The 144179-nt window shown below is 42.7% G+C and overlaps 1 protein-coding gene across 1 annotated transcript; it reads left to right on the top strand.

Annotated features, from left to right (window-relative positions):
• The first annotated feature begins 49630 nt into the window (after nucleotides 1-49630).
• On the top strand, nucleotides 49631-97347 carry LOC141113701 (cytochrome P450 3A24-like). Its single transcript, XM_073606970.1, has 13 exons — nucleotides 49631-49871; nucleotides 55390-55483; nucleotides 60529-60581; nucleotides 65428-65527; nucleotides 67631-67744; nucleotides 68525-68613; nucleotides 69102-69250; nucleotides 69379-69506; nucleotides 70909-70993; nucleotides 74694-74854; nucleotides 84819-85045; nucleotides 95814-95976; nucleotides 96966-97347. Exons 1-13 carry the CDS (start codon nucleotides 49801-49803, stop codon nucleotides 97059-97061), a joined length of 1530 nt encoding a protein of 509 aa, XP_073463071.1. The 5' UTR covers nucleotides 49631-49800; the 3' UTR covers nucleotides 97062-97347.
• Nucleotides 97348-144179: the final 46832 nt, after the last annotated feature.

The following is a 144179-nucleotide window of genomic DNA, read 5'->3' as shown; positions in this document are numbered from 1 at the left end:
CCTTCCTATTTTTTGAGAATAGTACAAAAAAGAGCAACTTCGTTTATATGGGGCTCTTCTAAACCACGTATACCTATACACACACTACATCTTCCCAAAAATAAAGGAGGCCTGGGATACCCTAATTTTACTAACTACTACAGAGCAGCACATTTGGCCAGTCTGTCCAAATACCATGCAAAACAGGAAATCCCATTATGGGTATTTATAGAGGCTTCAGAAAATGACCCTCTATTAATATCAAATTTATTATGGCTTGATCCTAAAGACCGCTTTAAAATTCATAATCCCATAACTAAACACTTCTTATCTCTCTGGGATAAACTAAAAACCAAATATCAGTTACAATCTCCACACAATCCTCTCCTTTCTTTTATCAGAAATCCGGCCTTTTATCCGGCATGGATCTACCCAAATTCTTTTAAAGCTTGGACAACATCAGGCATTCAGACACTAAATGACTTCATAGCATCTAAATCATTCCTTTCATTCCCATCGCTTAGAGAAAAATATGATCTACCAAACTCTGAGATATTTAGATATCTCCAAATCAAAAATTTCTATACACCATTCCTAAAGGGGGATACACCATTATCCCAATTATCCATTTTTGAATCAATCTGTACAAAAGATCCATTTGCTAAAGGTACAATTTCATCACTTTATAATCAATTATATGGAGTAGCAAATCTTAATAGACCCTCTTACGTTCAGAGGTGGGAGGAGGACCTGGGACGAACTTTAGAAGACACGGACTGGTCAAATATATGGCTCACATCTAAGTCATCTTCACCCAACATCTTGGCACTAGAGACAAATTATAAAGTCCTAACTCGCTGGTACCTTGTACCCGCTAGAGTGGCAAAATATTCACCTAATACCTCAACTCTTTGTTTTCGAGGATGCCCAGAAATAGGCACATATTTACACATATGGTGGACATGCCCAGTAATCCGAACCTTCTGGAAGGAAGTCTTCGTGATTGCATCTAAAATATTTAAAAAAATAATACAACCAGATCCATATTTAACTTTACTTAATCTAAAACCGGAATGGTTAACACTCTCTCAATTCAAACTTATGATCCAACTAATAACGGCTGCAAAACAAACAGTGGCCAAGGCATGGAAATCTCCTACATTGGTACTAGCAGAAACAATTCACAGAATGAATAATACAATGTCCCATGCTAAGATGGTAGCCATCGATCAAAATCAAATTCCAAAATTTGAAAAACTTTGGCATCCTTGGATAAAACAACAGTTCCTGTCAAATTTCAATGACTCTGTCCTGTTGCCATGGTAACAGATTAAATGACTTACAGAGACACCCATTCTAAGGCTTCAAAGAGAACTAAAAAGAATAATAAACTGACGAGCGGGACAACCTTGTGGACCATACCTCTACCTTTCAACCCTTTTTCTTCTTTCTCTTTCCTTTTCTCCACCTTACGATTAAAGCTCATTATCAGAACTTATTTGACCTATATACACTCTACTTGTAAACAATATGTATAGTAGGTATAAATCATTTAAATACCTACAAAAGTAACTAAGGAAATTATATATATCTTTAATTTAGGTTTACGTGAACCCAATGTTAAATATTTGAAATTTCATGATATTTACCTATATAAACCCTACTGTAAAACAATGAGCTTACTTTATAGATCCTTGTAAACTTACTTTATGTATATTTATGTATCTTTATAACATTGTATACTCAATAAACTTCTTTTGACAAGGAATGTATTGGGGGGGGGCAGGCTATTTTTGTTTTGTGTTAAAATCTTGCAGCTGCAATGTAGACTTGTAAGTTTTCTCTAAAGCCATACATCTTTGAAGCAGCATTTTGGATACATGCTACAGATGCACCACTTTACAGGCAGAGTAAGCCCCCCCCCCCAAGTTACTAGCTTTTAAGCAATTTTGCATTTTTAAAGGCATTTCTCCTTGTTTCGTTTTTAGGGTTGTCCAAATTGGTGACATTGATATATGTCCCTTAGGATGGGACCTGGACCCCCATACCCATTTTAAGGCCAGCCAAGTGGCGACTAGCAAAATTCACAAGCTAGTTCCCATAGACTGCAATGCTATTTGTTGTATAACTTTTATCCATGTTAGGCATAGCTCCCAACTGTCCCTGATTTTGAGGGACTGTCCCTGATTTGGAACAAAGTCCCTCTGTCCCTCTTTCCTCCTCATTTGTCCCTCATTTTGGTCTAATCTATATAGTTGAATTTAAAATGCACTATTTATCTTTCAAAAGTGTTTCCCAGTGCTAAACCTTTCATCCAATTTCAAATTTGCTGCATTTGTAAATGTAAAAAGCACTTATGGGTTTAACTAATCATTTTTTGTTTAATTCTCCTTTAAGGGGGCGTGGCAAGGGGTGTTTCCTCTGCCTACATACTTTTGCCAATAGGTGTCCCTTATTCCCATCTCAAAAAGTTGGGAGGAATAATGTTAGGCTCTTTGTGTGCCCCCCTGGACTGGGGGGTGTTTTGTCCCATCTGTAATTTTGTAGCATGTTGGATGATGTGCTTAATTTTGGACAGGGTGGGTGGCTTATTTTGTGCTAGCTGCATTTGGGTTGGTCTGGGCATGCTCAGGGACTTTGCTTTTTTTTTCTTCTTTTTGTGTGTGAACAGCACTTGGATGTTTCTGGGCATGCTCAGAGAGTGTGTTTTTTGGGTTAGTAATTTAAGGACATCCTTAACAGGTGTACCCACTTTGAAGTTCTGTCTCTACACTGGGTAAACTTGCATTTTGTGTGTTTCATTGTGCATGTGTTTTCAATTGCCTCATTAGCACGCAAACCTATGTTATATAAAGCTTGCAGATAGCAGTCTTTACCTTGCCCTGAAAAGAGGCATGATTGTGTGTGTGGGGCTGGCAAGAGAGTACATTTAGACCCCTCTCACACTGTGCCATCAGCGGTAAAGCAGCGATATTTTTAGCGCCGCTTTACCGTCGTTTTAGCGGCGCTATTCGGCCGCTAGCGGGGCGTTTTTAACCCGCCACTAGCGGCCGAAAAGGGGTTAAATCCGACTGCAAAATGCAGCCGGATCGGCGTTTTGCCAGCGGTATCGCATCGCTGCCCCATTGATTTCAATGGGGAGCAGTGGTGGAGGAGCGGTGAGTTCACCGATCCTTCACCACTCCAAAGAAGCCGCTGGCAGGACTTTTTCTGACACCCTGCCAGCGCACCACTCCAGTGTGCAAGCCCTTGGGCTTGCACACTGGAGTGAATGGAGCAGCTGTTTTAGGGCGGTTTGCAGGTGCTATTTTTAACGCTATAGCGCTGCAAAACGTTTCAGCGTGAAAGGGGTCTTAGGTATCCTTATAGAGTTTGTAACACATGTATTTTCTGTTTGAATTTTGTTATGTCTTTGCAAAACAGATGTGTTTTAGATCAAGTTTTTTTTTACACTGGTTTATTGTATTTTTTTTTTTTGGGGGGGGGGGGGGATATTTTCCCCTGAAATATTTTTGATGATGTCAATGTGTGTCGTTTGTAGGTTGTTTCACTTTGATTTAATTGTCTGTGCTGTATTATTTTGCAAAATCTTCCTCAAGATGTTGTGACTAATTAATGTTTAAATCCTTAATAGATGTCTGTTTGTGGACGCACTCCTGTTAATTTCCTTTGCAAAATGGTCAGACCTCAAAACCATATTCTGTTATGCTGTTGTACACACGATCGCACATTCGACAACAAAATCCATGTTTTTTTTCTGACAGATGTTGGCTCAAATTTGTCTTGCATACACACGGTCACACAAATCTTGTTGGAAATTCCGATCGTTGAGAATGCAGTGACGAGCCGAGAAAAAAGTTCAATAGCCGACAACGGATTTTGTTGTTGGAAAATTTGAGATCCAGATCTCAAATTTTGTTTGTCGGAAATTCCGACAAAAAATGTCCGATGAAGCCTACTCATGGTCGGAATTTCATCAAGCTCTCATCGAACATTTCCCGTTGGAAAATCCGACAGGGTGTACGCGGCATAACAGTTTTTTTGGTAGCATTTGAATCAGTCGCTAACAGTCAGGAGCTTTTTTTACCTGTGAGTCTCACTACTGTACCAGTGAATTTAGAGACCAAAATGTCAAATCGAAGGTACAGTAGTGAAGAGGCCTACACATTTCTGAGCATGACAGATAGTGAAGAGGAAGTCACTCATCTGTCAGATTCAGGCTCAGAAAACGAACCTGTAGACAGCAGCGGCACCCTGACAGATAGCTCTGACGATGGAGTTGTGGTCCCTGCCAAGGTCAGGCGTACCAGACCCCGTTCTTCTGCTGTTGTTGAGGTGCAAGAACCGCAGGTCCCTCATATGGAGTAGAGAGCCAGTACTAGCGCCGCTCATCCTTCTGGTGAACTGGCAAGCACCAGCGACCTAGTACATCCTGGTCCTACATCCAGCACTGCAGTAACACTTGGTGACGTGGCGAAGGGGGGGATTTTGGGACTTTAAATGAGGCCCGGTGAGGCGCCTCCATCCCTGTATCAGATACATAGAAGGGGAATTGGGACTTTAAATGAAGCAGTTGAAAGGCGGAGGTGAGAGTAGAAAATGTTTTTAATTCATAACAAAATGAGTAAAAGCATAATTTCATATATATACATATAGGCACAAGGTATAGACATGATAATACAAAGGTATATATAAATACATAAATCAGGATGAATACATAATTATCAATTGATGGTACATAAAACAGCAATATGGTGACGTGGTGAGTCCCATAAGTTCAGTTCAAGCTGGCGAGGTGACAAGCACGAGTAGTGTCCCCGCTGCCACCAAGAAGAAGACAAAGACAGGCCCGTCGAGCCCATAGTGCCCTTCCTGCTGTATTCGCCAATCGTAATTGGGAACCCACCACTTCTGTAGCACCCGTACTTCCCCCATTCACTGGCCAACCCGGAATTCAGGTGGAAACAGTTGATTTTACGTCACTTGATTTTTATTCACTGTTTTTCACCGAAGATCTCTATAGATCTATTGTGGACCAAAGTAATTTATATGCTGGTCAATTCATCGCCGCTAATCCCCAGCTGACCCTTGCCAGAGAATGGAAACCAATTATGGTTTCCGAATTTAAGACCTTCCTGGGCCTATCCCTCCTCATGGGCATAACTAAAAAGAGTGAGTTGCGGTCATATTGGTCCACTGACCCAATTCACCAAATGCCCGTGTTCTCTGCCACCATGACCAGGACACGATACAAGCAGATCTTGCGGTTACTGCATTTCAACGATAATGAACTCTGTCGTCCTCGAGGTGACCCTGAATTTGATCGGCTCTACAAAATTCGGCCCCTCGTGAACCACTTCAAGCAGCCTTGTTTACTCCCCATCAAGTTTTCTGCGTTGATGAGTCCCTGATTAAGTTTTCTGGCCGCTTCTCATTCAAACAGTATGTTCCCAGCAAGCGTGCCAGACACGGGGTCAAGATGTATAAGCTCTGTGACAGGGCCACAGGCTATACATATAGTTTATGATTACGAGGGAATAGATAGTTACGTAGAGCCAGAGAACTGCCCTGACTACATAGGGAGCGCTGGTAAGATTGTGTGGGATTTGGTGTCACCCTTATTCAGAAAGGGGTACCACTTGTATGTGGACAATTATTACACAAGCATGCCACTTTTTAGTCACTTGTTTGGTCACCAAATTTGTGCATGTGGCACCGTGCAATCTAATCGCCGGGGCTTTCCCCAGCGGCTTGTAGATTCCCGTCTTATGTCGCGTACACATGACTGGACTTTCAGGCAAAAAAGGTCCGATGGAATAATTCCATCAGATATTCCGATCATGTGTGAGCTTCATCTGACTTTTTCTTTCAAAAATTCTGACAGACCTGGAAATAGAACATGTTTTAAATCTTTCCGACGGAATCAATTCCTATCGGGAAAACCGTTCTTCTGTATGCTATTCCGACAGACCAAAAACAACGCAAGGGCAGCTATTGGCTACTGGCTATTGAACTTCTTTTTTCTAGTTCTGTCGTATGTCATCGCATTCTAAACGATCGGACTTTGGTGTGATCGTGTGTAGGCAAGTCCGTTTCAGTGGAACTCCATCGGAAAAAACATCAGAGTTTATTCTGACGGAAAAACTGGTCGTGTGTACATGGCATTAGGCTGGGGGAGAGAGCCTGCTTGAGATATATAACCTTATTACGGGAGGGGTGGACCTCAATGACCAGTTGTTGGCGCCGTACCTAATTGCCCATAAGGCCAGACGCTGGTACAAAGTGTCTGTTTATTCATTTCAATTGGCTCTGCCGAATGCTTTTGTGCTATACAAAGCTTCGGGATGAACTGCATCCTTCCTTAAATTCCAGGAAGAGATCATCAGAGCCCTTCGGTTTCCAGACGGTGCTTTGGCCCAACTTACTAGCGCAAATGCAATAAGCCGGCTGCATGAGAGGTATTTTCCACATGTCCGCTCTGGTACCCCTACCCAAAGAAACCCACAAAGAAGATGTCATGTCTGTAGAAAGCACGGATATAAGCGTGACACCCGCTATTATTGTCCCTCCTGTCCTGACCAACCTGGTCTTTGCATTGGTGATTGTTTCAAACACTACCACACACTAGTTCAATATTAGCGTAGGGTACAGCACCACACAGTCCTAGGTACACGTACACAGGGTCTCGAAAGATGTGATGGCCATCACATTTTGAGAGACCCTAATCTGCAACATTCAGTTTACAGTTTTTATAAAAGTGAGAAAAGTGAAAAAAAAAAAAACACACACACACACACAAAATCACACAAAAAAAAGCCAAAAATAGTTGTCGTATTTTTCTTCTCTCTCTCTCCTCTCTCTCTCCTCTCTCTCTCCTTTCTCTCTCTCTCTCTCTCTCTCTCTCTCTCTCTCTCTCTCTGCTGATCAGAGACCAGATTGGCTCTATTAATCTCTATGGCCTAAGAAACCGGAAGCTACGAGCATTTCATGACTTTATGCCCTGTACACACAGTCGGACATTGATCAGACATTTCGACAACAAAATCCATGGATTTTTTCCGATGGATGTTGGCTCAAACTTGTCTTGCATACACACGGTCACACAAAGTTGTCGGAAAATCCGATCGTTCTGAATGCGGTGACGTAAAACACGTACGTCGGGACTATAAACGGGGCAGTATCCAATAGCTTTCCTCTCTTAATTTATTCTCTCTCTCTCTCTCTCTCTCTCTCTCTCTCTCTCTCTCTCTCTCTCTCTCTCATGTTCGCTCTCTACTGTCCTCTCTACTGTTCGCTCACTATTGTTCTATATCTATTGTTCTCTCTCTGTTTTACCTTACTATGTTTTATTGTATTTGCTTTGCAGGTATGGTATGTTATACTGTAATGTTTGTTTTATTGTTAACCATCATTTGCTTAGCAGGTACGCCATTCAGCTGCAGCGTGGATTTATTTATCTTGACAGCAACAGCGTTTGCTCCCACGATACATAAAGCCGTGACTCCAGCGCTGTCGGGGGTAATTTCACCACCACAGTTGAAAAAAAAATGGTGCATGTATGCCCATCATTAGAAGTGGGTGGATGAAGGGCGGTATTCTAATGGTGGGCATACCCACCGATCAATCTCTTTTTTCCTTCAGCCCACAGGCTGCATGAAAAAAAGAACATTACAATGTATGCCCAACAAGGACCAGCAACGTACTGGTATGTTGCTGGACTTTGAGTGGTTATACCAGAATGGTGCCTGCAGGTTTAGGTATTATCTTGGTATCATTGTTTTCAGCCAGTGGTGGGCTTTCATCTAAAAGCAACCCTAGCTGCTAAATAGCCTCTAGACTGCTTTTATAAGCAGTGGGAGGGAACGTCCCACCCCTCCAACCATCTTCCATGGTTTTCTCGGGCTCTCCTGTCCCAACAGGGAACCCGAGAATGCAGCCGGTGGTTCCACCAGCTGACCATAGAGCTGATCAGAGACCAGAATGGCTCTATTCATCTCTATGGCCTAAGAAACCGGAAGCTACGAGCATTTCATGACTTTATGCCCTGTACACACAGTCGGACATTGATCAGACATTTCGACAACAAAATCCATGGATTTTTTCCGACGGATGTTGGCTCAAACTTGTCTTGCATACACACGGTCACACAAAGTTGTCGGAAAATCGTGTGTTTTAGTGCATTAAAATTAAAAAAGTGTGTTTTTGTCAAAAAAATTGCGTTTGAAAAATCGCTGCGCAAATATTCTGTGAAAAAAAAATTGCAACACCCACCATTTTAATCTGCAGGGCATTTGCTTTAAAAAATATATAATGTTTGGGGGTTCAAAGTAATTTCCTTGCAAAAAAAAAAAATGTTTTCATGTAAACAAAAAGTGTTAGAAAGGGCTTTGTCTTCAAGTGATTAGAAGAGTGGGTGATGTGTGACATAAGCTTCTAAATGTTGTGCATAAAATGCTACGACAGTTCAAAACCCCCCTAAATGCCCCAATTTTGGAAAGTATACTCCCCAAGCTATTTGCTGATAGGCATGTTGAGTCCATGGAACATTTTATATTTTGTCACAAGTTTCGGGAAAATTACACTTTTTTTTTTTTTTGCACAAAGTTGTTACTAAATGATATATTGTTCAAACATGGCATAGTTATATGTGGAATTACACCCCAAAATGCATTCTGCTGCTTCTCATGAGTACAGGGATAACAGGGATACCTCATGTGTGAAACATAAAGGGGGGGGGGGGGGGTTCCGGCGCTCCGCAGCATGTGATGTCTAAGGTAAATAGTACAATGGTAGCTATAATAGCACATTAGCATAAGGCAGGTAAATTCTAGAATGAGGAGGCAGCCATCCTCAGAGGGTGTCCATTACATCTGTTGATAATCAATGTTAAAAAAAGGAGGGGTGTGGAGGCGCCAACTGTGGTAGCTTGTTTATGCAAAAATGAAAGTTAGTGTAACAATTACACTTACTGGTTCGCAGGGTGGAGGTGTTTCTTTGAGATGGGAAGTGTCCTGGGATGTGCTGTTATCTTGTTTGCTCGGATTTCATCCCTTCAGGCGTCTGGGTGTGGAGTCTGTAAACAGGCTGAACAGCTGCATCCAGTGCATGGAAAGCTCCTCGCTGACCACTCTGGAGCGCGGAAGCGGAAATGACGTCACTGATGCACGGCAAACGTCCAGGCTGGTGTTGGGGATGATACAGGGATAGTACAGGCTACGTGCTTGGGGCTCACACCTCATGTGTGAGACTTTTTGGGAGCCTAGCCATGTACAGGACAACGAAAACCAATCACCACCTTCAGGCTTTCTAAGGGCGTAAAATGGTGATATCACTTCCTCACTACCTATCACAGTTTCGGAGGCCATGAAATGTCAAGATAGCACAAAACTTCCCAAAATGAACCCATTTTGGAAAGAAGACACTTCAAGCTTTTTGCTGAGAGGCATGTTGTGTCTGTGGAATATTTGATATTTTGCCACAAGTTTTGGGAAAATTACAATTTTTTGTTCTTTTTTCTTTTTTTTTTTTTTACACAAAGTTGTCACTAAATGATATATTTTTCAAACGTGGAATGATTATATGTGGAATTATACCCCAAAATACATTCTGCTGCTTCTCCTGTGTACGGGAATACCATGTGTGGGACTTTTTGGGAGCCTAGCCGCGTACAGGACCCCAAAAAGCAATCACCGCCTTCAGGATTTCTAAAGGCGTAAAATTGTGATTTTACTCCTCACTACCTATCACAGTTACGGAGGCCCTGAAATGTCCAGATAGCACAAACCCCCCCCAAATTACCCCATTTTGGAGAGTAGTCACCCCAAGGTATTTGCTAAGAGGCATGGTGAGTATTTTGCAGATCTCATTTATTTTTGAAAATGAAGAAAGAAAAGAAAAATGTTTTTTTTTTCTTTTTTCAATTTTCAAAACTTTGAGACGAAAAGTGAGATCTGCAAAATACTCAACATGCCTCTCAGCAAAAAGCTTGAAGTGTCTACTTTCCAAAATGGAGTCATTTGGGGGGGGAGGGGGGGTTGTGCTATCTAGGCATTTCATGGCCTCCGAAACTGTGATAGGCAGTGAGGAGTGAAATAAAAAATGTACGCCCTTAGAAAGCCTGAAGGTGGTGGTTGGTTTTCAGGGTCCTGTACGCAGTTAGACCGCCAAAGAGATCCACACATGTGGTATCCCCGTACTCAGAAGAAGAAGCAGAATGTATTTTGGGGTGTAATTCCACATATAACCATGCCATGTTTGAACAGTATATCATTTAGTGACAACTTTGTGCAAAAATTTTTTTTTTTCATATTCCCGCAACTTGTGGCAAAATATAAAATATTCCATGGACTCAACATGCCTATCAGCAAATAGCTTGGGGTGTCTACTTTCCAAAATGGGGTCATTTGGGGGGGGTTGTGCTATCTTGGCATTTTATGGCCTTATGGCCTGTGATAGGTAGTGAGGAGTGAAATAAAAAATGTACACCCTTAGAAAGCCTGAAGGCGGTGATTGGTTTTCGGGGTCCTGTACATGGCTAGGCTCCTAAAAAGTCTCACACATGTGGTATCCCCGTACTCAGGAGAAGCAGCAGAATGTATTTTGGGGTGTATTACACTTATAACCATGGCATGTGTGAGCAATATATCATTTAGTAAAAACTTTGTGTAATTTTTTTTTTTTTTTTAATCACTTGTGACAAAAAATAAAATATTCAATGGACTCAACATGCCTCTCGGCAAGTTCCTTGGGGTGTCTACTTTCCAAAATGGGGTCATTCGGCGGGGGGGGGTTGTACTGCCCTGTCATTTTAACACCTCAAGAAATTAGATAGGTAGCCATAAACTAAAAGCTGCGTAAATTCCAGAAAATGTACCCTAGTTTGTAGACGCTATAACTTTTGCGCAAACCAATAACTATATGCCTATTGACATTTTTTTACCAAAGACATGTGGCTGAATACATTTTGGCCTAAATGTATGACTAAAATTAATTTTTTTTATAACAAAAATAGAAAATATCATTTTTTTTTTCCAAAGTTTTCGGCCTTTTTCCGTTTGTATCGCAAAAATAAAAAAGGCAGAGGTAATCATGTACCATCAAAAGAAAGCTCTATTTGTGGGGAAAAAAAGGACACAAATTTAGTTTGGGTACAGCATTACATGACCACGCAATTACCAGTTAAATCAGCACAGTGCCAAATTGTAAAAAGTGCTCTGGTCATTGAGCAACCTAATCCTCCGGGGCTGAAGTGGTTAATTGCTCAAAAAATTATGATTTCCTTCTGTGTAATGCTAAACAAAATTACATACATACATTACTTAGTAATAAGGCGTTATACAAAAATTGCCAAGTCATAGTGACTCCTACAATATCAGAATGTGTTCAGGTTATATATTACCTTAGAACTCAGATAAGGTTAATGTTTGCATTGAACTATTTACATATAATGTAACTCACATCCATATCTGGAAAATATTAAAGGTTAATCATACAACATTAAATAAAAATATATGTAAAAACTGCGCTAAGAAACATCTAACAAATACATTTAAAAAGCAGCAATTAATATGTGCAACACAAACAGTGATAAAAATAAGTAAAAAATTGCGCTAAATTAGTAAAAAAATATACAAATGATTTGATAAATGTGTGCAAATAACATAAAGTCCATAAATATATATATATAATAAAAGAGACCAAGAGGCTCCGTATAACGTGAAATCCTTTTGGAGGTTTATTATATAAAATCCATAATCTCACAGCATAAAAATGTAAAGTAAGTAAAACGGCGTACTCCATACTTATCTGACGGGTGACATCGGAGCAGTGCCGAGACAGGGAGTAAGGTCCCGGCTGGGTTTTGAGCCACAGGCCTATATTGAACTCATTTTAATCATACAACATGCATGTACTGAAGAACATATAAAACCCTTGAAATATGCAGCAAAGAGTCCTGATAGCGGAGGCTATGTCATCTTTTTATGTCCTCACATTGCTGTCTATGGGATTAGAAGAGCAAACTCTAAATGTTTTTTGCACATTATGAACACCACTATCCTTTACATTATCTTAATGGGGTTAAAAATGTATTTTTATTGTTTACCTTTTATATTTATTTTTACGACATAATAATATCCTGTAGAATAAATAGTCACTGTCTCATTTGGTTGCGCCACATAGAAGCTGATTCTTCCCCCCCAGCTGTCACCACCATCATCCTCACAGCAAAGCCAACACAGTTCTGGACAGACAGTGAGAGCTGCCCGTTTTTCAAATTAAGAAGCAGGTGATTGGTTGCCAGGATGCAGAGCTGTCCTTACAACCAATTACCAGCTTGTTAACACAAAAAGTTGTGCAGCTCCAACCCTCAGTCTATAACGGCTGTGCCTCCCACCCTGTGTATCTGTGTAAGGTAGGACAGGGAAGAGGGCTACCATTCCTGTGAATTTTAATAACAATACTTTAGGGTATGCCATGCCATGCCATGCAAAACAAGCTCAGGGTATTGTCTATTGGTTATAATAAGCTGTATATTCAAAGTAGAAGGCAGGCCAAAACCTAACTAAGCCTAAAGTGGTTGTAATTCCTTACATATACCCAGTTAAGTCACTCAGGTGATACACAAAGATGAAACATATCCTCCTAGATAAGTTGTACCTGTTTATCTGCAGTCTTCTCTTCTCTACAGCTGTTCAAAGTGCAGAATATATACAGCTTGTCTGAGCTGTCATGGGGCAGAGAGCTGAAGTTACACTCTGCAGAGCTCAGTGAGGACAGCTGAGAGCTGATTGGAGGGAAAGGACATACCAACTTCACACAGCACACAGGAACAGAGCTGAGGCTGTCAATCACAGGCTGTGTGCTGGAGCTCCCTCCTCTGTCACTTTTTTTCTATATGTGTCAGGAAAACTTGTCAGAAATGACACCTAATGCTCTACAATGAGACAAGTACACACTATAAAGGAATATTTTCTGTTCATATTTCATGCCTGAGTTTTACAACCACTTTAAATCTACTCCCACTCCCATTCTAAGCCTATTCTATCTTTCCCTTCACTAGAAATAAGGGGCCAAGCCCAACCCCTAAAAAAACAACCCCACACCATAATCTTCCCTCCACTCAATGATTTGGAGCAATACACAAAGAAAGGTCCATAAAGACAGAAGTTTGGGGTGGAGAAACTTGACTGGCCTACACAGTGTCCTGACCTAAACCCTATAGAACACCTTTGGGATAAATTAGAGCGGAGACTGCGAGCCAGCCCTTCTCATCCACATCAGTGCCTGACCTCACAAAGAAAGTTTATACTGGATTGCCATAAAGAACTATTGTTTCTATTGCTATTACAAAGCTGATGGTATAAAATGAAAATGTATGCTGTGACCACAGAACTCCTTTTGGTTTTCATCTTCTCTCTGTTCTGGTAAGTTAGAAAATACACTTGATTAAAGGGGTTGTAAAGGTTTGCTTTGTTTAAATAATAAACATGTTATACTTACCTCCTCTGTGCAAGGGTTTTGCACACAGCGGCCCCGATCCTCCTTTTCTGGGGTCCCCCAGTGGCGCTCCTGGCACCTCCTCTTCTGGAGTGCCCCTGCGGAGAGCCGCATTCCATGGGGGCACTCGTGCGAGCACACTCCCGAGTCCTGCTGCTGTGTCCATTGACACAGCAGCAGGACTCGGCCCTGCCTCCGCCCCCCTGCTCCTGTGTCACTGGATGTGATTGACTGTAGTGGGAGCCAATGGTTCCCGCTGCTATTAATCTATCCAATGAGGACCCGAGACAGCGGCTGGAGCTGCTGTGCTCCTCCCCATCTCCCTAAGCAGCGGGAGCAGATTTGCACTGTCAAGGCCCTCATCTTGTGCACAGGTACAGAAGAGAAAAAGTTAAGTGAAGTGCGTACATAGATTCAGTGCTAGGTGCACTGTCAGGCTCCATACCGGTACTGGGAGTGAGGTAGCTGTGCTACACTGGACAGGTGGAGAGGGCATTGGCTCTGTGTGACCCTCCTAAAAGCACAAGTGACTGTGGTGAAGTATGTTACATTGAGAGAGTTTATTAAACTTCATCTGTTCAAGTAAAGGTACCCTATGTGCAAGGCAGTGACCCTATCCAAAGTGCCTAGCGTAGCCCAGAAGAGCCCACACCTGGGTAGGCCTTTTACGTGACCCTTGCTTGGCACCCAACGAGGAGGGGAGCACGGAGGCTGTGTCACCCGCCTATCCCCCCCTACAAGCTTATGACACCACTCCCCTCATCTGTGTCTAGCTCCCGCTCAGGCATGCACCTTGTAGCATGTCTGACAAGGGCAGATTTCTCTGTCACCATGTCTAAATTCTTTGGAAAATGTTTGGCATATCTAAAACACATCCTTAATTCCCCCTGATTCAGTGGCAGCTGGTGCTCAAAATTTTTTGGGGGGTGCAAACAAACTGAAAAATACTGAAACCCCCCCATCAATTGCAGCCTCACTGTGCCCATCATATGCAGCCACTTGTGCCCATCATATGCAACCATTGTGCCCATCATATGCAGCCATTACACCCATCAAACGCAGTCACTGTGCCCATCAAACGCAGCCACTTGTGCCCATCATATGCAACCACTTGTGCCCATCAAATGCAGCCACTGTGCCCATCAAATGCAGCCACTTGTGCCCATAATATGCAGCCACATGTGCCCATCATATGCAGCCACCTGTGCCCATCAAATGCAGCCACGTGTGCTCATCAAATGCCACCACTTGTGCCTATCAAATGCAGCCACTTGTGCCCATCATATGCAGCCACTTGTGCCCATCATATGCAGCCACTTGTGTCCATCATATGCAGCCACTTGCCCATCAAATGCAGCCACTTGTGCCCAGTATATGCAGCCACTGAGCCCATCAAATGCAGCCACTGTGCCCACCGAACCCCCCCTCCCACTCGCGGGGTTTGGGGTTCTGGCAGCATCACCCCCGGTGCGCGTGGATTGAGGCTCTCGGATCTGGCACCCCTTCTCCCATGCGCACGGCTCTGACAGAGCCGAGGGGACTTACCGCAGCACTGCAGCAGCTCCTCTCAGAGCGTCGACGACCTTCGCTCCAGCGCTTGTCTCCTCACTCCTCTTCCTAAGTGCCAGGCATCCAATAGGGTGGCCAGGCGCTTTGGCCAATCAGGAAGCAGGTCTGACGTCCTACCTCCTGATTGACGGGGAGGAAGGTTAGTGGAAAAATAGCGAAAATTAATTTGCTATCGTCACACAATTGGGTGGGATCAGGGTGCACTCTCTGAGCCCTGAGCCCACCCTATTTTGAAGCCTATTAGAGCCTCTGGCTCTAATCAGGTGCTTCAAAAAATACCACCCCCTCTCACCCCCGCTATAGGAATTCATGCGTCTGGCGCCCTGAAAGGGGCCGGGTGCATGGATGGGGGGGGTGAGGAAAGTACTGAGGAAGCGGATTTTGTAGTGAAGACCACCAAGGATTTTCCTTCCCCTGCATTTTAAAAGGTAAAAGCTACGGCATCACACCAGATGCTCCCTACTGTGGACATATTGGGGTTGATTTACTAAAACCGCAGACTGCAAAACCTGGTGCAACTGCAAAGAAACCAATCAGCTTCCAGGCTTTATTGTGAAAGCTTAATTGAACAAGCTGAAGTTAGAAGATGATTGACTACCATGCACAGCTGCAACAGATTGTGAGTGTTTTCACAACCATACTTAAAGCGAAACTTTAGTCTCCTTGCTTACGTGGCTCCATCCCCTGGGCACTACCATTATGGTATGTGTGCAGACGCACCCATGGACTCTAACCAGCCCAAGTGTGTACGCAGATACCGGGTAACCCCAGTGCATACGCAGATGTGTCGCAGGCCTCTTTAGGGAGCCGAGCAGTGCTTAGGGTGAAGGTCTCCTTTACAGTGTTTTTGGCCACACTTTTTTTTAAACTTCGCATAGAGTTGGGAAGTATTAGAATTCCTTTCAGGTTTTACAGCTGCCCCACTCATCCTTCCCACACATCCTGTCCAGGGACAAACTTTTCACCAGACAGAAGTGAGTGGGACTCTCAAACTGCAACACAGAGAGAAGTAAAAATGTTTTTTATGGAAAATGGTCCCATTTAATAGGCAGACCTATTTCAGTCCAGGTGTGGGATAGGATTTGGTCCTCCGTTTCCAAGTCTTCCAAATGTGTGACCCAGAGAGAGACGTCCATGAAAATTCTTATGTTTTGGTATAAAACACCTGACATAATTCATAAATATGACCCCTCAGTCTCATAGTTACATAGTTACATAGTTAGTCAGTTTGAAAAAAGACACAAGTCCATTTAGTTCAATCATACAAAAAAAAAAAAAAAAAAAAATCGTACAATCCAATAGACCCAATCCTATACCCACAGTTGATCCAGAGGAAGGCAAAAAACCCCAGCAGAGCATGCTCCAATTTGCTACAGCAGGGGAAAAAATTCCTTCCTGATCCCCCAAGAGGCAATCAGATTTTCCCTGGATCAACTTTACCTATAAATGCTAGTACCCAGGGGGCGTGGCTTGACGCTGGAGAAGATGGCTGCCTAATCCCTGAGCTCTCGCTGACAGGGATTGAATTTCACTTACCACAGAAGGTGGAAGTATCAGAAAAGCTTAAAAATATCATGGGAACGGCTTCTAGAACATCCTCAGCATCGAGGTCACGTTCGCCCCGTGATTTAAACGGAGGAATACCTCAAAACCACCCAGAATTGTTCCGTTCACAGGCCGGCACTATGGCAACGGCTTTTACCTCACAGAACACACAGCGCCGGCTGACAGGATCTAATGATGGAGCTGTCTCCTCTCCTCACTCAGAAAACAACGAAGGAGGTATTGTTCTGTCTCCACACTCTGATAATGTACAACAGCCCAGTTTGAATGATCTTAGGTCGGTGGCTGCAGATATTAAAAATACCCTGACGGCTGCTATTACAGATCTGAGGATAGACATTCAGGCTATTACAGGCAGAGTAATGGCGGTTGAGAAGATAACAGCATCACACTCCACAGAGTTCCGTAAAAATAATTTGTTAATTGATACCCACACAAGACAACTTAGAGATATGAATCGGCATTTAAAAGATTTGGATAACCGCGGTAGACGCCACAATCTTCGCTTACGAGGTCTGACTGAATCTGTGGATACTGAACATCTGCAATCAGAAGTTATAGGCATTTTTATTAATGTACTAAATAGACCAAAGGATACCCCAATCACCATGGAACGTATACATAGAGCCCTTAGACCTAAGGGAAAAGATTTAGATCCACCGAGAGATGTAATTTGCTGCATAGTAGATTACCAGCTTAAAGAGGAAATATTGAGAAGAGCACGTACGATGACACCACTATTATACCATGGTAAAGAATTCCGCATATTTCAAGATCTATCCAGCATTACTTTACAACGCAGGAGAGAATTAAAACCTTTATTGGAAATATTGCGTACTAAAGGCATAATATATCATTGGAAATTTCCTTTTGGTTTGGCAGCCTCAGTACATGGACGCTCTGCTCTTCTCTGAGTTCCTGAAGATCTTAATTATTTCTGCGACACATTGGATATCCCGCTCCCAGAGATACCAGATTGGTATGCAGAATTCCGTCCTTCACTAGCATCCTCACATCACCTCAGGAATGAATTGATGGAAACCCAGGAAGTCAGATACTGCAGACAACGCTCATCGTCTGAAGAAAGATCATCTCAGCAAGGACCACTATCTCCTTCAATCAACAACACGATGAAACCCAGGCGCACACGTAAAGCTAGACGCGATAGATGAAAGACTGGTCCTCTAACTGTATTCTTAGAGGGATACTCTCATTCAGTCTAATTCTGTTTTCTTTGTGGCTTCAATATTGATCCTATCTCTGTTCCTCCCTTTTCTTTAGTTTAATAGGTATAACTTCTTTGCTACACAAATTCTCCACGAATTCATCTTCACTATTAATCTAAAATACGGAGATTCTCTTTTTTCAAAGATGCTAAACTTGGTTTTGGTTTGGACTATCCTGTCTATTTGACTTATTCATTTTCTTATTTAAATGCAAGGATTCTCCTGATTTATTTTTTTTTTTTTCTTTTTATTAGCCTTAAGTCTTCTAACTACCGATTGGAGGGCTGAATGCTCTGAGATTTACTTAAAGTGGGGTTCCACCCAAAAAACAAAAATACCTGGAAAAAATCTAAAAAAACAAACAAAAAAACATTTGGATATTTTTTTTTTTCACTTACCTCTAAATGCCTGTTGCTAGGTGGTCCCTCGTAGTCTGCCTGTTCCTTTGCCTGGGCTGGTGACATCACTTCCCCCCAGGCACAGGAAGGGCTCCGCTCTGCTCCCTCCCTCCTGTCAATCATCTGGGACCCATTACAGGTCCCAGGTGATTGAGCGGCCAATCACGGCGTGCGGCGCCGCTCGCGCATGCGCAGTGGGTGCCAGGCTGTGAAGCCACAGCCCGGCGCCCACAGTTGAAATGCCGGCGCCGACGAGCGGAGGGGGGGGACGAGCGGGGCCTCGATCCCCCGCATCGCTGGACCCTGGGACAGGTGAGTGTCCAATTAAAAGTCAGCAGCTGCAGTATTTGTAGCTGCTGACTTTTAATTTTTTTTTTTTTTTTTTTGACGGCCCCCTGGGTGGAACTCCTCTTTAAGAAATATTTTGGGATTAAATTGGTCAACTTTCAGTTATTTATTATTTTCTCAGTTAAAAATGTTACATAATAATACATTGTTTATAAGTAGGTAATCTTTCTGCTAAAAGAAAAGAAACAAAAGAGCAAAGAAACACAATACAGAGAAAGGAAAAGTGGAGGGAGCAGAAGGTAGTGACAAAAGTTAAAGGGAGAGATTCTTTTGATAATATCTCTTTTTCTACATTTAAGAACCATTGTTTTATTTATTTATTTATTTATTTTTTCTCTTTACTAGCTTGTTGTTGTTTAAATTTAATACAATATAGTCATATAACTTATTCTATAGTAATATATACCAATTCTTCAGATATAAATTACATACTATATATCTAGGATTCTAAATGATTCTAACAGTTATCTTTTCCATTTAGTTTAAGATATATTATCATATTGATTCTATTTCCATATTCCATGCCGTCCTCATAAAACTCATTTGATCAGATTCAAACAAACTTATAAACACCTTCTTCAGAATTATTATTATAAGAATATTCTCCCGAAGTCAGCGAGACTGACTTCTTATTGCTAAAGTTACACCACACTCCAGTGTTGACTCATCCTCCCACACAGTGGTTTCCTCAGATTTTTTGGTTCTCCTGAACTAATTTTTTTTTTTTTTCTTTCCCCACATCTCTTTATACAAAAACCACTGACTCAATCCGGCTGCATATACATTTACGTATTTACTGCATTTGGACTAGCGAGCAGGTCTTGCAAGTCTCCGGAATATTTATTCATTCATTCATTTATTTATTCACTTATTTATTAATCTATTTATTTATTTGTTTTTTTTATATTTATTTTTATTTCTCATCTAAAAACATGCCTACAAAAACTTTTGGGTCAAAACACACAATACCACCTAATAAGGTTACATCTCCTCCTAAGGTTAACCATAATGCTACAGCCAAAATCATTTCTTTAAATGCTAAAGGTCTTAATGTTCCTGAAAAACGTTCGCAAATACTTCACTCCTTACATAAATTAAAAGCGGATATTGTGTTCATACAAGAAACACATTTCAAGACCGATAATGTACCAAAATTTTCAAATCACCACTTTCCAACGGTAATACATGCCACCACTAAGGAATCTAAAACTAAAGGGGTTTCAATTCTTTTTTCAAAAAATTGCCCATTTCAAATGACAGACTCACAGATAGACGAAGATGGTCGTTTCCTATTTCTTAAAGGATCCTTGTTTAACAAACGCATAACCCTGGCTAATATTTATGCCCCCAATGTTAAACAAGTTTCCTTTTTCACAAGTACAATGCAGGATCTCGCTTCTTTTCAAGAAGGAATGTTAATAGTAGGGGGAGATTTTAATGTCCCTTTAAATCCTATTCAAGATACCTCTTCAGGCTCATCTAAATTACCATTTAAGGCATTACGTAATATTAAGAAATCCCTCCAAGAACTTACCTTGCATGACTCCTGGCGTACTTTACATCCTACCTCTAAAGATTATACTTTTTATTCTAATCCTCATGGAAGTTATTCCAGGATTGACTATCTATTTATCACACAGAGAGATCTTCCCATGCTCCTTAAAGCAACTATAGAACCAATGTTTTTATCGGATCATCACCCTATCACCATGTTGATTGAATTTCAGATCACTCAATCTCGTTCACAAATATGGCGTCTTGATCCATCTCTACTCACGGATAATAAAATTGCGTCACACATTCAACTTAGGCTCTCTCAATTCTTTAATGAGAACGACTCTGCCGAAATTTCCCCAATGATAATATGGGAACTATTTCTGGTGAATTAATGGCGATAGCTTCCAAAAGACGACGTGAAAGACAAAAATTATTATCCAATCTAGCTGTACGTATTCATGATTTAGAAAAATCTCATAAGAAAACACAAGCTATATCGACACTTCAAGAACTCACTTTAGCTAGAACCGAAATGATGGAGGAACTTACTAAAATAACGAAACGTAAATATATACTTTATCAAAAACAATTTTATGAATTTGGTAACAAATCAGGTAAATTACTAGCTAGAGCACTTCGGGCAAAACAATCGACTACGATTATACATTCTATTAATTCCCCTGACGGAACCAAATTTTCTTCTAATGATCAAATAGCAGAACAATTTGTCAAATATTATACACAACTATACAATATTAAAAACACACCCACCCAACATAACACAGAAAACAGAATACATCTAATCAAAAACTTTCTTGCACAATATGGTCCTAAACCAATCTCAGACACTGAAGCAATGAACTTGGAAAGACCATTGTCTAAACATGAATTAGATATTGTAATCAAAGAAATGAAACCTGGTAAGAGCCCAGGACCAGACGGCTTAACAGTAGGATACTATAAAGCGTTTACTAATGTATTATATACACCCTTCTTGAATGCTTTTAATTACCTCTCTACAGATAAATCTCCTCCTAGAGATCTCCTTACGGTACATATAGCTGTACTTCCAAAACCTGATAAAGACCAGACTCTAATTTCCAACTACAGGCCGATTTCTTTATTAAATGTTAATCTAAAAATGTATGCGAAAATCCTAGCTAACAGACTCTTGCCTCTTTTACCACACCTTGTTTCTTTGGATCAAGTGGGTTTTGTTCCCGGTAGAGAGGCAAGAGATAATACTCTGAAAGCTCTCAATATTCATAAATGGTTGACCTCAAAGAAGCAGGATGGTTTCTTTCTCTCCTTGGATGCAGAGAAGGCATTCGACAGGGTTGCATGGGATTATCTAACTGAAGTACTTAAACAGATAGGCATGCGGGATCGCATGTTACAATTCATACTTGCACTTTACTCAAAGCCTACAGCTAGGGTTAGAATTAACGGACACCTGTCGGATGCCTTCTCTGTGTCCAATGGGACACGTCAAGGTTGCCCTCTTTCCCCACTAATTCTTATCCTAACATTAGAACCTTGTCTTCAACGTTTGAGAGAAAACCAAGATATCAAAAGGTATATCCATAGATCATTCCACATACAAGCTAGCAGCATTTGCTGATGATATACTACTATTTTTACGAGATCCTCACCTTTCAATCCCCAATCTCCTTAAAGATCTATCTCTTTTTGAAAATCTATCTAATCTCAAAATTAATTTCGATAAATCAGAAGCTCTTAATGTATCTTTACCACTTGAGACTAAAACCCTATGCCAGACAAATTTTCCTTTCAAATGGAGCGCAAATTCCATTAAATATCTTGGAATACATATACCGACCAATCTTTCTGATCTTTATAGCAAAAACTATGTACCAATTTTACAAAATATCGAGAAGGATCTTGAGGCTTGGTCCTCTGGTTTATTTTCTTGGTTTGGTAGATCCTCTATTATTAAAATGAACATCTTACCAAAAATTCTTTATTTGCTTCAAACGATTCCAATAAAATTACCACAATCATTTTTCACATCTTTCCATAAAGCTTGTTCTAAATTTATCTGGAGTGGAAAAAGAGCTAGATTAAGCTTTGACAGATTATCCTTACCTAAACTGAAAGGTGGATTGGGATTACCGGACATTCGAAAATACTATCTGGCATGTCAATTGGCCAGAGTAGTAGATTGGAATGTACATACTACCACCAAAGCTTGGATCTCTATTGAACAGGCCTTCTCAAATTTTCCACTCCAAAATATAGCCTGGATACCTACTAGAAATATTCCAAAACAATGTAAACAACATCCACTAATTAACAATACGTTACATGTTTTTACCAATACTTGTCGTCAATACCTTATCTCTTCAATCCCAAGTCCACTCACATCGATTAGACATAATCCTGAATTTTCTCCAGACTTTATTAGATCCTTTTTATCAGAATTAGGACCTAATGACAATCCAAAAGCAGAAGACTTCTTTGACCAAAACACTCTCCTTCCTTTATCTACATTGAATACTCAAAGGACGGAGAGTCAGATTTCTTTATGGTCATATATGCAACTCAAAAGTTATCTAACCGCCCCACAATCTCAATCAGCCTTCTCAAGGGAACGAACACATTTCGAATCCATTTGTTCTCAATTAGAACCACAACGTCATCTTATATCAACTATCTACTCCATTCTTTTTGATGACCAAAAGCCTAAATCGAATCTTGCAAGTTCAAAATGGGAAAGAGATCTTTCTATCAACCTTTCTGACAGAGAATGGGGAAAGATATACACAATAATACATAAAGGTTCAATTAATGTGAATGTACAAGAGAACGGTTTTAAATTGTTTTCCAGATGGTATAACACTCCACTCAAATTAAACAAAATTAATCCAAGTACCCCATCCATCTGCTGGAGATGTAATCAGGAGGAAGGTTCACTTCTTCACACTTGGTGGGAATGTCCCTCGATTATGAAATTCTGGACTGATGTATTCCAATATATCACCCAAATTACAACTATACGCTTAGAATTCTCCCCAGCCCAAGCCTTACTTCATCATTCTAATTTACCGATGAAAACTTAAAACAGATCATTAGTTCAACATCTCATTAATGCTGCAAAACTTTGTATTCCGGCCCTCTGGAAATCTCCCAATCCTCCCACAATTACAAATTGGATAGCCAGAGTAAACAAAATAGCTTTAATGGAAGAACTCATACACCAAGCTCATGACTCATCTACAAAATTTAGAAACACATGGGCTTGCTGGCAACAATTTCAAACAACTTCCGAATATACCCAACTTCTTTATTAAATATTACCCAGATCATACTCCAATTTATAGAGAAAATTAACCTTATTTGTTTTCCGCTCTATTATTTAATCACAAACGTATTAATGTATTGGAATCATTCTAAATTTATTATAGAATAGATGTGTTTTTTTTTTGTTTTTTTTTTAATTTTTTTTATGTGGAAGGCCAAGCTTTCATTATAATTTAAATTACCATGTCTTTATGGTTATTATCTATTGTTCTCTATTTTATCTTACTACTTTTATCTAATATCTTATTTTTATTTATTTTTTATTCATTTATTTACTTATTTATTTATTTATTTAATCTGATTCTACTTACTAGTTATTGCTTTATACATTTGCTATCCATGTACTGTAACTTGATGTAATTTCACTTAATAAGCTTGTATTCTGATATACATCCTTCAATAAACTTTTTCTTGGAAAAAAAATGCTAGTACCCAGTTATATTATGTACATTTAGGAAAATATCCAGGCCTTTCTTATTTACAAACTGATATTTCCAAGCCTGTAGACTTTAACTTACACATGAGCCGTGTGTGTGGAACTGTATTGAACGCTTTTGCAAAATCCAAGTATACCACGTCCACAGCCACCCCTCTGTCCAAGGTTTTACTTACCTCTTCATAAAAAGAAATCAGGTTTGTCTGACAACTTCTGTCTTTCATGAATCCATGCTGTCTGTTGCTTAAAATGTTTTTTTCCAGCAAGAACTCGTCTATGTGGTCTTTTATTAAATGCTCCAGTATCTTCCCGACTATAGAAGTTAAACTAACAGGTCTATAGTTACTTGGTAAAGACTTTGATCCCTTTTTAAATATAGGCACTACGTTTGCCCTGCACCAATCCAGTGGTACTATTCCCGTCATTGATCCCTAAAAATTAGATACAATGGCTTTGAAATTACAGAGCTCTCGCCGCGCTGTTGGCGTTGTGGGACTGACACGGGTTCCTTATTCCATATATTTTGGCAATGTTCAATGATCCAACCCTTTTGGTGTGAGGTGAGGCTTCTGATACAGAAAGTGATGAATAAACTCTTCCCACTTGACCCCTTGATTTATTTGTTGGTCCTCCCTTTCCCTGGCATAACCAGAAGAGCTAACCGGCTTCTTTCTTATATTTTTCTGGCTGCCAAAAGACTTATTCCCCTATGTTGGCTGTCCAACGCACCTCCTCCTTGGTTCAAATTTTTACAACTAGTGGCTGAAATTAGGAGGATGGAATATCTGACGGCCTCAGTACATGACACTATCCCCCAATTTGATAAAGTGTGGGAACTTTGGGATCAGTCAGAATTTGGGTCCCCTATGCCGACTATCGCTTCTTAAATTATATTGGCATTGTATTACTTGTGATCATGGTGCCTCCCCTCACTTTCTTATTCTTTTTTTATGTATGTCATTTGGAGTCTCTTATCCTATACCATATACACTTTAAAAAATCTTTGTCCTTCCCTTTATATGATTGACCTTTGGTTTTGAACCTATAATACCTAATTTTGGGCTGCTTACTTTATATATCCTGGATATGCTGTGCAGAACACTCCTGTGCTCTGTGCTTGTGGATTCTGTTCATCTGCATCTTATACTCCATTGTTTTTCTGTTTTGATGTCATTATGTTTTCAATATCTTTGTATTCTACATTATTCAACAACTCTGTATATGCTTGCTTTAAAATATAAAAGTCTAATAAGAATACAATCTAATAAGAATACAGCAAGCAGTACTAAAAAACCTTTTCCCAAACCACAATCTCAGAACTTATCCACTGCTGCTTTGGGTTCTATGACACCGACACCACATCTTGGTGCCGACACTGTGGGACCAGCATCAGTTAAAAATCCCTTTATTCACACCATCTGTCAAGATTCCAGCACTATTTTTTCCAAAAAAACAGGGGAATCTCCCTGCATCCACAAATTTGGTACCCCTTTAAATTTACCATCTTCTTCCTCACAATTGAATATCGTTAATCTTTCAGCATATAATCTTACTCCAGATGAAACCTCAGTTCTCTCTAAGGGTCTTACTTTTTGCCCAAACAATAGATTGGATAAGTTTGTAGCTATAAAGGATTTGCACCTTTACACTCGCAAACTGCTACTTAAAAGCATGTTCGAAAAGCAAAAACCAGATAATAAAGGCTGTCACACATTCAGCGAGCGACAGGCCTTAAATAACCTACATTTTCTTTTAGAAGAAAGCGATCCAAGGGATCTTATCAATATTATCGATTTAGAATCTCTACTTAAAGAGCCTGAGGATTCGCCCATAAATATTCCATCTGGAAAATCCTCTTTAAAAAAGGCCTCCTCCATGTACCCTGCCCCAAGCTCCAATCACAGTGTTCCGACCTTTCTTAAAATGGCCTCTCAAGAGATCAAATCCCTAAATTGTACACCCTCCCATAATGGGAATTTAACCAAAGGTGAGAAATTGGCATTACAAAATGTATCCAATAATCATGCCATTACGATCAAACCGAGTGACAAAGGAGGGAACATTGTCCTTATGGACAATGAAAAATATAGGAAAATGTGCTTTGAGATCCTAAGAAACCATGACTGGTATCGCTCAGTGGGCTCAGACATTGTGGAGGCCTTCAACAAAAAGTTTTATTCGTTTGTAGATGATGCCTTTTCCATCAATACCATCTCTAAACAAACATGGGATTTTATCCGTACCCCCTATCCAAGATTAGCGATGTTCTATGCACTACCAAAACTACATAAAAATGCTGTTGATCCACCAGGAAAACCCATTCTCTCCGGCAATGGATCTGTCACGGAAAACTTATCAAAGCTGATAGATGAGCACATTAGACCCTTTGTCCTCACAGTCCCATCTTATATTTGTGATACAATCCATCTCTTACAAATCATAGAAGATGTTCAAGTTCCTGACAATTGTATTCTTGCGACTATCGACGTGGAGGCCCTCTACAGTTCAATACCACACTGTAGAGGGCTGGCCTGTATCCGCAAGGTTCTGTCCGAGACTAGCCATCACGAGGCCCCATTTAATGAATTTATACTCCAGTCCTTGGAGTACATACTCAACCATAATGTGTTTTCTTTCAATGGTTGGCTGTTCCTCCAGGTGCAGGGCGTAGCCAGGGGCACTTATTGTGCCCCTGGCTACGCCAATCTGTACCTGGGGGAATGGGAAAATACGATTTTCAACAACGAGGATCTCTCACGTTGTCATGTTGTACAGGTACATAGATGACATCTTCGTCATTTGGGATGGTCCTCAGTCTCTCCTGGAGGAGTGTCTCAATGCATTAAATGAGAATAAATTCAATCTCAAATTTACAATGACCTCCGAGGTCCAAAGTTACTTTTTTGGACATTGAAATTTTCAAAAATGAATTCAACCTACTGTCCTGCAAGCTCTATAGGAGGCCCACTGCAGGCAACACAGTGTTGCACTCCTCCAGTTTCCATCCCAAACCACTCATCAATTCCGTCCCCTATGGCCAATATTTACGTATTAAACGTACTTGTTCTAACTATCTGGATATCAAATATGAGGCCAACAAACTCAAAAAACGTCTACTTGAACGTGGCTACAGCCATAAATGCCTTAAAAAAACAAAAAACATTTCAACGTGCCAATTCTAGTAATAGGCATGCTTTGCTGGCCCCAAAAAAAGTCACAACTTCAAATGAAAGCCATAGAATAATTACAACATACACCAATGATCATAATAAAGTATTGCAAATATGCAAAAAGTATTGGCATTTACTAACATCCGATCCTACAATAGGACCTTTCGTACCCCCAACCCCGCTGATCACCTACAGACGGGCCACCTCTGTGGGTAATTTGCTGGTTCAAAGCGAATTTCGAGGCTCAGGGAGAGGTGATCCATGCACAACAATGGGTAAGTTTCCGTGCGGATCGTGCTCTTATTGTAAATACATGGACACTAGGAAAAACATTTATTTACCTAAAGGCATATGTTTTGTACCCAAACACCATTCCAATTGCCACACCATGGGAGTAGTTTATTTGCTATTATGCAGTTGCAACTGTTATGTAGGCAAAATGGTAAAAAAACTATGGCAGACGCTATACCGCCATATCAGGGCTATGCAAATGGCCAATCCCGATCTCCCACTGGGTAGACACGTTGCCCAGGTCCATGATGGCATTTGTCCAACAATATCTGTTTTAGTATTAGATCCCTTACACCCAAGCTTTAATAAAAGTCTCTGGCAATGAGAGTTTCAGTGGATATCAAATCTAAATGCGACTTCTCCACCTGGCCTCAACGAAGCCTTCAATCTAAAACCCTTTTTACCAGGCTTCGTGACGGGAGATTATGACAAGGAACTAAAGGCTCATCTTTAAGTCCCCTTTTTCTTTCCAGACAACCCCCTAAGGCTGTCTGGCCCACCACAGTCCCCTTTTCCCCGAGTTTCTTTCTTTTCTTCTCTATTTCTCTAGTCATCTTAATAATATTGACCTATTTGTTCTTTAAATGTTTAACATGCTTTAAATGGATACCATTATTATGTATTGTATGTATGGTTCTCTTCACTCTTGTAATCATGTTTGTTCCTCTTTTTGTTTCCAGATCCTGTTCTGAATTTTCCAGAACAATATCAATATGTACAGATGATGATCCCACGTCTCGTCAGTCCAAATTTGTTGGAAACCCTAATTATATGTATTATTTTTTTTTCTTTTTTATACTTTTTTGTTTTTACAAATCATTTTTTATTTACTATGCCCGCTTTGAAAAAATTGTGGATTGTCTTCAGTTCCGGTTTGGGTGGGTGCTTTCCCTTTCCAGTGGTGTGGGTCGCTGGCGCTCCCCAACACGGGGGGCCTCCGCTCCTTTTCCCTTGGAGACGGAGTCGGATCCACTTTGCTATTTACATAGATTCTTTGCATTACCCCTTAAGGAGACTCTCTGTCTTCTGATCCTTTTATCTATATTCCAGCAGTGCTTGGTATATATATACATACATAATCATGGTATATATGTATACGTTTTTGTTTCTCTTTTTGCCTGTTAGATTCGCACCCTCTATATTTTTGGGCGTTCCTGTGACCTTTGACTTGCCGCTCCACCCTTGGGGGTTCAGTTCACCTTTCACCTCAAGCTGAGACCTGTCCTATATCTAAATTCATCTCACACTGAAAAGGGCAGTGAGACTCAACTTATTGGGGTTACCCCAAATTTGTAGTCCAACCTAGTGGACCTCTGGATGTGGCAATCCATCTATCCACATTATTGCTGTGTACCATCGTTACTGTAGAGTAGAGATGAGATTCGAGTTCGAGATCCCGCCCCCCCCGTGTGAAACCTACCATTTCACTAAAAAACTGTCAAAAATGTTAAAAAATACAAGAGACAGTTTTTGACAATTCCTTTATTTAAATGCTTCTTCTTTCTTCTTTCTTCTATCTTCCTTCATCTTCTTCTTCTTCTTCTTCTTCTTCTGGTTCTTCTGGCTCTTCTGGTTCTTCCTCCGGCGTTCTCGTCCAGCATCTCCTCCGCGGCGTCTTCTATCTTCTTCTCCTCGGGCCGCTCCGCACCCATGGCATGGGGGGAGGCTCCCGCTCTTCTCTTCATCTTCTTCTCTTCTTCATCTTCTTCGTCCTCTTCTTCCTCTTCTTCTCTTCTTCTTTTCTTCTTTTCTTCTCTTCTTATTTTCTTCTCTTCTTCTCTTCTTCTCTTCTTCATCTTCTTCTCCGGGCCGCTCCGCATCCATGCTGGCATGGAGGGAGGCTCCCGCTGTGTGATGGCGTCTCCTCATCTGACGGTTCTTAAATAACGGGGGGGCGGGGCTTTGATGCACGGGACATGATGGGACTTCCTTGTGGCATTCCCCGTGACGTCACAGGGAAGTCCCGTCAAGTCACCGTGCGTCAGAGAGGGACGGGGTCGCTGGGTGGCCCCGCCCCCTGTTATTTAAGAACCGTCAGACGAGGAGACGCCGTCACACAGCGGGAGCCTCCGTCCATGCCAGCATGGATGCGGAGCGGCCCGGAGAAGAAGATGAAGAAGAGAAGAAGAGAAGAAAATAAGAAGATGAAGAAGAAGAGAAGAAGATGAAGAGAAGAGCGGGAGCCTCCCCCCATGCCATGGGTGCGGAGCGGCCCGAGGAGAAGAAGATAGAAGACGCCGCGGAGGAGATGCTGGACAAGAACGCCGGAGGAAAAACCAGAAGAACCAGAAGAAGAAGATGAAGGAAGATAGAAGAAAGAAGAAAGAAGAAGCATTTAAATAAAGGAATTGTCAAAAACTGTCTCTTGTCATTTTTAACATCTTTGACAGTTTTTTTAGTGAAATGGTAGGGGTACAAGTAACCCCTTACCATTTCACACGGGGGGGGCGGGAACTGGGGGTCCCCTTGTTAAAGGGGGCTTCCAGATTCTGATAAGCCCCCCGCCCACAGACCCCCACAACCACCGGCTAGGGTTGTGGGGATGAGGCCCTTGTCCTCATCAACATGGGGACAAGGTGTTTTGGGGGGCTACCCCAAAGCACCCTCCCAATGTTGAGGGCATATGGCCTGGTACGGTTCAGGAGGGGGGGGCCGCTCTCTCGTTGTAGCAGTGGACAGTGTTGGTAGAGATGGTGTCAGTAGTTTTTTATTTTATATTATTTTTTCACAATTTAATTTTTTTTATCAGACCCCTAGCATCTCCCCTTTGAGACTGGGGTAGGGACTGAGGACAGAGATTCCCCAGTCCCTTTCGCCGTAGCTTCAGCTGCACTGAAGATGAATGAACAGGAGACAGAGACCTCTGTTCATTCATAAACTGAAGCAGAGTAAACACAGTTTACTCTGCTCAGTTATCAAATGACACAGGAGCGATCGATAGCGGGAGGTCAGATGAGGAGGACACAGAGGCCAGAGAAGGAGCACACAGGGCGGTCGGAGGAGGAGGACACGGGGGACAGTCGAGGATGATAGTGGGGACAGTTGCAAGGACTGATCTCCCTGTATGGCTTTTCAGCTGACAGCTTCGGGAGGGAGAGGAGGAGAAGCGGCTGTCAGCTGCTTTATTAAAAGCTATACAGTGAAATCAATGCTTGCAACTGCCCCCTCTACCTGCACCGATCACCTCCAACTATCAACCAGGGACAATCATCCTGGGGTGCAGTGTGGGTCACAGTGCCCTGCCCCCCCTCGGGGCCCGTGTTCAGTGAACACCCTGCACCTATGGATGATATGCTACTGAGTGGGAAGATGAAGATTAAATATACAAGAGAGGAGGGGGGTTGAAAGGGTTAAAAAACGATCCCATGATCATTAAATCCCCTCAACATAAGATATTTAATGCTTAAGATAATCTTACAATCTAAGAGAGAGGGTCAAGTGATACAAAAGGTAATAACTCTGGGGGATGAGCTGATGAAGAATGTAAAAAGAATTCGTCTCACGAGAATCATCATTATTGAAGGCTTTTTATACAATATTAAGCCATTTATTTCAATTAGTTATGTTTATTACAGGCGTACTCCGCTTTATACACTCGCGAGTACGGATATACCCGCGAGTGTACGTAAAGTGCCTCGCAAGTACAGACAAATTGGCATCTATGGGAAATCTTGGTTAGCTTGACATGGCACTGCTTCCAAACCATAAGTGATAGGGACACCAAACTTGGGGAGCACCGAGAGGGTACCCAGGGCTACAATATATCCAGGGTTGGCCAGCTTGCCTGGGTAATCTACTATGTCAAAGTCCTAGGTCCCCAAGTTTGGTGTCCCTGTCACTTATGGTTCAGGAGCAATGCCATGTCAAGCTGACCAAGATTTCCCATAGATGCCAATGTTAAATGTTAAAAACCGGAAGTAGTGCCATGTCAAGCTGACTAATATTTTCCATAGAGCTAGTGTATTTACATGCATTGAGAAGTGAAAAAAGATATTGCTTCACTTTAAGTACATTTTTGTTTTTTCTTTTTTTTTTCAAAACAATTTTTACAATGAATAGTTATACATCATGTAATAGCGTATACAAAAACTGTGTTAGAATATTTTATGGATAAAGAGTAAGGCTGTTAGGTGAATGCATATATATCGATGCAAGGGTATAATTGACATAACATGGTATAAGCAGATATGGATTTTCCTACCTATAAGCATAGTTGGGGGGCGGGGGGGGGGTTAGGAGTGCAGTCCAGAACCTTCCGGACTCCCTATGTGGAATCAAACTGTGTCAAGGATGTAGACATTTTCGTTTTACATACATGCTCTGGTCCCATTGTGTACTTAAAAGTGGTGTATGCCTGTAGTTAGAAGCAGGATAGTCTTCTCTAAAGAGAAGGGTTTTCAGGGATCGCCTAAAGGTGGATAGAGTAAGAGATAATCGGACCGATTGGGATAAGGAGTTCCACAGGAAGGGAGAGGCTCTGGAGAAATCCTAGAGGTGAGCATGGGAGGAAGTGACATGGAAGCTAGATAGCAGGAGGTTTTGGGAAGAGCAGAGAGAATGGTTTGGTTGGTGTTTTGAGACAGGGTTGGTGATGTAATTAGGGGCAGAGTTGTTGATGGCTTTGTTGTTAGTATTTTGAATTGTATTAGTTGGGTGAGCGGAAGCCAATGGAGGGATTGGCAGAGAGGGGTAGCAGATACAACATTTGGTAAGGTGGATAAGTCTGGAAGCAGCATTCATGTTGGACTGAAAGGGGGGATAGTCTGTGTAATGGCCCATACACACGATCCGAATATCGTATGTCAAATCGTATGACTTTTTTTGCTTATTAGTCGAAAAGTAGAAATTGAATAGGTTACTAAAGTCACAAAAATTCTCGTACGACAGAAAAAAAAAATCGGAAGTGATGTCATGTGTTGTAATTGTATTGTATTTTTGGACAACAACTGTACTGACTAAACGAAAATCGTCCGATCTGGTATCGTACGAGGAAAATTTTCGTGCTTGTCTGATTGAATAATATCAGATGAATTGTCGTGATCGGCCCTCGAAAGCTCTGTACTAACGATCCGATTATCGTATGATCGCATCGAAAGCGGTATTTTTCGTCCAATTTTCGGATCTTAGGAATCTTTGGATTTTAGGAAGTGAATTAGAAGCTTTGCGGTGTCTTTGGTTAGGGTCGGACATATTTTGGAAATGTTACGGAGGCTGAGATGACAAGATTTGGACAGTGATTGGATGTGGGGCCAAAAAGAGAGTTCAGAGTCCAAGATTACGCCTAACACTCTGGCATGCAGGAATGGACTGATAGTTCCTGTAAAAAGAACACACAGGAGGGTGAAAATGCTTAGTGCATTAACAAAAGCTTTTATTTAACTGAAACACAAATGCAGTCAATCACACCAAACACAGACCATGCAACATTCAGTTGGCAGGCTGATGCATTTCAGAAGACACGCCCACTTCTTCCGAGCTATGATTTAGTGACGCTCCATTACCATTGGTTTGTGTTTGGTGTGATTTACTGCATGTATCTTATCACTTTTGTGAGTATTCAAATGGCATTTGCATTTCAGTTTAATAAAAGCTTTTGGTAATGTACTAGGTGGTTGCGCCCTCCTGTTTGTTCTCTTTACAGTAGATTGTTGAGATTCCCCAGTCCAAATAGGGCTGCACCGGCATAGCATTCCAGCTGAAGAAACACAAGTGTTCCAAATTTTGCACAATATTGGGACTATGTGGATGCATTTATCATTTGAGAGCGGACATTTTTTTACTCATTTAGTTTAGGGAAAAAAGATGAATATCCCTATTGAAAAAAATATTTGAAAAAATGATGAGATATATATATATATATATATATATATATATATATATATATATATATATATATATCTCATCATTTTTTTTCCAAATTCTTCCATATAAATATATATATATATATATATATATATATATATATACACACACACACACACAGACTTTTTGTAATGTTTAGAATAACATACCTGAGCGTGACAAGGAGATGTTCTTCAGCTGACATACTCATCCTCAGTTGGGTGTCTGTGTGAGTGAGCCTGGGTCACAGGTGTTCAAGAAGCTCATCAAAGGTACCAATAGACATCCTCATAAAATTGAAAAATTTGTCACGATATTTTCGTAGCTCCCCATACATACTTGCAAAGTATCCTGAAGAAAGACACCGTGACAGTAAAGACTGTCCACTAGCAACGACTGGTTTGCTTCTCTTCCAGATGTCTCCATCTTTTCACTCTCTGCAACAAAATCAGCAGAATTATTTTATGAACCATGTAAGTGATGGGATCCATGCTGAATGCAATCTCAAAAGACATGCAGCTCTCTGCTCGTGTAGGTAAGTGCAGTCTACTTTCTCCCCTATAGGTGGCACTATTTCATAACCGCACTGCAGCTGGAGAGGAAGTCAGGAGCATGGTTCATCTATGGTTTCCTGAGTCACTGGGGAAGCTATCCAATTGAATGCTGCTGCCCCATGCAGAGCTTATGTAAGGCCCTGTCTCCCAGGCTCGGTGTGCATTTTGCTTTAATTATATAACCCCTAGAAAAAAATGCATATAACCCCTATTTTTTTAAAAAAACACACATTATTGGGTATTCCAGGCTCCTTTCACATTGATCAGTTTTTCTTCCATTTTTCCTTACCAAAAGCTAGACTAAACTGCATGACCATTAAAGCTCCTGATTCACTCCCTGGTTATCTCTCACCTTGACTACTGCAACTCCCTCCTCATTGGCTTACCTTTAAATAGACTATCCCCCCTACAGTCCATCATGAATTCCTGCTGCTAGACTCATCCACCTTACAAACCGCTCAGTGTCTGCTACCCCTCTCTGCCAATCCCTCCATTGGCTGCCACTCGTCAAACAAATTAAATTCAAAATACTAACAATAAGTTACAAAGCCATCCACAACTCTGCCTCCAGCTACATCACTACCCTAGTCTCAAAATACCAACCTAATCGCCCTCTTCATTCCCCCCAAGACCTCCTGCTCTCTAGCTCCCTCATAACCTTCTCCCATATCCGCCTTCAGGACTTCTCCCGAGCCTCTCCCATCCTCTGGAATTCCCTACCCCAATCTGTCAGACTGTCTCCAAATCTATCCACTTTTAGGCGAACCCTGAAAACTTTCCTCTTCAGAGAAGCCTATCCTGCCTCCATCTAACAACTGCACTTCTTTTTTCTTCATCAGCTCATTCCCCACAGCTATTACCCTTTTGTATAACTTGACCCTCCCTCCTAGATTGTAAGCTCTAACGAGCAGGGCCCTCTGAATCCTCCTGTATTGAATTGTATTATATTTGTACTGTCTGCCCTAATGTTGTAATGCGCTGTGCAAACTGTTGGCGCTATATAAATCCTGTATAATAATAATAAGAAGAATACATTCTATGGACCTCTTTACACTAGTCAATCGTGTTTTGCATTTTTGGTATGTTTGGTGCAGTACCAAAAATGCACCTCCCCATTGAAAGGCAAGGAAAACGCATCAAAAATGCTGCAAAAACGCATCCAAGGTCATTTTTTTACAGGTGCAAAATGCACTGGAAACACAGAAAAAAGGCATATGCATTTTTACCATGTTTTTGCAATGGAGCAGTATGAAAGCAGCCTAAAGTGAACATAGGTTTAAATGATTTACTAATACTCAATCTGCAAAGTAAACATACACTTGCAAAGTGAACGGACTTTACTCCTTCAATAAATAAGACTCATGGTATATTTATCGCTGGGTAGATTACAGTATAATACAATCTATTCCTAATTGTTTTACAGCAGTCCTGATGTGAGACTTTGACCTAGGATCATCAAAGGGAAGGTTGTAGAGATACATAGGCTTCAATAGGTCTCTGAATTGAGCAGCAACATGAAACTGTACCAAAAACAGCCATGATGCTGAACCCTTTTTTAGGGCCAGTTCACACCAGATGCAGTCCAGTGCGTTTTTTTTTCTGCATCAAAAACGCATAGAAAGTAGGTTATATGGTTTTCAATGGCATAGTTCACACCAGTGCTTGCAGTTCCAGTGCGTTCCAGTTCCAAAAAAAAAAAAGTAGAATATTCTGCAATTTTCCTGCACTGGACTGTACTGAAACACTGTAAAAAGCATCAAATCACAGGAACGCATCTAAACGCACCAAAAACACACTGAAACACCCATGTTCTTATTTAAGCTTAAGGAAAATAAAGAGGGGGGATGCACTGGACTGCATCAAAAACGCACCCAAAAGACATTAAAAATGCACTGGAACGCATCAAAAACATGCATGCAAAAAAGCATCTGGAGCGCATCCGGACTGCGTTTCTATGGTGTGAACTGGCGCTTAGATATTTTTTCATGAATGTTTGAAGTTGCTTTATCATTTGTACTGATGGACAATTCATTATTTTTACACAGTCTCACTACTATTATGCAATCTGTTGTATACTGCACAGTAAGAACCCTTTCACACTGGTGCACCTAAAAACATGCATATCGTGTTTTAATGCATTTTCAATATTCCATTGTTTACATTCTGCTGTCAGACCAGAATCCAGCTCCTTAAAGTGGATGCAAACCTGATTTTTTTTTTTTTTTTTATATCATACTGTAGAGTATAAGATTTTCTATCATTTGAGCCCAGTCTTGCCACAAAGAGTTAATCCATCTCTGAGCAATCCTCTTTTATTGTTCAGTGAGAAAAATCTTGACAAACAGAAAAACTTTGTCAAATCCTCCCCCTTGCTGTGAGTGACAGGTGATTTACATATCTCGTGCACTAGCCTAAGACATGCATTATTTTTTAATTCCCTCCCCCACTCCTTTCTTCAGCAGCTCTGCAAGGATTGGCTGTTCCACACCTCAGCATGATTTGGCATGCTGAAGTCATGTGGTTACTTTCCTGTCTTTTCACTGGATGTTAGAGATCATAGCAGAAGTTCAGTGTAAGAAATACACAGGAGAAAATGCATATTGACAAGGGGAGTGTAGAGGTGGGCGGGGAGTCTACTGACATCACGACTCCACCCACCGAGCTCCAGACAACAGACCCACCCACAGAATCTGCAGTTTTTCGGGTCTCATAACAGACAGAGGGGAGACATTTGACAGGTAAAGATACATGCAGGAGGCATGTATATCCTTATAGATAACCCCTATGGCAGTAGTTTAGAAAGGATGACGTTTACATCCATTTTAAAGTCTTGTACACACAATCAGATTTTCGGACAACCGTTCATCTGTTTTTTGTTGCATGCTAGTCTCATGTCAAAAGTGAAGAGGTTACTAACCATACAAAAATTCTCGTACAACAGAATACAACTTCAGAAGTCACGTAATGTGTGTTTTGTATGTGTTCTTTCGTTTCTGAGCATGCGTAGTCTTGCTCTTACTAATTAAACGAAAAATTTGCTTTTGTCGGACTAAAAACTGTAATCGGCTGTCGAAAGCACCATACTAATGATCCAAAAATCGGCAGATCAGTCAGACGAAATTTTGCTTCCGATTTTCGTATCATGTGTATGGGCCTTAACAACCAATGTCTCATCTCTGCTGCTGACTCGTTAGGACACTGACAAGTGCCTGCTGATTTCAATGGAAGGTGCATTTTTGGTGCGCTTATTAACCGTTCCACATGTACTGCGGCAGGGCAGCCCTTAAGTGCAAAATCACGTACCTGTACATCATTTTTTTTTCTGCGGCTCTGGGGCGTGCATGGCACAGCGGAAGCCAATCAGCAGGTCCAGCAGACATCAGCAATTGTTCCAAGAGGCGGAACGGCGGTCCGCCTATGTAAACAAGGCAGATGATCGTTCTGCTTGTAAGGAAGACAGAGATCTTGTGTTTCTGCTAAGCAGGAACATAGATCTCTCTCTTCCTCCAGTTAAAGCGGGGGTCCACCTATCTATCGTTTTTTTTTTTTTTGGAGTTCATTCACAAACTTTTCCTCTCATGATTATCTACTCACATGTTCTGTGTAATAAGTCCGCCTGTGTCCGATTTTGTTGTAAAGAATAACTTATAAAATTCACTGAAGGCGGTTTCCATCTTCATTGTGGGCATTTGAAGCCCACAAGCATGTATTTCCTGGATGCAGTGAATGCTGTGCTCCCACCATTCACCGAGATGTTGTGATGATGCTGTTGCACAATGCATGCTGGGAAGCCTGAGACTAGCTCCCAGGGGACTGTGGGAGGTCTGGGAGAGGCTAGAAACACGCCTACTCCCATGGGAGGAAAACCAGGAAGTGCTAAGAAGATTAGAAAAAAAAAGGTAATTACGGCGATTTAAATTTTTTACACAGCATGTCAGCATCTAGGCAAGGAAGAGAATGCATAGAGATAATTTTCAAAATTTGGGTGGAACCCCGCTTTAAGCCAACCCACACACAGTAAGAAATCACTCCCAGGGAACACATTTAACCCTTTGATCAGCCCTGATGTTAACCCCTTCCCTGCCAGTGTCATTAGTATAGTGACAGTGCATTTTTTTAAGCACTGTTCACTGTATTAGTGCCACTGGTCCCCAAAAATTTGACTTCGTGTCGAAGTCCCACTAAAAATCGATCATCGCTGCCATTACTAGTAAAAATAAATAAATAAATAAAAAGTCAATTTTATCCCCTATTTTGTAGACGCTATAACTTTTACTCAAACCAATCAATATACGCTCTTTGGGATTTTTTTTACCAAAAACATGTAACAGAATACATATTGGCCTAAATTGATGAAGAAATTAGTTTTTTTTTTTAATTTTTTTATTGGATATGTTTTATAGCAGAAAGTAAAAAATCTAATTTTTTTTCTCAAAATTGTCGGTCTTTTTTTGTTTTTTAGCGCAAAAAAATAAAAACTACAGAGGTGATCAAATACCACCAAAAGAAAGCTCTATTTGTGGAAAAAAAAGGACATCAATTTTATTTGGGTACAGCCTCACACGACAGTGCAATTGTCAGTTAAAGCAATGCAGTGCAGTATTGCAAAATATTAGGGCTGCAGAAATTAACGATTAATTCCTCGATTAATCGCTAATTTTTTTGAACGATCAAAATTCTTTTGATCGGTAGGCTGCCTGCCCTGGGGCCGCTTTGGGCCAAGCTGTGGCTGCAGCGCAGCGCTCCGCTCCCTCCTCCTCCACTATATGTCATACACAGTCTGCGGGCATCTCCCGCTGTGTATTAGACCAGTGTTTCTCAACTCCAGTCCTCAAGGCGCACCAACAGGTCATGTTTTTAAGATTTCCCTCAGATGAAACGGCTGTGGTAATTACTAAGGCAATGAAACTGATCAAATCACCTGTGCAAAATAGTGGAAATCCTGAAAACATGACCTGTTGGTGCGCCTTGAGGACTGGAGTTGAGAAACACTGTATTAGACGCAGTGTTCTGTCTATCACACGAGCTGATCTAGGAGGAGGGCAGGACTTTTCTCACAGCGCGGCCAAAGTTTTCACACTCAGCTCCGAGACACACAGCGGGAGATGCCCGCAGACTGTGTAATCCAGGCACAGGCACTGACTACAGTGAGGCTACGATTATGGGCACGGTGAGACTGCATTATGGGCATGGTAAGACTGCATTATGGGCTCGGTGAGACTGCATTATGGGCACGGTGAGGCTGCCATTATAGGCACGGCGAGGCTGGGATTATGGGCACGGTGAGACAGCATTATGGGCACGGTAAGGCTGCGATTATGGGCACGGTGAGACAGCATTATGGGCACGGTGAGACTGCATTATGGGAACGTTGAGGCTGCGATTATGGGCATGGTAATTCTGAGATTATGGGCGCGGTGAGACTGCATTATGGGCACGGTAAGGCTGCGATTATGGGCACGGTGAGGCTGCGATTATGGGCACGGTAATGCCCTGTACACACGGTCGGATTTTCCGACGGAAAAAGTGCGATCAGATTGTGTTGTCAGAAATTCCGATCGTGTGTGGGCTCCATCGGCGACATACAAAGTTTATGAGCAGGCTATAAAATTTTCCGACAACAAAATCCGATTGGTTAAATTCCGATCGTGTGTACACAAATCCGACGCATAAAGTGCCATGCATGCTCAGAATAAATTAAGAGACGAAAGCTATCGTCTACTGCCCCATTTATAGCTCCGATGTACGTGTTTTACGTCACCGCGTTCAGAACGATCGGATTTTCCGACAACTTTGTGCGACCATGTGTATGCAAGACAAGTTTGAGCCAACATCCGTTGGAAAAAATCCATGGATTTTGTTGTCGGAATGTCCGATCAATGTCGATCGTATGTACAGGGCAAGGCTGAGATTATGGGCACGGTGAGGCTGAGTTTATGACGTGTGACCTCCTAGCCATGCCCCGATTTTTCCGGCTTCAGCTGTTGCCATAACAACGGTGCTAAATCAGCTAAAAGTAGTTGGATCTGTATGTGCGTTATAGTTAATCGAAATTAGTCGATTCATCGATTAAAAAAAGAATCGATTAATCGAACACGAAAATTTTAATCAGTAACAGCCCTACAAAATATGGCCTGGTCATTGAGGGGGTAAAAACCCTAGGGGCTGAAGTGGTTAAACAATGCACCAAAGGACTTTTAAAAACGCACGGCAAACACAGCGCATCAATGTGAATAGTTACATAGGATTTGACTCAACGCTCTCTCCCGCTCGAATGCTGGGTGCGCAGTGTGCCACTACTTATATTGGCATCGGGCGGGGTCACCGGAGGCCCCCCTTATGATGTCACTGCCACCATAAGTAGTGGCACACCGCGCACCCAGCATTAGAGCGGGAGAGAACGTCGAGTCAACATGGGAAGAAAAACAGAGGGAGAAGACAGCGGAGAAGATCTGGCAAAAGAGCGAAAAGACAGCGGAGAAGACCCGGCAGAGGCAGAAGATAGCAGACAGAATGAGAAGAACCAGAGAGGGATAGAAGACATCAGCGGAGAAGACCCGGAGAGGGGAGAAGAAATTGGAAGCAACGCCGAAGCTGCCTCAATAAAATACTTTAAAAATCTGTGTACTGTGTTTTATTTTTTAGGTGAACAGGTAGGGGTACAATGTACCCCATACTCATTCCCATAGGGTGGGGGGTCGGGATCTGGGGGACCCCTTTAAAAGGGGGCTTCCAGATTCTAATAATCTCCCCGCCCGCAGACCCCGACAACCAACGGCCAGGGTTGTCGGTAAGAGGCCCTTGTCCTCATCAACATCCCCCCTGCCCCAAAGCACTCACCCCCCCATGTTGAGGGCATGTGGCCTGGTACGGTCCAGGAGGGGAGGAGCGCTCGCTCGTCCCCACCCCCTTTCCTGACCTTATCCGAGCTCTGTGCTCGGATAAGGGTCTGGTATGGATTTTGGGGGGGACCACCACGCAGTTTTTTTGGCGTGGGGGTTCCCCTTAAAATCCATACCAGACCGAAGGGCCTGGTATGCTCTTGGGGGGGAACCCATGTTGTTTTTTTTTTTTAATCTGGCGTAGAGTCCTTTAAGATTATCGGAATACAAGTCGCAAGAGGGCGGTCCGCCTTTGATCCGACAACAGTGAAATTCAATGGGCTGAAGTAGGATCAAAGTCGGACCAAAGTAGTGCAGGGACTACTTTGAAGTCGGCACGACTTGAAGTTGTACTAATATGAATGGTAGTCATTGGAAATCATCGGGAACGACTTGTAATGCGACTTTGCAGTCCCAAGTCCCAGGACAAGTCGTACAAGTGTAAAAGGGGCCTTACTCAACAATTTTTCCCAGCAGACCTCCAACAACACTAGCACAGGAATTTTAAATTATATGTACAACCAAAACTTTTTTTAGATTCGTATACAGTAGGAAACCACTTGACCTCCGGAAGGTTTACCCCCTTTTATGACCAGGCCATTTTTTGCTATACAGCACTGCGTTACTTTAACTGACAATTGCAGGGTAATGCAATGCTGTACATAAATTAAATGTATGTCCTTTTTTCTCACAAATAGAGCTTGCTTTTGGTGGTATTTGATCACCTCTGGGTTTTTTTTATTTTTGTGCTATAAACAAAAAAGTCAGACAATAAAAAAAAAAAAAAAAAAAAAAAAAATTTTTATATATATATATATATATATATATATACACACACATACACAGTGGCTTGCGAAAGTATTCGGCCCCCTTGAACTTTTTAACCTTTTGCCACATTTCAGGCTTCAAACATAAAGATATAAAATTTTAATTTTTTGTGAAGAATCACCAACAAGTGGGACACAATTGTGAAGTGGAACGAAATCTTTTGGATTTTTGAAACTTTAATAAAAAAATGAAAAGTGGGGCGTGCAAAATTATTCGGCCCCCTTGCGTTAATACTTTGTAGAGCCACCTTTTGCTGCGATTACAGCTGCAAGTCGCTTGGGGTATGTCTCTATCAGTTTTGCACATCGAGAGACTGAAATTCTTGCCCATTCTTCCTTGCAAAACAGCTTGAGCTCAGTGAGGTTGGATGGAGAGCGTTTGTGAACAGCAGTTTTCAGCTCTTTCCACAGATTCTCGATTGGATTCAGGTCTGGACTTTGACTTGGCCATTCTAACACCTGGATACGTTTATTTGTGAACCATTCCTTTGTAGATTTTGCTTTATGTTTGGAATCATTGTCTTGTTGGAAGATAAATCTCTGTCCCAGTTTCAGGTCTTTTGCAGACTCCAACAGGTTTTCATCCAGAATGGTCCTGTATTTGGCTGCATCCATCTTCCCCTCAATTTTAACCATCTTCCCTGTCCCTGCTGAAGAAAAGCAGGCCCAAACCATGATGCTGCCACCACCATGTTTGAGAGTGGGGATGGTGTGTTGAGTGTGATGAGTGGTGTTGCCTTTACGCCAAACATATCGTTTTGCATTGTGGCCAAAAAGTTCGATTTTGGTTTCATCGGACCAGAGCACCTTCTTCCACATGTTTGGTGTGTCTCCTAGGTGGCTTGTGGCAAACTTTAGACGAGACTTTTTATGGATATCTTTGAGAAATGGCTTTCTTCTTGCCACTCTTCCATAAAGGCCAGATTTGTGCAGTGTTCAACTGATTGTTGTCCTATGGACAGACTCTCCCACCTCAGCTGTAGTTCTCTGCAGTTCATCCAGAGTGATCATGGGCCTCTTGGCTGCATCTCTGATCAGTCTTCTCCTTGTCTGAGCTGAAAGTTTAGAGGGACAGCCAGGTCTTGGTAGATTTGCAGTGGTCTGATACTCCTTCCATTTCAAAATGATCGCTTGCACAGTGCTCCTTGGGATGTTTAAAGCTTGGGAAATCTTTTTGTATCCAAATCTGGCTTTAAACTTCTCCACAACAGTATTACAGACCTGCCTGGTGTGTTCCTTGGTCTTCATGATGCTCTCTGCACTTTCAACAGAACCCTGAGACTATCACAGAGCAGGTGCATTTATACAGAGACTTGATTACACACAGGTGGATTCTATTTATCACCATCAGTCATTTAGGACAACATTGGATCATTCAGAGATCCTCGCTGAACTTCTGGAGTGAGTTTTCTGCACTGAAAGTAAAGGGGCCGAATAATTTTGCACACACCACTTTTCAGTTTTTTAATTGCTAAAAAAGTTTAAAATATCCAATAGATTTCGTTCCACTTCACAATTGTGTCCCACTTGTTGGTGATTCTTCACAAAAAATTAAAATGTTATATCTTTATGTTTGAAGCCTGAAATGTGGCAAAAGGTTGAAAAGTTCAAGGGGGCCGAATACTTTCGCAAGCCACTGTGTATATATATATATATATATATATATATTTTTTTTTTTTTTTACTTTCTGCTATAAAACACATCGAAAAAAATAATTAAAACATCTAATTATTTCAAAAATGTAGGCCAATATGTATTGTGCTACATATTTTGCTGGAAAAAAATCCCAATAAGCGTATATTGTTTGGTTTGCGTAAAAGTTATAACGTCTATAAACTATGGTATATATACTGGAATTTTTATTTATTTATAAAATTTTTTCTACTAGTAATAGCAGCAATCAGCGACTTATAGAGGGGACTGCGATTTTGCAACAGACAATCTGACACTAACTGACATTTTTTGACACTTTGTGGGAACCAGTGACACTAATACAGTGATCAGTGCTAAAAATATGGACTATCACTGTACTAATGACACTGGCTGGGAAGGGTTTAAATATCTAGGGCGATCAAAGTGTTTTTGTGTTTACTATGTCATTCTTTTACTAAGGGATGTGCTGAATTTGCTTTGCAGGAAAACAAAATCCAGCACATCTCCGCTGACAGGACTTGTTTACATAGGCAGAGCTCTGTTCTGTCGTTCTCCTCGCCGATCAGCAGTTGCCGGCTGACCTCCATTGGCCGGCACCCACTGATCGGCTTCTGCTAGGTACGTGATCTGGCACAATTGAGCCACTTTGACGTCGTTATGCGGTCAGCAAATGGTTAAACCCCTGTCAGATTATTTGCTGTCCGTGAAATTTTCTTTTACTTCCGGTCCCTGAGACACAACAGGAAGTATACCAAAGAGAAGGGAAATCCCCTCTTAGACAGCTGTCCCCAGTGTCTCCATTGGAAGCTTTACTAATTCTTGTTCTAAAAGGACAACTCTAAATTTTAGATTCCCTCTCTCTTTATTTCTTGGTGACAATGGTCACCAGTAGAAATAGAGGGGGGGGGGGGGGGGTCTGCCCAGTGGGGAAAAAGCAATAAAAACTTGACAGAGGGTCTTACCCTCCCCACTTATAATTCATTGTATAGCCCACTAGGCATGTGTTAGACCTTCTTTACACCACACTGGATTTAGAAGAGCAGCAAATGCAGAGTATAGAAATATATATATGTAGATGTGCCACTCCTGCAGTGTGGACGTTTGATAAGGGGAAGTAGTAGAAGTAAATAGACTGCTGTGGAATGAATGCTGCAGAAAACTCCCTGCCCCAGTTATGAAGTGTGAACTGAGATATTCAGCTTACTAAAAACTTGAAGATCCAGAAATTTGGGAGATATAAATGCTTTGCAGGTGAATACTGCCAGGAAGGGCCAACATGATAATGACCAAAAACACAGGAAGTACCGGGGCATAACCTCACATATCCCAGGAGGCTGCAGGACAAGTCTCATGGCAGGCCGCGTCTTGCACATGTGCAGCATGGAATTGGCTGTGAGTCATCTTGAAATGAAGATGGTGGCGCGGAGGAACAGGAACCGAGAATTATTGACTGCTAAGGATGAGCTCCGGCGTGTTCGCGCACTCCACGCGCCGAACCCGCCAGGAAGTCGGCATGGAGCTGCGCTAATCACAGGCAGTGAGATATTTTCCCGATGTGCGGCTGCAGAGATCGGGAAAAGTCTCACTGCCTGTGATTAGCGCAGCGCCGTGCCGACTTCCTGGCGGGCTCGGCACGTGGAGTGTGCGAACAAGCCAGAGCTCATCCATATTGACTGCATAGAAGACTGTTTGCACTGGTAATATCTTAAAAGTCAGCAGCTACAATATTTGTATATTTCCCATGCCCCCTTGGAGTCAGTGTTGCCAACCTAACAGATTGAAATTTACTGACACGACACCCAAAATTTACTGGCACACCTAAGTTTTTACTGACATTTCCAAAAGTTAGAAAATTACAGTTTTAAGTACAAATTTCACTATTTAGGCTACAAACAAGTAAAATATGTAATTAGCAAAGTGATTTAAGGTAGATAATAAGGCAAAAAACTAGGGCTGTTACTGATTAAAATTTTCGTGTTTGAATAATCGATTTTTTTTTTAATCGATCAATCGACTAATTTCAATTAATTATAACGCACATACAGATCCAACTACTTTTAGCTGATTTAGCACCGTTGTTATGGCAACGGCCGAAGCGGGACATAGCGGGGCATGGCTAGGACGTCACATGTCATAAACTAAGCCTCACCGTGCCCATAATCTCAGCCTTACCATGCCCATAATCGAAGCCTCACCATGCCCATAATCGCAGCCTTACCGTGCCCATAATGCAGTCTCACCGTGCCCATAATCTCAGACTTACTGTGCCCATAATCACAGCCTCACCGTTCCCATAATGCAGTCTCACCGTTCCCATAATCGCAGCCTCACCATGCCCATAATCGCAGCCTCACTGTGCCCATAATGCTGTCTCACCGTGCCCATAATCGCAGTCTCGCTGTGCCTATAATCGCAGCCTCACCGTGCCCATAATGCAGTCTCACCGTGTCCATAATCGCAGGCTCACTGTAGTCAGTGCCTGTGCCTGGATTACACAGTCTGCGGGCATCTCCCGCTGTGTATCTCGGACTGAGTGTGAAAACTTTGGCCGCGCTGTGAGAAAAGTCCCGCCCTCCGCCTAGATTAGCTCGTCTGATAGACAGAACACTGCGTCTATCACACAAGCTGATCCAGGAGGAGGGCAGGACTTTTCTCACAGAGTGGCTAAAGTTTTCACACTCAGCTCCGAGACACACAGCGGGAGATGCCCGCAGACTGTGTATGACATATAGTGGAGGAGGAGGGAGCGGAGCGCTGCACTGGCCCAAAGCGGCCCCAGGGCAGGCAGCCTACCGATTAAAAAAATTTTGATCGATCAAAAAAATTAGCGATTAATCGGGGAATTAATCATTAATTTCCGTAGCCCTACAAAAAACATATTTCTTATTTTATTTTCGATATAGTAAGTAAGTAGCCCAGGGACAGGACTCAGGAGGGCAAGAAATTAGAATGAGCGGCACACACATGAAAGTGACTCTCACAGTGATACTGACAGCAGTGTGCAGCAGTACAGATTACCGACAGGACACGTCCCCTCCTAAATCACAGTGACAGTCTCTTTCCAAGCCAGGTGGTCCCTCCAGTCCAAACAGCACCGATGGTCCCGCTCCTGGCCTGCTTTGCTCCCATCCCGCAGACCCACACACAAGGCTCTGGCCGCGCTGCTTGGCTCCCTTTCACCATGACTTCACAGGACATGCTCAGGCACCGCCTCCACCAGAGCCGCCCGAACACACTGTAGCAGGCACTCACTGGCAGGAGAAAATTGCTGTTTTTTACTGGCTGCCAGTACAAATACTGATGGTTGGCAACACTGCTTGGAGTTCCTCTTTAAGGCAGTATTAACCACTTCAGCTCTGGAAGATTTTACCCCCTTCATGACCAGGTTATTTTTTTGCTATTCGGCACTGCACTAACTGCATTAACTGGCGATTGTGTGGTCATACAATGCTGTAAGCAAACAAAATTTATATCACTTTTTTCTCACAAATAGAGCTTTTATTTGGTGGTATTTTATCACCACTGGGTTTTTTTTTTTTTTTTTGCACTATAAACAAAAAACAGCATACATTTTCCGAAAAAAAAATATTTTTAACTTTCTGTTATAAACTATATCCAATGAAAAAATTTTAAAAAATCTAATTTCTTCATACATTTCAGCCAAAATGTATTCTGCTATATGTCTTTGGTAAAAAAAAATTCCCAATAAGTATATATTGATTGGCTTGCGTGAAAGTTATAACATCTACAAGCTATGATATATATATATACTGGAATTATTTTTTTTTTTTTTTTATACAAGTAATGGCAGTGATCAGCGACTTATAGTGGGATGGCGAGCAATCTGACACTAACTGACACTTTGTGGGAACTGGCTAACTGCCACTGACATCTCCATTGACACTAATACAGTGATCAGTGCTAATAATATACACTGACATTGTACTAATGACACTGGCTGGGAAGGGGTTAACATCTGGGGCAATCAAAGGGTTAAATGTGTGCCTAACAATGTTTCCTATGGGTAGTGTGTGCTGATTTTACTAAGCAATGTGCCAGCTTTTATTCCCTGTAGGGATACAAAAAACGTCACATCGCCGATGTCCAAAAAAAGCTTTGTGTTGTTTACATACACAAAGCTTTCTCCTGCCACTCGCTCCGGTCCTGGCCATAAATAATTGGCTGGGAACCCCCTGATCAGCATATGCTGGAGCCAGGGATAGCATAGCCAGGCACGTGCGTGCGACTCCTACCCGGAAATACAGAATCACGTATATATACTTGATTCTGTGCAGCCGGCCCACAAAAGCAGCAAAACTACAGTGCTCGGTCGGCAAGTGGTTAACCTGTGGTTTCCTGTGCATTCCCTTGCAGTGCGATTTTGCAGCCCTTTCATTTGAATGGGCTGCAAATCGTATTGGAATACACAAAAAGTAGTGCATCCACTTCTGTACTCGGTACTGTGATAGCATGCGATCTGGTGCCCGCAAGCGCACTGCGTTTTTCATCTGCGTTTGGGGTGCCATTTACCTTTTATTTACACCCACTGCAGACCATAAAGGCAGTGCTTTTTGAACACAGTGTTGGAAATGCGCATGGAACACACCTTTGCCGCACCGTGTTCTGGTGTGACCCAACGCTTAAGCCCCGTACACACGATCAGAAATTGGTACGAAAAATACCGCGTTTGAATCGATCGTACGATAATCTGATTGTTAGTACAGAGCTTTCGAGAGCTGATCATGACAGTTCATCCGATATTATCCGATCGGACATGCAGGAAAACATTTTTCGTACGATGCCAGATAGAACGATTTTTGTTTAATCAGTACAGCTGTCATTCGAAAATGCAATACAAATGGATTACAACACATAGCTTCCAAATTTTTTTTCTGTTGTACGAGAATTTTCATTACTTTAGTAAACACTTCAGGTTCAATCTGAGATTAGCATGCAAAAAAAAAAAAGGATGATTGTTTGTCTGATAATCTCTGGCCAGTAAGTCTGTTATTTTTCAACTCCTTTAACAGACAAAGCTATCAAGCAAAAGTGGCAGTTTGAGGGGTGAGAAAAACTATTTACCACTGAAAGGGGTGCTTGCAATAATCAGCTTTTATTAATCCATCTAACACCTCAATCCTAAAAGGAAAAAACTGTTGCTATAACTGCTTAAAAAAGTGTTCAGTGGAGTTCAGCTTTAAAGCAGAACTGAAGCGAGCAGGCAGGCTTTTATTGCTGAAGAGGCATGCAATGTCTCTTCTGCAATAAAATGCCCCTACCTGCCTTAATGCTGTTTTCTTGTGTGCTGCAAACTGAGCTGTGCATGTGCAGCTCAGCTTACAGCGCTGAGACGGTCTCTGAGTGCAGGGGTGACAGCCTCCTCTGCTGATGTCTGATGTCATCCCGCACCTGCTAATTAAGAGGCCTGAAGAGCTGCGGTCAGAAGATGTCGAAACCAGCGAAGGACCATTGGACAGGTGAGTGTTAACCCTTTAATTGCACTTTAAATTGTTAATCAAGTCCATCCAAATCTACATTGATTGGATCTACTAATCCCCCCCCCCCACAGCACAAATTCCCCCACCTAGCACAGACAATCTTCCCCCTATCCCTCTTCCCAACACAAATCACCACTCTTAGCACTCCCCCCCCCCCCCCCCACAAAATTTTCCCTCCTAGAACAGTACTTACCCCCTGTCATCCCCCAAATTCCCCCTTCCAACACAAATCCCCTCCCCCCATTCTCCTTGTGGTGCCCCCCCACTTCACATAATACCACAGTGCCCAGAGCTGGTCATACATTATACAATTTACTTGTACAATTTCTTGACCTCAAATTATATGGTTTTGAGTAAATCTAAAGGAAAATTGTATACTGTATGGCCAGCATAAGTGGGTATCTTTTATTGCTTATTTAAAAGGATAGTTCACCTTTACAAAAACCTGGCTATGCAGATAAGGGGTGTTTGGAAATTACAACAAACTGTGCAGCTCTGACTAAAGATGAATGCTATAGGTGTAGGCCATTTGCATACCTTATGAAGCCTGACTGGAATACTCCCAGGACGTTGCTAAGTACTCCCAGGATGTTGCTAAGTGAGGCCTAGTCATCACTGCTCACCTCCACCATCACAGGAGTGAGCTCTTTCTGTAATTCAAACCCCCTCACGTGCTCTCTCTGTCCCATGATGCAGTAGCTCTGAGCTCAGCATTTGAGAGCTCACTCCTGTGATACAAAATATGTGAGCAGATTGAAGTTCCTCTTTAACAAGAGAAAATGAATACAGCTACCGCATTTAAAGATTTGGTAAACTGCAATATATTATAGTTTGGTTTATTGCCACTTTAAGAACAATGAGAATGAGCACCCATTTGGGATCAGTAACATTACATTACAAAAATAAAAGTATAAAGTACGGTATGTGTACCACAGACTCCAGAGATATAAGCTGAACATTTGATACTCTAATATTCCCTCCTTATCTGTACTCCCTCCTCCAAGCTTTAGTGCTCTCAGTAAAACATTAATATGTGCTTTCTCTGCACACACCCATACGCTGGGCCTCTGGCCTTGTCACTGATCTCCACCTATATTATGACGTCACCACCCTACAGGAAACAGTATATCAACAGCTGCCATAGTGCAGACAGTCAGAAGAGCAAAAGAAGAAGAAAAAGAAGAAGAAGAAGAAGAAGGGAAAGACCTAGAATATACAAGGGAAGGTCCAACAACTAAGGAAGATATAAACATGTATTTCCTCCCAGAGTTCTCCAAGGAAACATGGATTCTGCTAATCCTTTTGCTGGCACTTCTCACTTAGTGAGTATATCATTGTTTCCTAATGAACCAATTACTTTTACACACTCTGTCTGCACACGTGTGTGTATTTTATTTATATCGTTTTTGTATCATTTTTTTTCGCTGTGTATTTATTTTAAATTGTGACTGCTTTAAAAGGCATTGTTTTTGTTATTCAAATGTGTACCCTTTCCCCAAATCAAAAGCACAACATAGAGCCCATCTATGGTAAGTAATATATTCTTGTTGCCTTTTAAACACTGACTATATAATGACACGTTGATACAGACAATGAGAATTTTTTTTTATTAGAACAAATTTTATACATGAGGTTCATAGTGGCACTTCTACTATATATATATAAACAGTATTGAAAAAAAATCAATATTGCCACAGCCCAGTAAAAAATAGTAGGATTAGGGATTAGTATATTGGATATTATTAGCACTTAAAGCGGTTGTATTGTCATTTTTACCTATAGGTATAAGGCTTACCTGTAGGTAAAATGAATATCTCCTAAACCTATATGGTTTAGGAGATATTCAGCTTGCATGCAACCGCTTATGTCAGCAGCGCATGCGCAGTGAAGGTCCGGCGTATTGTGCCGGAACTTGCCGGAATGGAGGGTTCCCGCGTGTCAACGTGGCTCTGGCCACTCACAGCGCCAAAGCCATGAACCCGGAAGAAGCGCAGAGGGAACATGTCATCTCCCTCAGCAGTGATAGGGCGGCCCTGTGGGAGCTTTGTTTTAGGGTAATATCAAGAAGAGAAGAAAAGATTGATCGCACAATCGAATCCAAAAGATGCTGTAGAAATGTCTTTATTTTTCGTTGTGAACAAGCACGGTTCTTTTCGTGTGAAGCGCGTCAACTAATCATTATTGCAATTTTGTCTGGCTCATGACAATAAAGAAATTTCTACAGCATCTTTTGGATTTGAGTGTGTGATCAATCTTTTCTTATCTTCTTGATATTGCCTACAGTGATGAGCCGGGATTAGCACCTTGGATCGAGTATGTCCATTTTTTGCCTAAAGCGGTGTGTGTACCCTTGTTCTGTTTCGTTTTAAGGTAAGTATTTCATAATGAGCTAGTATGTGGTTCATACTAGCTCATTGTGCCTTTGCCTCACAGGTTTTTTTTTGTTTGTTTTTTTTTTTGGGCATACAGCCGCTTTAACCCTATTCACGCTGAGCAAACTGAATTGAACTTCAATGCTCAACATCAGAATTCCATGTTATTCTATTGTGTGCACTCACATCTGAGCAATGTGTTGCTAAACACTCAGAAAAAGTAGAGGAACTTTTTGGCTCCATGTACAAGGGGCTTAAAAAAATAAAAACACCAGTTCCCTTGCCAGAAAAAAACGCTCATATAGAGCGTTTTTGTACACAGTTTAGGCAAGCTTAAGAGGTGTTTTTTCTGCCAGAAAGCTCCAATCAGAAAAGCAAACCAGAAGGGTTTTTTTCCTGGCTCTAAATGCTGAGCTTAAAATATGCCTCTAATTGTCCTAATGTGCACGGACATTGAGCTGCTTCTACAGACAAAACACAAAACTCCTGTAGAAGCAGCGATTTTTAAGCCCAGTGTGCATGGACCCTTAGGGGCATGATTGCCTGTTTTGGCCGCTATAGACTTTAAAGTGGTTGTAAACCCAAGAAAAAAACAAACCTGCAAAGGCATTATGAACTAGTATACATAGCATACTAGCTCATTATGAATTACTTACCTGAGATCGAAGCTCCCGCAGCCGTCCTCGTACACCGCTCCGGCGGTCGACATCGCTCCCGGAGTTACTTCCGGATATCGCGGGCTCCGGCGCTGTGATAGGCTTACCTGTAGCAAAAAGTTATAAGTGGTTGTAAGGGTTTACAACCACTTTAATTCAAGCCCCTGAAAACGTGGGTCTAACAACCATCTCCTCCTCCTAGGAAGTAAGTTTCCATTGGCTAAATAAAAAATGCTCAAGCCTGAAAATGCTTAAATAAATGCATAAAAATACCCACTTTAGGCTCCATGCACGCTGGCTTAAAACTCGGTAGTTCTACAGGAGTTTTGTGTTCTCCCTGTAGAAGTGGCTCAATATTACCCTATGTTTCTATGTACATTAGGACGATTACAGGCATAGTTTGAGCTCAACTTTTAGAGGCAGGAAAAACCTTTTGGTTTGCGTTTTTTGATTGGAGCTTTCTAAAAAAAAAAAAACAATGCAAAACTCTCCTAAACTTGTCTAAACTTTGTACAAAAAAAACGCTCGCTCTATATGAGTGTTTTTTTCTGCCAGGGGAACAGTCATTTTTTTTTTAAGCCCATTGTGCATGGAGCCTAATGTCGGCACCGCAGCTGCTGCTGTCTCCATTGCGAGTAAGGGAATCCGGCAGTGTAGCCTTACAGAACCCTACTCCTCCTCTCTCCTACTGGCCCGGCAGCCGGGGAAGGAGGAGAGAGGACGAGGGCGCCCAGGCGGTGACATCAATACCCGCGGCTGAGGCTCCCGGAAGTGGGGAAAGCATACCTGTGAAAGAAAGATATCCTGCCCCCCCCCCCGGAGGGGGAAGGAGTACAACGAGCGGAAGTTCCACTTTTGGGTGGAACTCCGCTTTAAAGGACACCATTGTCCTATATAACAAAATATTATGGCAACAAAATTATTATTTAATTACAGGGAGGGACAGAGTCAATATGTACACAGGGAGTACAGGGAGAGGTAATCTATTCTTAGGGCCAGTTCACACCACATGCAGTTCAGTGCATTTTTTTCTGCATCAAAAACGCATGGAAAGTAAGTTATATGGTTTTCAATAGCATAGTTCATACCAGTGCTTGCAGTTCCAGAAAACAAAGTAGAACATGCTACATTTTTTTCCTGCACTGAACTGTACTGGAACGCTGTAAAACGCATCAAAAATGCACTGAAACGCACCGGAAGGCACTTAAATGCACCAAAATCGCACTGGAACGAACATGTCAGGTTAAGAAAAAAGAGGGGGATAAATGCATTGGACTGCATCAAAAAGGTACCAAAAACACATAGAACACGCACTGGAACACATCAAAAATGCGTCACAAATGCGCATGCAGAAAAACATCTGGAACTCATCCGGACTGCGTTTCTATGGTGTGAACTGGCCCTTAAAGAGGTTGTAAACCTCCAAAAAAAACCTGCAAGACAAAGGCATAATGAGCTAGTATGCTCATTATGAAATACTTACTTCAGAACGATGCCCTCAATCGGCGTCGGCACTCCGAGTACACGGCGGACATCTTCCATCGGTTCGTGGCTCTGGCGCTGTGATTGGCGGCCCGTTTCTTCAGTGTGCATGCGCCGATGACGTCGACAGCAGTGCATATACTGAATATCTCCTAAACTGTGCAAGTTTAAGAGATATTCAAGGTACCTACAGCTAAGCCTTGTTATAGGTAAAAGTGGTATAACAGAGTTTACAACCACTTTAATGTTGTTACTGTGCCAATTCACAAGAGAAATCTCCACCTTAAAAATAGGAAGAAGTTCAGGTGGCGTCTTCTAATGATCCCTGTAATGTCTGTACAGAGGGAATACATGGAAATCAGCAGCACACCAGGGCGGAAGACGCGGCTATCTGTAATCTGAGAAAATAACCGCTAAAATCTTAGTAGATTTCTATGTTCTATGGAGTTCTATATTCTATGGAGATAGCCTGTAAATAGAAATTGTATGTGAGCTGTAGGCTCATTTGTAAAACTGGACCAAATGAAAATTAGTGCTATTCCTCGTGGCGGTAATCTGCTGGTAATGCTTATTTTTTAACCTGTACTAGAAAATTAAGAACTACAGTAGATCCGTATTGGCTGCTCCGTGCAACTTCTCCATGTTGCAGCAAAATCTTATTACTCTGCAGGTTCTGCAATTAGCAGTGAAGTAGTTCAGTCCATCCTATAATACTTAAAGCCCAACCTCAGCCAAACTCTTTTTTGTAGTTTTGAATAGAGTAGGGAAGGGTTGAAGTGACACTAATCTCTGGTTTAAAAATATAAAGGTCTATTTGAGTATGTATCCTTCAATGTGTTTGTAAAGGGAAAAAAAATAAAAAACAACAAAGATTTCTATACTTACATGCTCTGTGGAATTTCACACAGCGGTCCCAAACCTCCTCTTCTTGCACTCCCCCGCTGGCGCTCCTGGCTCCTATTCTATGTCCAGTGCCCCCATAGGAAGCTGCTTCCAATGGGGGCACTCGTGCGTGCTCACTCCCGAGCCCCGCTGCTGCGTCCATTGACACAGACAGCAGGACTCGACCCCGCCCCCTCGCCACTGGAGTTGATTGATAGGAGCAGGAGCCAATGGCTCCCGCTGCTATCAATCTGCTCAATGAGGAGGGAGCGCCACTGCTCTTGTGCGCGTCGCTGGATCATATCGGGCTCAGGTAAGAGTAAGGGGGGCTGGGGGGTTCCTACAGCAGAGGAGGTTTTAATGCATTCTATGCATTAAGGTAAAAACCTTGAAGTTTTAGAACCAATTTAACTCAAAAAAGTGCCATCTATTGCTCTCAGCCCCCTCTAAATCTCCAAATTCCTTTTTGTTTCCCTTTTGTTGCTTGGAGACGGCTTCCTGTTATAGGGTGGCAAAATTCATTCCCCATGATCCCACTGTATTTAGGAAGGTAGCCACCCCTTCTTGATTGCTCCTAAGATGGACTAGATCAGTGGCAGCCCGTCCATAAGGGGCGCAAGGACGCAGCCCCCCTAATCTCCATGCAGGGTGCCGGACGCATGAATTTCAATGGGTTTTTTGTTTTTTTGAAGCATGTGTTTACAGCCTGAGGCTCTAATTGGCTTCAAAACGGGTGGGCATTGGGGGAGCAGAGCACTGCGCCCCGAGCCCACCCACTTTTGTGACATTAGCAAATTAGTATTCCCTAATGTCTTCGTGTGTCTGCTCCCGGCCATTCAGAACGCGGGTCCTGAGACCCAATTGGCTGGGAGCCCTAAGACCCGATTGGCTGGGAGTCCTAAGACCAGATTGTCCGGGAGGAGAAGCAAACCACCGAGACACAGGAGGAGATGCAGGGGGGAAAGCCGCAAACCTGGATGTGGTAAGCGCGGGGCGACGGGCGAGCGAAGCGCCAATTGAGTGGGCAATTGATCGATTGAGCAACGGGGGTGGGTGGCGGTAGTGAGAGGGACAGGTTGGTTTTGCCGCTCCCCCTCCCTCACAAAAAAATTAGCACCAGTCGCCACTGGACTAGATACTATGGATTATATACTATGGGATTTGTAGTGTGCATAGAGCAATGCACATGATCACAACTAACATCTACTGCTCATTATAAACAAACCGAAAGGGAAAAGGAGAATCACATGAAATATAAATTACAGGGCCATTCAGCAGTGGATGTGTATGAATTATATCTGCAGAAAAAGGGTCACTGTTTAGTGTCACTTTAAGCTGAACTTCTGTCTGTTTTTTTTTTTTTTGCTGTTTTTCTATTTATTTATTTCCCCATTGACATCTGACTTTTCATGTTTACTCACATCTGTCATCTGCTGTTTTTTTTTCAGCTATGGGATTTGGCCTTACAGAATTTTCAAAAAGTATGGAATACCAGGTCCTAAACCCCTGCCATTTATTGGGACTTTTCTTGAAAACAAAAATGTAAGTATACAATCTTAATCTATTTATGGCAAAGTTTTATGTAAACCAGATTTAGAATTATCTTTAAAATCAAAGGGCTTGCTTACATATATGCAGTGACAGGTGTTTTTCTGCACAGGATAAACTCCAGTCATTGCAAAGGCATAAAACACATTTGTTTTCTAAAAGATATGACACTGCTCCTGGTGGGTCTGCTATCACAATTCTCCACATCTTCACATGTTCGGAGGCATTAGCTCAGCTCGTCTAGGTGTGTATAGTGGGAAATCAGAAGAATCTGGACAGCTGCATCCAGAAAAATAATCTGTCTTTATTGAAGATACTGTATAAAAGCACCATCACACAGCATACAGCAAAAGACACTATGGGAATAGAGGGAAAATCCTTTTGTTTCACACCTCCACTAGCGCTTACTAATGACTTCCAATTTGGACATTTGGAAGGGCTGATTAAAGTAAACTAAGGGTTAATAAGGGGTTCAACACAGAAACATTTTATTAAATAATTAATATATTTTTTTTACTGGTCAGGTTACTTTAACTGACATTATCTGCAAATCTAAGTTCATCTCTTTGCTCTTTGATCTGCAGATGAATGAACAGAATGATACAAATGTAAAAATATGTTACTTTGTATCTATGCATAATCAAGGTCCAGAGTAGGGGTAGGCAACCTTTAGAGCATAGTGTGCTGAATTTTTTTTTTTTAATAAATTGAAAGTGTCGGCTACATAAAACAATGTCAACTGCACACTCTAGATCATGAAAAGGACAAGTAATTTCTGGAAACAACTTCAATAATAGTAATAAACGAACATTGAGCTTTAAGTGATATAAATGGTAACTTACCTTTGTTTTAGAAGAGGTGTGCTATGAGGTAAATCTTATAAACTTCAAATTAATATGCCAGTGGAGGACTTCAGCAGAATCTACAGTTGGAAAAAAAGTGTGAGATGATATTGGTCATCCTAATAAAGATCTTTCAGGTCAGTCCCAATTCCTGCCCCTTCACATCTTAGCTCAGTCCCAATTCTTGCACCTTCACACCTCAGATCAATCCCAATTCCTGCCCCTTCAAATCTCATATCACCCCAGTTCCGCCCCCTTTACACCTCAGATCACCCCAGTTCCTGCCCCATCACACCTCAGATCACCCCAGTTCCTGTCCCTTCACATCTCAGATCAGTCCCTATTCCTGCCCTTCATATCTCAGATCAGTCCCAATCCCTTCACATCTCAGATCAGTCCCTATTCCTGCCCTTCATATCTCAGATCAGTCCCAATTCCTTCACATCTCAGATCAGTCCCAATTCTTGCACCTTCACATCTTAGATAAGACGCAATTCCTGCTCCTTCACACCTCAGATCACCCCAGTTCCTGCCCCTTCACACCTCAAATCACCCCAGTTCCTGGCCCTTCACACCTCAAATCACCCCAGTTCCTGCCCCTTCACACCTCAAATCACCCCAGTTCCTGCCCCTTCACACCTCAGATCACCCCAGTTCCTGTCCCTTCACATCTCAGATCAGTCCCAATTCCTTCACATCTCAGATCAGTCCCAATTCTTGCACCTTCACATCTCAGATAAGACGCAATTCCTGCCCCTTCAAACCTCAGATCACCCCAGTTCCTGCCCCTTCACACCTCAGATCACCCCAGTTCCTGCCCCTTCACACCTCAGATCACCCCAGTTCCTGCCCCTTCACACCTCAGATCACCCCAGTTCCTGCCCCTTCACACCTCAGATCACCCCAGTTCCTGCCCCTTCACACCTCGGGTCAGACCAAATTCCTGCCCCTTCACACCTCAGATCAGTCCCTATTCCTGCTTTTCACACTGTAGATCAGTCCCAATTCCTACAACAAATAAAGTCTGTAAACTTCTTACTTCTTGAATAATAGTAATAAATTAATATTGTGCTTTCCAAGATCAATAAGTGGTAATCAGAAATGTACCTTTATTTCAAAAGATGTGTGCTAATAAAAGTCTCTTAATTCTATCCTTGGCCTTGAACCTCCTATGTGAGAATTTCAATGTCAGGGGTGTATTTTGTCACTTTAAGTTGCACACAATTTTCTGAGTGATCACTGGTAATCCAAGCGCGATGCGGGTTTAATATTGTCCCCCCATATGAAGAAGTTAGAGGTACACATTACCCCTTTTCATGGACCCCAATACTGTCTCCCCCATTGTGAATGAATAGGGGTTCATAGTACCCCTACTCATGGGACTCCAATACTATCCCACCTTGTGAATAAGTAAGGGGCACATAGTACCCCTACTTATGGGACCCCAATACTTAGGAGCCCTAATACTGCACCTACCCAACGTGAATGAGTAAGGAGCACACAGCACCTGTACTTATGGGCCCCTGATACCACCCCCATGAAAATGCGCAAAATGTACTGAGTACACCTACCCATTCACATGTCGCTCCACTCATTCACATATTGCTGTGCCCTCCCATATCCCTGTTGCAAAGCATCACAGCCACGGCATATGTGGAACCCCATCTGCTGCCTTTGCAGCTTAAGGGGGAGAAGTTAGGGGGCTGTAAAATGCGACTCTTTCACCTTCCCCCAACTGCAAGTCTCGTACACACGATACGATTATTGGCCAACCGAGCGTGTGATTTTTGGTCAAAAGGGCGTGTGCCTTGTCTTGTCTTGCATAGTAACGGTACACAATTGTCGTACAACAAACACGAATGTAGTGACATATTACGAGAAATTACAGCTCTTGAGCGCCACCCTTTAGGCCCCTTCTGCTAATTTTGTGTTTGGTGAGCATTAATTCCGAGCATGCGTGTTTGTACTTTCGACTTTTGTATGACGGATTTGTGTACTGACCATATGAAAATCTGACGTCAAACCATTGTCCACCGAAAATTTACTAGCCTGTCATCCAACATTTGTTGGCCGAAAGTTGGACAACAGTTGTCAAAAGCAGCGTACTAACGGTAAGATTTTAGGATAACAGTCTATCAACAGACAATCCCCTTCCAACAATCGTACTGTGTGTACGAGGCTTTAACATAATTTTATACACTTGCAAACTTTGTAGAAGCCTTTCGTTTGTCTGTGTTACATGTATGCAGAATTGGAAGCTTTGGCATTTCCTCAGTGGAATATGATCCTATAAACAAATGTCAGATGTTCAGGAAATAAGGGATTAAAATATTTCTTCCAATTTCTGTCTAAATACTTACAAATTTACTCTAGAAAGCGGTGTCAGTATTTTAAAAAGATCTGTTCTTAGTATAATTCTCACTGACACTGGAAACACAAAATAACCTTTAAGTGAAACTAAAGGCAAAACTTTTATTTTTATTTTGGATAGAGTAAGAGAGGGTTTTTTTTTTTTTTTGCAATCTGTGTTCTATTGAGAAGCTTTCTCTTGACTTCCTGTCACATAGCTAAAACAGGAAATTAAAGGACACCCCCCCCCCCAAAAAAAAATGAGGGACTCTCTGGTTTTTACCAGAACTAGTGTCCCCATTGGAAGATTTCCCCTCTATTCCTTTTCCGGTGACAACTCAAATTTGGGGATTTTCTTTCACTTTCTGTAGACAGTAAACAAGTCAGATGAGGTACTCCCTAGCAGGGGCACAGACAACAATAAAAACCCGACAGTTATTCTAATTACTCTTCACTCTATCCAGAACTAAAAAAAAAAAAAAAAGTTTTATTTTTAGGTATACTGCAAAGCTGAACTCCAGCCTTGCCTTCAGTCTTCCACAGTTGTCTTCAGTACTGAAATATCTGCTCTAACTTTACTGCACATTGTAAGAACCTCACAGTTCTTATTAAAAGCTACAGCAAGTTAGATTGAGCCTGCTTTTATTCCTGGCTGGAGAATGGCCACCATCATTTAGCCCTTTCTTCCTCAGCCTTAAGCAGGGTTCACATATGTGCGAAGTGGATGCAAATTTCACTGCATCCAATTCGCATAACATGCGAGTGTGACCGGCTCTCAATGGAGCCAGTTCACACATGTATGGGGCGGCCACAGTCCGCATTCTAAAAGGGTCCTATGCGTGGTTAGGTCCGGTTCAGTTGCGCATTCAGGCAAAAATTCGGACCTGATTCGCACCTGAACAGGAACGCACCAGACCCAATGCTGGGAACCGCGGCCGCACATATGTGAACCTGGCCTTGCTCACCTCTTTCATTTATTAAATTCCAGTTCAATCAAACGATAGGCTCAGCATCACATGTGGGCAAATCCACACCCCTGCCCTTAGTCCCTGTTCACACTGATGCAGTACAGGAAACCTCATGTGATCAGACAGGAAATCACATGCGATTCTTTGCAGTGAGATTTGAGCCTATTCATTTTCTATGGCTCAAATCGCACCGCACCTGCACGAAAAAGGTACATGCACCTTTTTTTTTTTTTGCCACACTGAAATTGGATCGCATGGGTGTGAACACCCATGCGATCCGATTCAGCCAATCGCTCTGGGTTTTGTGAACAGTTTTTGGGGTGACGTTAACTTAACATTGACACCCACAGTAGTTCGCATGAACAGTGTTTGTCATGCTGTGTGGGAAACACACAGGAATCGTTGCGAATCCTGCACTACCTTAGTGTGACCCGGGACTAAAATGTCCTCAGTCTAATGGCCAACATCATTCAACCCACTGATTTCTGAACCCAGGTTATCCTGGGCCCTTCCCCATCTGTTACTGGACAGTGAAAGGAGAAGTAGCACAGCAATGAGATCACCTTTCTGCTTTTCTCTTCCTATTAGCATGCTTCTTCTTTCTATGTGCTGCTTCTTCCTCTCACACTCCAGCCCTACTGTACAGGGGCTGCAATAGGCTAAAACCAGGTCAAATTCAAGTACTTACACTTAAACAAAATACATTTTTTAAGATATTAATGATTACAGAACTGCATTTTGTGTCTTTTATATCTGACTAGAGTTCAACATTAATTTTTTTTCTCAAAATATACTGTATGTTCTAACTTATGACTGCAGTACTTCAAACCATATACTGTATTTTGCACTGTCTCACTTTTTGTAAACTTCTCTTTACCAGGGTCTTGCTGAATTTGACATGAAATGTTTTAAAAAATATGGCAAAATATGGGGGTAAGTTCTCTCTTTATTGTGTTACCCAAATACATTACCTTGCAGAAACAGCTGAGCAATTAGTTGTGTATTTTACTGGTCTTTGAAAGTTGCGGGCTCTGCTTCTATCCACAATATAGAGAACACATCATGTACATTGTTTTGAGTCCCACTCTAAATTTGCTTACTGGATCTTATAGGAGGCTACAGGTGTCTTTAGACATTAGATAACGGTCTTCTGGATCGGATGACAACTTAATGTCTATGAGGCACCCACAGATGCAGCTGGCTAAGGCCATAGTAAGCATTTGGGTTTAGTGACCTGGCTGACCACTATGAGATGCATGATAGTAATTATAACTAAACTTGGTGACATGAACATATTTGAGATACATTTATGAATGTACAGATTGATTTTTTTTTTTAATCTTTTTTTTTTTTTTTTTTTATGTTGAGATTTTCCATCATTCTAATCATTAAGTGTAGATCATTATTTGCAGGGTTTGGATTCAATACTAGGTTTGTCTGAAATTGTAGTTCCCCACTGAAGGCACACTGGAGATGTGACACTGATGGGTCAGAAGCAGGGATCTAGTTTATGTACTATGAGAAAAGCAGCTTTACATTTTTACATATCCTCAGATATCCACAAAACCTTGATTTTTGTATTATTACTCAATACAAGGCCTACTGGTGTGCCAATCCCACATCAAGCTTTGAGCGCTCTGTGGCCAATACTTTGCATAGTACATAAGCACCATCATTTTAATGTGCAGATTTGTGTTTTCTTTTTCCAGAAAATGGCAATTTGTGGCAAGAAGTATGGGCATATTATGAAACAACAATGCTAAGCTGCGGTGATTGTTTTAGAAAGGGAAATCCGGGGTTGGGTGGTCATTGATGGAATTGAGATAGATGGAGGACTTGGAGCACTTAGTAGTTTCAAGTTCGGTATTGTATATATATCACTTGATTCCACACTGACTTGCGGATTCCTCAGGGATAATAAAGTTTTTCTGACTATGTTTGCTATTGCACAAAAGGAAGTTCAAACTTGCTGAAAAATCACTGTGTGCTGGATACTGGAGATAAAATTGTTATCTATGTCACTACTGATAAAAAAAAAAAATAGTTAAAGTAGAAGTATAAGCACATATTTTTTTTTTTTTATAGAGCAAGGAAGGGTTATAACCCCTGTTAGGGTTTTTTTCACCATATATGTCCCATTGCAGAGATTTCCTTTCACATCCTGTCCCATAGCCAAACAAGAAGTAAGAAAAAAGCCCTGCAATTTAAGAACATTTCTTGGGGACCCCCAGATCACCAGAACTAGTTTTCCCATTGGAATTTTTTCCCTCTACTGTATTACTTTTCTGGGGACAACCAAAAATTTGGGATTTTCTTTTACTTTCACTGTGAATGGTAATGGTAAACTGGACAAATAGAAAATAATAATCCTGTCATGAAAGAAACCGGTTACGGATACCATTATTGCCTGGAAGGCGTTAGTGAATAATACCTTACTATTGTACATATCTCAGTAGAGGGGTACCATCTAAATTTGATAAAGTGTGGGGTGGTTGGATTAATGACAATTCTGTGGCTTCAGATTTATTCACTATAGGTTACCCATAGGTGTTGTGGGATGGAACACCTGGTATAAGTACTATTGATATTTTTGGGGTGTAAAGATTTGAATTGTTATGTGCTTAAATATATGATTTATGTTCACTTATTTAGATAAAATCGGTCACATACTAATGTATGGGAGCTGCATTGTTAACTGGTGCTGACACTTTGTAGTGCTGAATGTTGAATGTTTATACGTTTGTAAATTTATTATGGAAATTAAATTAAAAGAATAAAAAAAAAAAAAAGAAAAGAAATGAATCTCTTTAATGGGGGCATAGACAGCAATAAAAACTGACAGGTGTTCTAATCCACCTCTACTCTATCCAAAACAAAAAAAAAAAGTTTTGCCTTTAGTTATATTTTAACTATGCACAAAATACTATGTTACTTGGGCCAAGACATGAGTAAAAATGGATGTAATGTTAATGCACGTATTTTCTTAACTTGAATATGCATGTGAGAACTAAAAATAAATACGATTGTATTTTTTACTTTCTCATCAGATAAATATGAGATCTTGTAGAAATATTTTACCTGTGCCACTTGTAGCCAGAAATTGGTCTGCTCTAGGTCACATTCTTTGCAGAATGTGATTTGCAGAGTGATTTACTGATGTGTGGTGAATAGCTTTATTAGGCTGTGGCGGCCTGTGCATTGTGGGCGCACGGGCACCCCCCCCATCCCTGCTGCTGCCTCCCTATCCATGTGCCCGGCCCCTTTCAGGATGCCGGATGCATGGACTCCTATGGCGGGGGTGTATTTTTTTAAGCACCTGATTAGAGCCAGAGGCTCTAATAGGCTTCAAAATGGGGTGGGCTCGGGGCGCAGAGAGTGTGCCCTGATCTCACCCAATTGTGTGACCATAGCTAATGAATATTCGCTATTTTCACACCACAGTGCCTCCCCGCCAATCAGGAGGCAGGTCAGTGAGACCTTTTCCCCGATTGGCCAAAGCACCAGGCATCCCTATTGGATGCCCAGCGCTTTGGTGGAAGTGGGACAGAGCGGACGAAACTGCCTGGAGGAGACGGAGGTGAGGACACCCGGTAAGTGCCGGACCTCCTGCGCAGGGGGGAAACTTTGCTAAGTGCCGCGAGCCACCCACAGGGGTGCTGTGAGTGTGCTACGAGCCACCCGTGGGGTACTTTGCTAAGTGCCGTGAGGGGAGTTTCGGGTGCTGTGAGTATGCTGTCAGTGTCTGTGATGCTGATCTATATACTATCTGTGGTGCTGATCTATATACCGTATCTGTAATGTTGAGCTATATACCCTATCTGTGAGCCTGAGCTGTATACTCTCTCCTGTGATTCTGGGGCTGTATACTCTGTCCTATGATTCTGGGGCTGTATACCCTGTCCTGTGATGCCGAGCTGCATACTCCTGACACTATGGGTGGAATACAGGGGATGGAGTGGGTGGATTCTATAAAGGGTGGGGCTTAGGGGAAGTGGGAGAGGTCAAAAAGGAAGGACAGGGTCTGGCGCCGCATCCTAAAACTTCACCAGCTGCCACTGGTTGTACATAGATCTGAGTAGATGGAAATCAAATTACATTCACAAATAGCTAAATATGACATGCACACTTTTACCTCTTTCCTAGCAGATAGGGAGCCTTTTGGGTTTTCATGTAAGAGCAATCAATAAATGAGAAATCCCTGTGTAAAAAGTTGGTCATACACGGCTCAAATTTCTGCTGATTCTTGCTGAAAGTGCAAAATTTGAATTGTGAGTGGCCAGCTCAACAAAAGTTGATTTTAAAATTTGAAGAAGCTTAGTGGAAAGCTATTAGTTGAACGGTGACTTCATCCAATTAGATGCAGTCACTGTTCGGGTTTTTAAGCAGCTTTGGATGCTGTAGCTGTCCGAATACAGTAGCCGTCGGTGCAGATTCCTCCATACTCATTAACCTTAAATGTTTCTGTAAATATTGCTGTAGATCATGTCCAACATATCATAATGTTGTTGTTGATCATGTCAAAAAGATCAGTGGTCAAATAAAAGCATGGGTCAAATGCATACAAATTGATTCAAAAAGGTGATTCAAAAATGTGGGAATCGCAGATTTTGCCAATTAGGTCACCAATAGCTAGGAGATAATTGGGTTTCGATAGGGTAGTATGAATAGTATTATACATTTGCAGTTGCTGTTGTTCTTGCAGGTCCTTCACAGATTGTGTGCCTCAGCCTTGTTATGTTTAACTGTGATGTCATATATTGTATGGTAGTGTTGGTGTTCAGTTGATATCAGTGGCGGCATATAGGTGCCTTACCTATATGTGCATGGTGTCCTAAAAAGTCACAGGGTAGTTGATTAGCTAAGATTATTGCTGGTAAGTTCCCAGTATGACCTACAGGACCATGTATTGTGCTTTGAGTCTTGTGCAATTAATGTCCATTACACCTTTCGATGTGTATAAGGATGTGCCCCTAAACTATTGTATGTATTTATTTTCTTCTTAAAGGTTATTGGGATTCTGAACCTACCACAGACTGAGTGCGTTGGGCCGGTTGTCCGGTGATCCATGTAGTGTCTCAGTTATCTGCTCCTGAGGCTGAGTGCGATGGTCCAGTTGTCGGAGATCCATGCTGTGTCTCAGCTACTACTTGAGCCTGATTGTGTGGTACCGTTCTTCATGATTTCTTAGTTCTATTACCATTTGTACTATATTTATTTTTTCTACATTAGTTCTGGATTTTAGGCAAACCGTTTGCAGTGTATGATATAACTGCAATCTTCTCACTTATGTTGGGTTGAAAGTGTAGTAGTTACTTACTGTAAGTACTGCATTTTGTGAGCTAAACCAGTGGGTTATGTCTTAGTATCATCAACAATTTAAGATAACTGCCATTGTGCACTTTTATTATTAGAAGTAGCCCACCCTACAAAATAGCTTCCTTGTCAGCATCTGATGCTGAAAACTGTCTTAAGAAATGCCCGTGCCAGAAAAAACATCAGCATCTGTTCAGGTTTAAATCCTCATCATTAAGTGACACTTGGAAAAGAAATGTTTGAATCGTCTTACTATTATTTGCCTGAACCATTACTTTAGAGATATTCATATTATAATTGTATACAGTTCTAGGTAAGTTAAATCTGATCACTGCAGCATACATTAGGCCAAAGAAAGGCTACATTGCCTGCAATCGCTGGGTATTGACCTGATCAGTTTCTGTAGATCATATGACATAAGCTCACAGATCATCTTAATACTTATTCAATTTTTTTTTTTCTGCAGGTTTTTTGATGGTAGACAACCAGTTCTAGGTATTATGGATCCAGTAATCATAAAAGCCATTCTTGTAAAGGAATGTTATAGTGTTTTCACCAACAGAAGGGTAAGTGGCTGTACTGTATATGAATCTTACTACAGTTTGTAAAATATTTTAGCTTTTAAGTGTTTCTCCCTTAGTGTGTTCTTTCAGCCAAGGCGCTTGTTTTACTTATTCTCATGTCAATTTTTATTCATTTAATAAACCCTGTATAATAATCATTTGAAATTACATTGTTAGGCCTCACGCACACAGTGCATACGCTTAGCCCCTCTGAACGCCAAAACTCCAGGCAGGAAAAAGCTGCTTAAAAACGCAGTAAACGCCGCATATTGCACATGTGTCTAGTCTTTAAGCATTAATGCATTCTTTTGGTCAGCATAATAATTTATGCATCTAGCGTTTAGGCCCATTCACATTTTTTTTTTTTTGCTCCTCTATTCTACTGAACACGCCTGCTGGTGTTTTTTTTTTTTTTTTCAGCCTGTAAATACTCCTCTTCCATAGGCCTGTAAATGCTTATGTGTGTATGGACACATAGACTTACATAGAGGTGCATTTACAGGCTGAAATAAAACACTCAACGCCTGTAACAGCGTCATTTTTCAGCTCTGAATGCAGGAGGCCACATGACAAATTCTAAAAATAATAGATCTTTCCGAAATGCTGAGGTAGAGATGCCAAATAAACCACGTCAAAGTCATTCTTTTTTTAGGGGTAACATTGTTGCAATTTTTTAGAGCTACAAACCCCTTTCTTCAGGTAATATGACAGAAAAAATGCAGAAAATAGAAAATGTATATTTTGCCATTTTTATAATTTTACCTGCCTTAACCACTTCAGCCCCGGAAGATTTGGCTGCTGAATGACCGGGCCATTTTTTGCGATTCTGCACTGCATCGCTTTAACTGACAATTGCGCAGTCGTGCGACGCTGTACCCAAACAAAATTGACGTCCTTTTTTTCCCACAAATAGAGCTTTCTTTTGGTGGTATTTGATCGCCTCTGCATTTTTTATTTTTTGCGCTATACACAAAATAAGAGCGTCAATTTTGAAAAAAACACAATGTTTTGTACTTTTTGCTATAATGAATATCCCCATTTTTTTTTTAAAAAGCAAATTTTTTCTCAGTTTATATGTATTCTTCTACATATTTTTGGTAAAAAAATCGCAATAAGCATATACAAAATAGGGGATAGATTTATAGCATTTTTATTATTTTTTTTTTACTAGTAATGGCGGCGATCTGCAATTTTTATCAGGACTGCGACATTATGGCAGACACATCGGACACTTTTGACACATTTTTGGGACCATTGGCATTTATACAGCAATCAGTGCTATAATAATGCTCTGATTACTGTAAAAATGTCACTGGCAGGGAAGGGGTTAACACTAGGGGGCGATCAAGGGGTTAACTGTGTTCCCTTATTATGTTTCTAACTGTAAGGGGAGGGGACTGACCTAGAGGAAGTGACGGATCGTTGGTTCTAGCTAATAGGAACTCATGATCTGTCACGCCTCACAGAACAGGGATTTGTGTGTTTACACACACACACACACACACGCGTCCCTGTTCTGCGACTGCCAGCCACGAGCATCGGCACCCCGCTGTGCAGCGTGCGCATGCCTGCTACCCCATGTATAGCTACGACGGCTCACGGGATCGTGCCGACCTACCGCAGTAAAATGACGACGGCTGGTCGGCAAGGGGTTAATACCTGAAAAGGGGACTTTATAGTTCTAAAAGCCTGTGTTTTTAAATATTTTAGTTAGCTGCTAAAAGGCATAATTTTGGCTGTTTTGCCGTCTCTACCTCTGTCTTTATTCCTGGCTAGCATGGTTGCTTTCTGAATTGCTGAAGCTACACAACACCATAAGGAAATGATTCAGTTTATCTAATGCTACAGATCCAGGCATGGGGTTTCCCTTCTTCTAACGATCCCCATATAACAACTGCAATTGGCATTCACTATTGGTAATGAATAAAGGATGGCTTCAGCTGCAAGTGGCAGCCAGTTAAAGACAGTTGCATGGGGAGTCCTTCCTGTATAGACACACAGGTTTAATGGGAAAATTGGCTGACTGAGTTTACTTTTCTTTTCTCCTCCAAAGAATTTGAATGTATTTCTAACCCAGTTCTCACCTGTATATTCTATGCAATTTAGAATTTTGGACTAAATGGGCCTTTAAATTCTGCGGTATCAAGTGCTGAGGATGAACAATGGAAGCGAATACGAAGTGTGCTGTCACCTACGTTCACCAGTGGAAAACTGAAACAGGTGAGTCTTTCCTGTATACATAATGTACTGTATATATAATTCACCACATCTTTACCAGTGCAATAAGAAAAATAGCAGTGCAACAGGCAACCTGTGACAAAGCTATAATATCAGGAATGGCTCTGTTAGGCTCGATTCACACCTATGCATGTTGCTTTTGAGCGTTTTTGGAGGTTTTTTTTTTCATGCTTGCCACGTTTTTGAGCAGCGTTTTTGCGGCGTTTTTGCGGCGTTTTTGCCGCGATTTGCGTTTTGCGTTTTTTTTTACAGTTTTTTTTTTACAGTCTAAAAAAAAAATTAAAAAAAAATTAAAAAAAAAAAAAAAAAAAAGCAAAAACGCATCAAAAACGCTGCAAAAACGGTGCACTTGCGTTTTTGATGCTTGTCCATTGAATTCTATTACATGCAAAACGCTGCATTTTGCATGAAAAAAAGTCCCCGACCCTTTCCAAAAATGCAGAGAAACAAAAAAGCATTGATGTGAACATGTTCCATAGGAACCCATGTTAAAAAATTCCCGTGCATTTCTGCAAAATGCAAAATACATCAAAAAACGCGCTAGTGTGAATGGAGCCTAAGGCTAGGTTTAGACCTGCGTCTAAACCGCCACTCCGCTAAAAAGCGATCCATGTTCAGATTGCCTTTCAGAGCCATTTGACTGCATCCACGCCGACTGTATTAACCCCATAATTGCAGCACAAATGCACCACAACCACGTGCATTGCACACTGTTGCAGGGCATTTATGGCTCTCCTCATTCGCATCTTGTCATCTCCACAGATGTTCCCAATAATTAAAACTTATGGAGCCCTTTTAGTGAAGAATGTCCAGAAGAAAGTTGATAACAAAGAATTTTTAAACATGAAGGAGTAAGTATGTGGTGTATGAATTATTGGAAACCAATCTAACAGAATGCTGTTTACAAAAAGGAGTAGATATCCATTTGTAATAAATCGATGACAATGAAAAGTTAATGTTGATTAAATGAAATCAACCACACTCATTGAGGCCTATTTGTAATATGACTTGGTACTTATTTGCAGTTGTTTTTTTAAGACTGAATAGTTAGCATCAGTCTACACTGAACTGCAATTTGTCAAAGAAATATTTTGTTCTAGACTGGATGGTGTTAGTATCTATTTTATACAGCTTCGCTTGAGTTGCCTTATCATTGGCTAGAATGATGGATGGGAAAGAGGTGTATAATACGCACATGGGGCTAATGTAGTATTTTAATTTTTTAGCACAGCCAGTATAATTCTGTAGGAATATAGGATTTTAGGAATATAGGATAGGAGTGACACTGGTTGATATATGGGCTATTTTTTGATTACTAAAGCTTTGTTATTTGTGTCAGCATCTTTGGAAGCTACGCCATGGACATTGTTCTAAGTACATCATTCAGTGTGAATGTGGATTCACAGAACAATCCCAACGATCCATTTGTCACCAATGCCAAGAAGCTTTTCGAATTCTCCTTTTTCAATCCATTGTTCTTAACTACAGGTAAGTTATTCAGTCTCCTACTTACAAATATGTATTATCTAAGGCTGCAATCCTATATATTAGAAGGCATTTGGTCCATTTTGCAGAATATTTAACCATTAATTATATCTATGTTTTTTTTCTTGCAGTGCTATGTCCATTCCTTATACCTCTATTGGACAAACTGAATTTCTGCTTCCTACCTTTAAGTGTTCTCAACTTTTTCCAAAATGCCATTAAAAGTATCAAGAAAGACAGGCAGAAAGGTATTAAATCGGTAAGTAAACTTGAAGTAGTTTTACTTAGTTTGTGTTATAAAATTTTGCAAATAGGTAATTTTTCTCCTTCATTGATGTGCACTGATGGGCACTAATAGGCAGCACCAGTAGGCTGCACTGATGGGCACTGATAAGGCAGCACCGATGAGGAGACACTGGTGGGCACTGATGGGGAGGCACTGATGAGGCTGTACTGATATGCAGCACTGATGGTTACTTATTGACAGCACTGATGGGCACTAATTTGCAGCACTGATGGGCACGGATTAGCACCACTGATGGGCACTGATTGTCAGCACTCATAATCAGGACACTGATGATCAGCGCCCTGATTATCAGTGTAGATGTCCACTTTCACACTGACCGGTTACCGAAATGCTGATAATCGGCAAGTGTGTTTACATGGTGATCAGCTGTGGTTGGACACAGCCAATCACATGGTAAAGGGCCGCTGTGATTGGCCCTTAACTCCAAACTGTGATCAACTGTGCCCAAAGGACACAGTGATCACAGAGCATGCCAGATGCGTGCCGCAGCGGGGGGTAATGGTTCTGGAAGGACATCAATAGACACCGTCCCAGAACTGGATGGCCGTACTGTAGATGTCATTTGGCTATAGCACAGTCAGTAAGCGGTTATTTAGCTGGGGAGGAGGGGGGGGGGGTTTAAGATGTGAACAAATTAAGTTGGCTGTATGCATGACTGGATTGTTCTTTTAAATAACAATAGTAGAAGAACAAGGATGCAGTTTTGTATTCATCTTCTGTTTGCACAGTGATTTTTTTTGAATATTTAAAAGTGATTCTTTTTTCTAATACTTCCATTAGTGATTGCTGTCTGCATATCTGTGCATGTTTAAAAGAAATTAGATACAGCTATTGCAGTCTTATCATGGGAAAATGTTGGAATCTCTTGAACACCATTTGTACATGAGAGATATAAGTGATGTTGATGGCTTTTGTAGGTATACTCATATGTGTTACATACATATCTATTTAGGTTGGGAGTTTTTTTATTGTTTGTCAACATCTTAACTGCTATCCAAAAGCTATGGCTACCTCCTTGGCCATAGATGTACAGTTATGAAAAACCAGTACCTGCTATGTTTCTGAATGACAATGAACATGTGTAGTATTTTGATCTTTCCCTCTTCTGCCCTCCCACTCATAGAAAGATTTTCTGAGGGTGAGAAAATGTCTGTATGAATTAATGAGCACTGTTGACAGCCGTTTCTGCTCTCAGTATCACAGAGGTCTATATTTTCAGAAATGATTCTCAAATCAGTAGCCTCATTTTTATTTGGGTGATCCTTAAGTTGCTATTCTTTGAGTCATAAAATAACTTTTCTGTGCATGTGATATAAAATATCAACCCACTATTATTTTCTTTTCTTTTGCTTAGGACCGGGTGGATTTTCTGCAACTCATGGTTGAATCTCAGACCAAAGATAGGACATCATCAGAAGAGGAGAATCATGGTTACAAAGGTAAAACAAATTATATAAGATTTTGAGAACTAGAAGCACCACAGACTGCATATTACTATGGAGTTAACTATACATTTTCTGCAAAAGGAATGCAATTTTTATTGGATAGAAGGTCTTCACAACAAATCTAGTTGAGGAACATCAAACAACTGCAATTATGCATTAAACTAAAAAAAGAAAAAGAAAAAGTGATATAATAAGATCAATGGCTATACTTTTGTATTGAAAGTGTTTGTAGTTCAGGTTCTAGTTGTTTCCTGGCACAGAGTATTTTAATAAAGAAAGACAAACATAGAACAGCCATGAGATGGAATGAAGTGGCATTTTTGCGGCGAGACAAACTCTAGCATCCACTTCCTGGCCTGATGCATACTTGCCAACAGTCCTGATTTTCCAGGGACAATCACAATTTTTGGGATCCTCGTCGCAAGGTCTTTTTCCCCCCTGTGTTCAGTGGAGAGGCGAGGGGCCTCCGATCCATGCAGCCAATCGGCTTCTCACTTCAGTGTAAAAGTAGACAATTTTCTTGTACACTGAAGCTGGTTGGCTGCACGGATCGGAGACCCCTCCCCTCTCCACTGAGCACACGGGGAAACTGGAAATCATGGAGCTGCCGACAAACCTCCACCCGTGTGTCCAACGAGCTGGGACACTGATGCAAGGACTGGGACTCTGCTGGGGACACTGGTGTAAGGACTGGGCTCCGCTGGGGACACTGATGTAGGGACAGGGCTCTGCTGGGGACACTGATGTATGGACTGAGCTCTGCTGGGACACTGATGTAAAGACTGGGCTTTGCTGGGGACACTGATGTAATGACTGGGCTCTGCTGGGTACACTGATGTAAGGACAGGGCTCTTCTGGGCACACCTGATGTATGGATGGACACTGCTGGGGGCACCTGATGCAAGGAGGGGCTCCGCTGAGGACACCAGATGTAAGGAGGGGTTCCGCTGGGGGCACCTGATGTAAGGACAGACTATACTGGGGGCACCTGATGTAAGGATGGACTCCGCTTGGGGCACCTAATGTAAGGAGGGACTCTGCTGGGAATGCCTGATGTAGGGAGGGACTCTGCTAGGGGTACCTGATGTAAGGGCGGACTCTGCTGGGGGCACCTGTTGTAAGGACGGACTCTGCTGGGGGCACCTGATGTAAGGGCGGATTCTGCTGGGGGCACCTGATGTAAGGACGTTATGGATTTAGGGACTTTTATTTATTTATTTTTAATGTTTTTACTGGTAATGGCAGCGATCAGTGATTTTGAGCAGGACTGAGAAATTGCGGCGGACAAATCTGAGCACAAATTACACTTTTTGGGGACCAGTGACATTATTATATTGATCAGTGCTACAAAAATGCACTGATCAATGTATAAATGACACTGGCAGGGAAGGGGTTAACATTAGTGTTCCCTCAGCGTGTTCTAACTGTAGGGGGGATGGGCTGCCAGGGACATGACAGAGATCGCTGTTCCCGATGACTGAGAACAGAAGACCTCTGACATGTCCCCTGTCAGAACGGGGATCCGCCTTGTTTATATAGTTTATCTGGCTCTGTACACCACGATCGTGGGTCGCCAGTGGACATCGAGTCCGCCAGACCTGCGGGCGCACTCCCGCGACACACACAGTGGGCACGCGCGCTTCAGCTATATGACTTAAACAAGCCGGCGTACAATGACGGCGATTCGCGGTATCCTGCCACCTTGCCGTAGTACAACTGCGGCGGGTGGTCGGGAAGTAGTTAAAGTATAGGGAAAACTGTTTTTTTTTTTCATTTTGGATAGAGTAAGGGAGGGTTATAACCCCTGAAAGGTTTATTATTGCTATCTTTGTCCTATTGGGGAGATTTACCTTCACTTCCTGTCTCGTTGCCAAAACAAGAAGTGAGAGTAAATCTCTGTTAATTAAGGAAATCCCTTGGGGACCCCCAGGTCACCAGAACTAGTGTCCCCATTGGAAGATTTCCCCTCCAGTACTTTTCTGGGGGCAACCCAAAATTTGTGATTATCATTTACTTTCACTTTTAATTGTAATGGTATAAAGGACAAATAGAGAGGGTGACTCTCTCTAACGGGGACTCAGACAGCAATAAAAGCTGTTCTAATCCATCTCCACTCTATCAAAAATTTTAAAAAGTTTTGCCTTGAGTACTTTTAAGCTGAAAAGTGGAATTTCCGCTCATTGTACTCCTCCCCCCCTCTGGTGCCACATTTGGCAACTTTCGGGGGGGGGCGACAGCATACCTGTCTTTCCTTACTTCTGGGAGCCTCAACCACAGGTATTGACGTCACGGCTGGGGCTCCCATCTCCTCCCTCTGTCGCCGAGCCAGTAGGAGAGAGGAGCGGAGCCTCGCACATGCGCAAGAGGGTTCCCGGCGTGAAGCTGAAAGGCTACACTGCCAGAAACATCAGCTGGGGTGCCGACATCACTGGACTCCAGGACAGGTAAGTGTCCGATTTATTAAAAGTCAACAGGTGCAGTATTTTTGCAGCTGTGGGCGGACCACCGCTTTAATCCGTCTTCAATTTTCAAAACAAACTCCCCCATCCATCCATGTCTCTAGGCTTTATTTTGCTGAGAAATCACTTTGAAAAACAACCCCTAGCATTTCTGGTGGTGGCCATTTTGAGTGCTGATTACTCATGTAGCATTTACTTCCTGGAATCCATATCCCCTTAGTTCATGCATGCAGGCAGGAGGGTGTGCTTAGCTGAGAATGGGGATGTATGATATCATTTGCCTAGGCCTGGAAACCAGAAAGTAACTGAGGAAATGTAAAAAAAAAGATTAAAACAAGAAAATATAATATACTTTCCTATCTATTTACTAATGCTAGCAGCATGAAGATTAAAATAGTCAATGTTAATTAAGAGGGTGAAGTTCTGCTTTAACTAGCATACTTGTGAAGACCTTCTAGCCAGTTATTATTTCCTTACTTTTACTATGGGCATTTCTTAATAACTAAGTGTGAAATACATACATATGTAATAGGTTTATTTTGAACTTTACACTTGAAAAAATATATTAAAACAAATACCAGGTGTCTCCAAACTTTCAAAACAAAGGGCCAGTTTTCTGCCCTTCAAACATTAGGGGGCCGAACTGTGGCCAGTGGGAAAAGAAAATGCCCTGGCATTGGTGGGAGTAAACAATGTCATGGGCTTGGCAATCAGTGGGAGTAAAAAAATTACACCGTTGGTGTCAGTGGGAGGAATAGTGCCCCATCATTGATGTCATCAAATTCAATGCAGAGCCCATAAACAAGCATTTAAATCTTGCAGTTTTGGGGAAGCTCCACTGTACGGGAGGATTGTTGTTTTCACTGGAGATAGGCTTTAAATAATTCATGGAGACTTTTAAGGTACCATAAGATTATACAAACCAGTATGTCAAATTTTCTTAAAATAGCAATTTATTCATACAGTTAATGGCAGTAGTAAAAGCTGGTTTGCAGTAAGGTTTGAGTACAAACTCTGTGTTTAGGTTGTAGGTACAAGGGGGTTTCAGAACAAGCTGTTCTGTAGGTCTATAGAAGCAGATCCACACAGGTATCAAATGCACAATTTTCACTCTTTCACTTCTACTTCCTGTGCATTAACATGTAAACTGAAAAGTGTCAAGCCCTCCTTGTATCTGCAGTTACAATGTAATATTGTATCTATAATTACCAGGTAAAACTGTTCTTTTTTCATAGAATTGACTGACACTGAGATCATGGCCCAGGGACTTATCTTCATCATGGCAGGCTATGATACAACTAGCACTACCCTTATGTTCGCGGCCTACCTCCTCGCAACACACCCTGATGTCCAAACTAAGCTGCAAGAGGAAATTGAGACCCATTTACCTAACAAGGTGAAATATTTTCAAAAATTGAGAGTGCCGATTTTAAAACAAAAACATGTCAACTTCACACTCTCAATCACAAAAAGGATTTTTTATAAAGTAAATGATGTAAACCACTTGTGCAGTAGTGAGAAATTAACATCCTGCACTCATGCCTCAGATCAGCCCCAATTCATGCACCTTCACACCTCAGATCACTGTCCCCCTTGCAAATCTGTTTCACTACTGTACCCCCCCTGCACATCTGTTCCACAACTGTAACCCCCTGCACATCTGCCCCACCTCTGTACCCCCTGCTCTTCTGTCCCACCACTGTAAACACATGCTCATCTGCCCCACCATTGTACCACCCTGCTCTTCTGTCCCACCACTGTAACCCCCCCCTGCTCATCTGCCCCACCAATGTTCCCCCTTTCTCATCTGCTCCACCACTGTACCTCTCTGCACATCTGCTCCACCGCTGTACCCCCATGCTCTTCTGTCTCACCACTGAACCATCTTCTCATCTTTCCTAACACTGAACTTATCTGCTCATGTGCCCCACCACTGTAACCTGCTTTCTCACCTGCCCCACCAATGTACCTCCTGCACATCTGCCCCACTACTATACCTCCTGCACATCTGTCCCACCTGTTCCTCCTGCTCATCTGTCCCACCAATGCACCTCCTTTCACATCTGCCCCACCGCTGTACCCCCTGCTCTTCTGTCCCACCGCTGAACCCCCTTTTCATCTGGCCAAACACTGAACCCCCCCGCTCATCTGTCCCACCACTGAACGCCATTCTCATCTGCCCCAACACTGAACCCCCCCCTCATCCGTCCCACCACTGTAACCCCTGCTTTTCTGTCCCACCACTGAACCCCCTTCTGATCCCTCCCACTACTGTACCTCCTGCACATCTGCCCCACCACTGTACCCCTTTGCTCTTCTGTCCCACCACTGTAACTCTGCTGCTCATCTGCCCCATCAATGTACCCCTTTTCTCATCTGCCCCACCACCGTACCTCCCTGCACATCTGCTCCACCGACGTATCCCCATCCTCTTCTGTCTCTCACTACTGAATCACCTTCTCATCTGTCCTAACATTGAATACATCTGCTCATCTGCCCCACCACTGTAACCCGCTTTCTCATCTGCCCCACCAATGTATCTCCTGCATATCTGTCTCACCTCTGTACTACCTGCTCTTCTGCCCCACCTCTGTTCTGCCTGCTCATCTGTCCCACCAATACACCTCCCTTCACATCTGCCCCACTGCTCTACCACCCCCTGCTTTTCTGCCCCACCAGTGAACCCCCTTCTCATCTGCCCTAACACTGAACCCACCTGCTCATCTGTCCCACCACTGTAACCCCCTTCTCATTTGGCCCAACACTGAACCCCCCTGCTCATCTGCCCCATCACTGTACCCCCCTGCTCTTTTGTCCCACTGCTGAAGCCCCTTCTTATCTCTTCCACCATTGTACCTCCCTGAACATCTGCCCCACCGCTGTACCTCCCGCTCTTCTGTCCCACCTCTGAACCCCTTCTGCTAATTTTCCCCACCGCTGTACCCTCCTGCTCATCTGCTCCATCGCTGTACCCTCTTCTTATCTATGATATGCGTAATATGCAGAGTGGTGAAAGGAAGCAGGGATGAGACACATCTATCTATCCTGGCACACTCATCCTGCTGATCCACCTCTCACATCCAGCCCATGTGATTGCATGTGATGTCAGATACAAGCATATGGAATGGATGCGCAATGATGAGCTCAGGTCAGGGGCATTTTCTGAAAGCAGTGGGCCTGTGTGCAGGATCATAAGTTGGGCCCTCGCAGCTGAGAAAAAGTGCGGCGCTCTGCGCCACAGGAAAAGTTGGGTGCGATTTTCATTGCACTGAATACTGTCTCTGGCTTAAAGGGACACAGAGTGCAGGGGTTCAGTAGTAAGTGACGCAAATGTTCCGGAATAATTTCAACAAAGTTTCCAGAAGCTCAACAGTAATTCCACAAACTGTCACCTGATTGTGGTTTTCTCAATCACAGTGAAATCCCTTCTTTCTGAGATTGGTAGTGGCAACCAAGCGAGTCATCTTCTTCTCAGAGGTGGACGGGGCTAGCAGGACTGTGATTAGCTTTAGCAGTGGCCAACGATAGTTTTCCACCTCCTGGAAACAGGGACCACCCGCTAGCAGAACTGCACCCAATTTCTTCTCCATCACAAAAGCTGACGATCTCAGCTACAGCAAAGTTAGAGAACCAAACAATGTTTCCCATCTTTTACAATTTGTGGGGGCACAACCTCCCCCTCAGTGCAGGCAAGGCGTGGGGAATTCTGAAATTGGAATGCATTAGTGTCTCACTGACACTTCCCTGCGCTGCTTTGCTGATGGGGAGGGAGTCAAGTGCTGGCAAAAGAGGCTTCGAGTGCCACTTGCGGCACCAGTGCCGGGGGTTGCCTGCCCCTGAGGTAAATCATAAAGCTTTCTTTTGCTTTTCTTTTTTTTAAATACACTAAAGTGTGTGTCCCAAAGAAGACACAGCATTGCATCCTGTGTTTAGAAAAAAATAATACTACTTATATAAAATAGAGAACAGACATATTGTAATGTTTTTATGTGCAGATTTTTGCCTCTAGTGGTTTAGGACAGATTACTCTACTAAACGACGACTTGTCAGCAACTCTGTAAATGGTTACTTAGATACGATAATCATTTATCTACAGTTAAGCTAGCCATAGGTGGATTGAAATTTGGCTGGTTCAGCAGGGATCAGCCAAATTTCGATTCATGTATGGTCATCCCCGTTTGACAGAAGTTGACTGTTAGATCGACTTTTGTTGAACAGGAATGTTGGAAAACTTTTGTTGATCTGCTGCAGCCACTGATCAGTGTATTCTGACAGTGAAAGAGTACCGCTGTCAGAATCCAATGTCTCAGCTAGGAGGATTCTCTGATCCTCCTCTTATGTGGATGGAGGAATACGCTTTTTTTTTTTTAACAATCAGGAGTGCTTTATTGAAGGAAAGAGTACATACATTATAGCAGAATCACATTCATTTTGTTACAAAGGCACAATGTATAACAGTAGTATAAGCATTTCACATGGTACATATACAATTATATAGCCAGCAGTGTGGACCGTATTCCAATACAGGAGTAAGTACATTTCTCAATCCTGTGTTCAGGTATTGGATCCCATGAGGAGGGGGGAAGGGGAAAAGAAAAAGGGGGGGGGAGACCAGAAGAGAAGGAGGGGCGGAGAGGAGGGGGAGAAAGAAGGGAAACAGAAGTGAGACAGAAGGGTCCCGGATCACTATACCCAGTTGATTAAATTGTTGTCCATGGCAACCATATTTTGTCAAATTTCCAGGGGCACCCACGACTAATGTACGTCAACTTATAAAGCAGAAGGGCAGCATTAACTTTGTTTTCCCAGGTGACTACATCAGGAGGGGCAGAGGAGGTCCATTTACACAATATTTCTTTTTTGGCATAAAAAAGCAGATATGAGATTAGCAATTTGCTATGATGCAATCTTTGGTCATCGTCATGGATACCCAGTAAAGCTAATTCAGGCGTCATAGGAACAGCCAATTCAAGACGACCATTCAACTGTTCAAATACCCCTGCCCAAAAGGTCGACAACATGGGGCAGTCCCAGAACATATGCATATAGGTGCCCAGGTGCTCCAGACATCTAGGACAATGTGGGTCCCTATCAGAATATATTCTAGACATACGTACCGGGGTAAAATACACCCTGTGGAGAAACTTTGTATGAGTTTGTCTCCTGCAGAGATGACCAGCTTGGGGCCTTGTTCCAGACTGTCCTCCCAATCCTCCCTCTCCAATGCCGGGATATCAGCCTTCCACTGTTCCCAGAGTCTATCCATTTTCAGAGTATCAATAGGAAGCAGGGTACCATAGAGAGCAGAGAGAGGCTTCCTCAGATCACCACAGGACAGGAGGTCCTCTACTGGGTCTAATTGTAAAGTAGGGGGTGCAGGAAATTGGGCTCTAGCCCCATGACAAGGTTGGGCATAACTAAAGAACATCCACCCAGGTAAATCATATTTCCTAGTTAATTGTGAGAACATCAGCAAAGTACCTGTAGGCATGATATCTCTCAATGTCTTGATGCCGAATCTTGCCCATACCTGAGGATCCGGTATTGACCTGAAATGGGGCAGATTAGGCTTTCCCCAGAGAGGCTGGACCGGAGACCAGCGATCTGCCCGGGAAAACCTGCGTCGGGCCATGATCCATGTTTTGAATGTCGCCCTGGTTGGGGTAGGAACATCCCTATATGCCCCCGCTCCTCTATACGCCAGATTTTGTAATGCCTGCAGTGAGCCCAGCCAGGCTGCTTCTACACAGACCGCAGCATTAGATCATTTCACCTCAAACCACCAATAAGTCGTGACCAGCATTGCTGCCCAATAATAAACCCAAAGGTCCGGAAGGGCAAGACCCCTCAGGGACATTGGTGAGCATAGTGTGGATTTCGCCAGTCTTGGAACGGTTCCATTCCATATAAAGGAAGTGATACATCGATCTACCTCCTGAAAAAATGACGCCGGTATCCAAACCGGGCTGTTCTGGAAAATATAATTAAATTTGGGTAAGATGATCATTTTTAAGATATTTATACGGCCCAGTAAATTCAAAGGGAGTCCGGACCAAGACTGGCACTTTTCCCTCAGGAGTCCTAGCAAGGGAAGCACATTCAAGGTATAGTATTGGTTGGCGTCTCTAGATACCCTTATCCCGAGATATTTTAAATCTACAACCATTGCAACGGTGCGGGACTACACATGACCTGGGGCTGACTATCCAGAGGAAAAAGGACTGACTTAGTACAATTTATACGAATGCCCGAGAACAATCCAAACCTATCGAATAGCACTAGAGCGGCAGATAATGATGGGCCAGCATCATTCAGGTAAAGCAGAGCATCATCTGCGTAAAGGGATATTTTATCCTCCAAGCTGCCAATCTGTATCCCACGGACCTCCCGAGACTCCCGAACCAAAATGGCCAGGGGCTCCAGAGCCAGGGCAAACAGACCAGGAGACAAAGGACAACCCTGGCGAGTACCCCTGTGCAATGGGAAGGATTCTGATAACCAATCATTAGTATGCACCCTAGCCCTCGGTGCTCTATTAAGAATTGGAACCAGCGTATGAAATTGGGGCCAAATCCAAAGAGTTGCAGCACCCCTCATAGATATGCCCACTCTACGGAGTCAAACGCCTTTTCGGCGTCCAGGGAGGTGATCACCCGGGTACCAGCAGTGCTATGGGTTAGTGACATGTTTAAAAATAGGCGTCTAATGTTTATATCGGTGCCTTTGCCCGGCATTAAACCCAGTCTGATCGACATGGACCAGTGTGGATATTACCGACGACAGACGATTAGCCAATATCTTTGCTAATATTTTTGCATCGACATTGAGCAATGAAATAGGTCTGAACGACACACAATCCTGTGGGTCCTTACCAGGCTTGGGGATTAAGACAATAATTGCCTCTTCCATGGACTCAGGCAGAGCCCTTGTCTCCGTGAGGCCAGAGAAGAGGGATTTCAATCTAGGAGCAAGAAGGTCAGCGTGTTGAGAATAGAATTCTGTAGGCAGACCGCCTGCGCCCGGAGTCTTACCACCCTGTAGATCCCCAATAGCCGTCTGGACCTCCTCCAGAGAGATATCCTCCTCCAGTGAAGTCCTATGTTCTTCGGACAAGGTAGGAAAAGGAATAGCATCTAGGTACTCCCTCAGTTCAGGTGGGGAGAAGTGAGCCCTAGAAGAATAGACCTCCCTGAAGAACTCCAAGAACCCAGCACTAATGTCCTCTGGAGAGGACACCAACTGTCCACTGGCGTTCCGGATACTAGCTATGTGAGTAGATGCCATCTGGTTCTTTGCCAACCACGCTAGCAGTCGCCCATTTTTATTCCCATGTTCAAATACTCTCTGCTTGGAATATAACATAGATTTTTTGGTCTGTTCAACATTATGTAGAGAGAGATCCCGAAGGGCCCTCTGCCACATCTTGTAACTAGTGTCAGTGGGGGATTGAATATACTCTGTTTTGCACCTAGCAGTCTCCCCCTCTAAAGCCTCCAGGGACCGGAAGGCCTCTCTCTGCAAAGAGGAGATATGGGCAATATATTCCCCCCTTATCCAGGCTTTAAAGGCACCCCACAGTGTAGTGGCATTAACAGAGCCCCCATTCAAATTCCAAAAGTTACAAATAGCTTCCATCATTGGCTCTTGTATTCTGTCATCCTTCGCCCAGAATCCGGACAGACGCCATAATTTTAGTCCCGGGGGTTTGACTAAGGAGATTGTAAGACGGATGGGGGCATGATCCGAAATCCCTCGGGGCAGGTGCTCCACCGCTTTCGCCCCGGAGGAAGCATAAACCAGGTCTATACGGGAGGAGTGACACGTATACTCTCTCCCACATGGGTGAAAGTGCCGCCATACATCAGTGAGAGCAAACGTGTCTGCCCAGTTCCCCAAGGCCGAGAAGGGGCGGATTGTTGCATGCAGTCTGTCCAGATCCTGCAACGGCACCATATTAAAATCACCAAATAAAAAGACTTCTTGTATATCGAAACCCATCACAATCTGCATTATATCATTTAAGAGTTGTACGTCCGCAGGGGGAGGGAGGTACAGACCCACGAACACCAACCCCTTGTCATATAGTGAGGCATTTATGATAACAAATCTACCCCCCCGGGTCTGTTCTGACATCCAATATCTGTAATGGAAGGGACTTGCAGATCAAAATGTTTACCCCCCTAGCATAATTAGAGTAGGTGGAATGGAGATGAGTTCCCACCCATGCCCTCCGGAGACCCAAGATACGTGTGCCCATCAAATGAGTCTCCTGAAGGACACATATGTGGGGATTATATTTCTGCATATATTTAAAAACCAGTGACCTTTTAGTGGCCGAATTTAGGCCCCGGACGTTCCAAGATATGATAGAGAGATCAGCCATTGATTAGTGGGTGCAAATAATTGAACAAGATCCGCACATCCCCCTTCCCTCCCAACCGGCCCCCCAAGGGTAGAAAATCAAACCATCGTACAGTTCCCATTAAGCATAGGATCAAGTCATGCATTACAGCAATATGAACATAGTGCTCATGTGAAATAGCAACCCTCCAAGTACAAGAAAGCAACTCCAAGTTAAAACATATGTTAACAAAAACTTCCCCTAGTTTCCCCAACGGCAGAAAAAGTCCCCCCCCCCCCCCCCCCACATCACCATCACAACCTGATGATGCATCAGAATCCCAAACCCCCAACAAAAACAGTGAGTTATAGAGGGCGAAAGCTTATAGCGAGAGGTATTACCTAACAGGGCAGCAGAGATGCTGGTTAAATTTGCATAGATTGTCTCCCGGGTGACCCCAGGGGTACATAGCTTAGTTACTAACCAACCTTTCAACTGTAAACAGAAGTTTATAACTTAACTATAGTGTAGCTTGCTGTAGAAGTAGCCCATAGTTTTTGCTTCAAGAAAGGGCACAAGTACTCTGTGGGGTATGACACACACGAGGTCCAGGCTTCCAGAGCCGCAGCACGTGAGTCACTCCCTAAGATAGAAAGACAAGTTCCTGGCAGCCAATGCAAACTCATGAGGGCCCAATCCAAATACTTCTGTTGCCTCACCCACAGTGGAATAATCATAAAAAGCGGAATTCCCACTTACATCTTCCGTGCGCATCTGAGGGACCATAGATCATATTCTGTCCCAAAAATAAAAACGAAGAAATTAGTTTATCGGGGCAGTAGGACAGGTTGGGCAGCATTTCTGCTATTCTATCAGGATCAGACCTGTATTTTCACTGTTGCATGTGTGTTGCTCAGGTCAAATGTTGTAGTACAACGAACCGGACACCCACGCTAACATTAGGCAGGGACAGGGCATGTATTCATAATAAGCGCTGTTAGACTAGCCCCGAGACCCAAAGCAAAGCCCAAGTAAGGGATCAGCTCACTGCAACAATGCAGACACATGCAGGTGACTGGAAAACAGAGTGACCCCAGTGCATCACAGAATCCGTCATAGCACAGGGCATTCATGTGCAGCTAAGGCTTATGTGCAGCTGGAGTGGTTCAGACAAAGTTTCACAGCAAGTTCTACGGGTAGTAAAACTTTCAAAGGCAAAAAGTAAGAAACAACAGAGAACTAATTGACTGGAAGCAAACTTTTCTTGTTATCTATCCTTGACGGACAGGAGGCAGCGATTCCAACCAGGCAGCTGCATCCCGGGGAGCAGTGAAAAACTTAACAGTCTCTCCATCTTGGACCCCCAGCTTGGCGGGAAAGAGAATACTATATTTAATGTTCCGCGCCCGCAGCCCCACTTTAACCTGATCAAAGGATCTACGTAGCTTTTGTGTCTCAAGGGAAAAATCGGGAAAGAACATCAGGTTGGCATTTTGGTATTTTAACTCGCCCGCCCTGCGAGCTGCCCTGAGGATCTCATCCCGATCCCTGAAGTTGAGCATCCGAAAGATCAGGGTGCGGGGATTGGATCCAGGCGGTCCTGGAACAGGGGGCATCCTGTGTGCCCGCTGCACTGTAAAATACGGTGAGAACTGCACAGCCGGCAGCAGACCTCTCAGTAGCCCCTCGACAAATACCGTGGGATTTTTCCCCTCTGCGCCTTCTGGCATGCCAACGATCCGGAGGTTGTTCCTCTGGTTCCTGCTTTCCGCGTCGTCGACTTTGTATTCCAACTATCTGACCTTTGTCTGCAGAGTACAGATCGATGCTGTATGCTCCGTGACAGTGTCTTCCGTCAATCCCACACGCTGCTCCGCTTCCGAGACCCATGAGCAGAGCTTATCTAGGTCCTGTCGGATGAGGCTAACATCTAGCTGTACAGCCTCTATCTTGTTGGTCAGGGCAGCTTGACATGTAGCTATCGCAGCCATTACTTCCTGAAAGCCAAGCCGCTGCTCAGCTGTCTGCTCCTCCTCCGCCTGGGGGAGACTGCCACGTGGGAAGCCGCTCACGGGGTTGTATCCTCCTCACACGGCGGAAAACAAAGCTTCTTCCCCCTGTGCCTTGTTCTGTATGACATCCGGAGCAAGTCAGGGTAGTTTTACAATATGAAAGTCAATCAGGAGTAAGGATAAATAACGAATATCCAGCAGAGCTCTGGAACCTGCGTCCTCTCAGATCGCCATCTTGGCCACGCCCTCCACGTTCTTTTTTTTAAATCAGCCCTCTGGCTGATTGAAAAAAATGAGGCATCTATGGCCAGTTTTAAACTTGCCATACACTGTATGAATTTTGTCTGATTCCAAATTTTGCTCAGTGGGTGGCCCTATTGGCTGTCTCCTGCCTGTTACCCCTTGATTGAAAAATCGCAGGGACCTAGTGGAAAATTGTCAGGCAAAAGTGAATGCATTCAATCAGATACAGTCGCGGTTTGTGTATTTTAACAGCCAGCAGGACCGACCATCAAAATACAATAGGCACTGCAAGAGATTTGTCCCTCTGCATGCTGGGGGCTGAATGAATAAAAAAAACTATCAGTGTATGGGCAGTTTTAGGGAGACTACTGTTTTCAGCCTCAGCAGATGGATGGATTTCAATAGACTTGCACTGATAGAAGAAAAGTATATCGTGACCATCATATAGCTCTCCTAGAAGCAGAGTCTAAAAGGATGCTGGGAAATGCAGCTTAACATGTCATTTGTGTAATATTTGACGTGTACGCAAGACTCCAGCGCAGCTGCACAAACATGGGAGTCAGTTAACAAATGTGCACAGAGGTAGGCATTTAAAAGGTTTTAATTATTATATACAGTAATTTAAGGCATTGTTGAATGCAGTACTACTGTGTTTCCACTAAGTCTTTATTAGCATCCTTTAGTTCTACTTTAAGCTGATATATAGCTAATACTATGTTGGAATTCATGTCCTGGCACATTAAGAATGTTTTATTTTTACACAGGCTCCTCCCACTTATGAAGCTTTGATGCAGATGGAATATTTGGACATGGTGATTTATGAAACTCTGCGAATGTACCCTGCAACTGGGAGACTTGAAAGAGTTTGTAAGAAAACAATAGAGATCAATGGAGTAACCATCCCAGAAGGAGTTGTGACTGTGATCCCAATTTATGTTTTACATCGGGACCCTTCACTGTGGGCTGATCCAGAGGAGTTCCGACCTGAAAGGTAACCTATTTTTGCTACATATACTAGAACTTAAAGGTTTTCTTTAAAGCATGTGTAGCGCTGGTAGATTTCTAATCTACCACTTATAGGTACATTTAATGGATCATCTGTGCTATGCATTGTTCAGTTTTAATCTAAGGTTAATTTAGCCTCTGTTCCAGCTTGGTTGTGTTGCGTGCAGTTCCACATTGTGCCTGTGGGTGTCGTTGTCATTGTGGGTCAATGTTGGAAAAGCAACAAGCTGAAGTGTATGAGTGCTCTTCTGTCCCAGAGATAACTCGGCGGAGGTGGTCCTCCGAGTTGCATTCTGGGAGAGGGTATTTATGGGGCAGACGCCATATTTCAGAGAGCTTTTTGCCTCGTGGCCCTCCAGGCCTAGAGGTATGTGTCAGTGAGTGCTATCTCATATCCCTCCGGCTTGGAGGGTTACGCTGCTGCAGCCGGGCGGGTAGGCCCAGAAGTCTGTCTGGGGCCTGCTACTGCTGGGATGGTTCTGTGCTGTCTGTCCTGCGGGAAGAAGCCGGACAATTGAGAAGAATCCAAGGGAGGACCCGTCTTGGAAGGGACCATGCGGAGCGCTGGTCTGGAGAGGGGCCTGGTGACTCATTTGGAGGACGCATCCTAGATCGCCCTACCACACAAGTACTGCCGGGTCGGCCTAAATGTTCTGGTACTGTGTTTGCTGTTCATCGAAAACTACTACATCCTGTGGCAGAGGATCGTATGAGTTTGTCCCACCAAAGTCTGTGGCAGAGACTTTTTGTTCGTGTTGCGTTCTGGCTGCTAGGTCAGTGAGAGAAAACCTATCCGGGCGGGCAAAAATTTAATCCTAAGCTGAGGATACATTCATCCTAAAGATTTAAATTTCTTGACGCTACGCCAAGAAAAGGTATTTGAACACCCCTGCAATTCTCCTTCTACCTCTTTCCTGCTACTTCTTCCAGTTATCCCCATTAAAGCATTGAAAAAGTACTTAAGTGACTGGTGCCTACGTTGCCTCGCAGTAATCTCAACGGAGACCCCTAGACCCGGTGTTGGTGAAATTACAGGTAACAAGGTGACGGTAACAACCCGCTTTAAATCAGCAGCTCCACCATGAGTTAGTGCTACACATGTGTAGTGGTACCACCCTGCATTCACTCTCAGGCACTCCGAGACATAAAGCAGTCAGTGAACTTTGTTTTTTTTTTTGTTTTGTTTTATTGAGGGGTATAGCTTGAATGGGGATGGGGGCTATGGGATGCCTAGCATGGATAAATAGAAACAGATACTGGTTTTGGGACAACTATGTACACTGTTGTGGAAAGTTATTAGCTTATTAGCTTTGCCTATAAGCAAATAATTCAGTTGCACTAAAAAGCACAATTATAGCTCTTTTGTATAATGCCCGGAAAGCGGGTTTTTATATCTCCAAGTAACACAGACACTGGTATCACATTGAGCTTAGCCAAAAAATCCTCCTGAATAGGACCTGCTCTCTTTATTTATACTGTAAAACATGAATAACAAAGGAAGGTGGTGGCTTCACAATCAGCCAATCAGACACTTGTATTCCTTCAAAAGAACCAATCAGATACATGTATATATTCAAATAAATATGCAGTAGTGACGTTTGCAAAGGGTCATGTGCAGAGCCATGTAGTTTCCTGAACACTACAAGCATGGCTCTGATCATGACTGGGTGCACATTTCCACTGCTATCATTGTGCGAACCATACTCTACCATGGCTCAGCAAGCCATAATTTTGTACGATTATGCTATGGTTCCCATGCACCCAAATCTGTTTGCTAGGAGCGTAGATGCAGTCGCCATGAGGTGGCCGGTCTCCTGGTGAGGCATAAGTGAACATTCCTTAAAGGGCAAAAAGATCTGCCATGTCCATGGGAAGGTTTCCGCAACCAGTGGTCCTCCACCGACGTCTGTATGTGCGAATACGCATGAGCATATTGCAGCAAAACTGTCACTAGGGGACATCTGACAACATACATTAATAAAAATTTCCACAACAGTCCCTCCTCTGTCATATGCTTCCATGTGTCCCCTGATGAATCTTGATCTTTTTACACCTGCAAATGAGTCCATATGAGTTCATAACACGGCTTGACATGTCTTCAGGAGGCATGACTTAAAGGGAGGACATGACGTGGTGAGCTGTAATAATAGTCGATCTGGGATCCTCTGCGTCTGATACGTGAGCTGGGCTTCGGGGGGGGGGTCTCATCTCTCTGAGTGGTTATCTACTCAGGCTCTGTTCACTCATCCAATCTTTTCCTATGAATTCACAGAACCCCCCCTTGGATGCCAACAGATAATCAAGGGCCATCTTTTCCTGTAATAGAAGGGTCTTGATCTGTCGTTATTCCTGTGGGATCTCCCTTGCAGCTTCAATGGTTTCATTGAACATCCCATCCACAATGGATGAGAAATTGTTCAATCGTTTCATAAGCTCAATCCCCCACCCTGTCCAAGCGGGAAACTATGCCCAGACTTGGTTGGGATTGCTGAACAATTCCCTTATAGCTCTTCCTGCCATTCTTACCTTCTCTCGCGCCATCAGATCCTCACGATCGGCCGTGACATAAGATGCTGGGATGAGATTCACCTTGATGGATGAACCTCTTGCATTGGGGGAATTACCTTATAAGCTGAAGTACCACATAAGAAGTAGTAGGGGCCTGTTAGAGCCGCACAAGAGGAATTTCTGACGGTTACAGGCTCTGAGTAGTAACAGAACTGACTGGGGATTTCTCTCTCGGTCTGAACAATACACCCTTCATTCCAACAGATATAATCTGGTCTAGAGGTGTTATTACAAAGGCCGGGTTTTGTTTTTTTATGGTAAGATTAACTTCTATACTTTCCCTACAGGTGGTGGTTCCCACAGAATTATCCCCTTTACCAAACTAAAGTTGAAGCACACTTGTGGGCTAACTAGTTGTCCCAATACCCAAATTGGCAAGAACTAGAGCTATTGTTAAAACTATAACTCATTTTACTCTCTAGAAATGTATTGTTCAGTTCTATTGACAAGTGTCTGGAGTTTTTACTAGTTTTTCAAAATTCCTCATACCAATATGAGCATCATATATAGCATGTACCGCTGTCATCAGTGGGGTACTAAAGCTCGGTGGAGATTTATAGTAGACCCAGCAATTGGTCCTGTTAGCTTTCTTAGCTAGTTGGAGAATACACCAAGCTAAAAATATAAATGAACCAAGATACTCCTCATTCTTTGGTGTGGTTGAGCAGCTTCTTGCAGTGGCTGACGTGGATCCCGTTGTTTTGTCTCTCAAGCTTCTTTACAACAACCCAGTCACCAGGTTGGAAAGAATGTAAACCAGTTATTGTGTCAGGGTCCAGGAGGGACTCATGATCCCTGTGGTGGACCTTTTTGAGAAGTTCACGTTACAGCGACTGCACCCACCCCATCAGCTGAGAATGTCGACAGCTGCTGAGGAAAGTACAACCCTGTTTTTGGTTGACCTCCAAACAAACCTCATATGGAGATAACCCAGACATGTGGGAACTCGATGACTGTGGTGTCACTGCATGTGTGGCTTAGCATCTGGGGTGTAATACCTGGAACCATTAACAAAAAGGTTTTTTGTTAAGCCTCCTTCACCAGACAAATTCCATCAAAGAAAGACAGTCATGGAAAATGTCGTCCTACTAGGTCACAAACTTGGTTAGAATAAGAGAGGTTAGTATTGCTAGTTTGAAAATTGTCATTCTTAGCATTATCGCACCCCCCCCCCCCCCCACACACACACACACACAAATTTTCTTCCTCATTACAAACAGGAGGAATAGACCCATGGTTTAGAATGGTGCAGAAAAAAAACAATGAAACAGGAGCCTATTATACTTTTTACTTTCTTTTAGGCGTGTGTATTTATGCATGTGTACAGCTATGACCTGAAAAAGATACTTATAAACAAGAATTATTACTCTATCCTTTATCTTTACCATGCAAAGAATGCAAACAATACAACATCCCTGTACATTGGTAAATTGTCATTGACATTCCTTAAAACCGACAACAACAAAACCCTCTGTAACTCTTAGTTTCACGTTCCAACAAAAATACAATGGCCGTGACGCGTAGGAGGGCCGCCGCAGTGGGTTTGGGTTCTAACATAATACTACATACAAACAATGAAGAAACTAAAACATATAGTTACATAGTTACATAGTAGGTGAGGTTGAAAAAAGACACAAGTCCATCAAGTCCAACCTATGTGTGTGATTATGTGTCAGTATTACATTACATATCCCTGTATATTGCGGTCATTCAGGTGATTATCTAATAGTTTCTTGAAGCTATCAATGCTCCCCGCTGAGACCACCGCTTGTGGAAGGGAATTCCACATCCTTGCCGCTCTTACAGTAAAGAACCCTCTACGTAGTTTAAGGTTAAACCTCTTTTCTTCTAATTTAATGAGTGGCCACGTGTCTTGTTAAACTCTCTTCTGCGAAAAAGTTTTATCCCTATTGTGGGGTCACCAGTACAGTATTTGTAAATTGAAATCATATCCCCTCTCAAGCGTCTCTTCTCCAGAGAGAATAAGTTCAGTGCTCGCAACCTTTCCTCATAACCAAGATCCTCCAGACCCTTTATTAGCTTTGTTGCCCTTCTTTGTACTCGCTCCATTTCCAGTACGTCCCTCCTGAGGACTGGTGCCCAGAACTGGACAGCATACTCCAGGTGCGGGCAGACCAGAGCCTTGTAGAGCGGGAGAATTATCGTTTTATCTCTGCAGTTGATCCCCCTTTTAATGCATGCCAATATTCTGTTTGCTTTATTAGCAGCAGCTTGGCATTGCATGCCATTGCTGAGCCTATCATCCACTAGGACCCCCAAGTCCTTTTCCATCCTAGATTCCCCCAGAGGTTCTCCCCCCAGTGTATAGATTGCATTCATATTTTTGACACCCAAATGCATTATTTTACATTTTTCTACATTGAACCTCATTTGCCATGTAGTCGCCCACCCCATTAATTTGTTCAGGTCTTTTTGCAAGATTTCCACATCCTGCGGAGAAGTTATTGCCCTGCTTAGCTTAGTATCGTCTGCAAATACAGAGATGGAACTGTTTATCCCATCCTCCAGGTCGTTTATGAACAAATTAAATAGGATTGGTCCCAGCACAGAACCCTGGGGGACCCCACTACCCACCCCTGACCATTCTGAGTACTCCCCATTTATCACCACCCTCTGAACACGCCCTTGTAGCCAGTTTTCAATCCATGTACTCACCCTATGGTCCATGCCAACGCACCTTATTTTGTACAGTAAACGTTTATGGGGAACTGTGTCAAATGCTTTTGCAAAATCCAGATACACCACGTCTACGGGCCTTCCTTTATCTAGATGGCAACTCACCTCCTCATAGAAGGTTAATAGATTGGTTTGGCAAGAACGATTCTTCATGAATCCATGCTGATTACTGCTAATGATATCATTCTTATTACTAAAATCTTGTATATAGTCCCTTATCATCCCCTCCAAGAGTTTACATACTATTGATGTTAGGCTAACTGGTCTGTAATTCCCAGGGATGTTTTTTGGGCCCTTTTTAAATATTGGTGCTACATTGGCTTTTCTCCAATCAGCTGGTACCATTCCAGTCAATAGACTGTCTGTAAAAATTAGGAACAACGGTCTGGCAATCACCTGACTGAGTTCCCTAAGTACCCTCGGATGCAAGCCATCTGGTCCCGGTGATTTATTAATGTTAAGTTTCTCAAGTCTAATTTTAATTCCGTCCTCTGTTAACCATGTAGGTGCTTCCTGTGTTGTGTCATGAGGATAAACACTGCAGTTTTGGTTACTGAAGCCCCCCGATTCACTCGTGAAGACTGAGGAGAAGAATAAATTCAATACCTCTGCCATCTCCCCATCCTTTGTAACCAGATGTCCTTCCTCATTCTTTATGGGGCCAATATGGTCTGTCCTCCCTTTTTTACTGTTTACATACTTAAAGAATTTCTTGGGATTTTTTTTGCTCTCCTCCGCTATGTGTCTTTCATGTTCTATCTTAGCCATCCTAATTGCACCCTTACATTTCTTATTGCATTCTTTATAAATTCTGAATGCTGTGGATGATCCCTCAACCTTGTATTTTTTGAAGGCCTTCTCCTTTGCTTTTATATGCATTTTTACATTGGAGTTAAGCCATCCAGGATGTTTGTTCGCTCTTTTAAATTTATTACCCAATGGGATACATTGGCTAATGCCCTTATTTAATATGCTCTTAAAGCAAACCCATCTCTCCTCTGTATTCTTTGTTCCTAATATTTTATCCCAATTTATGCCTTTTAGCCAGGTTTGTAGTTTAGGGAAGTTGGCTCTTTTGAAATTCAGTGTCTTTGTGTTCCCTTCATGTCTCATATTTGTGTGATTTATACTGAAACTAATTGACCTGTGATCGCTGTTACCTAAATTGCCCCGTATTTCCACATCTGTTATCAGGTCTGTATTGTTGGTAATCAGTAGATCTAGTAATGTTTTATTTCTAGTTGGTGCGTCTACCATCTGACCCATAAAATTGTCCTGCAAGACATTAAGGAACTGGCGAGCCTTAAATGAATGTGCGGTTCCCTCCGCCCAGTCTATGTCTGGATAATTAAAATCCCCCATTATGATAACACTTCCCATCCTTGCTGCTAATCCAATTTGTGATAGGAGATCCGTCTCCACTTCCTCCCTCAGGTTAGGGGGCCAATAGCATACTCCCAGTATTATTTTCCCCTTAGCTTCATCCCTTTGGAGCTCTACCCATAAAGATTCCACCTCCTCCCTAGCCCCCTCAGTGATGTCATCTCTCACATTCACTTGTACATTATTCTTGATATATAGGCATACCCCTCCCCCTTTTTTACCCTCTCTATCCTTGCGGTATAGGGTATACCCTTGAATGTTTGCCAGCCAATCATGAGAGCTGTTGAACCAGGTCTCTGAAATTCCCACAAAATCCAAATCCTCCTTGTACAACAGTATCTCTAGTTCACCCATCTTGTCCGCCAGGCTCCTGGCATTGGTGAACATGCCACATAGTTTAGACCGGTCGCATATGAGACAAACATGAGACAAACATTTAGATACAAATGTGAGGGAGATATTTCATAGTTTCCAAAACAAAAAAAAAACAAAAAACAACCAGACGGAATGCTGCCTTCACTTTTAACAATAGAAAAAATTACAATGGGAAAAACACAAGAGCAGCTTCAAACCTTGCATGGGCCAGCCATACAAAGTTGAAAAACAGGCGAGAGAATTTTAACCACATAAGCATGTACTACACATCCAACCCACTCATCACAGATTTCTGAAGCCACAGCCAAGCTACTTCCAAGGTATTTTTATTCTGGAGTCTCGTACCTCCAGACATCAAAAGTACCTTCCAAAGGAATACACCTTGCTGTACCCTCTGACCATGTATGCCAATCTTTAAGGGGTCTCATGTCCAGAGCCCCAAACCCAGACCTCATGTGCTATGCAGCTGTTTGACTGGTGGGAAGCCTCATTTCTTTCTTCCCACGCATGGACCACATTACCCATGACGATTCAAATCGCTCTTTTGATGGACTCTGCGTCCAGAGAACCCTGCACTTTACCTTCGGAGCGGTTATTGTTTGCGCCTTTATCACTATAACCAGCCCCTGGAATTCCGATTATTATACACAGCCTGACCGGGCTGCTAGAAACGGCTCCTCACATTATATGCTAATACAATTGCGCACCGGATTTCCGATTATTAGGTCTCACGTTATACAGCCCTATAAATGTGTTCGCCAGACAACTACAAAGCACAATGAAATCCTCCACTATTGAAAACAATATTATGGCTTCTATCTGTACCTAGATGTTACAACAACAATGGGGATGCCTTTTACTGTCTACTCACAGAATGTTGACTGTCTACCCAAAACTGAATTACAGTATAAAACTCCGCAAAACAACTGGAATTAAATTTAAAACCCAAAATGATTTCCATTGTCCTTCCAAACACAAGTCCCTTTGTGTTCACATGCTTGTTTCAAAGGACCCCAAGCCCCCCCGAGATTTCTTCAGTAGAAAACCGAAATTTCTCCCCACAAAAACTGACTACACAATTGAGACACCAAATGAACACTTAACTGTAGACAAACACTTTAGGCTATATCAATTAGGGCCTATAGGAGGACTAAAATATAAGTTATTTAACTAAACAATATATCAAAAAACGCAGAAGTTACATAAAAGTTACATAAAACACGAAAATAAAACGACTTAAACATCAATGGTTGCATGCTTGGCTTTTACATAGCTCAAAACAAATGAGCTCCCCCATTTCATTGACTCTATAATCCTGCATCCCAGACACCACTCACAGGGCGTAGCCCTTTCAACCACTAAACAGGTCTCTTTGTGAGTGATGTCTCAGCAATGCATGGCTGCCATATGGCAGCCATTTTCAAACGACTTCAAAATTTACCAAACCATCTGTGGGTGAGAGATATTATTACACATGTATAGGGACATGTGTCTTGAATCAGTTAAACAATATACACAACTGATGCAATCTACTTGTTAGTCCCATACATAGGTAATAATCACAATTCATGCATTTCTACTTCTCATATACATCAAATACTTATTACACAGCATACAGTTACTTATCAGCCTGCAAACTCATACACACAGCAAACACTTTAGGTTTGTATTAAATAAGACCTATAGAGGATTTAAATATAGGTTCCCTCCCAATTAATAGACCTACTTACAATGACAAAAATATAACCTACAATTAAAAGTCCCGCCATTATACAGAAAGAGACAAAAAAACAAAAGGTTCTTTTGTCTCTTTCAGGTGGATACACCTCTCCTCCCATCTCTTTCCAGAAAGCACTAGAAGCTTCTGGAAAGAAATAGGAGGTCCTGATGACACCACCTGGGAGTCACCCAGGCCTACCCTGAGCCACTCCCAGCCCAGAATGAAAACAAACAGGCCTAGCAAACGTTGTTTAAATTTACCTATCCTCTGTGGCACACTACTAGAGGGTGCTACACATGTTTTCAAATTCCTTTAAACTATATTAAAATAGTTATCCAGGAGAGAATAAAATAAACTCAACTTATCCTTCTAAGGTTCTCTAGGTTCACTCTGGTGCAGTGTGGGGAACTGCATGTGATTCTGACAGGAATCACACCACATTCCTGTTCAAATCACATGCGATTCTTTTCAGTGCGATTTGAGCCCATTCATTTTGATTGGCTCAAATCTCACCGCTTCCACACCAAAATGATCACACCCATGCGATCCGATTCAGGCAATCGCACAGCATTTTGTGAGCCCGGACTGGCTACTGCCCGGGGGGACATGTACCAATGCAAAAAAAACTTTAAAAAAAGATTGTTTTTAAAGGAGCAGTGATTTTAATGATGCTTAAAGTGTAACAATAAAAATGAAAAATTAATTTAAATAAGGGACCTGGGGGTCCCCTTAGTCTGCCTGTAAAGTGGTGCATTTGTACCGTGTAAATAGAACCTGCTGCAGCAAAACTGACATTTTAAAAGAAAAAATTACATTTAAATTGATTTTCCCTGCAGGCTTGTGACCACAGGCCGCACCCGCCCACCACCATATTCCCCAGATACAACCAATAAAAATATACACAAACATAGGATTTTGGCAAAAAAATGGCAGTGGCACCGGGGAGGTTAAATGACAAAGATAAAGATCCCTCTTAATCATAGAAAACAGATCCAAAGTACGCATGCTACCCAAATCATTATCTCCCAGATGAACTATCGGTTGGAGGGTGGTGGCCAAATCTGGTACAATTGGGACAGATTAAAATATATCTGATGCCACTTCAGACCTCTCACACCCTTCCAGAACAGAGTGAAGGATTCTGGCAATAAAGACAAGTTCACGGAGTACCTGCGTTGAACCTCATTCAAAAAGGGGTATACACCACTGTATACAGCACTAAATAAATGTTATGTAATGCTGTGTTAACCACTGCACTACACTAACACACTACACTGACACTATACTATACTGACACACTAAACTCACACACTACACCAAGACTCTACACTCAGAGCCAAATGTAAGGCTGTGTTAAATAATGCACTAACACACTACACTGACACACTTTACTAACACTACACAAACACTGTACACTCAGTCACAATAAGGGAGCACACTAATTCGCTAGTAGCAAACTGAGCCCTACTCTATCTATCTCCACTCCAACACAATGCAAAAGCTTCCTTTGGGAAGTACTGAGCTGTGACTGGAGAAAGTCATTATAACTTTGTTTAATCAGGGCTCTGACAGTGCTCTGGTGCTCTAATTGGTAAGGCTTCATCCAATTAGGGCCCTAGAATGCACTGTGAAGCTTGCAGTGCATTGTGGGGCACTCGGTGGGCGAACAGCCCGTCGAGCGACCCACAAATTTGGGTGTTCGCCGAATGGACAAATGGCTGATGTTCAGGCCGAACTTTTGCTCTGCTCGAACCGTTTGGCCAACACTAGTCACCAAACACCAGAGTAGAGCAGACCATAGATGAGTCATTTTTTCATTCAGCCAGCGGGTGATGTGGATCATTCGGAAGTTGGATTTTTTTTTTACATTTAGGGATTTTTATATTTAGTTGTATCAATTCCAATTCCAATTTTAAGGACATGGGTCTGTATCTATATCCAAGGCCCCCACCATATTTACAGGGCCACAGAGAGACATTGACAAAGTACTAATGCTTTTTTTTTTCTTTAGATTCAGTAAGGAGAATAAAGAAACCCAAGACCCTTACACCTTTCTTCCTTTTGGATTTGGCCCCCGCAACTGCATCGGGATGAGATTTGCTATGGTCAACATGAAGGCAGCCATCGTTCTGCTCCTACAGAACTTCAGCTTCCGAACCTGCAAGGATACTCCAGTAAGAAAATCACTTATCTTTATTACAAAAGTAAATTTTGCAAAGTAAAATTACCATTAGAGGTTTTTAATTTACCTAGTTGCAGCCAAAAGATCACCTTGGTGTCACTTTTCTGAAATGGTGATACTTACTGGGTAGTGATTTCTATAAGGACAACAGCCTTTTAATGAAATTGGTGGAGGTATTTTCTATTTTTGATTAGTGTTAAGTGAATTTGTGCAATAAATACTTTATATATATTTTTGGAAAATTTGCCTGTTCCTCATTGAAGAATTGCTTTGGGGAATTTTTCTTCAATTTCCTCTTTTTTCTTGTATGCTCTGTCAATTCAGAGGAACACACCCCACACTCCACATGGAGATTTTTTCTGCAGCGAGAGCATTTGGGAGTCATTATTAGGATTTGCTAGTCATAGCTTTCTCCTTTCGGCCCGATTTCTAATTAAGGCCAGGTTCACACTTGTGCGATGCCAAACATCGCACAGGCATCGCATGTAATTCGCAGCGCACTGCCGTTCACATTACATGCGATGTCTGTGCGGTGCAATATCAGCCATAGAGATAGTATGGCTGATATCGCACCGCATTCGGTGCAAACACGCACAGGACCCTTTTTTCTGTTCGGACCAGAATCGGATCGCATGTGTGTTCACACATATGCGATCCGATTCAGGTCCCAACTGTCAGTTCGCAGTGCGATATGCAAGCTGAACTGGGGGTGTCGTTAACAATGTATTGACACTCCCCAGCGATTCGCATATGGCAGTGTGAACTGACATGCGAGTTGGTGCGATGCAGGAACACGCAGTGGATTCGCAGTGTTCTCGCATCGCACCAGTGTGAACCGGGCCTTATAGAGGTAGAGCCACAGTGTCATTTTTATCTTTTTCTTTTTTGTGTTGCCTTTTAAATCCTGTAGAAGAAATAAGAGATCATGTAATATTAGAATTTACTTTACCTGTTCTGTTAATTCTGCCACCTGTATTACAGATCCCCCTGCAACTTGACACCATAGGGTTTGTAAAGACAACAAAACCTGTTATACTTAATCTGGTGCCCAGAGAAGACCAAAAGACAGGAAAATAGATCCTGAAGATAACAAAGAATGAATGACGTGACTCAGGATGAACATTTTGGATATCAGCGCAACATATAATACCTTTTTATATTAGATATAATATTGAGATAAAAAACATCCATTAGTCAAGTTTTAAGAGCTCATGTCATTAACCGGACCAACAGTATATGTATTGGTTAAGGTCTAACAGCTGGTTATTGTGTGCATTGTATTGTCACTTCCCTGGCTACTACAGATGTAAACATATTACCTCATACCAATATAATAAAAAGAAATAAAGAGCACATTACACGAGTTTGAGTGTTGTGGGTTTTTTTGGTGGCTAATACAGTGGCTGAATTTGGTTTTAGACATTTGTGTTTAGAAATAATAAATTGTGTTGATATTCACTTTAATTATTCTAATCAAGAAATTCATGTACACTTTGAATACTCAATTCATAGACAGATGAAATAAGTAAACAGGAATTAGCTTTTCACATGATTGGGTAATTGAAGTAAATATTTACACAAGTTACAGTGTGAAGATTCTCAACTTCTCTTGTTTAACTGCTTCAGCCCCGGAAGATTTTACCCCCATCTTGACCAGAGCACTTTTTGCGATTCGAGACTGTGTCACTTTAACTGACAATTGTGCAGTCATGCAACCAAACAAAATTGACGTCCTTTTTTCCCCACAAATAGAGCTTTCTTTTGTTGGTATTTGATCACCTCTGCAATTTTTTTTTTTGCGCTGTAAACAAAAACAGAGTGACAATTTTGAAAAAAAAGCAATATTTTTTACTTTTTGCTAGAATAAATATCCCCCAAAAATATATATAAAAAAAACTTTTTCCTCAGTTTAGGCCGATATGTATTCTTCTACATATTCTTGAAAAAAAAAAAAAAAATCGCAATAAGCATATATTGATTGGTTTGCGCAAAAGTTATAGCATCTACAAAATATGGGATAGTTTTATAGAATTTTTATAAATTTTTTTTTTGTGACTGCGACATTATGGCGGACACTTTTGACACTATTTTGGGACCATTGTCATTACTGTGTAAATGACACTGGCAGGGAAGGGGTTAAACACTAGGGGGCGATCAAGGGGTTAAGTGTGTCCTAGGGAGTGATTCTAACTGTGGGGGGGATGGGCTACAACTTACATGACACAGATGACAGGGAGCAGTGATCTCTGTCATGACACAAGGCAGAACGGGGAAATGCCTTGTTTACATAGGCACCTCCCCATTCTGCGGCTCCGTGACATGATCGCCGGGAGACTGACGGACATCGAGTCCACGAGTCCCGCGGCACGGTCACGCTGTACGTGGCACGCACGCTAACCCCGCCAATTAAAGGGGATGTACAGGTACGCCCATTTGCCCACCGCTGCCATTGTGCCAACGTATATCGGCATGCAGCGGTTGGCAAGTGATTAAAGTTTAAGTTCACCTTTACAGAAAATCTGTAAGGCGAACTTACACTCGACCCCCTCCCCATCCCCCCTGGTCCCGCTATACCGGAGTCCCGTGATTTCCCATTATGAGACAACGGGACGTCGCTTTACTGGGGATTTGAAATCCTCCTGGCTTTCTCTTCTCCAGAGTTGACAGGACGGGCTAGGCGGGTTCTGATTGGTCAGCGCTGTCCATGACCGTACATGTTGAGAGGTATGGATAGGAGATTAAGTCGATTTCAAATCCCCGGACCGGTTAAGCAGCGACTTGATGTCTCACAGCGGGAGATTGCGGGACCAGAAGGGATAGGGAAAGGATCCAGTGTAAGTTCACCTTACTGATTTTCTGTAAAGGTGAATTTACCCTTTAAGCGATACCGAATGTACAGAATGCAGGGGACAGGAGTATGTAATGCAGAGAACGCAGGGAACAGGAGAGTGTAATGTACAGAATGCAGGGGAAAGGAGTGTGTAATGCAGGGGACAGGAGTATGTAATGCACAGAATGCAGAGGACAGCAGTGTGTAATGCACAGAATGCAGGGGACAGGAGTATGTAATGCACAGAATGCAGGGGACAGGAATGTGTAATGCACAGAATGCAGGGGGCAGGAGTGTGTTATACACAGAATGCATGGGACAGGAGTGTGTAATGTACAGAAAGCAGGGGGCAGGAGTATGTAATGTACAGAATGCAGGGGGCAGGAGTATGTAAAGCACAGAATGCAGGGGGCAGGAGTATGTAATGCACAGAATGCAGGGGACAGGAGTATGTAATGCACAGAACGCAGGGAACATGAGTATTATCCACAGAATGCAAGGGACAGGAGTGTGCAATGCACAGAATGCAGGGGGCAGGAGTATTATGCATAGAACGCAGGGGGCAGGAGAGTGTAATGTACAGAATGCAGGGGACAGGAGTGTGTAATGCACAGAATACAGGGGACAGGAGTGTGTAATGCACAGAATGCAGGGGACAGGAGTGTGTAATGCACAGAATGCAAGGGACAGGAGTGTGCAATGCACAGAATGCAGGGGGCAGGAGTGTTATGCATAGAATACATCGGACAGGAGTGTGTAATGCACAGAATACAGGGGACAGGAGTGTGTAATGCACAGAATGCAGGGGAAAGGAGAGTGTAATGTACAGAATGCAGGGGACAGGAGTGTGAAATGCACAGAATACATCGGACAGGCTTGTGTAATGCACAGAATACATCGGACAGGAGTGTGTAATGCACAAAATGCAGGGGACAGGAGTGTTATAGATACAATGCAGGGTACAGGAGAGTGCAATGCACAGAACGCAGGGGGCAGGTGTGTGTTATACACAGAATGCATGGGACAGGAGTGTGTTATACACAGAATGCATGGGACAGGAGTGTGTAATGCACAGAATGCATGGGACAGGAGTGTGTAATGCACAGAACGCATGGGACAGGAGTGTGTAATGCACAGAACGCATGGGACAGGAGTGTGTTATGCACAGAACGCAGGTGACAGGAGTGTGTTATGCACAGAACACAGGTGACAGGAGTGTGTTATGCACAGAACACAGGTGACAGGAGTGTGTAATGCACAGAATGCATGGGACAGGAGTGTGTTATGCACAAAACACAGGTGACAGGAGTGTGTTATGCACAGAATGCAGGTGACAGGAGTGTGTAATGCACAGAATGCATGGGACAGGAGTGTGTAATGCACAGAATGCAGGGGGCAGGTGTGTTATGGATAGAAGGGGGAAGGGCAATAGTAGCTGAATCCTATATCCACAAAGGAACACAAATAGCAACACTAAACACTGACAAAGGACACACATGCATAACAGCCCATATCTTTATAGTACCCACAGCATGGAATAACCAGATCAAACAGCTGGCTCTGAAAAAGAGAGGAAATTACATGCCATCCCCAAAGTATGTGACAAGCAGGGCAGGACTTAGGGTGGTGGGGGCCCCTGGGCTTGAGTCACTTTCGGGCCCTACCTTCTATATCTATCTGGCACTGATGACAGATGGCACTGATACGTGGCACTGATGACACGTGACACTGACAGGTGGCAATGGGGACAGGTGGCACTGATGACAGATGGCACTGATATGTGGCACTGATGACAGATGGCACTAATACGTGGCACTGATGACAGATGGCACTAATATGTGGCACTGATGACAGATAGCACTAATACGTGGCACTGATGACACGTGACACTGACAGGTGGCACTGGATACAGGTGGCACTGATGACAGATGGCACTGATGACACGTGACACTGACAGGTGGCACTGGGGACAGGTGGCATTGATACGTGGCACTGATGAGAGATGGCACTAATACGTGGCACTGATGACACGTGACACTGATGACACTAATACGTGGCACTGATGACAGATGGCACTAATACGTGGCACTGATGACAGATGGCACTAATACGTGGCACTGATGACATGTGACACTGATGACACTAATACGTGGCACTGATGACAGATGGCACTAATACGTGGCACTGATGGCAGATGGCACTAATACGTGGCACTGATGACAGATGGCACTAATACGTGGCACTGATGGCAGATGGCACTAATACGTGGCACTGACAGGTGGCACTGGGGACAGGTGGCACTGATGACAGATGGCACTAATACGTGACACTGACAGGTGACACTGGGGACAGGTGGCACTGCTGACAGAAGGCACTGATGACACGTGACACTGACAGGTGGCACTGGGGACAGGTGGCACTGGGGCAGGTGGCACTGGAGGCAGGTGGCACTGATAGGTGGCACTGGGGACATTTGGCACTGATAGGTGGCACTGGGGAGTCGGGACAGATGGCACTATGTTGTGTTGTGTAACTGTAACTTATGTGAGTGTTCACTCACCGCTGCAGCATGGAAGCTCTCCCTCCTCACACGCTGGCTCTGTGTGAGGAGGGAGAGCCGGCAATGAGAGATGATCTCATATGAGATCACCTCTCATTGGACGAGTGCTAAATGGCCGCTGTGATTGGCCATTTAGCACGATCTGTGATTGGCTGTGTCCAAGGGACACGGCCAACACAGAACTTCCCCGATGCGCACCCGCGGCGGCGCACAGAGGGAAAGTATACAGGAGGACGCCCAGGGACGCCCTCCCGGCAATTGGCGTCCGCGCTATAGCAGGGCCCATGGGCTTGAGCCCACTCAAGCCCTATAGTAAGTCCGGCCCTGGCGACAAGGTAGTAAAGTGCAAAAAGCAAGTCCAGTGGATATAGCAAAAAGCATTAAAAGTTACCTTGACTGAATCATTCTTTTACATCATATGGTATATAATCTTTATTATTGTCCATAATATAATTTTATATATATATATATATATATATATATATATATATCAGTTAAACATAGTTTATTCGATACACATAAGAAATAACTTTATATACCAAGTATCTATAAACGATACAGAATAGATAACGAACTCATGCAAGCAACTGAAATGGTACAGAGACTAAACATAGAAGACACGAGAAGGATTATGAAATCCGAGCAGAAGTAATGTAGGTTATCCAGAAGGGGATGAATTTAGCAAACATCATGCATAAACATACATATATAGAATCATGATTCAGTATCTGTTTGTTTTTACAGAAATGGTCTGAAGCTTAAAACATCATTCAACCCCGGGAATGATGTGGCATGCATATCATAAACCCATTTAGTTTCTCTCTGCGAGACCCTTTGATCAAAGTTGCCCCCTCGTGGATCCACATATATTCTATCGAGGGTGGCAAAACTGAATAGGTGGGGGTCATATCTATGCTTAAAGGCCACGTGGTGGCCTATAGCTGTGTTCAAGTTACCACAGGTAGCATAGTACATATGGTCCTTCATTCTCTTCCAAAAGAGTCTAATCGTTTTGCCAATGTAGAAGGCCCCACATTGGCATAAGATTATGTAGATTATCTCTTTGGTTAAACAAGAGATGCGATGACGAACTTTGTGGACTCGACCATCAGGGAGTGTAACTGATGGACCTTCCATGAGTAACAATAATTGCATGAGCCACATCTAAAAATGCCAGGTAGATCCTGCTGTTGTTTGGAAGACCTGGCATACTGACTCCGAACCCAACGGTCCCTAATAGATCCTGCACGTTTAAAGGTGATCTCTGGATGATCACCCAAATACCTACACACTGTGGGATCCCCCACCAGTAGGTGCCAGTGTTTTTGCATAATTGCACGAATATGCGTGTGCTGGTCTGAGAAGGTGGTTATAAATCTTATCTCATCAGCGTGTTTGGGTCTGGAGAACAGGAGCACATCCCTTGATCTACCCTGGGCCATTCTGAAAGCTTTTTTGAGGCAGGTTTTACTGTATAACCTCTAGCCTTGAGTCTGTTATAGAGAAGGTCAGCCTTATGTTTCCACTGTCGATTTCCAATATAAGGAAGTATTAATGGAACCGTCCAAGTGAAGGCTAATGGTAACATCAAGGAATGTGATGCTGCTCTCACTATATTCCATCGTAAATTTCAAGTTGTATTGATTTTCACTCAACATTGACATGAAACGATGTAAAGATTCTGTTGATCCTGCCCATAACATAAACACATCGTCAATATAACTCCACCAACATAGTATGTTAGAAAAGAGGTTGGAATCTCTCTCATCCGAAAACAAATCATGTTCCCACCTGCCTAGGTACAGGTTGGCATATGGGGGTGCACAGCATGTACCCATAGCCACACCCTGTACCTGGAGGAAGTGGGAACCATCGAAAGAAAATACATTTTTGTTCAAAATATGTAAAAGCAATTGTATAATAAACGTATTAAGTTTATCGGAGGTATTGCCTCTTTCTATAAGAAAGCATGTTATAACCTCAAGACCGAGTTGATGGGGAATGGAAGAATAAAGAGCCTCTATGTCAATTACAACTAGAAGGCAACCCTGTGGGACACATACGTCATCCAGATTTCTAAGTAGATCCAGAGTGTCCTTGATATAAGATGGTAATGAAACCACATAGGGGCACAGATACTCATCTACAAACCTACCCGCCCTTTTGGTTTTTGAACCTACACCGGAGATGATAGGTCTCCCAGGGGGGTTGGTTAAATTTTTGTGTGTTTTAGGAAAGGCGTAGAACATTGAAATCCTGGGGGAAGGGACCTGGATGCCTTCAAAACTATCCTTAGTGATAATCCCATCCATGTGGGCAAAATGTATGATATCATCATATTCTTGATTAAATTTAGTTATGATCACTTTGGATATTGGCTTATACCAGGACCTGTTTTTAAGGATATCCCAACACATGTTCCTATAGAACAGTTCCCCCATGATTACCATGTTCCTGCCCTTTTCCGAGGGTTTGATGATAATCTCGGATTGATTACCAAGGTTTTCTAACGCTAGCCTCTGAGCATAAGTCAAGTTAGCATGAGAAGATCTCTCAAAAGTCGCCTTTTCAACCTCTTTAATAAAACGCCCAGATATTAGAATTGGTGTGAAGAGGTGGGAATTTGGTGGATTTTCTTTTGATTTTATTACCTAGGGTCCTAACTTCATCCTGGTGCTGGGCTGCCTGGGTCTGTAAGACTCAGGTCTCATTAAATATATCAAGGTCCTCACTTACATCAGGTCCTTCATACTCCTGAAGAAGAAGAACCAAGTCCCTTAATGCCTGAAATTCCGGGACAGTAAAATTCTTCCATATTTCCTGGTTCACGATCTCCGTTTGTTTGACCTGTTTTTCCCCATCGAACATATATTTATACGCAATTTTACGGGCAAATAAGTGAATATCTTTAATAATGTCAAATTTGGGGGATATAGAATTTGGACAAAAACTCAATCCCAGCTGAAGAACTTCCCTTTCTATCTGGTTTAATGGGTAAGAAGATAAATTGATAATTTCCATATTTTGATGATCAGTACTGGAAGATTCAATCACTGGTATATGTGCGTTTGGTTCGGAGTCAGCGCCAGATACAATACACCTGGTACCGTCAAAAAATTGGTCAATACATGATTTTTTGCTTTTAGCTTCTGCTGCAACAGAGACAGTGCTCTGTGAGAGTGATTGAGTCATAGTTTGTGCACAGTTGATAATTTGTGATCGTGTATCAGATTCTAGATTCGCCCCGACGTCTGGAGTCGACGTGATAGCGTTCGGAAAGGCACCCAGTGATGTATTACCTGCAAACATGGAACGCCCCTCGTTAAATGGGGATGTAAGTTGGGAACCTACTCTGATCTCACCCATTGTTACATTGGGGACATCAACCAACCGTTTTTTGTCTGTGCCACTTTGGTACCCACCACCAGTTTGCTGTCTCTTCCTGGATGAACGTGTTCTCTGGCAACCCAGATCCGAAACTCTAGAATTCTGAGAAAAAATTAGAGGTATTAGAGGAATCAGAATTGTTGTCCTTATCTTTTCCCCTATATGACATGTTTCTATGTGAGCCGGCTTGCCTTCGTCCCCCACGTGGACCATTTGTTTGAGGCCATGAATAGGCATATTTGCCTGCAAAGGCTAGTTTGTCCCTAGACATCTTATCCTCTTTCTTGATGAGAAGATCTCTAGAGAAATGCAAGTGATATAACTAAAGGTTTGTTGGGTAAGATATGTCTTTTTGCTGATGACACAAAGGTGTGTAATAGGGTTGATATCCCTGGAGGTGTCTGTAACATGGAACATCATTTGGCATAGCTGGAAGGTTGGTCAAAGCAGTGGAGACTTTAGTTTAAAATTTCTTAACGTAAAATAATGCATTTAGGGAAAAAGAATCCCCTGAGAGAGTACAACATTTGGGGTACAGTGTTAGCCAGCACTACAGAAGAAAAAGATTTGGGGGTGCTTATTTCAGATGATTGCAAAATGAGCAAACAGTGTGACCAGGCAGTGGGAAAAGCAAATAGAATACTAGAGGGATCACCAGCATTAGGAAGGAGGTCCTGATTCCCCTATATAGATCTTTAGTGAGACCTCATTTAGAATACTGTGTCTAATTCTGGAGACCTCACTTACAGAAAGGTATTGATAAGATAGAACAAGTCCAGAGACGGGTAACATAAATCGTGATAGGTCTGAGGGATAAAACATATTGAGAGCGACTTCATGAACTTAATATGTACAGCCTGGAGGAAAGAAGGGATAGGGGAGACATGATTTAACCCTTTAAATACATCAAGGGGGTGAAAAGGGTTCAGGAGGGCAATCTTTTCAATATGAAACCAAATCTAAGGGATGAGGTCTTGGATCCATTGAGGTCACGCAATCCACACCCTATTACAGATACCAAACATGTCACTCTTCCAAATTGCGCATGCCTGTGCAATGGCGACAAATGGTGTTAATTTTACTATCCATAGGCGACACTTTAAAACCTTTTGCAGGTTACTACTTTAGATTTACAGAGGAGATCTGGTGCTAGAATTACTGGCCATGATCTGACGTTTGCAGTGATAAATCACATGTGTGGGTTCGCCTTTGCGCGCAAGCATGGGAGGAAGGGGCACTTTAAAATGATTTTTTTTAAAAAATAATATTTATTTATTTTCTTTTACACTGTTGCTTTAATTTTTTTATCACTTTTATTGTGACAGCAACAGGCATGTGACAGGTACTCTTTATGGAGAGATCTGGGGTCTATAAGACCCCAAATCCCTCCTCTGCATTTAAAAGCATTAAAAACACCAAGATCAGTGTTTCTGCATGCTTTCGATTTTCAAAAAATGACAACTATAGTTTCCGAGTAAACTGGAAGTGATGTCATGTCACTGTCACTGCTTCTGGGTTACCATTATGAACAGCCGATCAAAGCCTTCTTTGCTTGGCTATGCGATCAGCCGGTGGGACGGGAGAGCCCAACAGAGCTGTGGAAGGCAGCAGGAGGGGGGAGGGGGACGTCCCCTCCTGCTGCTTGTAATAGCAATCGAGCAGCTGGTGAGCCGCTCTGATTGCTATTAAAAGAGAGCCGGCTGGCTCTAAAAAAATATTCTGGGGCGATGCCTGCGGTTGCAGGCATCATCCCGGTATAACCACCGAAAGTCCAGCGACGTACACATACAAAGTGGTTAAAGTTACACCCAAGCATACATGCCTCTAAATACATGCACATTCAAATGTAAATTCACATGTCTGTGGCATCTAAGCATGAAAACATCAATTGCACTACATGTTATATATTGCTGCACACACCAGAGTGAGATAAATCACTCTAGACCCATTATTCATTGTTAATTCTAACCTGATGACCTGTAGTATTTACCTACTTGCCTACCGGGAACTTTTACCCCCTTACTGCCCAGGCCAATTTTCAGCTTTCAGTGCTGTCGCACTTTGAATGACAATTGCGCGGTCATGCAACGCTGTACCCAAACAAAACCCAAATATATTCAGCAGGTCAGCAGAGAAGGTTATACAGCATTACTACTGCTAGGTGACCAGCTGGGGGCTCAGCTCTCCACAACCAATAGTGCCAGCCTTTCCCTGCATGTACCCATAATGTCACCAGCACTAGGTCATAATAGACTGCCGCCACTGCCAAGGAGACAGACACCAGTCCAGCGCTGTCAATAGCAGGGGCAGGACAGCAAGAGGAGGCTGGGGAACCCCATAGTGGCAAAACACAGGGGCCCTGTCACAAGTGAAACCTTTGCAACCCTGGTACTTCTCCCACTGCTTTGGACCCTTATATTTTCCTGGTGTGCTGTTGACATATCTAGTTGTAAAGAGATAGGGAATTTATCTCTTCTCGGACTTTTAAAGACATTTCAGTGTAAAAATTACTTTTTCACACATTCTGAAAGCAGATTATATTTAACCATTTGAGGTCTGGGCCATAGGTGAATGACGGCCACAGCACGGACCTCAATTTCCAGGAGGCCGTCATGGGATGTCCTCTTCGGTGTGCGCGCTGTGATCACCGAGTCACGGAGACTCGGATGATCACAGATGCGAGTAAGGGGCCGATCCCGGCCCCTTACCATATGATCAGCTGTCAGCCAATGCCAGCTGATCACTTGATGTAAACAAAAGCTCGGTAATCTTTTTTTTTTCCTCCTCACACTGTCAGCGTGAGGAGAAAAAAAAGCCGATCACCGACTTATGTTAAAGGGACATCAGTCCCGAAGAGGAAGGAGGCACATATGCCTCATCTGTGCCAGCCAGTGCCACCTGCCAGTGCCCACAGTGCCCAGCAGTGCCACCTATCAATGCCCACAAGTGCCACCTATCAATGCCCATCAGTGGTGCCAATCAGTGCCACCTAGCAGTGCTGCCATCAGTGTAAGCAATCAGTGCCCATCACTGCCACCCATCAGTGCCCATTACTGCCACCCATCAGTGCCCATCACTGCCACCTATCGGTGCCCATCAGTGCAGCCTCATCAGCGTACATCAATGAAGGAGAAAAATGACCTGTTTGCAAAATTTTATAACAAAATATTAAAAAAATATAAAAAGTTTTTTTAAAAATTCGGTCTTTTAAATTTTTTTTAACAAAAACTAAAAACCGCAGAGGTGATCAAATACCACCAAAAGAAAGCCCTATTTGTGGGAAAAAAATGATAAAAATTTAGTTTGAGTACAGTGTTGTATGACCGCGCAATTGTCATTCAAAATGCGTCAGCGCTAAAAGCTGAAAATTGGTCTGGACAGGAGGGGGGTTTAAGTGCCCAGTAAGCAAGTGGTTAAACAATATACCACACATTTCAGTACCATTTAAGAGGATCATATCATGCTCTAAACATTATTTCCATGTGCAATCATAACAAGAGTAAAGGTTTGGGTGCTATCTGTTGTCTGGGAGCTATAGTGAATTTGATTTTGGAAGTATTTGTTCGCCAGCGCTGTTGTGAATTCCGTTTGGATGCTAATTAACGCTATTTGGCGTTTTTTAGCAAAAATTAACGTGCGATTGCATATTCATGCTATAGTAAATGACCCCCTGAGTGTCGTAATTTACTACACAAAAATCCGGTTGAGACCGGTGCACGGCTTACCTCGAGCAGCATTCATAGTTTAGTACCTGCCAGGAGAATGTCCTTTGATTCTCCTTAACTGGGTGACTCATAAAAAAGGTGACTCATTCCAGGAAGTAAGGTAAGACCTTAAATGTCCCCATTCTCCTTTGTTGTAAAGCATACACATACACAACTTAGTAGACTACTACTCCGTGTTTCTTGTAAAGGTACTTAATAAGGGTGTAGAGTAATAGGGCGTACACATGGTCGGACTTTGTTCGGACATTCCGACAACAAAATCCTAGGATTTTTTCCGACGGATGTTGGCTCAAACTTGTCTTGCATACACACGGTCACACAAAGTTGTCGGAAAATCCGATCGTTCTAAACGCGGTGACGTAAAACACGTACGTCGGGACTATAAACGGGGCAGTGGCCAATAGCTTTCATCTCTTTATTTATTCTGAGCATGCGTGGCACTTTGTCCGTCGGATTTGTGTACACACGATCGGAATTTCCGACAACGGATTTTGTTGTCGGAAAATTTTATCTCCTGCTCTCCAACTTTGTGTGTTGGAAAATCCGATGGAAAATGTCCGATGGAGCCCACACACGGTCGGAATTTCCGACAACACGCTCCGATCGGACATTTTCCATCGGAAAATCCGACCGTGTGTACGGGCCATAAGAAGAAACTTAAAGAGAGGCTTTTTGTCTACGTGTATAAAAACTATTTATTACATCACTTGGATAAAATAACATGCATATGGATCCCCCTTTTATGAAAAAGAGATCCAATCTCATAAACTGAGCATACCTGTATATATTCAAACATAAGAAAAAACGTCTAGATATGTGCTGATATTTACCCAATGGGTAGCAAATATTGAAACACCGTCAAACCCAAACAGAATGATAAATCATATAAGATGATCCCCCTACAAAATACGATACCATAAAGAGAATTCAGACATAATATATTGTAATTGTAACAATCAACCTTAGACAGCTGAAAAAATCAAATAGACTTGCCAATAATAGTCAATATGTTATGAATGTTTCCACAAACAGTACGCTGTTGTTTGGATGGATAGGTAGCTTTTTGTTGAAAACATAAACAATGTTCAAATAGAACTGCTTCAGTAGTATAACATACGTGTAAACATAACACCAACGTCATTTAAGCAGAAGAAAGGCAAAGTCTATAATACACTCAGCAATTATCCAAGATGCCATAAGTCTCCTTAAAAAAAAAAAAAAAAAAAATCACATGAATCGCAACAAGTTCATTAGTGGAGGGTGTGGAGAGTACCAGCATTTATATCTTTTTCAAGTAGATAATACTCTTCACAGGGCACACATAGCACAATATCACTGGAAATAGATATGTCAAACAAAAGGTGTCCTTGAAATAAGGTGATTCACCACAATATGAGACTACACATGGAAATCATTCTTCTTGTCCCTATGTGTTGCCAGTGCTAGAACCTATATTGCACCCGAACTGCATATTTAATATTGCTGTACTGAGTGACGTGTATTCTGAGAGATAGTTTATTACTAGTGGATGTTGCAGCAGGCACAGAAGGTTGAGATTATAGTCAGTACCAAGGTAACAGGAATTTAGGTATTTGACCCTGTGGCCATAGCTCCCAACTGTCCCTGATTTCGAGAGACTGTCCCCGATTTTCAACCTCTTTCCCCCTCATTTGTCCCTCATTTTGTCCCTCATACGACAGTGCCCACCAGTGCTACCAATGTGTGTCCACTATTGCTGCTCCTGTGTGCCCACCAGTGCTGCCAATAAGTGCCCATCAGTGCTGTCAATCAGTGTCCATCAATGCCTCCTCATCAGTGTCACCTATTAGTGCCGCCTACCAGTGCCACCTATCAGTGGAGATCAGTGATACCTAACAGTGCCTATCAGTGCCACCTATCGCCGTCTATCTGTGCCGTCAGTGCAGCCTCATCAGCGTACATCAGTAAAGGAGAAAAATGACCTATTTCCAAAATTTTAGAACAAATAATGAAAAAAACTTTTTTTCGTTTATTTAGGAGAAAATAAAAAAAAAACGTGGGGATTAAATACCACCAAAAGAAAGCTCTATTTGTGTGGAAAAAAATGATAAAAATATTGTTTGGGTACAGTGTTGCATAACAACGCAATTGTTCAACGTGCGACAGCGCTGAAAGCTGAAAATTGTCCTGGTCAGGAAGGGGGTAAAAGTGCCCAGTAGGCAAGTGGTTAAGGGGGTGTGGCAGGAGGGTGTGTCCTATGCCTACATACATTTGCCAATAGGTGTCCTTCGTTCCCATTTCAAAAGTTGGAAGGTATGCCTGTGGCTAATACCCTCCCCATGCATTATCCTAGTGAGGGCATGTGGGATGGCAAGGCCCCAGTAAGACCACTATATGGTAGTCAATTATGCAGGATTCAAACCTGTGTAGTTTCAGCCCAATATATAGCCTGTATGTTCAAAATATACTAGGTTGGATAGGTTAGGTAGGCAGAGTTAAATAGTAGTAAAGCATTTTAATTAAGGAATTTATCTGCATAATAAAATAAATTAAAGATAAAATGCTGAAGCTGGACTTTAGGAAAATGGCACTAGGGTTCCATCATAATGTAGTCCCAGAATGGCACTGGGGTAACATACATATTATTAATGATTTCCATCTGCATCTTCAAACAACCCTTTTAATTGTCTGCTCCACTAGACCCCTCACCTAACTGCTGTGGGTCTCTTCCAAAATGGCAGTAATTTTGCACATGCACAATTTACACCATCCAGTCAGCAGGTTTACTAAAATATGGTGGCATTACTGCACATGCACGGTAGCAGGGGCATCGCTAGGGGGTGGCTATTGGGGCTATAGCCCCGAATCTGGGGCCCATAGCCTCGAGTCTCTTGCCACAGGGTCCCTGCCTAACCAGCGGGTCACGGCTGTGGCTGCTGCGGCACTGCGGCAGGCGGGCTGGCTGCATGAGACAGGAGCAGGAAAGGAGAGAAGTGAGCGGGCGCACAAGCAGAGATGACATCTCTCTCCACCCGCTCTACATCAGAGCTCTTCACAGCTGGGCCTCTTCAATGTGGAAGCAAGGTGTAACGGGGAGCAGAGAGATGACATCATCTCTCACTGCCCGCCACACATCAGCGCTCTTCCGCCCTCACAGCGCGGTGGAGTGGAGGTCACGTGCTTTCTGACATCGGTGGAGCTCCACTTTACAGCCAGACTCCCTTGCTTCAATGTCGGAGGTGCGACGGGGAGCAGCGAGATGACATCATCTCTTACTGCCCGCCCCGCATCACCGCTCTCCTGCCCTCACTAAATAGACCAGTGCTGCCAGCCTGCCACCAATGCAGCGTCAATGCACATTTGGTGGCACTGGCTGGTATGGCAAGTGACAATCCACATCAGTTGGCAAGTGACAACCCACATCTGGTAGTGGGTGACGTGGCAGGTGACAATCTGCAAATGGTGGCAGGAGATGTGGCAAGTGACACACCTAGGGCTCCCACTGATTATGCATTATGGTGAGTTGAACCACTTCATTATATATTAAAATGTAACAATAGAAACAATGCGCTGCAATCACCCTGACACCATATCAACCATGGTGCCATGATGATTAAAGCACCAACACCAGCCATTGTCAGCAAAATATGGCTTACCACCGGTGTGATCCCCCCCCCCCCCTCCCGTGGGCCTGCAAAAAGGTTGGTGACCACTGCTATGGGCTCTAAACCCAGATCTTTTGCAGACCTAGCAATGCCCCTGTACGATAGTAACATTGGACACATGAAAATGGTACCGCTGCTGCGTGCATTTGCAGTAGTGGCTTTCAGGCCAGCAGAACTTTGATCAACTATTAGAAAATGGCACCAGGTATACTTGCACACTCACCTCCTTGCTCTCACTGCCACAACTGAAAAGTTCCCCCGACCCATCTTACCAACATACCCCCTTTCCTTACTCTCGCTATGCCAGCAACCCACGCCTCCTATCATGGCACCTGATCCCCATCCTTTTCCTCATGCTTTCTGTCACCCCCATTTTCAACACCCTGTCTGCACACACTTCCTAATTCTACTTTCTCCCAGATCTCACCACTGTTCCTGCACACTTTCTCCCTCCCACTCTAAACACCATGTCTGCACAACACAGTCCTGCTTTCACCACCATACCTGTACCCTACCTCGTTTCCATATCAGCACTCCACAACTCCCACCATGGCACCTGACCCCATTCTTTACCTTATGCTCTCATTCCCTTACACCCACGCTGCCACATCTGTGTCTGCACACACACCATCCCAACCCCACATCCCTTGGCTTCAACATTGCGCCTACACCTCTCTCTCACCAGTACGAGTTCCCCTCTCTTTAGAGCTGCACCTTGCCCTCCCTGCCCACACCCCAGCTCTCACCACTGTGCCTACACATACCCCCATCACCAAATTTGGATACCTTTTTTTAATTTTCTTGTTTTTTTTGGGGGGGGGGGGGGGTAAATACAAAATATTGCATTTTCCTGTCATTATTTCCAACGCAATGCTTATGTAATTTGTACACCCCCTTATAATTATCAAAAATATAATCAAAAGGTCTACTGATTAAAATATCACGTTGGTGTGAATTTTATGTAACATAGTCAAATCTGTACTCAAAGTGAAGTCATGCTTAAAGTGAATATACAGTATATGCAGTTTACTTTAGGAGAGCTTTATTCCCCTTTTGACGCGCGCAGAAGAAAGAAACATTTAAACACAACTGTCCACCCCTGAACAGGCCCTCATAAATTATCTCATGAAACTACACTGCTAAATATAAACAAAAGAAAGTGACCAGTCGCATAACTAAATATCAATGGCATGCTTCCATCCCGGGTTCATATATAAAAGAAAAAGAGAGGGGCAAGTGGGACTTTAAATGAAGCATGTCAATTGAAAGTATAATAATAATGAATACATGTGAGTAGGTAAAATGATTGGATTTAATTTATAGTCAAGTCCATGATTTTGATGCATACAGTACCAATAAAGTAGTATAGATACAGACATAGTCGCATGAATTGGTATATAAGCATATTTAGCAGTAACAATCATTAAAGACTCAGTAGTGTAAAACAAATCAATGGACATACATATATGCAATTCATAACAGAAATACATGAATTAAAATTGCCAATCAAAATCACAAAATCGCATGAAATGAGAAAACTCGATAAAAAATTGATAAATATCAGGGATATGATTTGGGCTTGATAGGGCATCCTTAGTTTGCGAACCCAACGCGTTTCTTGGCTTCTTGCCAGTCATCAGGGGTGGGATGCATAATTTAACTGAGAAAAACAAAAAAATATCATAAATATTGATACATGTGGAACCTCCAGCCAATAGAGAAAATCGTATCAGAAATGTCCATTGTCTACTTTGAATAGAGAAGCTACTTACAAAATAGCCCAAAAGTCAAGGAGAGTCGCCAGCAATGGGATCTGTTAGGGTGTGAGATATAACCGTCTCAACCGGGGTTGAGGCAGGGCACCGACCATCCTCCCAAAGTGATTGGAGGGTGGGCCAGGAGAAACCACAGCCAACTGATTCCTGAGCCCTCAATATACTGGTCAATGAGTTGTAAATGGGAAAATCTGCAGAAAATTGAAGAAAATGGAATGTGTCAAAAAAAGTAAATCTAGAGTAGAACGTGTAGTCAATGTATGTCCATTGATTTGTTTTACACTACTGAGTCTTTAATGATTGTTACTGCTAAATATGCTTATATATCAATTCATGCGACTATGTCTGTATCTATACTACTTTATTGGTACTGTATGCATCAAAATCATGGACTTGACTATAAATTAAATCCAATCATTTTACCTACTCACATGTATTCATTATTATTATACTTTCAATTGACATGCTTCATTTAAAGTCCCACTTGCCCCTCTCTTTTTCTTTTATATATGAACCCGGGATGGAAGCATGCCATTGATATTTAGTTATGCGACTGGTCACTTTCTTTTGTTTATATTTATATTTGGGTGGAAGACACCCGCTCCCTCGGTGACCAAGTCGCACCATCATTAATTTTTGTTCATCCTTAGTTCAAATATCTTTTTGTATTTTTATCCCAACTCCGTTACCAATTTTCCAACACAGTAACAGTCCGTGATTATATAATATATTTTTACATGTGTTTCCTTGAGTTTATTGAGAACTATTTTGTACTAATTCCAAGGTTTTTATTCCCTGGAATCCACTTATTGATTTAAATCCAGCATATGGGCTGGGGTGTTTTGATATTTTTCAGTCTCTATGTCCGGGGTTGCGATGCGCTCAGCTCCCTCCCCACCTCTCCTCATTTATTTCGGGGCGGCTGGGGCCCGATCTCAACGCATCGGCGCCATGCATTTTTTTTTTTTTTTTTTCTCCATCTGACGCCTACAGCTGTGGTGAGTAGACATCCACTGAGTTACTCTCAGCTGTGATTGCTCTCTCGTCTCTCAGCTGCCAATGACGTCATGCATGACGCTGGCAGGGACCCGCCCAGGGCCAGAGTATATCAGCTGGGACCGACAGACTGACGGTTCACTCCCTCACTGTGCTTCGCTAGGAACGGACCACTCTGTTAAGCAGCCACTATTCAATACATGGGTAATTAATATATATTTTTATTTAATTTTTTTTTTTATATATCTTTTTTTCTGCTTACAGTATACACATTCCCATCCTCTCACCCATTTACCTGGCGCACGACACTCTCTATTTTCACACATTTCCTAGGGATTTCTTTTTCTATCTCTTTTCACGTGCATTTTTATGCATCTATTTTATTTCTATTCCCCTTTATCATCTCATTTTTCACACATTTACTCTTTCAGATGTACCTAGTACATATTTTTTTCAGTCATTCTATTCATCCTACACGTTCTACTCTAGATTTACTTTTTTTGACACATTCCATTTTCTTCAATTTTCTGCAGATTTTCCCATTTACAACTCATTGACCAGTATATTGAGGGCTCAGGAATCAGTTGGCTGTGGTTTCTCCTGGCCCACCCTCCAATCACTTTGGGAGGATGGTCGGTGCCCTGCCTCAACCCCGGTTGAGACGGTTATATCTCACACCCTAACAGATCCCATTGCTGGCGACTCTCCTTGACTTTTGGGCTATTTTGTAAGTAGCTTCTCTATTCAAAGTAGACAATGGACATTTCTGATACGATTTTCTCTATTGGCTGGAGGTTCCACATGTATCAATATTTATGATATTTTTTTGTTTTTCTCAGTTAAATTATGCATCCCACCCCTGATGACTGGCAAGAAGCCAAGAAACGCGTCGGGTTCGCAAACTAAGGATGCCCTATCAAGCCCAAATCATATCCCTGATATTTATCAATTTTTTATCGAGTTTTCTCATTTCATGCGATTTTGTGATTTTGATTGGCGATTTTAATTCATGTATTTCTGTTATGAATTGCATATATGTATGTCCATTGATTTGTTTTACACTACTGAGTCTTTAATGATTGTTACTGCTAAATATACTTATATATCAATTCATGCGACTATGTCTGTATCTATACTACTTTATTGGTACTGTATGCATCAAAATCATGGACTTGACTATAAATTAAATCCAATCATTTTACCTACTCACATGTATTCATTATTATTATACTTTCAATTGACATGCTTCATTTAAAGTCCCACTTGCCCCTCTCTTTTTCTTTTATACACTGTTAAATGTTTTATAAAGAATTTAGTTAAAAAAAAAAAAAAAAAATTAACAAAAACTTTAACAATATTAACATGAAACATATCAGTACCCATCAGTGTAGCCTCATCAGTGCAGCCTATCAGTGTCCATCAGTGTAGCCTCATTAGTACCCATCAGTGCAGCCTATCAGCGCCCATCAGTACAGTCCCATCAATGCCCATCAGTACAGTCCCATTAGTGCAGTCTCATCAGTGCCCATCAGTGCAGCCTCATCAGTGCCCATCAGTGTGGCATACCAATGCTGCCTTATCAGTGCAGCTTTATCAGGCCCCATTAGTGCAGCTTATCAGTGCCCATCAGTGCCACCTCATCAGTGGCCATCAGTGCTGCCTCATCAGGGGCCACCAGTGCAGCCTATCAGTGCCCATCAGTGCAGCATATCAGTTCTGCCTTATCAGTGCAGCTTAAGAGTGCCTCCTCAACAGTGGCCATCAGTGCAGCCTCATCAGTGCAACCCCATCAGTACAGCATATCAGTGCAACCACATCAGTGCAACTTAAGAGTGCCTTCTCATCAGTACCCATCATTGCCGCCTCATCAGTGGCCACCAGTGCAGCCTCATGAGTGGCCATCAGTGCAGCCTGTTATTGCTCATCAGTGCCAATCAGTGCAGCATATCAGTGCTGCCTTATCAGTGCAGCCCCATCTGTGCAGCTTATCAGTTCCACCTCATCAGTTCACCATCAGTGCCGCCTCATCGGTGGCTATCAGTGCAGCATATCAATACCCATCAGTGCAGCCTATCAGTGGCCATCAGTAAAGCCTTATCAGTGGCCATCAGTGCAGCCTATCAGTGCAGCCTAATCAGTGCTCATCATTACCCATCATTGCCACCTCATCAGTGGCCACCAGTGCAGCCTCTTGAGTGGCCATCAGTGCAGCCTGTTATTGCTCATTAGTGCCAATCAGTGCAGCATATCAGTGCTGCCTTATCAGTGCAGCCCCGTCCGTGCAGCTTATCAGTTCCACCTCATCAGTTCACCATCAGTGCCGCCTCATTGGTGGCTATCAGTGCAGCATATCAGTACCCATCAGAGCATCAGTAAAGCCTTATCAGTGGCCATCAGCGCAGCATATTATTGCCCATCAGTGCAGCATATCATTGCCCATAAGTACAGCATATCATTACCCATACATGCAGCATATCATTGCCCATACGTGCAGAATATCATTGCCCATAAGTGAAGCATATTAGTGGTCATCAGTGCAGCATATCAGTGCCCATAAGTACAGCATAGTAATGGAGTAATGGTACTGGACTATATAAGCACCGAGATACATAGTATTTAAAAAATAAAATTTTTATTTACAAATTGATTAAAAAGAACAACCAGGCAGACAATGATTTTAAAAGGCTTTGCAAAGTAGAGATTGCCTATATACTATATTAGCACATAACCAATAATGCAATTATAAATAACCAATAATGAGTTAATCCTGAATGATTATAAAGATGTCCTGAGACAATAATAAATGTTCTAGCAGGCTTGGTACGAGTAGATTAAAAATGTACAGAAGCTCGGCTCTACATGTTACGTGTGTGAACGCTTCTTCAGGAGCTTTAGGCATATATTCTATATAAAAGGAAGAAACAACAGTGATAAACAATAAATCTTTAAAACAGAAGGCTGGTGTACATCAATAATCAGTATATAACCAGAGGCGTATCTAGTGAAAATGGCGCCTATGGCAACCACTGAAACTGCGCCCCTGTCAAAACATTTCAAACCCATCTTTCAGATACTGCGGATAGGACATGGTTAGAGGCTGTGAACATAGTTTCCTGCTCTGTCCCCCCTTAATATTACCATAGCTTTCCACATCAGTGTCTGTCTTCTGTTCTGTCACTGTGTCACGTTCACCTCTCCAGTCAGGCACTGTGCACATCAGTGTACTGTCCTCCTCTGCTGGGCCGGCTCCCCCCCCCCCAGTAATGTCCTCCTGAGTCCTCCTGTGGTCTGTGCCTCCTCTGCACTGTTGCGGCGATGTGGCACCGCCGAGAACGAGAGCCTTCCATTTCAAAAAGGCACCAGGCGGCGACATTGCGTTACTGCACATGCGCTACCCGGTCGAGCCTGTATGATCTTTCCTGAGCCCTGCAGGCTTTGAAACGGTTGCATGGCCGGCCCATGGCCATCTTTTTACAGGCATCGCTGCCCGTAACAGGCTTTTACGGGCAGAAGAGACCATACCTCCCAACTTTTTAACTTCAGAATGAGGGACACTTGAGGGAGGAAGTGTCCAACGGCACGCTATGTGCACTGTGGCAAAAGTGGATGTGGTCAGACTCTTAACAGTGGGGGGGGGGGGGGGGGGGGGGGTGCTTAATGGGCCTGGCTAAACAAAACCCAGGTTTCCTTGTACCTCTAAAATATGCTTTGATTGCTGTGCCACACGATAAAGTCTCATCAACACATACAAACCCCGGCACTATCATTAAAAAAAAAAAAAGGAAAAGCTTCCATTACAAATGGTTTTGTATAAACTATGAGAGTGTGCATTACACAAAGTGTGGAAGGATTCAGGAATGCATTGTGTACAGAGTTTAGGGTTCAGAAGTGTGCTATGAACAGAGTGCCCTGTTCAGGAGTGTGATATGCACAGGAAGTAGATTTCTGGAGTGCTTTATTTACAGAGTGCAAGGCTCAGGAGAGCACTAGGTACAGACTGCAGGTTTCTGAAAAGTCCTTTTGCACAGCGTGCAGATCATCCATCCACATCTCACTATTGCCCCTCTCCTCTGCCCTCATCTCCCCATCCCCTCTCTAAAGCTCCACCATCTTCCACCTGTTTATCTTTATAAAAGCAGTTCCTTTCTGTAGATGGCGCTTCTATCCACTGCAGCCAGAGCTTCCATCCACCTTTCAGTGCACTGGGTGCACACTCATTTTCAGCTCAGAGAGATCAGAGACTTCACCTGTCAGATCCAAGCTGTGATGTCGGATATGGGCGGGGCTGCTACTTAGACCCGCCCCTCTGTCAAACAACCAGTGTAATGAAAGAGTCGTCAAAAGCTGTCAGTTTTTTTTTCATTCAGCCTGCTGGTTGAATGAGAAAAAATGAACAGTGTATACCCAATTCGATTTTCAGGTAAATGTCAGCTTTAGGCTACTTTCACACTGAAGCTTTGCGAGCGCTGGCGGTAAAGCGGCACTATATTTAGCGGCGCTTTACCGTCACTTTAGCGGTGCTATTCGGCCGCTAGCGGGGCATTTTTAGCCTGCAAAGCTCCCTGAAAAAGTGGCTCCATTCACTCCAATGTGAAAGCCTGAGTGCTTTCACAATGGAGCGGTGCGCTGGCAGGGCGTCAGAAAAAGTCCTGCCAGCAGCTTCTTTGGAGCGGTGAAGGAGCAGTGAATTCACCACTCCTCCCCATTGAAATCAATGGGGCAGAGCTGCTATATCACCGGCAAAACACAGCTGCGGCGGTGTTTTGTGGTCGGATTTAACCCCTTTTCGGCCGCTAGCGGGGGTTAAAACCGCCCCGCTAGTGGCCAAATAGTTCAGCTAATGACAGGTGACGATGACAGGTTCTCTTTACTGCCTGACACCCCTAGGTGCCTGATCCCCCTCTCAGATCTCCTGTAGGGAGCCCCGGAGCCTACAAACTGGACAAATCCAATCTCCAGAGAGATATAGTATCTGCAACGAGAGTTCCCACCAGAACATACAGACAGCTGAGTGGGAGGCCAGCCTGACACATCATGCCCCCCCACCAGCACAGTGAGTGGATGGAACATCACACAGCATGTAATACTCAGGAAGTGATGTCCTCAGCACTGTACATAGTGATGGCATAATAACAAACCTCCCCAGGGCACACATCAATTATTTCCAGGCAAAATTGGTGGCCTGAGGAGTCCATATATAAGGGAGTACAATCTGGTCCAGAAGTCCAAGAGATCATGAACAGCAGCAGATGACATACATGTCCCCAGGCTGTGGTCATACAAGAGCCTGCATCTTTTGTCAGACCAGACTGAACCCAGGCCATCACTTTCTTGTCTTATTTCCACTCTTCCTTCCAGGCTGTGTCTGGTGGTGGAGTTGTGGCAGGAGGAGGAGGAGAATGATGCAACTCACACAGGTGGGTATTGGGTGTGATTTCGCCCCTCACCCCTTTAGTTAATGTTTTATAAAGGATGTCCTCATACATGAGACGTTGGCCCTCCTGCATGTCCTGCAGTTTGGTGGCAGCCATGTAGGCAAAGGCCTCTTCACGAGTGGGGGTAGCTCTGAGGGACGCAGAAGTCTCCTGAATCAGCCTGAGTGCTGAATCCTCCATGTTACTCCCCTTCCTGGGTCTTTTGTTTGGAAGGCAGAGGGGAGGGACCTGCGATTCTGTGAGGCTCCTACTGGGCCCGGCCACCTCCTGGCTGCCACTAAGCCCCGCCTCCTCCTGGCTGCCACTAACCCCTGCCTCCTCCTGTGTGCCACATTCCACAGCCTCCTTCTGGCTGAGGTCTTCCTGTGTATGAAAAAGGGACATAGTTTTAGTTTTTTCTTCATCAATCACACACAATTTTCACCTCATGACTGTTGCAAATTGAATGTTAACAAATATTACAGACTATCATACTGAGACCAGCATTTTTCATTCTTGTCCCAATTATTTTTGCCCACTACTGTCTATTGATATGTAAAACACTTTATTAAATCAGCAATTCGTGATCAATAATAACATCTAGTAAACATCATTTATTTATTGACCAGAAATCTGTAGAACAATGCTATACCTGGCTCAAGCTGGGCTCCTCCACTTCTTCCTGGCTGGAAGTCCCAGGTTGGACAACGGAAGCCTCAGCTGGGGTGGAAGATGGGGTGGAAGGAAGAGTGGAAGGAAGGGTTGAGAGGGATTCCCTGACTTCAGTCTGGTCTGACAGAAATCGCAGTCTCTCATAGTACCACAGCCTGGGGACATAAACATCATCTGCTGCAGCTCCTGATCTCTGGGAATCCTGGACCTTCTTGCGCTCCCTAAGATAAGTGCTCCTTAGGCCACCAATTTTGGCTTTTAAATAGGGGATGGTTGACGTGGGGACCACCGGCTTCACCAACTCCAGCAGTTTCTCCAGCGCTGCCTGCCTCTTTTGTTTATGATTATATTGCGGGTGTTTGACCTGCCACAGACAGGGCAGCTCCCTGTATTTGTCTATGAACAGGGAGAGGAAGTTGTGGTCATTGAAGCCATCCATTTTATCTGCAATACACAAGACAAACCCTAATGTCAGGCTAAAGTTTCCTAATCTTGTCCCAATATAGGCCTCAATCTATAAGCAGTATAGGCCCAAGTTTAAATGTTACCTTCGTTATCACGATCGGCGCTTCCTATACTCCTTCCTCCACTCACAGATCGTACGTACGACGCACACGTGTTACGCTTTATATACACTGCGCATGCGTCAAACTCCGCCCGCCCCCGACGTTCTTTCTAGTCTATTCCCCGCCCTTTCTCATTCAGCGCAGTGGGGAAGAGCACATGGTGGAGACAGAGCAGGTGTGTGCTAATTACAGCAACAAGGAGAAGGAGGAGGAAAGCCCGGAGCCAGAAACGTCACGATCCCGGAGGAGACGATTTAAGGCATCAATTATGTCCTTTGTAGAGATGGTGGAGATGGTCGACATATTGAAGAGGGCCGACTATGACGGGAAGCATGGACCTTACCCCAACCCCAATGTCAGAAAGGCCAAGATCATGGCGAAAGTTGTGAAGAGTCTGCACCGTAATTTTGGGGTACGTCGATCCAAGGATCAACTCAGGAAGCGGTGGTCAGACCTCAAAATCAGGGAGCACGATCAGTATAGAAGGATCAGGAGAGTGCTGCAAAAATGTAAGTAGTTGTGCTGTGTTCCTTTTCATTATTTTTCTTACATTTGTGGTGCTCCACGTGCTTTTCTTTACTGTTGTACAGTTTAAAATGGCAACTTTCATGTTCATGGACACATTAGTCGTTCGTAAGAAACATTGTTCGTTCGGCCAATAAAACACCATGTTCTGTCCAGATGCAGTTCAATACATTTTTTATGGCCTACTTCTCTTAAAATAATTTTGTTGTCTAGATGGGTTAGTAACTAGAATGAAATGCAAACTAGATTCTGTGTAAGGAGAGGACACTCAGCAGCTGTTTACACATCTGGACGCTGGAGCACTAGTGTGGGACACAAGAACACCCTTTTTATTAGGGGGCCCACACAGATGCTCCAGTGTATACTATAGGGGTGACTCCATCTGTGAAGCTTGCACAAAACAGATAAGTATTCAAGCTTGACAAAGGACAAAAATATTTCTTCATCTTGCAACTCTGCCAAAAGAGACAATTGTACCCCACTTCCAAGCAATGTTTCATATTCCTATTTCTGCCAAATATCTGTGTGCTAAGTATACCTATTTAACATAGGGGAGAAAAGACTCGGAGGACACCACTCTTTAGAGGAGACAATGGACCCCCTACCTCATGAAGAAGTGGAAATCCCCCAAACCCAAGCAGAGGAGGAGGAGGGAGACGTTGTGGAAATTGTCACCACAACAGGTGAGTGTCTGCGACTACAGCTTCAGGTAAGAGATGGATGCCTGCATATTTATAATACATGGTGTGTTTTTTTTTAAATATTTTAGGTGATCGTGATGTTGTGGAAGAGGAATGTCACTTCACCAGTGAAAGTACCCAGATCCTCATCGGGGAGATAATGGGGTGTAATAGGGATTTGGAAAACATCAAGCAAAACATCAATGATGTTCAAAACAAAATGAAGAACATCATTGATGTTTTAGGGAGAATTTAAAACCCCTAGAAATCCCTAACTTATTTCTGCTTTATGATTGTTTTTTTTCTAACAATTTTTTGACATATTCTAGAAAAGCCAAATTTTGAAGATGCACACAGTGTGTTAACATGTGCTATCTGCCATCACGGGAAATCAATGTATGCATTTTGTGGGTGCAACCCCTTCCTCAATAATAAAGTAGCTGAGAGGAAGGGGTTGCACCCACAAAACACGTCCATTGATCCCCCATGGTGGCAGCTAGCACATGTTGACATTCACCCCATCTGCTGAACGCAATATCAAACACAGTTTAAAAGTACTCATGTCTGATATTGCCTTCACTTTCTATTAAAGTTTTGTATGTTCCAGAGTTGTGTATTTTTTTATGGTTTTAAACATGCCTGTTTTACCTTTAAAGGGAACTTCTACTTTTAATGTAACCTAAAAAATTGTTATACAACACACATGTTGGTTTGTTCTAAAAACCTTTTAGAAATGCACACGTGATTGTGCTTTGATTAAAAAGATTGAGAATCAACAATGTGTGGCTTCTTCTTTCAATGCTCAGAAGCATTTTTTTAGTAAAGTTGGTGTTTTCAGTGACAATGGGGGTTATTTACTAAAGGCAAATCCACTTTGCACTACAAGTGCAGTTTTAGTGCAAGTGCAAAGTGTATTTTCCTTTAGTAAATAACACCCACGGTGCTTTCTAATATTATACAATCACGCCATTTTCAGGACTGCCCAAATTTCGGTCATGGTCAGCTAAAAGAAAGCCAAGCAGTAAATCAAAGCAAATATTTGTTCAGTTTAAAATATATATTTATTTAAAAAATGTCTTAGACATTGTCTGGCATATTGATAGCCCCCCTACCCGCAAAGTATTCTATGTATCTTAGACGGACCTCACGGGCACTCTGGGGGGGCAAGCCAGGACGGCCAGCTTCAAGCACCGTCAGGGTTGGTTCATTAATATGAATTCCGGCCTCAGGCCCAACTGAGCCAGCATAGTTCACAGAGTTTCTCCTTAAAAACTTGTGGAGAACACAGCAAGCCAGGATGATGTGATTGAGTTTATATTCTGTATGGGTGTAAGAAATAGGCGTAACCGGCTGGCCATTATTCCAAACGTGTTCTCCACCACTCTTCTGGCTCTGGGCGGTAATTAAAAACCCTCTGGTCCGGGGTGAGGATCCTCATAGGGAATGGCCACATAAGATGGTCCCCCAGCGCAAACGCTTCATCCGCAATGAAGACGGATGGGAGTCCTTCTGCATTGTCTTCTGGAGGTGGCAAGCCCAAGCTGCCATTCTGGAGACGCCTGTAGAACTCGGTCTGGGCAATGACTCCACCATCTGACATTCGCCCATTCTTCCCCACGTCCACATACAGGAACTCGTAAGTAGCCGACACCACTGCCAACATCACAATACTATTGAACCCCTTGTAGTTGTAATAGTATGACCCTGAGTTGGGGGGGTGGGAAGATGTGAACGTGTTTCCCATCAATTGCCCCGACGCAGTTAGGAAAGTCCCACCGCTGGGCAAAGTGGGAGGCCACATTCTGCCATTCCTGTGGGTTGGAAGGAAATTGTGGAGTCAAACAAGAAAAATAAATTAATCATTTTGCACATAAACATTGAAAGCAGATTAGACACAAACATTCTTGGCCAACATCAGTATAACATTTATTTTAGGGAGTATTTAAAGACAAAGGTATAAGGTTCACTTATCAGATCCCCCCCCCCCCCCCATGGGCCATTTGCTAAATTTAATGGAGGGGGGGATATGTTTGGGACAGGTAACCCTCTCCACTTCATTGAGAGATGAATGCCTAAATAATGTATATTACTTTGGCCAGCCCCTCCTTACTTTACACTATTGGCAGCCCAATGGACAGGTAAGAAGTGTCATAATACAAAGATATAAATACACACTGTACACATTTTAGCACATTTTTACATTCTGCTATTACCTATCAAGATAATAATAGGATACAAAAACTTTAAACAGTACCATTTGAAAGTATTCAGGCAGGCCCTTGCACTACATGCTTTGGTGAATTCATCCATAAATATGACCACAAAGGAGGTGGGTATAGTGTGTATGGGTTTGGCAAAGTCAGCAGATAGAGGATTGGTATCAGCTGAGTTAGCATTTGGGGGAAGGGAGGGTTCCAAAGGATTACGGACCCAAAAATAAAAAACCTCTGGCACTCTGCCTGAATTTAAAGCACAAATCACAATTTTAAACATTTTAGGGGGTATTTAGGGTAAAGCACTACTATGGAGCTGACAAAATACACTGTTAATTGAGTAGACGAGGTGGATATAGGCCCAGGAGAGCATGCTGGGGAGGTAAGTGAAGGCAAATATGTATGAAGGACAAAAAAAATAAAAAAATAAAAAAACAGCATGCATGAGGACAAAGGGGACATTTACAGCATATTACAATCATGGTAATTAGGGAATGAGGAAAGAAATACGATATATTAACAAACATTAAATACAATAAGATGTGATGTTAAAGGATAAAAATCTTACCTTAATACACTCCTTCTGCAGGACCTGGATGATGGCAGAACAGGTCTCCTGGATAACGATCCCCAGAGCCTGGGGGGAGATGCCTGTCGAGAACTTGAGGTCCTGCAGGCTTCTCCCCGTTGCCAAGTACTGCAACCTGGCGACTAGCCTCTGCTCCGGAGTGATGGCTTGCCTCATGCAGGTATCCTGCCGGCTGATATAAGGGGTCAGCAAAGCCAACAAGCGGTAAAAAACGGAGTCCGTCATCCTGAGAAAGTTCCTGAAATCGTCAGGATTATTCTCACGGATCTCACGGAGCAAAGGCATGTGACAGAATTGGTTACGCTGGAGCAACCAATTCTTGGTCCATGAACTCCTCCCCACCCTGTTCATGGACTGGGCTTGTGTCAAAGTAAGAACTCCAACAGCAAGCCCCCGCACAGCACGAACTCTACGATGAGTATGTACATGCAACATGGCTAGAAAACGGTCGGCTGGTCAGAACGAAGTAACAGAACGCACTGAAGAACAGGAAGGCCTGTGAAGAGCTACCTGAAAATCAGTAACGAACGGACAAGAACACAATGACAAATCAATGGGAACTCGCTGCACGCACAGAAGACCAGATACAAACCCACAAGCACAAACTGAACAGCAGAAATACGATCTGAAAACCACGAGTCTGAAAAAGCGCGAATCGTCTCTCACCAAACTTTTACTAACAAGAGATTAGCAAAAGGAGCCCAAAGGGTGCCGCGCTTGGTATTGAACTGCCCTTTTATAGTCTCATCGTACGTGGTGTATGTCACCGCGTTCTTGGCGTTCGGAAATTCAACAACTTTGTGTGACCGTGTGTATGCAAGACAAGTTTGAGCCAACATCCGTCGGAAAAAAAACATGGATTTTGTTGTTGGAATGTCCGATCGTGTGTACAGGGCAATACAGTTTGAAAAGATAATAAGAAAAACAATTCAAACTAACAGTGTACACAACATTCAGAGGTAAGTATCAAAGAGGAGGGATGTCCAAGGTACGGCGGATGTTGCAGACATATGTCATCACATATATGACTGGTCTATATAATCATAATGAATGATGGAAATATAGAGTATATTGCTAAAGGGGTTGAAAACATTTGCAAAATGTAAAGCAAATATCATAGCTATGGCTCCTTGACTTGAAAGCTTGCAGTTATCCATTAACCTCCCTGGCAGTATGATTATTTCATATTTTTGATGCTGAAAGCGGTACAATTATTTTGCATGGAAATTTGGCTTTTTATTGTAGGCCTGTAATTCTTAGCAATAACTCACTTAAATTTGTCCAAACCAGAGTCTAGTAGACATCTCTGGTATGATAAAGTTTGAAACACAAAATCATAAATTATAATATAATAAATAACTATAAATAATTATATCAAATAATAATATAATAATAATAATAATAAAAAATATGGGATGTGAAATTATTTCATACAGTAATGTAATCCGTAAGATTACAGTATACTGTATGTATTGTGTGTGTTTCACTTTTTGAATCTGGCCCCGTTCTCCGTCCCCATGCGTTGCAACGCTTGCAAGCGTTGAATCAAGCGGAGGACGAGCCGCTCACACTGTGGGGAGACATTGCAGGATCCAGGGGACAAGGCAAGTAAGCTCTTCCTGGATCCTGCGAGCTACAGTTCATTGAGGGAACCATGAATGCCAACATGTACTGTGACATACTGAAGCAGAGCATGATCCCCTCCCTTCAGAGACTGGTCCGCAGGGCAGCATTCCAACATGATAACGACCCCAAACACACCTCCAAGACAACAACTGCCTTACTAAAGAAGCTCAGGGTAAAGGTGATGGAATGACCAAGCATGTCTCCAGACCTAAACCCCATTGAGCATCTGTGGGGCATCCTCAAACAGAAGGTGGAGGAGTACAAGGTCTCCAACATCCACCAGCGCCGTCATTTCATCATGGAGGAGTGGAAGAGGACTCCAGTGGCAACCTGTGAAGCTCTGGTGAACTCCATGCCCAAGGGGGTTAAGGCAGTGCTGGAAAATATTGGTGGCCACATAAAATATTGACACTTTGGGCCCAATTTGGACATTTTCACTTAGGGGTGTACTCACTTTTGTTGCCAGTGGTTTAGACATGAATAGCTGTGTGTTGAGTTATTTTGAGGGGACAGCAAATTTACACTGTTATACAAGCTGTACACTCACTACTTTACATTGTAGCAAAGTGTAATTTCTTCAGTGTTGTCACATGAAAAGATAATAAAATATTTACAAAAATGTGAGGGGTGTACTCACTTTTGGGAGATACTGTATGTGTGTACGTAGGTTTTTATGTTTCTTTGTAGTCGGGTGATGTGTCCGTCAAACCCAACAGAGAGAGATAAGGGGTATAGGAGGTGTATGGCGATGTATGGTCACCCAATGTTGTGTGGGCATAGAAGAACCAGTCTGTGATCCAACTTAAAGTGGAACTACACTGCATTTGAGCACCACAAACCAAAAAACTATTTAATTCATGTTAATATTCAAAGTAAACTCACCCCTCCATCCATGTCTCCACGTTTTATTTTGTTGAGAAACCAGTTTGAAAAACACCCCCCTAGCATTTCTGGCCATGGCCATCTTGAGTAAGGGCAGATGATTCATGTAGCATTTACTTCCTGGAATCTATCTGCCCTTAGATCAGGCATGCAGGCATGAGGGTGTGCTTAGCTGAGAAATCCCCTCCTCTCCTCTTCCTCTCCTGAAGACTCCTGGGATGTATGACATAATTTGCCTAGGCCTGGAAACCAGGAAGTAACTAAAGAAATGTAAAAAAATGTTTAAAACAAGTAAATATGATCTACTTTCCTATCTATTTACTAATGTTAGCAGCATAAGGATAAAACAGTCAATGTTGATTGAGAGAGTGAAGCTCCGCTTTAAGACTGCTACAGTGTGATAAAATTGGAGATATGATAGACTTGCTCCACCCTCTAGATTTGTTGGACCAAAATATCATGGCATAGATGAGCTGAAGTTTGTCCAGAGATAGTTAATTAAGGCTGTCCTTAACATGGCAAGATGTCCCTTTTTTTTTTTTTTTTAGAGGGACATCCTGCCAATTCAAGAGTGTTTCTTTGTGGTCCAAGAAAGTAGCCTACATTAGGTAGAGACCAATAGGGTAGGTAAATAAGCTCATACATTTTATCTATGTGTGAAGAAATGTGCACACCCATGTATTAAATTGAGTGGGATGCTAATGTAGCATTCAAAAAGTCACGAGGGTTGATTTACTCAGGGCCAGTTAACACCAGTTCTGTGCGCTTTTTTTCTGCACTAAAAATGCATGAACAGTGTTTTCCATATATTTCAATGGCTCTAGTTCACACCAATGCAGTCAGTTCCAGGTCAGTTTCCGGTGCAGAAACTGACCAGAAACTGACTGGAACTGACTGCACTGGTGTGAATTAGAGCCATTGGAATACATGGAAAACACTGTGCATGCATTTTACGGCCAGTTCACACCACAAGAATGCACTCTGGATATGTTCCAGGTCGGTTTTTGCTTACAGTTCACACCACACTAAGTTCCAATGCCGTTGCGTTTTTGATACAGTTTGCTATGTTTCAGAACAGTTCTGTGCAGAAAAAATACAGCATGCTCTACTTTTTTTTTTGCACCGGAAGCTGACCTGGAACTGATTGCACTGGTGTGAATTAGAGCCATTGTAATACATGCAAAAAACACTGTGCATGCATTTTCAGTGCAGAAAAAAGCACACGGAACTGCACCTGGTGTGAACTAGCACTTGTGCAGAAAAAAAGTGCACGGAACTGCATCTGGTGTGAACTAGCACTTAATGGAGAATGCAAAATCTGGTGCAGGTGTGCATGGTAATCAGCTTCTAACTTCAGCTTGCTCAATTACTGTACGCTTTGACAAAAAAAAATGGAAGCTGATTGGTTTCTATGCACAGTTGCACCAGAGTTTGCACTCTCCAGTTTTAGTAAATCAACCCCTATGGTCTTTAGGCGGCATAGAGCTAGGCACTGGGGTTTATTTACTAAAGGCAAATCCACTTTGCACTTCAAGTGCACTTGGAAGTGCAGTCGCTGTAAATCTGAGGGGAAGATCTGAAATAAGGGGAAAGCTCTGCTGATTTTATCATCCAATCATGTACAAGCTAAAATGCTGTACCTGTTCCTTGCATGTCCCCTTCGGATCTACAGCGACTGCACTTCCAAGTGCACTTGCAGTGCACTTGTAGTGCAAAGTGGATTTGTCTTTAGTAAATAAATCCTATTGTGACTTTGTGGTATTAATTTGGAAATTACCCAAGTGTCCAAACTCTTTTAATTCTTTCAATATAGAGGGAAATCCAATTTGGAGGTGTGACACATATATATACGAGCGGGTCATCTTCAAAAAGGCTTCATTTGTGTGAAGTGTCTTTAATCGTATTGCCTTGTATGGAGGTGTTTGCTTTCAAGGCATTGGCAAAGTGATCCATGGTTAAGATGCATAAAGATGGAGAAAGGAGGCATTATGTTATAATAAAATGGACACTGGGGTGGTGAAAAGGACATTAATCCTTCCCTCAAGGATCAATCAAACATAATGAAAGTGGTAGTTAGATAAAAGTGACTTAAAACAAATAAACGTGCAGTTAATACACAATACGTGCAACCATTGAAAATATTGGTGAATTTCATATAAACTTATGCCGTGTACACACGAGCGGACTTTGGACGGACTGAACTCCGAAGGACTTTTTGACGGACTTTCGACAGAGTTCCGACGGAGTTCCGACGCAACGGACTTGCCTACACATGATCAGCACAAAGTCCGACTGATTCGAACATGATGACGTACGACCGGACTAGAATAACAAAGTTCATAGCCAGTAGCCAATAGCTGCCCTTGCGTCGTTGTTCGTCCATTGGACTAGCATACAGACGAACTGATTTTTCGTCCGAACTCGAGTCCGTCGGAAAGATTTGAAACATGTTCCAAATCTAAAGTCCATCTGATTTTTCCACAGCAATGGTCCGATGAAGCCCACACACGATCGAATTGTCCGGCGAATTCGTTCCGTCGGACCTTCGTTGTCGAAAAGTCCGGCCGTGCGTACACAGCATAATAGTTCATAAGAGTTCATGTGTAAATAAAATAAAGTGCTCTGTGCTCCTAACTGTGAATTGAAGGTACTCCAGTGCTAAAGGTCCTCCATAAGTAAAAAAGGGCCTCTTACCAAAATGATCTGGAATTACAGAGATCTAATGTGCTTGTTGTATATCACAGGCAAGGACGATGCTCTCACGATCAGAACCTTAGGGTAATTAAAATGGATGGGGATAGAACACTTCACATGTGGGAAGATCTGGGAAGATCCTGTTACATCCTCCACTCCGACTGCCGGTAACCAACACTCACATGTATATGGCATCTATAGGGAGAGAGCTCATAGTGCAGTATAGTTCAACAAAGTTTTATTGAAAGAAAATATTGCACTTACATTAATGTTGAATAAAACAGGCATTAAACGAATAAATGTGGCCTTTAAAATCAGCCGACGTGCCACCATATCATGACGTCACGCGCTAACCCCGACCGACGCGTTTCCCCACAACTGGCATCTTCTGGGATTGGAGATCCTCGAGCATGCGGGTCATCTTCTGTTAATATGTGTTAAGTAAATTTTGGGTGCACACTTGTTTTGTACAGCTGCGCAACCTGTATTATTTTCACTGAATTCAAAGCTTTCTGTGATTGAAATAGGGGAGATTGTGATGTCGATCTGCCCCTCCTCCAATCACAGAGCCCAAACTTAACGACTTTTATGTACCTAAAGCACTGTTTTAGTATTGCTTTATTTTGCCGCATCACAGTGCCACCGACCTCCTGCAGCCTTTTTCAACCACTTCCTGTCTGTCGGCATTGACTTCCGTAAACTTAATATATTTCATATTTTTAAAGAATATAAATTGCTCAGAAAATGACGATTTCCTTCTGTGTAATGCTAAACAAAATGACATACACACATTACTTAGTAATAAGGCTGTATACTATCTGGCTGTTACAGGATGATTTTATCAGAGAGACACCTACCTGAACATGTATCTAATTTAACTTCTGTAAACCATAAGCTGACTCCAAGGATAAATACAAAAATTGCCAAGTCATAGTGACACCTACAATATCAGAATGTGTTCAGGTTATATATTACCTTAGAACTCAGATAAGGTTAATGCTTGCATCGAACTATATACATATAACATAACTCACATACATATCTGGAAAATGTTAAAGGTTAATCATGCAACATTAAATAAAAATATGTGTAAAAACTGCGCCAAGAAACATCTAACAAAAAAATTTAAAAAGCAGCAATTAATATGTGCAACACAACACAAACAGTGATAAAAATAAGTAAAAAATTGTGCTAAATTCGTAACAAAATATACAAATGTAAACAAAAAAATTGCGCTGCGCTTAACAATATATCTATATGTCCATACACACTAGTGGTGTCATATAAAATGATTTAAAGTGCAATGTGCAGATATTGCGGATCTGAAATCAACTCTGCATACTTAAATAAATAAAAGTGTAACAAGGTGCCATACACAGTATATCCCAAAGTGTGATGTGCAAAAAATATATATCTGAAATCACCTATGTATATATGAATAAACCAATAAATAAGAATCTGAAATCACCTATACATATATCAATAAATAAATACAGCAAAACACTAGTTACTCAATAATACTTAAAGGAATGAATCAAAACGTGCATAATAAATGATATATTGCATACATATCACATGCAAACTCCACTGTAATCATAACAAGTGACAAGTGAATTTAAATAAATTAAATAAATAAAAAATTGACCATATGTGTGACAAGTGATATTTAAGACAGCAATAGTCCTTATTTGTGAAAAATCTTCAACACAACAAATGTGCAGCGAAAAGTTCCAAAAGAAAACTTTGTTGTGTAAAAGTGCTTCAGAGAGAAGATCCAGTTGTTAAATCAAAGTGCCCAAATCATGCCGTGATGTGCCTCGGTGACCCCCAAAGTGGTTGCGCTCACCTTCGAGCGTGTGACACAGTGTTTGGCTGCGTCAAAACACGCTATGGAGCCACCCCTGGGCTCAGTGATAGATACCAGGCGATCCTCCAAGCAGATTCTCTATGGCTCCACAAGCATCATACCAAAAAAGAGAAGGACTATATAGTGTAATATCGCCAGATACTTTAATAAAATTAAACCCAATCCCCACACTGGGGTACTCACATTTTATAGGTGCTATTGTGCACCATACATTATAAGTCCAAAGAACGCTATACGGCGTGCTGCGGGGTATGAGAGATCCACAACCCAGCTCTGTGCTGATCGCTCCGTCCTGGCCCCTCCCCTACGCGTCTTCGACTCAGGGAGTCACGTGTCTTCATCATATCCCCCTGATGAAGACACGTGACTCCCTGCCTGTCCCCACACACTCTCTCACCTGCTGACCTGTGGATGGGGGAATCACTCCCACAGTGTTATTGTGTTCTGCCACTGGAGAGCCTTTCCTACCCACACAATACAATGATCAGTGTTGCTAACTATAGCTGGCGGCACCGATTGTTTTGGGAAATTCCTGACAGGCTGGATGGACTCAAGTCGATTAATAGATTGACTTGTGTACAACCAGCTAGCCCATACATAGATCGACTATGGCTGGTCTCTGTTTAAATGGATTAATTTCAATCCATGTATGGCCCGCTTAACTATTACACAGTCCCTACACATCCTTCCATAAACCTTTACATTTTTCCTTCCCACATTCCTTCATCCTCCTCACCTGTACATAATGCCCGCTGTCATACCCTCCACACTCATATCCTGTACATACTGCTCACTGTCATACCCTCCATGCTCCTCTCCTATACATACTGCCTACTGTGATACCCTCCACGGTTCTCTCCTGTACATAGTGCCCCATCATACCCTCCACACTCCTCTCCTGTACATACTGCTCACTGTCATACCCTCCACATTCCCCTCCTGTACATACTGCCCCTATCATACCCTCCACACTCTTCTCCTGTACATGCAGTCAGGTCCATAAATATTGGGACATCGACACAATTCTAATCTTTTTGGCTCTATACACCACCACAATGGATTTGAAATGAAACGAACAAGATGTGCTTTAACTGTAGACTTTCAGCTTTAATTTTAGGGTATTTACATCCAAATCAGGTGAACGGTGTAGGAATTACAACAGTTTGTATAGATGCCTCCCACTTTTTAAGGGACCAAAAGTAATGGGACAGATTAACAATCATACACCAAACTTTCACTTTTTAATACTTGGTTGCAAATCCTTTGCAGTCAATTACAGCCTGATGTCTTGGAACGCATAGACCTCACCAGACGCTGGGTTTCATCCCTGGTGATGCTCTGCCAGGCCTCTACTGCAACCGTCTTCAGTTCCTGCTTGTTCTTGGGGCATTTTCCCTTCAGTTTTGTCTTCGGCAAGTGAAATGCATGCTCATTCGGATTCAGGTCAGGTGATTGACTTGGCCATTGCATAACATTCCACTTCTTTCCCTTAAAAACTCTTTGGTTGCTTTCGCAGTATGCTTCGGTTCATTGTCCATCTGCACTGTGAAGCGCCGTCGAATGAGTTCTGAAGCATTTTGCTGAATATGAGCAGATAATATTGCCCGAAACACTTCAGAATTCATCCTGCTGCTTTTGTCAGCAGTCACATCATCAATAAATACAAGAGAACCAGTTCCATTGGCAGCCATACATGCCCACGCCATGACACTACCACCATCAGGCTTCACTGATGAGGTGGTGTGCTTTGGATCATGAGCAGTTCCTTTCCTTCTCCATACTCTTCTCTTCCCATCACTCTGGTACAAGTCGATCTTGGTCTCATCTGTACATAGGATGTTGTTCCAGAACTGTGAAGGCTTTTTAGATGTTGTTTGGCAAACTCTAATCTGGCCTTCCTGTTTTTGAGGCTCACCAATGGTTTACATCTTGTAGTGAACCCTCTGTATTCACTCTGGTGAAGTCTTCTCTTGATTGTTGACTTTGACACACATACACCTACCTCCTGGAGAGTGTTCTTGATCTGGCCAACTGTTGTGAAGTGTGTTTTCTTCACCAGGGAAAGAATTCTTCGGTCATCCACCACAGTTGTTTTCCGTGGTCTTCCGGGTCTTTTGGTGTTGCTGAGGTGCGTTCTTTCTTTTTAAGGATGTTCCAAACAGTTGATTTGGCCACAATGTTTCTGCCATCTTTCCGATGGGTTTTTTTTGTTTTTTCAGCCTAATGACGGCTTGCTTCAGTGATAGTGACAGCTCTTTGGATCTCATATTGAGAGTTGACAGCAACAGATTCCAAATGCAAATAGCACACTTGAAAAGAACGCTGGACCTTTTATCTGCTCCTTGTAAATGGGATAATGAGGGAATAACACACACCTGGCCATGGGACAGCTGAGCAGCCAATTGTCCCATTACTTTTGGTCCCTTTAAAAGTGGGAGGCACATATACAAACTGTTGTAATTCCTACACCGTTCACCTGATTTGAATGTAAATACCCTCGAATTAAAGCTGAAAGTCTGCAGTTAAAGCACATCTTGTTCATTTCATTTCAAATCCATTGTGGTGGTGGTGTATAGAGCCAAAAAGATTAGAATTTTGTCAATGTCCCAATATTTATGGACCTGACTGTACTGCCCACTTTCATAAACTCCGCTACTGTACATACTCCTGGCTGTCATACCCTCCACACTCCTCTCCTGTTCATACTGCCCACTATCATACCGTCCACACTCCTCTCCTGTACATACCGCCCACTGTGATACCCTCCACAGTTCTCTCCTGTACATACTGCCCCATCATACCCTCCACACTCCTCTCCTGTATATACTGCCACTATCATACCCTCCACACTCCTCTCCTGTACATACTGCCAACTGCCTTTCTCTCCACACACCTCTCCTGTACATACTGCCCCCATCATACCCTCGACACTCCTCTCCTGTACATACTGTCCACTGGCATATCCTCCACACTCCTCTGCTGTGCATACTGCCCACTGTCATACCCCCCCACACTCCTCTCCTGTACATAGTGCCCACTGCCATACCCTCCACACTCCTCTCCTGTACATAGTGCCCACTGTTTTACACTCCACATTCCTCTCCCTCACCTGCACATACTTCCCACTTTTATACCATCCATACTCCTCCCCTAACACTTTTGTTAGTTCAACTAACGATAATCTCAGTCTTCATATTTGTTCTGTCCATTATTAGTACTCATTAATATTTGTGATTACTACTGTGATGTATAGAGGAACATAGGGGATGTCAGCTACTCTAAATATACCACTGGTAAAAAAAAGTGTCCCTGAAAATATTTCTGAAATGTTGGCAACTATGCAGTTGGGCACTGCTCAAGGGTCACTGAGTCCGTAGAGGGCCCCATGAGAGGCTCCTGGGATCCTGTAATATTAAAGCGGTAGTAAACGTTGCTAACATTACTACTTTTTAGAGGCCCTGAGGTAGGTTATGCCATAATGTACTAGTATACACAGCATATTAGCACATTAGGGTACACTTACCTGTTAGACTGAGACCTCCAGCGCTGCGCTGTGATCAATCCGGTGGGTCCCGGGCACTTCCATCTTCACCCGGTCTTCCTTACGGGTTCTGTGCCCTCGGTCACTTGCCTTGGCTGGGCTGTGTTGCTGTCACTCCCACGCATGCTCATGCACATCCTTTCTCTCTCATCCCCCCCCCCTCTCTCATCCTCCCTCCCTTACCCCTCACCCCTCTCTCATCCCCATTTCTCTCACTCTCTCATCCACCCTCTCTCTATTTAATTTAAATTGTTATAACAAAAAACTGTTTGCCTTTTTATGTATTTGTTTATTTATTTATTTTTTAATAAAAAGCCCCACCAAAATCCTCACCACCAGGCCCATGATGTTCTTTTTATGTCCTTACATTGCTGTTTATGGGATTAGAAGAGCAAACCCTAAATGTTTTATGCACATTATGAACACCACTATCCTTTACATTATCTTAATGGGGTTTAAAAAAATATTTTTATTGTTTATCTATAATTTATATTTATCTATACGGCATAATAATATTCTGTAGAATTTTACTTTAGAACAGGAATCACTAAATGGCCGAACGTAGTCTGCAGGCGGACCAAGTCACTGTCTCATTTGGTTGCGCCACATAGAAGCTGATTCTTCCCCCCAGCTGTCACCACCATCATCCTCACAGCAAAGCCAACACAGTTCTGGACAGACAGCGAGAGCTGCCCGTTTTTCAAATTAAGAAGCAGGTGATTGGTTGCCAGGATGCAGAGCAGTCCTTACAACCAATTACCAGCTTGTTAACACGAAAAGTTGTGCAGCTCCACCCCTCAGTCCAGAACGGCTGTGCCTCCCACCCTGTATATCTGTGTAAGGTAGGACAGGGAAGAGGGCTACCATTCCTGTGAATTATAATAACAATACTTTAGGGAATGCCATGCAAAACAAGCTCAGGGTATTGTCCTTTCACTGGAAATAAGGGGCCAAGCCCAACACCTGAAAAACAACTCAACACCATAATTCCCTCTCCACCAAATGATTTGGACCAGTGCACAAAGAAAGGTCCATAAAGACAGACATTTGGGGTGGAGAAACTTGACTGGCCTCCACAGTGTCCTGACCTCAACCTTATAGAACACCTTTGGAATGATTTAGAGCGGCTACTGCGAGCCAGGCCTTCTCGTCCAACATCAGTGCCTGACATCAAGCTTATACTGGATTGCCATAAAGAACTATTGTTTCTATTGCTATTACAAAGCTGATGGTATAAAATGAAAGTATGCTGTGACCACAGAACTCCTTTCAGTTTTCATCTTCTCTCCTCTGGTAAGCTAAGCAATACACTTGAGTAAAGGGGTTGTAAAGATTCGTTTTTGTTTTTTTTAAATAACAAACATGTTATACTTACCTCCTCTGTGCAAGGGTTTTGCACACAGCGGCCCCGATCATCCTTTTCTGGGGTCCCCCAGCGGCACTCCTGGCTCCTCCTTTTCTCGAGTGCCCCTGCAGAGAGCCACATTCCATGGGGGCACTTGTGTGAATGCGCTCCTGAGTCCTGATGCTGCGTCCATTGACACAGACAGCAGAACTGATTTGATTGACAGCAGCGGAAGCCAATGGCTCCTGCTGCTATTAATCTATCCAATGAGGACCCGAGACAGCGGCTGGAGCTGCTGTGCTCCTCCCCATCTCCCTAAGCAGCGGGAGCAGATTTGCACTGTCAAGGCCCTCATCTTGTGCACAGGTACAGAAGAGAAAAAGTTAAGTGAAGTGCGTACATAGATTCAGTGCTAGGTGCACTGTCAGGCTCCATACCGGTACTGGGAGTGAGGTAGCTGTGCTACACTGGACAGGTGGAGAGGGCATTGGCTCTGTGTGACCCTCCTAAAAGCACAAGTGACTGTGGTGAAGTATGTTACATTGAGAGAGTTTATTAAACTTCATCTGTTCAAGTAAAGGTACCCTATGTGCAAGGCAGTGACCCTATCCAAAGTGCCTAGCGTAGCCCAGAAGAGCCCACACCTGGGTAGGCCTTTTACGTGATCCTTGCTTGGCACCCAACGAGGAGGGGAGCACGGAGGCTGTGTCACCCGCCTATCCCCCCCTACAAGCTTATGACACCACTCCCCTCATCTGTGTCTAGCTCCCGCTCAGGCATGCACCTTGTAGCCTGTCTGACAAGGGCAGATTTCTCTGTCACCATGTCTAAATTCTTTGGAAAACATTTGGCATATCTAGAACACATCCTTCGTGAATACGCAGATACCTGGTCGCAGATGTGTCGCAGGGCTCTTTAGGGATCAGAGCAGCGCCTAGGGTGAAGGTCTCATTAACAGCGTTTTTAGCCACACTTTTTTTTTAACTTTGGATAGAGTTGGGAAGTATTAGAATTCCTGTCAGGTTTTACAGCTGCCCCACTCATCCTTCCCACACATCCTGTCCAGGGACAAACTTTTCACCAGACAGAAGTGAGTGGAACTCTCAAACTGCAACACAGAGAGAAGTAAAAATGTTTTTATGTTTTTTTAATTTTTTTTTTATTTTAAGTAAGGGAATGTTAGAAGTCTCTCTAAGAGAGAGAGAGCCCTGATCACACCTGAGCATAGCAGAAATGAGCCTTTCTGCAAATGTGGTTAAAAAACGTGTTAAACACACAATGCGTTTGAGGTGCCACTATCTCTTAATGGTACCCCAAATGTAGGTAGTAGTCACCCATTTTGCCACGCAAAAAATACACAACAGAAAACAAGCTCAGTGTCAAAATTTGGTACATGTGCTTCTTTAGCACGTTATTGGAGCAGAGAGGGGCCCTTTCAAATGAATGGCGGTGCTCCAAAAATACGCTAAAAAATTGCCAAAGACGTAATGTGGTAGCGTCACTCAAGTGTGAACGGGGCCTAACCGAGCCCTGGATAGCAATAAAAACTCACAGCGCTTCTAATCCTTGGTTTAGATATATTTTAATAAAGACATAGAAACACTGAAAAGTGACGTCAGAAAAAGACTAAGTGGTCCATCGAGTCTGCCCATTTTATTTTTTTTGTTTTGTCTTTTTTTGTTTGTTTTTTTCATTAACCTTGTTGTCTGACTATAGATCTATGTTTATCCCAAGCATATTTGAAGCCATTTACTGTTGACTGTCTCACTACCTCCGTTGTTAATTTAATCCAATCATCATCTACCCCTTCAGTAAGGCTGGATTCACACTAGTCCGGTGCGAATTCCAGCTCCGTTCTCTGTGCGAAGAGAAAAAGCAGCTGTTCAGCGTTTCCTCTCCGTTGTAGCTGCAGATCAGCTGAGCAGGGAGAGGGGGAGGTGTAGTGAGGAGGGGGAGAGAATGCCTGTTCACAACGGAACGCATCTGCGAATCAGATGCGTTCCCATAGAAGAATATGTGCCTGCAATTCTCACCGTACTGCCTAGAAAATGCACATGTGCATATTAAGACAGCAATTATGTCCAGAGGTAGAGATAGTCAGCGCGGAACATATTCCAGAGGGTAGAATTGGGGGCATTAGTGGTAGGTTGACTAGGGGGTCCTAGTAGATGATAGGCACAGCAATGGCATGCAATGCCAAACTGCTACTAACAAAGCAAACAGAATATTGGCATGCATTAAAAAGGGGATCAACTCCAGAGATAAAACGATAATTCTCCCACTCTACAAGACTCTGGTCCGGACGCACCTGGAGTATGCTGTCCAGTTCTGGGCACCAGTCCTCAGGAAGGATGTGCTGGAAATGGAGCGAGTACAAAGAAGGGCAACAAAGCTAATAAAGGGTCTGGAGGATCTTAGTTATGAGGAAAGGTTGCGAGCACTGAACTTATTCTCTCTGGAGAAGAGACGCTTGAGAGGGGATATGATTTCAATATACAAATACCGTACTGGTGACCCTACAATAGAAATAAAACTTTTTTGCAGAAGAGAGTTTAACAAGACTCATTAAAATTAGAAGAAAAGAGGTTTAACCTTAAACTACATAGAGGGTTCTTTACTGTAAGAGTGGCAAGGATGTGGAATTCCCTTCCACAGGTGGTGGTCTCAGTGGGGAGCATCGATAGCTTCAAAAAAATATTAGATAAGCACCTGAATGACTGCAACATACAGGGATATACAATGTAATACTGACACATAATCATACATAGGTTGGACTTGATGGACTTGTGTCTTTTTTCAACCTCACCTACTATGTAACTATGTAACTATGTACCATAATGGGACCCTCCAGCACAACAAGCCCTCCCCAACAAATAAGCCCCAAGTTCTTCCAATACAACAGCTGACTCCATTACTCCCTTGTACCATTAAAGTTGTCTTTAGAAAATTGATAAAGCCATGTAGCCGGATTATTCAACCTAATTACACTGTCAATAACATAAAATCAAAGCAAATAAAACCTACAATAAGATATTATTAAGTAAAAGATTCGTCTTGCGCAAACCAGTAAAAGTTTCAAGACTGGGATGACTCACTGCAGAGACATGTCAAAACAAGTTGCCAGCGTTCAATCCAGTTTAACCACTTCAGTACCAGCCTGTCATACCCCTTTATTAGTAGGCCATTTATCAGTGATGTGGCATTTTGACTGACAAGTGCTCGGTCATGCCACGCTGTACCCAAATTAATTTAATTAAATTTTTTTTTATGAGGCAGAGCTTTCTTTTGGTGGAATTTAATAACTGTTTATTTTAAATATAAAAAAACAAAAAAACAAAATATTAGAAAAATAACTATGTCTCTCACTTTGCGATGAAAAAAAATGCCAGGACAGTACACCTCCAGTACACCTCCAAAATGACCCCTTTTTGGAAGTAGACACGTGATTTTTTACCACAACTTTTTAAAATGAAAAAGCATGGTGGAAATAAAATGGTTAAAACATGGAGATTGGTAATGGTGCACTATATACAGAACATTAATGTATGCGTGGTATAAATTGTGGTAAATATTGGGCGTGGTTTAAGGGGAGTTTGATTAAATAGAATCTGAGATTACTTACATGCAGAATGTGGTAATGTTAAATAGGAATGTACAGTGCGGTGTGTACGGTGGTAGGTAGTATGTGCAAGAGAGGGGTGTGGAGTGTATGGCAGTGGGTATTATGTGCAGGAGAGGAGTGCGGAGTGTATGGCAGTGGGTAGTATGTGCAGGAAGAGGAGTATGGAGTGTATGGCGGTGGGTATTATGTGCAGGAGAGTAGTGCATAGTGTATGGAAGTGGGTAGTATGTGGAGGAGAGGAGTATGGAGCGTATGGAGGAGGGGAGTATGTGCAGGAGAGGACTGCGGAGTGTATGGAGGTGGAGAGTACGTGGAGGAGAGGAGTGCGGAGTGTATGGAGATGGGTAGAATATACAGGTGAGGAGTGCAGAGTATACGCCGGTGGGTAGTATGTGCAGGATGGTGTTAGTAGGGCAGTGGACGGTGTCAGTAGTTCTTTATTTTTATTATTATTATTATTTTTTTACCAATATTCAGTATTTTTTTTCATTTTTTCAAAATGCTTTTTGGGGCCAGTGGATGGTGTCAGTAGAGCAAAGAACAGTGCCAGAATTTTTTTATTTTACAATTTAATTTGCATGTCTTTTCACAGCGATTTGGGGGGGGGGGGGGGGGGTGTAGTGGACAGTGTCAGTAGGGCAGGGGATGTGTCAGTAGTTTTTTTTAATAATTTCATTTGTTTTTCATTTTTTTCACAATGATTTTTGTTTTATTTTGTTGGGGGGGGGGGTTACCTGTTGGTGGGCTTTAGTGAAATATCGGGGGACCAAACAGACCCCTGACAGCTACCCTTTGGGGAAGGGACTGAGGACAGAAATTCCCCAGTCCCTTGCTTCGTAGCTTCAGCTGCACTGAAGATGAATGAACAGGAGACAGAGACCCCTGTTCATTCATAAACTGAAGCACAGTTTACTATGCTCAGTTATCAAAGGACGGACACAGGAGCGATCGATAGCAGGAGGTCAGAGGAGGAGGACACAGGGGCCAGAGGAGGAGCACACAGGGGGGGGGGTGTTGGAGGAGGAGGACATGGGGGACAGTCGGGGATGATTGTGGACAGTTGCAAACACCGAACTCCCTTTATGGCTTTTCAGCTGACAGCTTCAGGAGGGAGAGGAGGAGAAGCGGCTGTCAGCTGCTTCATTAAAGGCTATACAGGGAAATCGGTGCTTGCAACTGCCCCGTCTTCCTACACCAATCACCCCCGACTATCAACCAGGGACAATCATCCATGGGTGCAGTGTGGGTGAAAGTGCCTCCCCCCCCCTCGGGGCCCGTGTTCAGTGAACACCCTGCACCTATGGATAATATGCCACTGAGTGGGAGGATGGAGATTAAATGTAAAGAGAGGAGGGGGTTGAAAGGGTTAAAAAACAATCCCATGATCATTAAAACCCCTCAAAATAAGATAATTATGCTTAACTAAGAGAGAGGGTCAAGTGATACAAAAGGTAATAACTGTGGGGGATGAGCTGATGGAGAATGTAAAAAGACAGTTTATTACTTACGTTTATTACAGGCATACCCCGCTTTATGTACCCTCACTTTACCTACACTAGGGACATAGGTGTAGGGACACCAAACTTGGGGAGCACCAAGAGGGGACCCAGGACTACAATATATCCAGGGTCGGCCAGCTTGCCTGGGTAATCTTCCATGTCGTTGTCCTGGGTACCCAAGTTTGGTGTCCCTGTCACTTATGGTTCAGGAGCAGTGCCATGTCAAGCTGACAAGATTTCCCATAGATGCCAATGTTAAATGTTAAAAACCGGGAACAGCGCCATGTCAAGCTGACTAAGATTTCTCATAGAGCTAGTGTATTTACATGCATTGAAAAAATTGAAAAAAGATACTACTTCACTTTAAGTACATCTTTGTTTTATTTGTTTTTTTCAAAAATGTTTTATTGAATACAAATAAGGTGTACAATGAATACAGTTATACATCATGTAATAGCGTATAAAAAAAACTGTTAGAATATTTTATGGATAAAGAATGAGGCTGCTGGAGCTGTTAGGTTGAATGGATTTTCCTATCTATATGCATAGATAATAATCATGGGGGGGGGTTAGGAGTGCAGTCCAGAACCTTCCTGGACTCCCTATGTGGAATCAAACTGTGTCGAGGATGTAGACTTTTTCGCAGATGTTCAAGAAGCTCATCAAAGGTACCAATGGACATTCTAATAAAATTGAAAAATTTGTCACGATATTTTCGTAGCTCCCCATACATACTTGCAAAGTATCCTGAAGAAAGACACTGTGACAGTAAAGACTGTCCACTAGCAATGACTGGTTTGCTTCTCTTCCAGTTGTCTCTGTCTTTTCACCCTATGCTACAAAATCGGCAGGATTATTTTATGAACCATGTAAGTGATGGGATCCATGCTGAATGCAATCTAAAAAAACATACAGCTCTCTGCTCGTGGAGGTAAGTGCAGTCTACTTTCTCCCCTGCAGGTGGCACTATTTCAGCTGCTATTTCAGGTGCAGCTGGAGAGGAAGTCAGGAGGAGCATGGTTTCTCTATGGTTTCCTGAGTCACTGGGGAAGCAATCCAATTGGATGCTGCTGCCCCATGTGACTCAAGCAGCCATCTTGGGTCAGGCAGAGCTTATTTAAGGCCCTGGCTCCCAGGCTTGGTATGCATTTTGCTAGTTGGCAGAGCAGGGATAGGTACCCTGTCTGTCAGCATTAGGGAAAGGTTCCTGATGAAGAGGGAAAGCGTAGGGTCGCATCTCTTCTAAACACTTTCTAGATTGGGCACTAGACGGCCAGGACAAATTCTGTCCCCTCTCAACAGACGCTGTCATTCTGGCTGGAATCTGCTTCTTCCATGTGGCTGGAAACTGTGAGTGTATCCAGCTGGGTAGCCTTCCCATTGGGTTTGTTGTGAACTGTTACGGCATTACTTCAATACACGTGTTCTTCTATTGCATCTGTGTGAATGATTGCCTCTGCACCACGCTGAACCAAATCTACACTCTCACAATGCTCGCACTGACAGGCTAAGAAGCATTATGACTACAGATAGGCTCGGGCAA

The sequence above is a fragment of the Aquarana catesbeiana genome, linkage group LG01 (genome assembly GCF_042186555.1).
Source record: "Aquarana catesbeiana isolate 2022-GZ linkage group LG01, ASM4218655v1, whole genome shotgun sequence".
Lineage (NCBI taxonomy): Eukaryota > Metazoa > Chordata > Amphibia > Anura > Ranidae > Aquarana > Aquarana catesbeiana.
The sequence above is the reverse complement of the archived record's forward strand: the minus strand, read 5'-3'. Positions and strand labels throughout refer to the sequence as shown.

Bases quoted from the DNA above. Each gene is read 5' to 3' on its own strand.
- LOC141113701 (XM_073606970.1), top strand. From the start codon at position 49,801: ATGTATTTCCTCCCAGAGTTCTCCAAGGAAACATGGATTCTGCTAATC. The intron at 70,994-74,693 runs GTAAAACAAATT...CTTTTTTCATAG, and splicing joins GGAGAATCATGGTTACAAAG to AATTGACTGACACTGAGATC. The intron at 74,855-84,818 runs GTGAAATATTTT...ATTTTTACACAG, and splicing joins AGACCCATTTACCTAACAAG to GCTCCTCCCACTTATGAAGC.